Raw genomic sequence first — 144,179 nt, forward strand, 5'->3', positions numbered from 1 at the left:
ATAACTGGCCACTACTCCGGCCACCCTGTTCTCTCGTTGGGGAGCTCCTCAAATTCCTGACACAGAGATGATACTCAGGACCCTGTTCTAGCACCAGGGCTGATGTCTGTCCTGATTCCTTGGGGTCCATATAAATGTAAGTGGACATTTATATGAAAGGCAAACATGGAAACAAGCAGCAGCTATGGTAGGTAATTAAATAGCCAATCAAATAGAATTAAGGGGAAAAATCATAAGGAATGAAGAGGAAGTTATATACAGATACATGTGATACTCCATCAAAAAAACAATTGATCAGAAACATTTGGACCAGAAAAATATAGTCATGATATAAAAGGCAACACCTGACAGAATCCCAGGGGAAAATAAATGGATCAAAAGGGATTCTGAGATTTTAACTTATGCTTTCCAGGACCTGCAGATCAAGCAGTCTAAAAATATTTTGGAGGATATCTATATACTGTTATACACTAATAGGTATGTATTATTGAGTAAAAACTCTTGGGGAAGATAAGTGTGTCGTATGTGACTTTCATGTAAGAATGTGGGAGAAATAATATGCGTGTGTAATTTTTTATTTGCTTCTATTTGAAGAGAAACACTGGACAGGTAAAGACATAAATAAAAATATTAGAGGATGGGGAAGTAAAGTATACACAAAAAATATGCAAAAAAATTCTGATTATATATTTTAAAGTTTTGATTTTGTAGATATGTATTTAAAAAAAAAACAGAAGTCCAGGGCTTTCCAAGTCAGCCACCTCAGATCCAAGGGGGAATGGATTCTGTGATTTGATATTCTCTACTGTAATAGGATTAGCAGACGCTGAGACCCAGGGTCAGGAGTGCCTATTTGTGGGCACTAATGCAGTATGTAGGGGCTGGTCGAAGATTATATGATGAAAAGAAGTCTGACACTTGAATCAGAGTTGAGGGCAAGGATTGAGGGAAGATCCACAGATAGACCAGCTCCAGGGCAGGAACCAAAGATTTGCCAAAAGTTTAGAGCCCATTTAATGTGGAGGCTTTAAAGAACAGAGCAGAGGGAGATGAGACAGGTGCATCAACATTCTGAGAAATTGGTGCATCAAGCAAAGTCTAACAGACCTATATGCAAATCAGGAGCAGGTGAGGATGTTCCAAATCTGGCTTTACTAGAGCTTTAATATGGGTCCATTAAGGGCCAAACCAATCCAGCTTGGCTGGTGGGCTCAAGATAAATGAAAGGATCACGAAGGGAGGAAGTCGTATGTATAAATCATGTAAGCAGGTCTTGAGGAAAATGGTACATCATTTTTCAAGTTCTAATAGTAATAGGTTAAGTTAAAAAGTGCTTTCACATTCATTCTGTCATGTGAAGCTCAGAGTAACTCAAAGAGCCAGAACTCCTATTTCTGTTACCACTTCTTAGATGAGAAAACTGATTTTCGAAAAAGTGAAATGGCATGCTCATGTTCATAGCTAGTAAGAGGCTGTGAAAAGAATGAATACAATTCTTATTCCTGCTCGTTGCCTCTGTGATTAATTTATTCATCACTCATTTCGAGTCCCTAATAAGTCAGGCTTAACAAGAAGCAACGTTTCCCTCTGAGCAGCCCACCATACCATGAGGTCCTCTTTCTGCTAATGCTGTATCCAAAAGGAATTTTCTTCTTCGTGTCTTTAACTGTACTACTGGCAAGAAGAAATGTGCAATCAACCCATTAAATTCAACTCCAGGGGGTTTTAAGATCTCCATGGGAGGCCAGAAAGCCCATTTATTCAGGGTCTAATTATCTAGTCTTGTGGTTTGATAACACTCCCTCACCTACACTACCTCTGTGCTCTGAGGACCATTTCACAGGATATTAGTATCGTGAAGGAGAGCATATGGAAATGAAAAAGATGGAATTCAAATCCATCCATTTTTCTATTTGTTAGTTGCCCATAAATAAGAATGGTGAGGAGGCAATTGGGACTAATGACAAGATGAGAAGCTTGGATTATCTGATGATATAAACTATTCAGCCTAACTTCCCCTCTCCCCTCACTGCCATGAATAATAAAGTTGGAGCTTTCTCACAGCCACGTGCTGATTGGCCTTGGATCTTATGTTTTTCTATTCTTTTATATTAAAGATTGCAAAAGCCCTCTCCAATATACAGAACTGTTTTCATGTTAAAATCATTATTTGTTTGTTTGCTTTGCTTTGAGTTAATGGGACAGTGAGTGGGTACAGGCAAATCAGAAATTCTGGAAATGCAGTCAATCAGAGGACTAAGGTCTACTAAGCCACATTTTTGCTTAAGATGGGAAAAGAACAGAGAAACTATCATCGGGATTGAATGAGTAGATTTTTTTAAACTGTAAATGCAGGAAGGAATGAAATTAAAACAATTTCAAGTACACACTGCTTGTAACTGGATTCTAATGGAAGAGTCTGCAAGTTCATCTCAGATCATAACTTTCAAAATGAGTTTGTTGTTAAAATAATGAATTCCCAAGGAGACCTTGTCAGTGTTGAACAAGTTTTTTTTCACAGTACAATTTGGAACCTGGGTCACAAATAATAGACAATTGAATTTAGAGACATCCGCAAAAGCTTTACAAAAAATAGTGAAGCTAATGCTTTGTTTGGTCTCTGCAAACTGTCTGGAACCTTCCACCAGTGTTCCACTAACAGTGATTCCAATGACAGCCATAAGCGATTACAGTTTCCAGAACCAGTCGTTAACTACTGTTGTCTTTAAAGAAGAAGGCAACTGTTTGAAAATTTTGGAAAGAAACTGCTTCCCTAACTGTGCTTCTAAACAGAAGTTCATGTTTTCCAGGCAGAAAATTTCAGCAAGATGTTTTCGAAGTAATTCCCTCCCCTCGTATAATTCAGACTGCCTGTCAAGCTTCTCTTCTTTTATCCAGCTGGCTCTGTCTTTCCTGTTCTCAACCCAATCTACTGAAAGACTGAAGAAAGAGACGAACCATGGAAAGAAAATAGGCACATCACTCCTCTCTCACTTTTTTCCCTCTCTTAAGTCCGATCTCAGTTGAGCAAAATGTCATTACACTTCGGTGTAGCGGGCAAACACGACTAGACGCATTACAGGGGTGTGGACTAAGATACGCTATTCATCACAGAAAGTTAAAGAAGTGCACAGTCTGGAAAAATCAAGATTATGCAGTGTGTCTCCTTGATGTATTAGGTAAATACTGAGAAGGGGGCTGCAGGTTAGAATGAGATAAAAAGTACAGCCAATTTAACAAAACTAATCTATAAGTAACCATCTGTACTGATAGATGGAAATAGATTTCCTCCATTAATGTGACACAATAAACTCCTCACCAAGACAATTAAAGTAAAAGCTACTGAAATACAAGAGAACTTTGGGATCTACCACACCACCCCAAATTGTTTGCATCTCTTCAAATCGGTGTTCCACTTGACATATTTTTTATTCCTGATGGGCCAATACATGTTTGTTATATGAAGTATTTTAAATAGACTTAAGGTATAGAAGTGGATCTATTAGGGTAAAGTATCTTTGTTATTTTTCTCTTTTCCCTCTCTTTTCCATACCCTATTATTTCCATCATCATCACTCTACTCTTGCCAGTAAGTTCTAAAAAGTAGCTAGCTTAGAATAAATGTCATTAGTCCTTACATGATGGTCAGAGATACAAGTTGTTAGGATGTTTCTCAAAAAAATGTTTATTTCAGGGTCAGATAAATTGACCTTTTCTCTTTACCTCTACATAATGACAGCTGACTTTCTTTTTCTTTTTATTCTAATAAAAGTAGACCAATGTTGACAAAAGCTTAACTAATTAGTCTCTTCAAGTACAGGACAATTTGGAATAAAATTTTATAAAATCAATCTTATATCTATTGGCTAGGTGTCACCTACCCTGATATTTCTTATAGGGATTTGCTAACTACTTTCTTAGCTCTGTATATCATAAGTTAACACACTTTGAATTTTGATTTTTCATTTTTGATGAGTAGTGACATGTTTATTTTACTCAGCTGGTTGGAGACTTATTTTCTAATTATTTAATGCTTCCATCCTTTTTTTATGATTTTTCTTCACCTCTCTACCCCCCCACCCCCTCTCTTCTTTCTTCCCTCCTTTCCTCAGTTCTCTACCTCTACTTTCTCTCTTTCCCACCCTTCCATAATCCTTTTTTTTTTTTGGTTTTTTCTTTCTATAATTATGTGATGACGTTCTACTATGTGGCCGCCACTATGCTTGACTCAAGCACAGTTCCATCCTTGAGGAGCTCAAATTAAAACAGTGTTGCAACACGGGATTATGGAAGAGACTATGTCCCGGGTACTGTGGGAAACCCCAGAGAAAGGAAGGGGCAGTTCCTTGAAGGGGCAAAGGATAGACTGGAATGATTGAAGATGTTTTCAATTTCTAATTTTTAAGAGTCTATCAAAAAAAATGAGGACATTTTAAGCAGAAGGAAAAATAAACAAGTGTACAAAGATATAAAAATGCAAGGGATGTTTATGGAATTGTGAGTAGCCATGGCAAGCTCATGCCAGAGAGGAAGTGGTAGTGTTTGCAGTAGGGGGAGCATTAGTTGTAAGGCAAGATTTTGTTTTTTAAATTTTTTTATTGAAATAGTTAATTTATAATGTGTTAGTTTCAGGTGTACAGCAAAGTGATTCAGCTATATATATATTTTTTCAGATTCTTTTCTGCTATAGGTTATTATAAGATACTGAGTATAGTTCCCTGTGCTATACAGTAGGTCCCTGTTGGTTATCTATCTTATATATAGTAGTGTGTATATTTTAATCCCAAACTCCTAATTTATCCCCCCCTCCCCTTCCTCTTTGGTAATCGTGTTTCTTTTCTATGTCTGTGAGTCTATTTATGTTTGTAAATAAGTTCATTTGTATTATTTTTTTAGACTCCACCTATAATCAATATCATATGATATTTGTCTTTGTCTGACTTGCTTCACTTAGTTTGATAATCTCTGGTCCATCCACGTTACTGAAAATGGCATTATTTCATTCTTTTTTAAATTCCATTTTTTATATATACCACATCTTGTTTAAATTTGTGGTAGGCACTGTGAATTTGATCTTGTAGGCAATTCACTCCTTTAAGGGTTTTCAAGATAGTAAATAGAGTGACTTATTCTACTTTAAAAAATCATTTTTTCATATAGTGCATTACAGACTCTGCAAATAAATTTATAAACAAACAAAACATCTCTTATCTGTGATCCCTTCCCAAGTAATTTTATAAGCAAATAGCCTGGAACTGTGAACCCAGGAGCATCTCCTGCTGGGGGAGTGCTGATGGTTTCACTGGGCCCTCCCAAGTCAGGCTGCAGTAACCAGCGCTGCTCGAGGAGGAGATGCACGGTCTGTGCAGATTCACTCACAGCTGTTCTGGAACCTCTAGCTAGGAGTTTCTCAAAGCTCAAGTCCACTCCCTTCAGCATATAATTTGAGAGCATCCTATTGATCAAAATCTAAAATGGCAGGAGGAGACGGGATCCATCATAGTATCAGAATAAAGGTATTCATTCAATGCATTCTTCCATTCACCCAAAATGCCGTTGCTTCTTGAGAAAGATTTTGGTTATTTTGTTGTGATTGTGATCCATTTTCAAGTGCACAAGGGGGCAGCTCGAAACATTTGCTATTGAGTGCTGATCAATGCCATAAGAAAACTGTGGAACATCTCTTACAAAACTGCAGTCATCTTCTTTGACAGCTTTAGCAGAAAGAGTGGGAAATTGCAGAAAATTGTAAAAAAATAAAAATAAAAATAAAATGCAGTTAAAATGGTTCACACTTACTGACAACTTCTATCTCAAACCCTGCTATTTATCATTTATTTAATTTAATCTATGATTTTAGCTACTAGTTTAAATTTCACTTTCTGGGCTTCCCTGGTGGCGCAGTGGTTGAGAGCCTGCCTGCCAATGCAGGGGACACGGGTTCGTGCCCCGGACAGGGAGGATCCCACATGCCGCGGAGCGGCTCGGCCCGCGAGCCATGGCCTCTGAGCCTGCGTGTCCGGAGCCTGTGCTCCGCAACGGGAGAGGCCACAACTGTGAGAGGCCCACGTACCACAAAAAAAAAAAAAAAAAAAAATTCACTTTCGATTTTCTCCCTTAAGACTCCCTTGCCTCCTGCATCTGGCATCCCAGCAGTGAGCATATACTCATTCCTGATTACCAGGCACCTGGGCAGTTACATATTCAGGTATCCAGCTCTAAATGGGGATGAGTGCTTATTAAAGACTGCTGTTTTATGCACGTATTTTATGATTATTCTCCTTTGATTAAACTCCAAACATTCCAAATTTTTTATTGCTGACAATCTGACCTCCTTTTTAAATTAACTACAGAGATTTGGTTTATACTAATCAATAAGAACTATTAGCTTCAATATTTGTATAAAAAAAAACCTTTTTAACCTATAGGAAAGTTTGAACTATTATTTGAGAGTTTTTAAAAATAATAATGCAATAGAATCAAGGCTGTGATTTTTGTAATAAAACTCCTTTCTCCTCTCTGGACTTAGAATTGTAATGGTTTTGTCCACTTATTTGCCTCAATCAAATATGACCTTTCATTACCTCTTATTTTCTTGTCTACCTGTCCAAATATTGTGTCATAAGTATTCTTACCACAAGTAAACTGTAAGCTCCCAGAAAGTATGAAATGTACACCATTTTTTTCTAGCTCCCCAAACTCCCAGAAAACCTCATATGTTACTTGGCATATTCTACGTTAAAAAGGTTGCATCAGGATTAAATATTTTAAGGAGAAATTTGCCTCTACTCTTTTAGTACATTTAATACACAAGAAAGTAGATTTGCTTATTACCTTTCTTTTTCTTGTAGTTCATATTCTCATTTGCTTTGAGACTTTTCAACTTTGTGTGAGAGAGGAGGAGCCCAATTACTCCCGCAAATAATGGAAAGTAGATTGAGGGAAAAATTAAATTTTCCAATATATAAATGGGGATCAACTGCCTTAAAGAGTTACCTATAATGAATTTTAAATAATTGATATAATGCAGTGTAGAAAAATAGACAGAATTTGCAGCAACATGGATGGACCTAGAGATTGTCATACTGAGTGAAGTAAGTCAGAGAAAGACAAATATCATATACTATCGCTTATATGTGGAATCTAAAAAAAAGGGTACAAATGAACTTATTTACAAAATAGAAATAGAGTCACAGATGTAGAAAACAAATATGGTTACCAGGGGTAAGGGAGGGAGGAATAAATTGGGAGATTAGGATTGACATATACACATTACTATATATAAAAAAAATAACTCATAAGAACCTGCTGTATAGCACAGGGAACTCTACTCAATACTCTGTAATGACCTATATGGGAAAAGAATCTAAAAAACAGTGGATACGTGTATATGTATGACTGAGTCACATTGCTGTGCACCTGAAACCAACACAACATTGTAAATTAGCTATATGCCAATAAAAAATTTAAAAAAATAAATTAAAAATAAATAAAAGATTAAAAAATAGGCAGAAACATAGGTAAGTGAGAGATGATGTGAAGGTTATTATTAAAAATGGAATAGAAGAGCCTAGAAAGAGAAGAAAAGAGAGAACGGAAAATAATTCATTCTGGTAAGAAATGACTTCAAGGCTGACTTTTATAGGAAAGGAGTAAGTTTAGAAACAAACTGGAAGAAATTGAAAGTGATCTTTGATCATTTAGAGACTAGATGCCGACAAAATGTTGGAAGTGGTCATAGTAAGGAAAAAATCATCACCTTAACCCTAGAGCTAGAAAACTAGAATTAATAAATAATGAATAATGCTTTATAAATCAGTCAGGGATATTAGAGAACTAAGAGAACTATACAGGTGAAACAAAATATATATTGAAAAGGAGCTGCTGTTACTCCTGAGAGAAAAGTCAAAACAACAACAAAAAACAGGGACTTCACTGGTGGCGCGGTGGTTAAGAATCTGCCTGCCAGTGGAGGGGGCACGCGTTCGAGCCCTGGTCCAAGAAGATCCCACATGCCGGGAAGCAAATAAGCCCGTGCGCCATAACTACTGAGCCCGCGCTCTAGAGCTCACGAGCCACAACTACTGAGCCTGTGTGCCACAACTACTGAAGACCCATGCACCTAGAGCCTGTGCTCTACAACAAGAGAAGCCACCGCAATGAGAAGCCTTCAATGAGAAGATGATTTGAGTTTGAATGAATAAGTCAGTAATTCTTTTCTGCATCTATATTAAATTTATATGGAAAATAGGTGGATAGGAAATTATGTATCTTTTTCTGATCTCTGGGAAGGTTTTATAGCTATTCTTTTCAGCTGTTTCCTCATAATTTTGAATGATTCTGTATTCTCAAGATGTACTTCCCATAAACATTTATGTCAATAACTCAGGATTTTCCTTGTCAAAGGTGAAATATCTGATTTTGTGAAGGCTGTTGTAACAAGGCTGTTGTAACAATTGGCTAAAGATATCAACAAATGCCAAAATGTCTTGAAGCCAATGGTTGCAAATAATATGTTGAATGTTATCCCAACAAGAGCAAGGGTGGAAGTGAACAAATTAATTGATGTAAGCTTAGTGCAAAAGATATAATTTTGAAATTATATGTATGCTTAGGGATATCTTAACATGTGGGAAGAGTATTTTGAAGGTGCTTTTCTTTTTTAATAATTGGATATATTTATATTTAGTTCTGTACTGGTATGAAATAAGAAGCCCTATGATTGTACAGTACCTAAAGTTCACAAAACATTCAAAAATATCAAATAGAGACTATTTTTATCTTACAAAAATGTTTATAGTAGAAAGGTCCTCTGAAAGAAACAAAAAAAAAGTACCTGTGAAAATATTTTAGCTAAAATATTTATACATTTTAATGCAAAAAATAGAATTGAAGATACTTTCTGTCCAGCAGAATTTGCCCCTATAGAGAGACAATTTCTCAATTAAAAATATGATATGTAGAGAAGAGTCAATTAAATCTATCAACAGCCAAGTTTGCAAGTGGAAATACAACAAACTAAAAAGTTTCTGAACACCAAAGGAAACCATCAACAAAATGAAAAGGCAACCTACTGAATGGGAGAAAATATTTGCAAATCATATATCTGATAAGGGGTTAATATCTAAAATATATAACAAACTCACACAACTCAAGACCAAAAAAAAATTCAATTAAAAATTGGGCAGAGGATCTGAATGGCCATCTTTCCAAAGAAGACATTCAGATGGCCAACGGACACATAAAAAGATGCTCAACATCACTAATCATCAAGGAAATGCAAATCAAAACCACAATGAGATATCACCTCACGCCTGTCAGAATAGCTATTATCAAAAAGACAAGAGTTAACAAGTGTTGGAGAAAAGGGAACTGTCGTGCACTGCTGGTGGGAAAGTAAATTGGTACAGCCACTATGGAAAACAGTGTGGAAGTTCCAAAAACAATTAAAAATACTACCATACAATCCAGAAATTCCACTTCTGGGTACATATTCACAGAAAACAAAAACACTAAGTTGAAAAGATAGCTATCTGCAGCCCAATGTCCACTGCAGCATTATTTACAATAGCCAAGACATGTAAGCAACCCATGTGTCCATCAATGGATGAATAAAGGAGATGTGGTATAAATATATACAATGGAATATTATTCAGTCATAAAAAAGGAGGAACTCTTGCCATTTATGGTTGGACATTTAGGGTATTATGCTAAGTAAAATATGTCAGACAGAGAAAGAGAAATACTATATGATCTCACTCATATGTGGAATCTAAAGAAAAAAAAAGCAATTCACAGAATCAGAGAATGGATTGGTGGTTGCCAGGGGTGTGGGGTGTGGGTGGGCAAAATGGGTGAAGGGAGTCAAAAGGTACAACTGCCAGTTATAGAATAAGTAAGTCATAGGAATGTAATGTATAGCATGGCGATTCTATTCTAGTTAATAATACTCTAGTGTATATTTGAAAGTTGCTAAGACAATAGATCTGAAAAGTTCCCATCAAAAGAAAAAAATTTTAACTATGTGTGGTGATGGAGGTAAATGACTTGTGGTGATGATTTAGATACACAGGCAAATATCAAATCATTTTGTTGTATATATGAAATCAATATAATGTTATAGGTTGATTAGCTCTCAATAAAAATTTGTAATTAAATAAAAAAGTATCAACCATTTCAAAGTTTTTAACCATAAATTGCCTCCTGGAAGAAAATAGCTAACAACGTTATGGAAAAAAAAATTATTCCCATCTCCTGAGGATGATGTTCTCCTGAGAAAGCACTTGGCACATAGCAGCCCTAGGAAGTTACCATGTTTGGCTACTCTCCTGTTCTTTTGTACTTTCAGCTAAACAGGAATGGTTTTTTCTTTCCCTATGGGTCCTGCTTTGCCCCCTGGAACAGAGATGTTGTAGCCATTTGACTAGTATTCTCACTTCCATTCTACCAAGCAGAGTCAGCAGAGTTTACAGTCCACACATAATCACTCCTGCAGCAGCCACTCAATATAGCTTTCTTTTTTCCTCCCTGAGGTCTGTATGCTCCTTGCAGGCAGTTTAAGGGGGCACCACACGCCTAAGAAGGAGTCTGCAGAGAAGGGCGCTTTTTCACCATGCTTCGCACCTCCACATTTTTGATAGCATGTAGCCTAGGCTTTGACTTATTTTTTTAAAATCTAATTCTGAAACTCAAAAGAAAATCATCATCCTTTTTTGGGTGACATTTATCCTGTTTAGTTTTTTCATCTTCTATTAAATTGTCTGTCAACAAAAGATAATTTTGTCCTGACATATTCCTAAGAATGATCCTAAACCCAAGGCAGAGGACTTCTACAAAAAATATCATTCTTTCCCCTATCTTCTCACCAAATTGTACCTGGAGAACAAGAAGGTAATGGAAAGGAAAGAGGCCACAAGGGCTTTTTGATTGCTCTTGGGTGACAAAAGATGTGCCCCATATGGATTACAGTTGGGTCCAAGCACTTTCCTGACTTGTAGGCAGATGAAAGATAGTATGAGGTCTCCTCAGGAAATATTGAGGTGGCAGTGGTCTGAGAGACTGATTTATCCTGGGTGGCCTGATTAAAGTTCTCCCCATTCATTTGAAGGCAGCTGTGACAAGAGAAATGAATGCTAGAAGCCTGGCCTATCAGTCCCAGCTATCAGATCATCCTCGCTTCCAAATCTCTTGGAAGAATATTCCTACCCATCGTCTCAGGATTCTGAGCCCTACACTGTGACAAATGACTCTACCATAGTATTAAATATAATTTTTTCTCATCACTATTTCAGCCCTTACCCTATCTGTAACTATTTAAACTCATTCCTTTCTTTACTATCAACTTAGACTTCTTACAGAGGTGAACTTACGGCTATATACATGTATATGTGTTTAACTTTTTAGTTTATCATTTCCATTTGCAGAGATATATACTGAAAAGTTTAACAGAGCTTCTAAAGTTCTGTAGAGTGTGAAGCTATTTTCTACTTTGGACACATGGAATAGGAAAGACGTCCTTGGAAGGGGACAGATGGAAAAACAGAATGCACCCAAACCCACTAATGACGACACGGAAGGACTGTGATTCTGCTCAGAGAGGAAGATGGGATGGGAACGGGGACTTCTAGAAAGAGTCGTCACATGTACAGATTGGACAGTAAGTAAATGGGTCCCTCTTTTCTACATATTATTCTCAATCTTATCAATAAAAGACTATACCTCACAGTTATTTTTAATGCATTTTTAATCAGATTGTTTCTATAGACACAGATCCCAGAGAAAACACCCCAGAGATGTCCCTGACTCATTAGGTCAACTGTCCTCTTGCTTCATATGATCTACAATCATATTACTTTATTCATACAAGTCTTCATTTTATTTTATTCATACAAACTTTGATGCTTATAAGGATTTTAATAAACCGTTCCTCTAAGTTTTAGGCTCCCATCCTAAATCTAATTGGTGGGGGGGAGAGATGCTATAGGGTACAGTAATTTATCATCTTTCACTCCTGATCCACCAACAACATCCTGGATCTTACCTCCTCCCCAGAGATAATATGTATCTGTTCATGGGCATAGTGTAAATGTCAATGAGTATATCAACTAGATTGTGGTGTGGAGGAAAAAGTGTAATTCCCCCACCCCCCGCCAGGCTAGATATGCCTAATATGGAATTAAAGATCTAACTAGATGATATGACCAAAGGAGGTCATCTAAAAGTATCCTTTACCTCAAAATCCCATCGTTTTGTCCCAAATTTTATTGGTGTCTTTTCTGCGTGGTTAATTTAAAGCTCATGTTAAATCATGTGCTGTATGGGTGTATTAGTTAAGGAAATGCTAAGTACTCTAACAGATAAACCCCCCAAATATTAGTGGCTCAACACTAACAACTTATAAACGATAACTGTTCATTCCTCGCTTGTATAAGAGTCCCTGATATGTTACTGGCTGGTAAGTTTCCCACAATCGAGTAGGACCCAGGTTGGCAGATGTTCTTATCTTTATAATATGGTTTTGAAGGTTATCTTTGGAGGGTGTCCCAGACTGCAAATGGAGGGAGGGAGGGAGGGAGAGAGAGAAGAGAGAGAAGGGAGGAGGAGATATTATGGCCAAGGCCTGTGAGCCGTAGATATAGTTTCTTCCTATATTCCTTTAGTCAGAACTCAGTAGCATGGCCATAACTTCTGCAACTGCATTCCCAGGAGGAAGGCAAATAGGTTGGATACATGTTATTTTTCTCTGCCACAATGGAAAAGGTAAGAGAGATTCGTTCACACAAATGCTACCAGAGGTAGGGTTTGCAAGAAAGTAGGTCTGAAGATAGAAGTTTTGTAGGATACTTGAGAAAGTGATCTTCTACCAAGAAAAACGTTTCCCCATCCTCCTATGACACATCTAGTGGGGAACAACATAAAGATAATGAACAGCTAAGACAGAGGAAGAAGATGGCAAAATCAAAGAGGAAGAATGGAGACAGGCACAGGAAGTTTTCCTGAGGACAACTGTTTCCACTTAGCTACGTGCTCTGTGCTCTCCCTTCTACAGAGAAGGTGTAAGAATCCCAAATGATGGTGAACGCCTGTGTGATAAAAGTCAATGCTTCCTAAAATTGAGAAAAAGGATCAGATTTAAGACTTGCCACTGACAAGAGCTACCAGAAGCACTTAGAATGAGCCAGACACTGTTAAGTGCTTTGCTTGTATTAGTGCTTTTTAACTTTCACAACAACCTTATGAAATACTGTAGTTCTATTTAGATCACTTCTACAAAAATTAAAATTGAAATTCAGAACTAAAGTGGCTTGTATAACATCACACAGCAGAAAGTACTGAAGCTAGGACTAAGTCCCATGTTAGTTTTACTGCAAAACCTTGTACTTCTTCTGGTGATATTGGGAAAACTGAAGCTATCGTACTTTAATATAATCAATAATATGATACACACCTCATTGGGAAAAGAAGAGACTGTTATTTATCAGAAGAAAGCTATTTGCCTTAAGAAAGAAACATTAAAAATTTTAATAGGTTGTATTCAGTAAAAATCAAAGTACGGATTACAAGTATAGTTTATTTTGAGGAAATAGAAATATTCAAGTACAATAACAAAACAAGGAAAGTTTTAGAAAAATCCAATGTATTAAAATACGTTCTACCCTTAGAAACTTGAAGTCCTTTCCCTTTGCCTTGTCACTTCTTTACAAATTTATTGTTCTTTCATTATGGTGCTATGAGTCCAGATTCTAACCACTCCTTGGAGGTACACATCACATTGAGTATTCTTCACATTTGAGTATGATGTTCTGGTCTAACCTTCATTTGTGATCATTTGTTTCTGACTTCACTTGGTTTACAAATTTTCTGGACATTATTGCCACAGGATTAACATCTTTGTAAGCATTTCGTTAAATACTTGAGCTTGGCTGCTTCAAGAAGTGAGCACATAGTTTCACAATGTGTTAGGCACAGATAATGCGTTTTTAATTGTGAATATACTTATTGGAGGCAAAGGAAGTATTAACTGTGTTCTCATGGGTCAGTAATTGCAAATTGAGGAAGGCTTTCCCTAATCCCCTCTTCTCATGCTATTTTATTTCTCCTGTTTTTCTCGTCTCTTCCCGATTCCTGGATCTGTCTGTCTCCAGCTCTCCCCTGACAGCTGCGCCAACAACTGGAAACTCAGGTAACTTTACTCCAGTGCCCCCATCCTGTTGACCTTTTCTGGCTCTTTCTCATTTCAAAAGTGGCCTACACTCAAAGCAATTAAGTTCTCGAAAAATGCATGACTATAAACACTTGCTGTGCGTTTGCTGCTTCTCAGTAGAGGAACTAATGACAGTGTCTGTTGGTTTAAAGTGTGACAAGGGTATATGCAAAGAAAAGAACACATGGTAAATCTCTTCATGGTAGGTTTGCTTTTGAACTGTGCCCAGACCACCTTACAACAGTTCAACTGGAGTAAATATCTCTTTCATAAAAGTTGTCCATACTCCCTGTCTCCACCTCCACAAATTCCAACCTCTTCTCAACCTCCATTGCTACCACCCCTCTCCCCTGCCCCCAAGTCAACAAGAATTTGCTAGGTTCTTAAATCCAAAAGACACTTTCTGCTTTTCATTTTAAAATGCTCTACAGCATGATACTGGCATCCCCTCTTTCTGAAAACAATCACCATCAAATATTGTGCCCTACAATACTTTTTCCTTTAAAATTGTGAAATAATGAAAATTGCAAAAAAAGTTTAAATGACGAACACCTATGAGGCCACCACCTTAACTCAAGAAAGTTAAAACATAACAAATACAGTTCAAACTTCCCAGGCGTTTCCTGACTGCAAGCCTGCCTGCCTCTCTCTCCCCCTCTCCCTCTCCATTTCCCAACCCCTCAATATGGTCAATATCATCTATCTTCATTTTCTCAACTTGAATCACATTTGTATGTATCCTTAAATAATTTATACTGTTGATTTGCATTTATTTAAATTTTATATAAATGGAGCTAAACTATATCTATAGCAGTTTTTGTCTTATTGTTACTGTTTCTTAAATTATATGTTGTCAGATTTATTCATATTGCTTTGTATAGCTATAGACCACTTCTTTTTATAGTACACTCATTGTTTAAATCTACTACTGCTGAATGCCCAAAAGACCACCAGGAAAACTTGCTAATCAAGTAAAGTTTATTAGACTTACTGTAGTAAGGCAGAAACAACATTGACAATTTTAAAAGTATTTCAGAAGGGACAAACCAGGGAGAATATTTATGCAGTTTGAAGTACTGGGCTAGGTGATTTTAAGGTGGGCCTTACAAGGAAGGAAACAGTTTGAGACTGAACAGGATTTATGGCATTAGTCTTTGGAATAAGGGTTTTGAAGAGCATCTTGCTCAGTCTGATAGTCTTGAGATGATAGGAGAATTATTAGTTTGTAAAGTAGGCTATTTTAGATGGTGTATAGGCTTATTTCCAGGAGCAAGTATTTCTTGGAACAAGCTAACTTATTTTGCTTTTTCTCAATATTGCTTAACATAGGACCATTGTTAACATGGCTCAGTTTTATTTAACTATGGGGCAGAAAAGGATTGTTTAACACAACATGATGGAATTGTGTTTAAATTCCCCCCACAATTTTTAAAAATCCATTTTCTCTATCAACTGTTTTCAATGCTACCATGAACGATGCTATAATACCCCTTTTTAATATTAAAAAACCTAAAGTGTAATAGATGGTTATAAGGAATGTGCATTTCAGAATTTACTAGACAATGAAACTTTGCTCCACAAATACACTCTTGTAAGTTAAATTCCCACCAGAACCTTATGAGAATTCTTTGTCCACACTCTTGCCAGTACTTACAACTGTTAGATTTTTAAAAATTTCCCCAAATTTAAATGATACCATGGTTCAGTTTGCTTTTTGAAGTCACTACTTGGTTTGCTTTCTGTCAGTTGTTTTCCTATCTTTTATCCACTTTTCTGTTGAGTCTTTATTTTTCTATATTGACTTTAGATGCTCTGGAGTTTCATGTAAACCATTTTTTTAAATGATTATATGCATTGCAAATATTTTACCTCAGTTTTTGGCTTGTCTTTTCTTTCTCCATTTTATATATTTAGTTTCCTATAAAGATTTTTTTTAATGTAGTGAGATTCATCAATCTTTTCATTATAGTTTATAATTTTTGTCCCATTCAAAATATATTTCCCTGCTAGGAAGTCATCAAGATGTCTTCCTGTGTTTTTTTCTCCTCGTTTTACAGGTTGGCTTTAAACATTTACATCTTTAATTAACCATGAATTAACTTTTGTACTTGGTGTTAGTCAGAAACGAATTTCATTTTTTACTATACATGGATGACTCGTTTTCACAGCATAATAGAGAACATCTTTTTCAACTTTCTATCACATATCAAACTTCCAAATATGGGTTGGTCTACTCCAGGCTCTAAATTCTATTCCACTGTGCTATTTGTCTATTCCAGAACCAATACCATCCTTTCTTGGTGTAGTGTGAAGATATTTGAGACTTGGAGAAGCAAATTTTCCTATCCAGTTCTCTTTTCTTCAAGGGTGTCTTTCCCCCCACTTTTCCTCTTCCACAGAATTGTGGAGTCACCTATCAAGCTCTACTGAAAAAACAAACCAACAAAAACAAACAAGAAACAAAATTTAAAATCCCTTTGCCATTTTAATTGGAACTGTGTTGACTCTAGCTCATTTGGGGAAGAATGGGGATTTAAAAAATGATATCCAAACTTTCTATTCATGAAGATAGAATCTCTTGCTCCTTGTTTGTAGCTTTCTTAATGTTGTAGTGACTATGGAAATGTACTTCTCTGATCTCTTAGTGTAGAAAGCATAGTGGATGGATGAAGGCCCTGGTTGACATCTCTCTGGATCTATCATCAAGTTCAGGCAGGTGACATTGCACTTGTTCAAAGTTGCTCCCAGCCAGTGATGGAGCACACAGGGTACTAAATTCAGGCCCAGTCCTGCTTAATTCAAGTCTCCTCTGACAGGTAACTTTGACTCAGGGACTCCCCATTGGCATGGCAGAAACTTTCTTATAACTGCTTTGTGGTCCTCTCCTACCCAAGCCTCCTTCCTTCCCTCATTTCTTCCCCAAGTATCAAACCTACATCACAGTCTAAGGCTTACTCTTTCCCCTTTATCCTCCAGATGTTCCCTCTAATCAATCTATTTCATTGCTAATTACATCTAGGTGCCTACCTCTTGCAAATCACCCAAAACACAGTGATTTTCAAAGTTATTTCCAGACTTTTATGAGATTTTTAAATAAACATTTAAGATTTAAAAATCGTACTTCTTGATTGCTATTGGGGGTAGAGAGATTGAACATAGAGACTAGCATATATCTTTGAGGACTTGCCTAATTCATGCTATTCCCTAGCTAAAAGATGTAGAAAAGCAGCAGAAAGAGTACACCATGTTCACCAACCTGTAGATATGTGGAACCACATTGGCCATCTTGTACCTCATAACTAAGACTGAGGTTGCAGGGATAATAAAGGGAAAAGAGCAGAATTCTTGACCCCTGCCTGCAAAAAGAGACTAAGGAACAAGGAATCGCAGAGCAGCAGAGCTCAGGGACGGCACATGAACCCGGTTCTGTAAACCTGAAACTGAAAAACAGAGTTCTAGACCCAGTCTTGGCTTCTCAACCTCTCAGCCTCTGTTTGGGGATGTTGTTACAGTGAGACAGGTCCTATGGCTTCCACCTCTGAGATTTGGGAGGTGGTACTTCAACAATACCCAGCTGCCTAGACAAGAAACCATTGCCGGGTAACATAGCCCAGGAGGCACCTCCAATCAATGGACCACTAAGTAATGAAGACCACTTGCTAAGGGCTTGATAAATAGTGGAAGAGTTTATCCATAAATCCAGGAGAGAAGTGAAGAATGAGTCATCTCCTCTTCCGACAAAACAGCCTTTAGTTTGAAAACCAATCTAACCTTGAGGCAGGATGTTCTGAAACAGCCTACAGGCAGAAGAATAGAAAATTCTTTTAGAATTCAGCTGCTCCTCTGTTAGGTGAGGCTGGGACACGGCAGCAATGCCACATCCTTGGCTGCTTTGTGCACTTTGCCTACAGTGCTTCTTGCTGCAGAGTTCAGCAGCTCATCATGTCCCAAAGCTGAATGCTAGGACCCCAAATTGCATGCCCTCCTTGGGGTGATTAAGCTCATCCCACTTGGATGCTGCCCCAGCTTTGCAGGCTCCTAGGTGGAGAGTCATCTGTTTTCATTCCATTGTTAACATCAGTTTGAGTTTCAATAGACCCTATCCTTTTGTTTCCCTTTTGGTCCGGAAGCCTCAATCCTATCATTTACCAGCAAATACGGCACTCACTGGTCTGCTTTTCCAAGGACTGAGCCAGACCAGTGATAACATTAAGTGAAGCTTCCAGTGAGCTAGAAGATGACCATGGTTCTTTATAATTCTTATTACATGACTATAAGAGATAAGACAGAGAGTCTAAGGAAGGTTGAGTACTTTGCCTAAGGTTACACATAAACTTGTAAAATGCAGAGTTAGGATTTGAACCCAGGATTCCTGGACTTCGGATTCTGTGCACTTTCCATGGTGCATTTTCACCTACCGTGCTATGCACTTCAGTTCCCCATCTCTGTGTTCAATCTCCAGGCTGGGTCATCTTATTGCATCTCTTTAGATGCCTCAGTGCAAAGTGTGTAATTCAACCTGACAACTCTCTCAGTTCGGTCACCCCTAGGTCTCACTGTGTCCAGGGAAAACGGGGGTGTTATCCCTCACCATCTCCTACTACTCTACTTTATTGATAAATCCTCAGAAATTATAAATGTTGAGAAATCATGTTTTTTCTATTACAAAATTTTGTTATTTCTAATCCTTTCTATCTATTTCCATTGATAAAAACTACTGATTCTCAGATGCCAGATTTATTATCTGAGAGAGTACTCAGCTAAAGAAAATGTTTTAAACTAATTTATTATATTTTCTAAGTTGTAAATTGCTTTCCATTAGCTTTAATTTATGAAAATATGCCATGAGAAGTCAGAAACTGTTGAATATGCACTGGCACCAACACTCAGGGAAGGTTATGCCTCAGTTAAGGAGATGTTTAAGTCATTTAAAGGCTTATTTCAAAGTTCAAAAATAAAATTATTACTGCAGAGCCATCAACACAGTGCTTAGATAAAGGATATGATGGGAAAGCAATGAGTGACACTTTACATGAACAAATACCTTTTTATGGTCTATTAACAGTTCTGTGCTTGAACTAGTAGTTACTCCCATTAGCTTCTAAATGGAACATTGTTGAGAAGCACTGGACTGTGATCTTATGATCAGTCAGTCAGTCGAATAAAGTGATTAAAGTGTTGAACTATTTTCAAATGATAGCTGAAGAGATACTACGGGATCAATGAGTTTGGTGTATAGGAAACACAGGGAGTTGGGTGGGGAGCTCCATCCCTTTCGAATGCTGACTAGAATATGTAGAGGGTTGATATTTTGGTTGGGTCCAAATAATAAGTCACAGAACAAGAAATCAGGATGGATGCTATTGTGATTTTCATGGACTCTCTTAACATACACAGGGGTACATTAGGGTTTATAGGACAAGAAAACCCAGCTGACTGAAAGGGAGAGTGTGCTGACATGGACTAAATGGGACCATAAGACCCCAGCAAGCAGAGCAGAGACCCTGTAGTCCTCCAGGCCAGTGGGGGACCCCTGTGATAATCAGGCACTGAGAAAGACATCCAGTCATTTGGCCAGCTTATGTAGTAGAAGTAATAAAAAAGCCTCTTGGGCCTCCCTGGTGGCGCAGTGGTTGAGAGTCCGCCTGCGGATGCAGGGGATACGGGTTCGTGCCCCGGTCTGGGAGGATCCCATATGCCGCGGAGCGGCTGGGCCCGTGAGCCATGGCCGCTGGGCCTGCGCGTCCGGAGCCTGTGCTCCGCAACGGGAGAGGCCACAACAGTGAGAGGCCCGCATACCGCAAAAAGAAAAAAAAAAAAAAAAAGCCTCTTGTTGGAGGTACAAGGACACTCGGCATTCTCAGGAAACAGGATGGATACCAGGATTATGACTACGCGTGTCATCGGAGATCACACCTGCTGGTGGGAACTGGGTTTCCAATGTGTTCAGTCTTATTGCAAGAACCGGCCAGACTGAGTCATTAAGCATTGAATAACAGAGCCTGTTTATTTGCTACAGCCTTCTACAGATTATGAATAATAAACTCAGTAATTCTTCCTGTCCACCTCTTATTTACCAATTATATTTCATTCATTTTTTGGCCCCATAGTAACTAGATAAATTCTTGCCTAGTTTGAGTTCTTAGAAAATGCATGGTTGTGCTTTCTCTTTGAAACTAACCTATAAGGTAAGGAAGAGAATTGTTTCAGTAGCTTGTAACAGGTCCTCTTAGAGAGAAGGAAAACTATTAGGTCAATGTTTGTCGGTAGATTTAGGGGGGGAAGTAAGACTCCTTAGTCAAGGACATATATAATGAGAAAAAGTAAGATGAAGATCTGTGATGCACAAGCAATTAATAGGCATTGGATGCTGGGTTAGAGTCTAAGAAGAATGAGAAAGAATTGAGGAAACAGGTAGGTATCTAAGAAGCAAAGGGGAAGTAAGATTGTTCGATGAGACATTCCCAATGGTAGGGGCTTCAACAACAGGGATGCTTAATATTTGGTCCTGTATTGTTAACATTATTGGGAATTTTATCTGATTCTTTGAATCCTCAGGCTTTTTGTATGTTTTATTTTGGACACAGAGGAATTCGAATGGTGTCCATATAAGGCAATGCAGAAAAAGAAACGTACTCTTGAAACACTAAGCTGAACCCGGAATTTAACTTAAAAGAAGCAGGCATGGGAATCCCAGGTTGACCAGATGAAGCATCAGTTCTAATTGGTTCCCTCCAGTAAATCTGAGAGGGACCTAAGTCTCCCTTTGCTGGTTGGGAGGGAAATCAATTTGTTTAATGTTTGGATTTAATTTTACAGGAGTTTTCAGTTCCAGACAACAAAAGCAAAAAGAAATTCTCTACTCATCTTTCCAGTTTGTAATTCAGTATGCATTTGGCATTTAAAAATACATACATTCGAAAAAAATACATATATTCGGATCTAAAAGAACTTCGATCACTATAAAAACACATTTACAATCCTTCAAGAGAATGCATTTCTAAAATTAGCATCCTCCTGTGTACTTTCATATCCTAAAAGTCTATCTGAGACTCTAGGGGTGGGGAGCTACAACTGCAACACCCAGGAATTACAGTGGATCTATAGAACCCTGTCCCTTGCCCTCATTACTTTTAATTAAGTCCTCTTCAGCACTGTCTTTTGACGTTGAGAAATCCTTCTTTCTAAATGACTTCTTAAATAATACCAATCTTTAAAAATTACCCTCAGTTTCTCCTCACATTATTTTACTGATTTTAACAACAAGTCTGTAAGTACTTTTATTTTCACCATATACACATATGAGAAAACTGACAGCCATGGATTGACGTTTGTGTCGTTTAAACTTGTATATGGGAACCAGCACCAAACTCACATCTGACCACCAGAGAACAGGAGGAGCCGGTACGTGAGGTAGGAGCCCAGCCACCATGGTCTGTCCCCAAAACTTTCCACATAGCACTGTGCCTTATATGGGCCCAAGGTGGGCCTTGCTTAAACCATTTAAGAAAAATATGGAAATGAAAACAGAATCGCTGTTACTAACGATGCTGGCACCTGGCAATGTCATAACATGAATTATACAATAAAGCAAGGCAATTATGCCAAAATGATTAATCAGAACTACTAAGAAACTTATATTATCATATATTAAAAATTCATCCTACACACACGTATAATTCTATACTTGGAATTATCCCAAGCCAGACTCACTCCTTGGGAGTAAAACAGAAGCACATTTTCTCTGCCTCTCTCACCTCCTCCTCCTAGACAGCAATAATAATAAAGCTAATTTAAATATTAATTAAAACATTTACACAACATACCCATACTTTCGTATGAGTCTAATATTATTGCGGCAGTGGCACTGTAAAGTAGCAGTAGCAGGTGTACATATCTTATTTTAAAGATGAATAAATGTGAAGCATAACAAGTGCATCACCCTGTTTAATTTCACACTGCTCGTTAGGGGGTTTGTGCAGCTCAATCCAGATTTTGGGAGCTGCTCTCAGGGACTGTGGAGTAGCAGAGAGCAGGATCACTTTCAGTTTGAACGAGCCCATTATTGAGCTAAACAGATGCCTGGTATTTTGCATCACCAGCCCATCAAGCCTGCAGATAACCAGCTTCTCTCCAGCCACAATCATCATTAGATACGACTTTGCTTTCCACAGCTTTACAATGGGTCCCAGATGCTTCTTAAATCCAATTAGAAACACCTGAGCTGGAGTTGTTTTCCTTCTAGGAATTTCCTTCAGCTGTTAGCGTTCTTCTCAGGTTGTTAAGGTTTTACCCCTTCGTGGCCCTGCTTGTAAGAACCTCTTGTGTACCAAACCACATTTTTCTTCTTTAGACCATAAACACTTCCCAAGAAGGGCCCAAGTTCCTTCCTTCTTTCTTTCTTGTTTTCCTAAGTCTCTGTAACTTTCCCCAATCTGACTCGGATGGTTGTGTGCTGTATCAGATGCTGGCTGACTCAATTTAGTAAGTGGTTTGGATGGAGACCTTGGCAGACCTCTTCTAGGACAGGCCAGTGTTTGTCTATTGGCTTTTCAATAAAACCCCAGGCCTTTTCAAGGGTGAGAGAGGAAAGGAAAGGAACAGCAGAGATAAGAGAGAAATAATATCGAGAGAAAACTACTCAGTAAAGGGATTGACCTTATGGAAGGCAGAGGGAAGGAGATTCACCTGGGGAGTGTTTTGGCTTCTTCATCAGAGATTTCTGCTGTGGCTCAGGATCAGTCTGCAAATTTCTTTGTCTCTCTCCTGTCTTCTCTCTGGACTCTTGTGCAGGCCTGAAGCTGCTTCTATAGAGGACAAGGTGCGTACCCCCAGGCAGCCTTGGAAACGTCCCCCTTATTATGTTTTTCAGTTTACCAGGTAATTCCTTTACCAGGTTAAACTAAACTTATTCCCACAACATTTCTCCTCCCAAAAGATCTGAGTCAATTCAAAGTTCCAGATACACAGTAAACTTTCTATTCGAATTTACAGAACTCTGTCACATTTTGAACCCCAATGATACTGTGTGTGTGTGGGTCTCAGGGTCATGTCCCAATGAAAAGAGCACAGTCTAGAAAAGAAACTTCAAAATCATTCCATTTCCTTACTGGTATTCACACCATCAAACGCGCGAGGGCTAGTAATTCTTAGGGGCACTTGAATCACTTGTCAGTAATTCATGTTCACGCCTACTCCTCACAAGCACGCCCTGAGTTTTAGGTAAATCGCATGAAATTACTCCCATTTATGTACTAAGGTTTGAGAATTTAGAGGTTAAGTGACTTCCCTAAGGAACGTACAGCCAGCAGGAGGCAAGAGCCAGGAGAGAAAGACCGGTTTTTCCCTTCTAGCCCAGTACACTGACCATATCACAGGGCTTCCTAATAAACGCTAGCCTCTTCGTGAAACGACGAAAATGAAATGCCTTGTTGGTGGAGAAAACACTTGATAGATTACAACAAATTGCTTAAGTTTTTCACCCCTATGAGAAGCGCGTAATCCACAGAGAACATTAGGCGTTTGTGCTTCATCTTAATGTCATATGTTTCCTCAGTGTTAAGGATTCAAAGACAACATATTGTAATTCTTTTTAAAAATAAAACATACAACAAATGGTGTTCTAGCACAGGAAATGTTCGTTTTGTTGTCACACTGTGAACCTAAGTTTACGGGTGGAGATTTCTCCCAATTGTAATTGGAGTCCACGGCCACTGGTGGGAAGTTTTTATATGCTAAATTTGCTCCCCTGAATTTCTTGGTTCCCTTACTACCTGCAATGTGGAGTGAAGCTCTGTCTTTAGGTGGGAAGTCAACTTTAGAATCTGAATATTAAGATAAAAATCATTGTCTAATATTACCATAGTCCCAAGAGCCTTTTTCCTCCAATTAAATTGTTACCTCATTTCTTCAGCATAAGAAGTTTAAAAAGATCACAAACCGACTTACCTTCTAATTCAGAAGCTTTGGTGTATAATGAAGGGGTGATTAGCAGACTTGCTATTCCTTGGATCTCTTTTCTTCTTTCCTCCCTTCTTTTTCTTCCTTCCTTCTTCCCTCCCTCCCTCCGTTCACTCCACCCACCCTTCACTCTGCCCGCCCCCTCCTCCCGCCTTTCCTTCCTTTTATACTGAACTCTCAGGTTATTCCTTTTACCTCATAATCACTCTGGCAGCTGACTTGAATATAAGATATTAGTTCTCTATGTCAGCAAGCCTTGCCTTCTTGAAGAGGCCCTTATTCAGAATAACAGCTGTTTTCACTTTATTCTGCCATTCAATCTTTACAGTAGGACAATGTTATGCCATTTCATAAAAGAAAATAAATGAGCAATTTATGTCATTAATTTTATCAGTCTTTTTAGGGAAATGATGTAAGCATGAAACATCAAAGGCATTTTTTGAAACAATTCAAACGTCTTCCAGTAGGTTTGATTGAACTGACTTAGCCCTAGGGAGGTTCTTAATGGATGATTAGCAAATGTATTTCAATCTTTTTTTCTTCTTTTCTCCCTAACCTAAAATTAGTCGAGGCACGTAATTCTAAAGTTTTTCATTCAGGGAACCCCAAAGAGCTTTACGGTTACAGTCAATCCTAGAGTTATTAAAAATAATATAGTAATTTCCCTTTTAAATATTTTTTGGGTGCTTGACATTTTTGTAGAAAAACCTACAGCACAATAGTTTCATACGTTATGTAACACTTTTAAAACCTGGGCCCATGTGTTTCAGTTTCAACATAGTGTTGCTTTCAGAAAGCTTGTTCAACAGCCAAAGTAGTTCAAAATAATTCCATGTTTTACTTGTATGCTTTATAAACCGGAAGAGAACCTAAATTTCTTTTTTGATGTGACCATTTTTTAAAAGTCTATATTGAATTTGTTACAATATTGCTTCTGTTTTATGTTTTGGTTTTTTGGCCATGAGGCATGTGGGGTCTTAACTCCCTGACCAGGGATCGAACTCACACCCCATGCATTGGAAGGTGAAGTCTTAACCACTGGACTGCCGGTGAAGTCCCATTGCAATGATTAAATGTCCTTTATTATTTGGTCCCCTTTTCTGCCTAAGCCCAGTCTCAAAATCCAGAACAACTGTTCCTTTGTTCCTTCAAGAGATTCAATCTTATGCAGTTGTGGATTGTGGCTGATGATTAAGTTTTCAAGGCAAGTGTGTTGTGTTTGTGCCTGGTCCTGGGTCTGAAGTCAGGTGGTGGCTGTTTAGAAGGGAGGATGGGTGTGAACTGGGAGAGTGAGGACAAAATGGAACCCCTATCGATGAGCTGGAACCTGCATTAGTTTCTCACTCCTCCAACTTTGATGACCCAGGTGGCATGCAGGAGAAGGTAGTAAATTCATCACAGAGCTCAATGTGCACCTGGCTCAGGTGGGAGAGAAACTGCAGGAGGCTCCACGGGGAAGTTCAGGAGCTACAGGCTCTGCTGTCCTGCAAACCCAGTCAGCCATCAGCACAGCACCATCTGTGTATGCTGTGTCCATGCCTTGCTGCCCCTCAGCGACTTTCTGAGCATAAAAAGGACCACGGCTGCTGCTAAACTCTCAGTTTCTCAATCCCATGCAAAAATGTCCTAAGTGGGCCATGATAAACCAGAACAACATAGGAGAGAAAGAATCCTGGAAAGTGCAGTTCTTCCATAGCTACATCGACGCAATATAAATCCAGCAGCATAGTGGAGAAGGCAGGGAGGATTTGGCCTAGTTAGTATAGGGTTTTTTGTCTGTTTGTTTTTTAGTAGGTTGGAGGAGGAGAAAGTTGGGTAATACTACCACACCAATTATTGTTGTCATATATCTTTGATTTGACACTGTTTTGTATTTTGTTTTAAAGTCTTTTTTTCTTTTTACTATAGCATTCTTGTGAAAGAGATAGAGATTATTTTCTTCTCCTTTTATACAACCATTGTAATTTCTGATCTGTAGAGTTGCACTTAAACAAAATCTATGTAGAAGGTGATTTGCCCAGTATCTCCCCTACAAATCTATGGGAGAGTCAGAAAATTCCTGCTTAGTTGAAAAAACAATGACTTGATAATAGGGAAACCTGGCGTGACTTCTCTGTAAAAGCTGGGTAATCTCTGGCAATTAATCTGTCTTACTGAGCTGCAATTGTTCTATCTGAAAAAAGGGAAAATAATACACAAGATAATTTCTAAAATTATTAGTTTTCAATTTTAAAAAGTCTGGATATATAAATAATACTTGTTTAGTATAAGAAATTCAAAGTTCCTAGCACAATTATCAGTGATTATTAGAGCATCTCCTGGTTAGGAAAAAAAAAAAAAAGAGCCACTTTCCTACTCCTGCTGCTTTATTTCTTATGCTTTGAGTTAATTTCTAGTGTTCTTTCATTTCAACCTGAAGGACACCTCTTTAGTTTTTCTTATAGGGCAGGTCCAGAAGTAAGAAACTACCTTAGTTTTTGTTTATGTGGGAATGTCTTAATTTCACCTTCATTTCTGAAGACAGTTTTGCCAGATATAGAATTCTTGGTTAACAGGTTTTTCCTTTCAGCACTTTAAACCTTGTCTCCTGGCCTCATGGTTTCTAATGAGAAAATGGCTGTTAATCTTATTGAGGATCCCTTGTACATGACAAGTTGCTACTCTTGCTGCTTTCAAGATTCTCTCTTTATCTTTCAACAGTCTATTATGATATATCTTGCTGTGGGTACTTTGAATCTATCCTACTTGGATATTGTTGAATTTCTTGGATATGTATATTTGGATCTTCCATCAAATTTGAGAAGTTTTGCACGTTAGTTCTTCAGATATTCTCCTTCCTCCCTCTCTCCCACCTTTCTTTTCTTCCTTCCTTCCTCCCTCCCTCCCTTCCTTTTCTCCTCCTCCTCCTTCTCCTTCTTCTCCTTTCTCTCTCTCTCATTCTCTGCTATTTCTGGGACTCCTATAATGCATTTTTTGGGCAACCTACAGGTACCTTACTTTACTTTTCTTCATGTTTTCTTCATCCTCAGACTCAATAATTTCAATTGTCCAATCTTCAAATTAGCTAATTCTTCTTTTTGTTTAAATGTACTGTTAAATCCCTCATGTGAAGTTTTCATTTTTGTAATTGTAATTTTCAGATCCAGAACTTCCGTTTGGCTTTGTAAAAAAATTTATCTTTAATGATATTCTGATTTTGTTAGTACACTGTTCTCAGTTTCCTTTGTCTTTTTTTTTTTAAGCATACTTTAGCAGTTGTTTTAAAGACTTTGTCAAGTAAGCCCAACACCTAAACTTCCTCAGTGACTTTTTCTGTCAAGTTATATTGTTCCTTTCAATGGGTCATACTTCCCTGTTTCTTTATATGCCTTGTCATTTTTTTTTTAACTGCTGTTGTTGGACACTGGACATAAGAATATTATAATGCAGTAACTCTGAAAAGCAGATTCTCCCCCTTCCCAAAGATTTGCTGGGGATTTTTCTGTTTATTTGTTTGCTGAAGGCTGTAGAGTCTATTTGTAAAGTTACTTCCCTGAACAATTTTGCAAAGACTATGTTCCTTGTTGTGGGTAGTCACTGAAGTCTCTGTTCTTTAGCTGTGTTCAGCTAGTGTTTTTGAATGTTAGGAGCTAAAACAACAAACAAACAGAACCCTACAAAAAAACCAAACATACCCAAACAAAAATAACAACAAAACCCACCTCTCCCAGCATTTGCAGATTGGTTCTGTGCTGAGGCACTCCTTCAACACTTAATCGCAAAAATACACCACTGGAGAAAATCACCTACGTTCATCAAGTAGAAGAATGTACCACAATAAATGCATTTTCAGCAGACCATTTCCAATAGTCCCAGTTCCAAGGTAACAATTTTGCCTTTGCAAGTGAGAGGGCAGGGAGTCTATTATCTGGTTACTATCTGTGAGCTGAGACTTCAGGCTATGAAAAAATGCTTAAGCCCATGCTTTTGCTTATCACCATTAAAGAAAGAACAGTAGAGCCATTCTGTACTAGTACTATTTTCTAATCACAAGTTTCTCTGAGTTGGGCTTAGGAAACTTGAAAATCATGTTTTTCAGGGCTGAGATTAGATTTAGTTGAATTTCAATAGCAATCACTGGTCTTTCTGCCTGTACACCTAGAGAGCAGGGCACAATCACCAGGTTCCAGGGTGAACTTGGCACTATTTTGGCATGCTCAGGGTCATCAACCCTTTAGGATTGAAGATGCCTCTCTCTCTCTCTGGTTGTAAATATTGACTCACTTCATGAAAGACTACAGAGGAGGGTTGTTGAAACTTCCTTCTGCACTCAAGACATTGCATGCTATTAGTTAAAATGGAGTAAGTAGATATATTTACTTTTTAAATGCAGTGTCCTAAATTGTAACAAAGTAATTACTCATATTAATTTAAAATGCATAGCAAGCTGAGCTCCATGCTGGAAATGACATTTTTGATCCACTAATTAGCTGGACACATATAGCGATGGTGTGCCTGTGCCTTTTCTCATATGTCCTGCTTTCAACTAACTTTATAGTGCAGTTAAAAAAAAAAAGTCAATACATGACCATGTCAAATAAACATGTTATTGTTAATGACCATGCTATTAGCCACGTTATTAATGACCATCTCAATATATGAGCATGTAAAACATGATGAGTTTTTCATCATGGCCAAAACATATCATGAACATTGCTATCTAACAGCTAAGTTATTGCACAGAGATCTTGAGAGCTGGATAAGATTCTTTCTTTAGAAATGTGTATGGATTGGAGATTTTGCCAACTTGGCACAAAAGAAAACTTTCCAACTCTCTCATTATTCAGAAAGTAATTACATTAAAATGAACTAAATAGATTACAAAGAAGAAAAAAATTGTAATCTTGTGAAGATATAAATTGTAGCCAGTGATTGGGACGTGTTTCCATTATCACTAGCATTTGTAATCTAGAAGTTTTAAACTTCAATATATTCGATACGTAAGTCATTATATTAGAAAATTCCATTTGAAAACTTAGAGAAGTTAGAATGGTTCAGATATAGACATATAGTAATTATGAAGGTATTTTATATGTTTATCCACTGATTTTTAAATATTCCTTTTCTGTGGACAAAATTCTTAATCTCTTAAATATTCATTAAGCTGATTTTAATGAAGCAAAGTAATAAAAATCATTTTTCAGCAATTTCATAAATGTGAATGAAAATATGGTGCATTATGTATTGCAAGTGACCCCGGCATCTTCAGCATGTGAACAGACTCTCACACCCCATTGTCTAATTTTACACTCTTCAATAGATGATTCTCTCCCAAAACAAAATACTTCATTCAGCCATATTGGACCAGTACCTGCAAAAATCAGATACAACTGTATTAATAAGTATAGTTTAGTGTTTATGTTTGAGTGGGACAGAGCCATTAATTTATTCACCAATTTAACAGAAAAAATGTGTTGATCATTATCCATATACCAGTTCTGTGCTCTGTATTAAGAATCAAAAATTAACCCTCTGCCCCAGAAAATTTTATTTTCTGTCACTGTGTAAACGACTAAAATACTAAGTAGTAAGAGGTGTAACAAAGGTGCATACAGAGTTCTATGAAATCATAGATTAAAGAACTATTGGTTTCCTCTAATGATTTAATAGTTTTATTTTTAAAAATAAGGAAGGAAATAAACTTTAATAATAATGGATATATGCAATGATTTAATGATCTATATGTATCTGTACAAGGCATATCTAGAACATAAGCAATCCTTGAGTTCTTTTCTTAGGTTCCAGTGTATTTCAGTTTGCATGTGTCTGGTTTACCAGACATGTTATCTATTTTTAATTAAACCAAGAGTAATATGATCAGTAAAGGGCTTATAAAATATTCTGCAAGAACACCATAGATTATTAAGTGCAAACACAAGCAAACAACAAGAAAATGGCACAGCTAACACTTATTCTTTTTGTCCGAATTCTTCCTCAGACACATTAGAAGGAAAAACGGCCTGTCAGCATAGGCTACCTAGAAGACAATTAACTAAATGAATGTAATCGCCACTTTCAAGATAAGGACATTATTTTATCAATCAATAAGAAAACAACTGTTTTTTTGAAAGGAATTCATGGCAGGAAAAGATAACTTTAAAACGAAAGTTTGGAAATGTTTTTCTGATATTCTCTAAAGATTTTTTTAAGTGTATCACTATAAAAGTTTGTTCTTTTATACTTAAGACATTTGGGAGCAGAACCTTTGAAAAACTTCTAAATGAATGATTTCATTGGGTTTTGTTAAACATATAATATTGCAAACCTCCTAATGAATTTTCAAGAACATTTCATGTTGTCAAGAAACTGATGATTTAGCAGCAAAATTTCAATAAACACCTTTGCAAAACTGGTGGATGGTAAATAAATATCTTAATACTGTAAGCATAATCAACAATGCATTTTTTCCATTTGAATCAATATGATGTTAAAAGGTTCTCTTTCAGTCACAAGAGCTATATAAAGCATATTTAGAAATGTCTTCAAGACTTAGAAACATACCTTTATGTAGTTCTAAAAGTTAAATGAAGACCTGTTTTTCACAGAGGCATAAATAATGGCACATATAATTTCATTACTCTTAACTGATTTTTCAAATATTATGTCAGTTCAAGAAATAAAAATTAACATGTGCATGGTTAATAATGTGCATAATTGTATAGCAGTATGTGCCTATAATATATGAATAAATTTCCAAGATATTGGAAATTTTGTAATCACAATGTGGATAACGTTTGACTGAACCTTAAAAAATGGAGGCTTTCCGTGTATGGAAAAGAAGTCATTCCATATAGTGGGGGCAGCATGAAAATGCTTGATGTATTAGAACTGTTAATGGTCTCCTGGCATCTAAAACACAAAGTATATTAATGAGGGGAGGAGGATTCTTTGGGAAGGTTGAATAGAAAGCTGGGACCATGCTATAAACATTTTTGAATTTTATGTTGTGAGTCACCAAATGAAATATCATCAGAACTATACTTTAGAATTGTATGTTTGGCAGAAATGTGGAAGCTGGATTGAAGAAGAAAAAATCTATAAGCTAAAAGAACAGTTAATAGGATGTTTATATAGATATTTTCTGTGAAGACATGTTTTTATTTACCCTTAGAACTAGGAAATTTTGATTTCCACATAGAAAATAAATAGGTTCATTCACTTAGTTTTTGAATAATTTGTACCTTCACCAGAAGTATCCAAATACAAGACAAGTTATATTTAGGTTTACATTATCAAGGTAACTGGAAATACTGTATTTTTCATTTCATATAATAGTAATTAAATCAATAGAATCCAAACAATGTTTCTATTAGACAAGCAAAGGTTTTCTTGGGCTGACCAATTATAAGAGTAGTAACCTGGACAGCTCAAGTGTTTTCTGAAATGTTTATAAGAGTATTAAGACTTTTCAACTTGAAATTTTAAGGCAGATAAAAAGGAAAAGATTAGGAGAATATGATCTCAAAGTCAGAAACCTTGCCAGGAATACTTTTTGGTTTCCAAATTGCTCTTGCTAGGCATATCATGGTCCCTTTTCTGTTTGTGTCTGTATGTATGAGCATGTTTGTGTATGTGTGTTTATTTTAAATATATAAAGTCTATCTGAACTTTTTGGAAGTTGCTCCAAAGGGCTATTCAAAAACATAGGCAAGGACTTCCCTGGTGGCTCAGTGGTTAAGAATCCGCCTGCCAATGCAGGGGACATGGGCTCGAGCCCTGGTCTGGGAAAATCCCACATGCTGAAGAGCAACTAAGCCTGTGTGTCACACCTACTGACTCTGCACTCTAGAGCCCACGAATCAAAACTACTGACTCCATGCACCACAACTACTGAAGCCTGCGTGCCTAGAGCCTGTGCTCCACAACAAGAGAAGCCACCACAGTGAGAAGCCTGTGTAGCACAGTGAAGAGCAGTCCCCACTCACCACAACTAGAGAAAGCCTGAGCACAGCAATGAAGACCCAACACAGCTAAATAAATAAATAAATAAATAAATAAATAAATAAATAAATAAATAAAACCTTCATTAAAAAAACATAGGCAAATAATAACAATTGCACAAATAATAAAACTACTTCCATTTTAACATGTAAAGGAACAAAAACAGTGGGACATTTATGTATTATATTTACTGCATTTATGAACATTTATAAATTGTATAAAACTTCTGGTGAAAGCCATGAAAGCCATGGCTCTGTTGTGTTTGGGAGCATGAGAACAGTATGGTTCCATGGCTTCTGTACCCAGGGGACAGTGATGCTTTCACTCTACATTTTATAGATCTAGTCACCAGATTTATGTCTCAGCAGCACAGAATTTTTACAATCCAGGAAAAGGTAATTAAAGGTTACAATCCTCTCAATGTCTGAAGTACCCAGAGGGCATCCCCACAGGGGAAGCACAAGATAGATATTATTCAGTCAATGTGCTTACATGTGAGCACAAGTTTTTAGAAACCATAATAGAGAAAGTCATGAATATTAGAATACCAAAGCTGTAGTAATAACAATGAACATTTAAGCCCACTTTTTAAAGAATTTACTATGGGGCAGAAAATATTCAAAGTACTTTTGAGTTGTTATCTCACTGAATTCTCAAACAACCTTAAAAAGTTAATAAATGCTATAATAGTTTTACTGTTGAGGAAAGTGAAAATCAGGGAGAAAAAGTAACTCCACCCAAGGTCACATAGCTAATGCCTAATGGAGCCAGTATTCCCACCCTGGGTCTGCCTAGTGTCAGTGCCTTTAATCAAAGATTTACTGCAATCCCCTGCATTATTAGATTTGGTCATTTAACAAATCTCTTTTGAGTGCCTATGTGCGTGAACAAAAATCAGAATCCATTCTCTCTTGGACTGACCTTCTAGTGAAGGCTTCTGTTTTAGGTAAATGCAGCAACTGAGGTCACATATGTAATTAGTGGCAAAGCTGATTCTTGTACTTAGAACCCCTAACTCATATTTCAGTGCTTTTCTCACTAAGAACATAAGGATATGATAAATATATTGTATTATTCAGTAACTCTGGTCTTATGCTATGTGAAAAAGATTCAGACACAGTGAACACGTTAGGTCTTTTCACATATAATTTTAAAAATTTACTTCTAATAACTTTGTAAAATATTGGTATTTATTTCCATTTCACAGGTAAATAAACTGAGACTCAGAAAGGATGCATGACTTTCTCAAAACAACAGAGAGAATAGGGCCAAGCAACAGAACATGATGACATTTAAAACTTAGAGCTATTCATTGACTACAAAGAAGCCCAGATAGTTATAAAAATAATTTTCAAGGATTTGCTGTTTTATTTTTATATTAATATATTTGGGACTATCAAGCCTAAGGAAAAAAATTATTTAATACTCATGTCCCATCTCCTTCCAAATTGTTTTCTGCATTAAAAATTAATGCCAAGGTAGCATAAAATGCCTAAAATTTTATCTTCATGTGCACCTCAAAGATTAAAAAAGAGATGTTTTTATTTCTTTAGGTAATAACTGTTACTCAAGGATATTTATTTTTGCTGCTGTCATTGTTATTTTTTGCCTCTGAGTTATCCTTTCTACTAGTGGAAACCTATGCAAAATCGAAGTATATATTTTAGAAATGTTTTTATTCTCTAGTCCTGTTTATCATCTATTTATCTATCTACCTAACCATCTATATATCTACAATTCCCTTTACAATTTGAAGGCTGCATAAGGAGGACAGATTGACCAATTTTGTGTTTCCAAAAGCAGACAACAATAACCATGTTGGCCATGCCTTCTGGAATTTTATGAGCTTGGTTTGTGATGCTTAAGAGTATGCTTGACAGATGATACCATTTCCTCTTAATCTCTCTTTTAAAAAGACAAATATTGATATTTCTTTGAGGGATTTGAGTTTCCTTAATCTTCAGTAACACTGCTTTTATTAAAAAAAGTAATCATATTTCAAACATTAGCCAGATATACAGTGACACGATGAGATTTGAGATTAGTTCCTGAATAGATAAGTGGAGAAGCAAAAATCACTAATGGTTAAAGTCTCCGAATGAATTTTTTTTTTTTTTTGCAGTATGCGGACCTCTCACTGTTGTGGCCACTGTTGTGGCCTCTCCTGTTGCAGAGCACAGGCTCCGGACGCGCAGGCTCAGCGGCCATGGCTCACGGGCCCAGCCGCTCCGTGGCATGTGGGATCTTCCCGGACCGGGGCACGAACCCGTGTCCCCTGCATCGGCAGGCAGACTCTCAATCACTGTGCCACCAGGGAAGCCCTCTGAATGAATTTTAATTACATCCAGTCAAGGTTGGGTGACATGAATTTATATCACTTTAAGACATCTAGTTGGGAAGTGCTTTGTCAACAGTTTCTTCTTTGAGAAAAGCATTCTGGGTTTTTGTTTTTGGATCAATGTTAAAAATGAAATGGGAATCAGAATAGAGAATGGGTAAACTTAGACTATAGTTCTGGATTCTAGTTTTGTGGTTCTGGAGAAGCCACTTATATTCCCTGTTTTATTATATATGCAGAATAGAGAGGTGGAGGGTCGAAAGAGCTCTAAGATTTCATTTCCCTTTAAAATCCTGCGATCCTAAGATTCTGAAGAAGCAAGCTCTTTAGAAATGAAATTCTTAAGCTTAAAGAACTTAGGACAGTCTGCCCAGTGGAGAGACAGGGTGAGGGATGGATGTGGAGTGCTCTCCCCACGACTGCCACAATAGCTATGTAAATGGGGCATGTTTTGTGACACTTCTGTCAGCTTTACTTAATTTTATATGAAAAGTGGGGCTGTAATATCTATTTCTCACAGGCACTGTAAGCACTGAATGAGATCATGTAGTAAACACCTGATAAACAGTATTATTCCATACTTAGTATTTACTGCCTTTATTACCATAAGTAACAGAGCAGACATGTTAAGAACCCTATTATAACGGCTCTATATCAGGTTCCATAATACTCAACATCTAAACATTTATGTTTCAAAACTTTCAGTGTGCAGGGAGCAGTACCTAAGAATTAGAGTTCTGACCTATTGATATATTTTATTCATCTTTGAGATTGTTTTTACTTCCAATCACTAATGGATAGTTCAGAGATGCAGAGTTATATTTTTGATCTCCTTCAGTTTATTCTTGTAATTTTTTAAAAACCCCACTCAGAAAATAGATTATGGAATGTGAAAGGGGTAATGAATAAAAGATAGCATTTATGTTTAGAATTTTCTTTTGTTTCTGCTTTTAAGTTTAGAGCTTCAGCACCAACTCCTTTAAATTTAGGAGAAGACGGGATAGCTGCTCCAGATCCAGCTCTTACTTCCAGCATCAGCCGACAGGCTCAGATATGCCTGGAACAAATTCCCGGACTACCACTGTCCTCTGACAAAGCTCATCCAAGTTTGCTACAGGGAGATCACCAGGATGAGAGATTGGGAAGCTTGCATAGGGAGAGAAGAGGCTCCCTCCCCTTTCCCTGCCCCGTGCAATAGCAAGCACCAGAAGCTTCTCAGTGCTTCCTTAATTTAACCTTTTTGTCTACACAGGAAAAAGAAAGAACATTCCACTTTATGCATATGGTGCAACCAGATGAAAGAACCCATTTAAAGGAGTGTGCTTTAAGCTTTGTTCCTATAAATCATTTTCTTTGTAACTGTAAAACTCACTGTTCTTAAAGCTAATAAGGATTATCTCTGGTAAGCCAGGTTTGCTATTTTAAAATGAGAAGAAAGAAAAAAAAAAGGAGAGGGGGAAACTGTGTCCAGAAAATTGTATTCTTTCCTTAATGGGAGGAGAGATACAAAGGAGATAAATTTAAACTTTTTTCTTCTTGTTTCAATTCTGATAATAATGCAAAATATAGTATTAATCTGGTTCTTCTTACTTTCCTATGAGAATGACACATAAACTCTAGTGCATTCCTCCTCCTCTCTCTACCCCTCCACTCATATTTCTAAGTTTCCTTTCCAGTCTCTGTTCTGCGTTCAAAATTACTTTTTCTTTTCCTCCTGAGTAAAACTGCAAATTTAAGGTGGAGGAGTGGAAAAAGGAGGCGTTGAAACAGCTTTACATGAAAAGGTGGTTTACCATGACTAATCCAACATCAGTTTATGATGCAAGCCTGTTTCTTAAAATACAGTGTACAATGAAGCAGATCATGAAATTTATTTTTTAGATTCTTTTTCTCCAGAACAAATCACCTCAGTTCTATTCTTTCTCCCAGCTCATCTTGCTTTATTATTTTAAAATTCTCATCATCATTCTTCAATTTTGGGGGACTGAACTCTATGCAGAGAGCTAAAACAGAGCTGGATGTGTGTGGAGCGGAGTGGGAAGATTAGAAGAGAAGGTTACACAGAACGCTTCTTAAATCACACCTCCGTACTGCGGGAAAAACCACATTCAACTTTACCACCCTTGGAACATCGTGAATATCGCTCTACAGTATAACACGGATCTGACTTTTCTACCACTTAACAAGGATGGCAAATAAACTTGTAATTATACAGTTGGCAGTGCTGCTACCAGTGACCTCTGTCACTCTTGAGCAATACTATGAGTCCAGCTTCTTAATGGGCACTTTCTATACGCAGCTCATTTCAGATTAAAATAAATCTGCTGGGTTATTATTATTCTCATTTTATTGGAAAGGAAACTGAAAGTCTGAGATGTATCAGAGCTAAGGTTTCAACTCCTATCTCCTTAGTTTACATTATAAAACGTTTAGTCTTTCCAGTTCACTTTGGTAGGTATTTGAAAATGTGAGAGGAAAAACAAAATTCTGATATACCTCATTGTTTTATTATAATAAAACTCTAGTCTAATGTATAGGACCACCAGCTACCATAAATACACAGCCTCACTGAAAATGGATGCTCATCTTAGAGAAGTAGTCAGTTACCTGAAGAAAACTTGAGAGAATCGTCTCCATATAGCCAAATGACTCATTTCACATGAGACTAAACTCTATTGTTTCTTATATAAATAATGAGCTTTCTTTTTTTTTGGCCAGTATTTCAGAATATGTATTTTATTCCTTTCTTACTAGTGCTTTAGACTAGAAATCCCTAGAGGTATAAGCAAGAATGAATAAAAGCTGTGGGGAAAAGAATATTTTACTTGTGAGACTAGGCCTGCAAGTTAATGGAATCTTAAGATAATAGTCTCCAATTGTGTGTTTACCATCTAGGTTTAGAACCTCAATGGAAGAACAGCTTTGAAATCTATGACAAGGCTTCATATTCGTAAAAAGAACAGAGCTGGCATATAATGTCCTATTCACTTTCCCACCACAGATAGTATTTGAAATGTTTTATACAATTATGTATTTTAAATAAATGGCCTTTCATGCTATGGATCTTAGTTACCATAGAAATGGATTATTTCCTCATAGAACATTGTAGAAACTCAGATTGGCAGTTTAGTCTTCCTAAGCAATTCACTGATTCATTTGATTTTCTAGTGACTAAGAGTTAGGGATTTTTTTCTTTTCCCCTTCTGTGGGGGGAAAAAAATCCAGCTTATTGCTGTTTAAAACAATTCATTTAGGAGGTAAATTTTACAGGTGCAAGGATGATTTTGGTCCGACACTTTTCAAGATGGGGAAGAAGTTCTGAAAGTGTAGTAGAAATGGAAAATTTGGAAATTCCAAAGATCTATTGGATGATGGCAAATTATGGATATTTTCTATTCCCTTTGTTTCTTCTATTCAAAACTCTAAGGCACAAATTAAAAACTGACAGCCGGGGGCTTGAACGTGGGTGCAGAAACTTTCAACATCATCACTCTCTTCTGTCTTGTGCTTAGCCTCTTTATGAATTAAATCAAGTTTCTGGTCTCTAAAGACTTTAAAACCTGGATCCCTGCTAAAATTCATCTCTTAAATTTGATAAAATGAATTCTTTTTGTAAAGGAATAAAGGATATAATTGTGATCTATTATTAATACTATTTACGTGTTTAGCACAATGCCTGACACATAGTTATTACCCAATAAACTGTAGCATAATAGTACTTAACAATCTATTTTATGAATTTAAGAAGTCTGTCTTATCTTGTTTAGTCTTTTGACATGATAATTTGACATACTCCACTATTTTATCATCATACACAAGATTATCTGGTAATACTGCTATTTTATCTCTATTATTTTGCATACAATTTCCTATTGCCCATATCTATCTAGAAGAATAACACAAAATCAAGATGGTCAAATCTTTTTTTTTTTGGTCAACATGAACTTCAGAGATACCAATTATCTATCACATATGGACAGTAGAATAAAGAGGAAATACTGACTTTAAAGTTCTAGTTTACCTATATATGGCTATTTCTTTCTAATCTGTCCTTCAGAATTGAAGCACTTATATATGTTTAATTATACATAAAACCTATTATTAGGTGCCAATTTAGAAAAAAAAATGAGGTAATAAAAATATCATGGGTAAACATTCAAACATTTTGTCCCCAGCAAATTTTCTTCCTAGCTCTTTCAATACATTCATAGAACAAGTTACTGAGTCATCCAGATGAAAATACACAGATATACATGCAGCAAAAAAATTATTCAATTCGACCTCAAATGGAGGGGAAAGTAACCTTATTTCTCATCGAGTTTCTTAAAGTAGAAGTCACAATTAGGAGGCATAGAGAACCCGTAAAATCGCCTCTTTCTCTTTCATGGTTTTTCACTGTCCTTTCAGAATATAGGTGCTCCATCATGCACTAAGGTTTGGGAAGTAAATGCAGAAGCTGGTACCCACCACGCACCCTTCAGTTCCACAGAAGAGAGAATGAGGGAGCACGTGGAATTGCCCAGCTGCCCACAAGACCCAGATATGTAAATGAGTTTCCCAGGAAGTCATGCCTTGTCTATACAATTCACTGGTTCCTGTTGTTCAGCTTTACCAGTAATTTTCCATATTTTCTCTATTGTCCAACTAACCGATTGAGTCTAAATGAAATTTAGACATTAGATGTTGTCTGAGAGCATCTTTTTTAAAATCTCTATCTTTTCATTTCTACTTTCTAGGAAAGGCCTTAAAAAAAGAATCCTACTTCCTATTCTATATGTTCCTGTCTCTACTTGACTGTACATACTGGAGAATGCCTACATTTCATTAAAGAAAAAAGAAATTACCTTGTCCAAAATAAGCTCCCTTATGCACATTTCGAGCACCTTGGTATCCCAAACTCCTACAGATGACCTGTCCTCCACGCAATTCCCAGCGGTCGTCACAAACTGTACCCCACTGGCCATCATGGAAAATTTCCACTCTGCCTTCGTGAGGGCCGCTACCACCAACCAGTCGAACTTTCTTAGACGGTGCTGTCACAGAAACAAGCAGGGCTTAATTTTACATATATGTACATATTGCTGTATGCTTTTTTTTAAAAAAAAGCATTTGAGCACATTTTTCCAGTAAGTTCAATTACTGGAATAAATATTAAACTTTCTAGCACCACCTATTGGTAAAGAGTTTAATTGCAAACATTGTACATATTGGTCAGATCTGAAGAGTAAATCTACTCTTTCTTTTTTATAAGTTACATCTATGAAAACACTGCAATGATTTTGTTCCAGTGACTTTAAAATTTTACAGCTACAAGTCTGTGAATGTTATAGAGATTTTTCATACTATTTTTAAAAATTTTAACAAAGTGATTGCTTTCTTGACACACTAACACACAAACTGGAACATACATCCAGTGACTTTCAGTGATACAGGAGGTTGAGGAGAAGATATTTTATAATATCATAAACATAAAAATAGACCAAACATCCTGTTCTTTACCAAGAAAAACAAGGTAACTATAATGACAAAATCAATTTAGAAATAGCAAAGATATTCCTTGATATAAGTCCCCTGGATTTTGTCCCAAAGTGTTTTTCTTGTTTTGAAAAAGGATTAATGAGATAGAAATCAGACAATTTTCATTTATTTTGAGAAATCGCTAAAGCAGTAAACTTTGGGAAGAAATATGCCATGTTTACAACAAAGTGATTTTGTTCTGCAATGCCCAAGTAATCAAAATTGCCATATATACAGTAAACTTTTATAAAACTTTGATCATGTGCAATGATTTACATAAATATGAAATGTTTCTTTCCCAGTTTTAAAACCAACATACACATTTTGAACCTAAGAACAGATAAAGTGTGTAAATAGTATCACAAAAAATTTCACTTAGAGTTAGAAAATTTCTTTAAACAGCCTGAACGATTCTAGTTATTTGTTAAAAAATCATTTGGCTGAAGAACAGAAAAAGGCAAAGACAGAAAATAATTTTTAAAATTCACTTAGTGCTAAATAAAATAAAAATATTCTCTAATAATTAGAAAAGCCAATGAATAAACACAGTTCTATTTAAATATATCTTTTCAAATACGAGTTTGAAGAACACCATAATATAAAAAAGCAAGATGTAATTCTTACAACAGAAATATCTCTGTAATGTGAAAATGGAGTTTTAGTGTATGGGTTTTCAGAACTCAGTTAACTAAAGAAATAGTAACTTTTGTTTTCTAATTTGAGTAAATTTTGTTGGAACAGTAATCCAACAACATGTAAAAAAAATAAACAATTTCCTACAAGCCTGACTGAGCAACTAAGAAACATGAAAAGCAAACATGTATTAACATGTAGTATTACAATTATAATTATTTTCTTGATTCGTCCAAAATATAATTCAGTGCTCAATACTGAATTAATGTAATAATGTCCAGGTGCATAAGCCCTTCCTCACTTAATAAACATGAGTTACAAACATTAAAAACATTTTTAAAAAGGAAAATAATTTGCTATTGCAGTATTCAAACTTCCAGTTACTAAGTAAAATACAGGGTGACCCAATCATTCACTGTAAATGCCTAAGAAAATAGGAAATAATAATCCAGGAATAGATTGTGTAGTTTTAAAACATTAGAGTCATGTAATAGTAACTAGTGCCACTCCCAAATGTTTATTTTTACAGAAGTCAAAAATAAATCTCCCTGTGCTATGCTGCTACTTCCCATCAGCCAACTATTTTACATTCAGTAGTGTATATATGTGGATGCTACCCTCACTTTGCCCCAGCTTCGCCCTCCCACCCCATGTCCTCAAGTCCATTTTCTATGCCTACCTCTTTATTCCTGTCCTGCCCCTAGGTTCTTCAGAACCATTTATTTCTTTTTTAGATTCCATATATATGCGTTAGCATACAGTATTTATTTTTCTCTTTCTGACTTACTTTACTCTGTATGACAGACTCTAGGTCCATCCACCTCATTACAAATAACTCAATTTCGTTTCTTTTAATGGCTGAGTAATATTCCATTGTATATATGTGCCACATCTTCTTTATGCATTCATCTGTTGATGGACATTTAGGTTGGTTCCATGTCCTGGCTATCGTAAACAGAGGACACGACCTTTAAAAGAATGACATAGCCATAGGACATGACATAAACTGGTTAGAACCAACTAGGTCTGAGATGGCGGACGAGACTTCCACTGGACCTTGAGCCTCTGTATACGCTCACTGTAACACATCAGCCTGCTAAATGACACACCCACAGGCTCCATGACAGTTCCAAGGCTGACCATAAAAGGTCAACAAGTGGGTGGTGGCCCAGTTCCTGGAAATCCCCACCCCTTCCCCAAAATAGCTGGAATACTCCTCCCACTCATTAGCCTAAGAAATTACACCCCCCCATAAAAACTGACAACCCCCGTACCCTGGTGCTGCTCTCACGTTCTGAGATGGCCCACACTCTGTCTGTGGAGTGCGTTTCTCTCTAAATAAATCCACTTCTTACCTATCACTTTGTCTCTCACGGAATTCTTTCTGTGATGAGACATCAAGAACCTGAGCTTCATTAAGTTCTGAGACCGGGTGTGTGGTATCAGTTAAAAGACTGTGGGTTCAAGTCCCAATCTGAGATACAGGGTTTAAGTTAGGCACCTGGAACAGCTGAATCAACACTTGAATCTGCTCAGGATTCTCTCTCCAAATTTTATCCAAGAGCCTCTCTGTTAAGTTGCTTCATTCTTTCCTTTGATTGCAAGCTGGACATCTTTGTTCCCCAGTGAACATGTCTGTTAACAACTCCTAAATTTATATTTTACAGTCTCTTTCTCAGAGACAGTTCTAAAATATCCAAGGAAGTCCTCCTATGACCTAGTTTGGGCGAGATGCCCATCTATGGACTAAACAGCTTGGGCCAAAGACAGGGTCAGTTACATTCACATGCCATTCCTGGAATGGGGGGAGGGGAGAGGCATTTCCTTGTCAAAGGTGAGTTTTGAGCAAAGACAGTAAGCCCGGTTCATCAGACATTTTAATAATCTTCGTGTATTTATGAATATTCATTATACTATGTTTAGCCTGGTGTTCTTTTAATATCCCTGACTGTAGAATATAACTGAAATTAAAAATCCACGAGTTAGATAATCTGGATTTTACTTATTCCTCTGACACTGTTTATGTGAGCTTATTAAACTATTCAACCTTTCTAGGACCAAATTTTCCAACTGTTAAAAAGAGAAAATGATATTTGCTCTTAGTTAAAGCATCTAAACACAACTTCTCTGTCCTAGGCATTTTCCTTGGTTTCAGAAATTATTGAATAAAGCATGTATCCTGCCCTCAAGATTCAAGTATTTCTGAGGTTATTTTGAAGGTTAAATAGTTCATTCTTTAAAATGAAGTACAAATGTAAAGGTTTTACTTTTACAAGTTTTGAAAATTTTGAGGTTTCCATTTTGTGGAGAAAGCATTAGAATGAATATATTATCTTGATATTAATCACCTTATTAATTTTTTTAACTACTTTCCCATTTAATACTTATCCTTCTCAAACAGGAGATCTTAATCAAGTAGGATGACATGTTACAGATAGACAAAACCTACCCTATTGTTTTTAGATGTGAGTGTATTTGACCTTTGTTATTTCCAAACATGATAAATCTTGAAGAGACTCTTGGAGACCAGTAATGAGTAAACTATGGCCTTAAGCCAACCTCAGCTTGCTGTCTATTTTGTAAATAAAGTTTTGGTGGAATGCAGCCATGCCCATTAGTTTACATACTGTGTAGGGCTGCTTTCAGGCTACACAGCAGAGTTGAATAGTGTGACAGAGACCTTCTGGCATGCAAACCAAAAATATTTACTGGCTGGTCCTTTTCTGAAAAAGCTTGCCAACCCCTGATATAACTGAAAACACAAGACTAGTATAATAGAGGATTTCAGTAGGGAAAATCCTGCCGTGTGACCCCTGGAACAAATAAGGTCATGATTAATCTCTACTTACCTCTCCAGTTTAACCCTTTGAAAATCTCTCCGCCCCCTCTCCTTGCTCCCTTTAGTTCAATTATATAATTACTCACATTCCCAAATAAGCCTTGCTCTCCTTTATTTCTGAGGCTTTCATTCCTCAATCCCCCCTACCCTTTCCTCCCCTCCCCACCACCGGCACCTCCCATTTCTTCACCCTCAGCCCCCAGTTTGGATTGGTATCCCTTCTCAGGCTCACACAGCACTACTGCCCTACAAAGCATCGTAAACTAGGTAATTTTCTCTCCCAGACTGAGGTCCTTTCAGTTATCTTTTCAATACCTGACCAAATATCACTTGACGAAGTCACTTGATGAAGAGTTATGGTATGAGTGAATGAATTTTGACCTCTTCTTGATATGCCATCTCTATTACCTGAGTGGATTAAATTGGCGAATGCTTAAAATATCAAACACTGAAAAGAAGTAGAATTTAGTATGTCACCAGTCTCTAGAGAGAATATAGTTTCTATGTGTAGAAGCAGTAAAGGAAATTGCGAAGGAAAGGTGGATTTAAACATGAGTCCTATTATAGGAAAAAACTATGTGGCTGTCCACGAAGAGCCCCCCAAGGTGGACGGGTCTGCTCAGAAACCTCACATATTCCAAAACCTGATTATTTGTAGGTTTAGAGGATTTCTCTCTTAGTGGCAGACTAATGTTAAACAGACTCTCGGGACTAAATGTCAATTCAATTTACAACCAGAAAGGTAATTGCCTCAAAAACGGGAATATTTTTAACTACTCGGCAAGGCCATTTTCTCTCTGTGGGCAATCTGCACAAGAAGTCAAATCACAATCAGTGAATTATTCGTTTAATTAATTTATTAATTTACAATGAGACATAGCTATGAGATTTTGCCTCTGGGTTTGGCCAGTGCTCTTTGCTTAACACAATTTTCTTTATATATGTTAATATATTCCATCAGGTTAGGTGGTTTGACATATCTCTGCTTTGATTCACTGCAGTTTAACTTTCTAAAGGCAACCTTACTATTCTTATTCCCTAGATTTGGAGGAAAGAGTAGAGTACTGATAATTTCTATATATTTTTAAAAGTCTGTGTGTAATATTAAAATATATAAAATATTTATTACACAAATAGCTCATTCATATTTTTATGAGATACCAGACAAAAAATAAATAATAGATAATTTACAAAGGTTTTCTAATCTAATCTGAGAAAATAACTTCAAATATAGTGAAAGTTAACAAGTTCACTAGTTATTATTGTTTTGTTTATTGAAGGCTTATTTTTAAAGGAGGAAGCAAAACATATATTAAATATCTTGGAATAGAGGAATAGCTAAATTAATTATAGTATACATTAGATGGATAGTTTTAGACTCATTAAACATTCCTGTCAAAAGAATCATACAGAAAATAGAGAAAAATGATAACATAAAATTTAAGTGACTAAATTAACATTAATGTTTCATTTTAATGTGCCAAAAATATTGATATATAAAAAGATTAGAAGGAAGTATCCAAGCATATTGACAGTAATTTTGTAGAGGGGACAGAAATCGAATATAAAATGTTTTTCTTATTTTCTGAAATTATATTATTTTTAAAACTAAGATTAATTTAATTAAAATAAGTGGTGGCCAGATAGTCACTAATGTCCTTACTGTTTTAAAGGGTCTCTGATTCAAGTTAAGCTGAAATTCATAAAATTGAGGGAAAGAACAAGCTCAGAATGAGAGATATAGTATAATGTCATTTATATAAAACACAAAAAATAATACCATCTATCATCTATGCAAACATACATATGTAGTAAATATATAAAAACATGAATAGAAAGAAACATGTAAATTCCATGATAGAAGTTTAACCTGGAAAAGCAAGGGAGACAGGCATAAATGGGGCTTCATCTGTGCTAGTTAACATGATATTTCTTAAAAGAGAAATATGTGTAGTCCGTATGGTAAAAGGACAACACCTCTAAAATGCGGGTGGTGTGTACATGACTATGTATTAGCTATTTGTTGTAAATGTTCTTCCTTCTTTTCTTTATATTTGAAATCTATTTTATTTAAAGGAGAAATCTATTTTATTTAAAGTCCCATATTCACGGGGACACTGATGGAGCCATCTATGAGCCCAAAATAAATTATAAAAGTGCTTCATATACAAGTCTTTTCTTGAAAGTTAGGAAAAAATATGATGAATCTAAGATGCTTGAGACAGGAAGGGGTCGGGGCACAACCCTTAAAAGAATGACATAGCCATTGAAGACACAACAAACTGGTTAGAACTAGGTCCAAGATGGCAGACAAGTTGACTTCCACTAGACCTTGAGCCTCATTATACGCTCATTGTAATACATCAGCATACTAAATGACATACCCACAGGCACCATGACGGTTCTGAGGCCAACCATAAAAGGCCAACCATAAAAGGCCAAAAAGTAGGCAATGACCCAATTCCTGGAAATCTCCACTCCGTCCCCAAAACAGTTGGAATAATCCTCCCACTCATTAGCCTATGAAATTGCCCAGCCTATAAAAACTAACCACCCATATTTTGGGGACTCTTGACTTCTGAGATGCCCCATACCCTGTCTATGCAGTGTGTATCTCCCTGAATAAAACTTCTTTTACTTTACTATGGCTTGCTCTTGCATTCTTTCCTGCACAAAGCCAAGAACCCACACTTGGTGGTAGTCCCAGGGACTCACGCGAAACCTGGGACGTGACCATCCTCTCGTGCCCCACTTTCTTTCTTGCAACAAGCTCTAGTAGACAAAATTTTAATTTGAAAAGCGAAGTCAGGAAGAATGTGGACTATGGGGTGTCTTTGCATTGTGTCCATCACTGCTACTTGAGTGGAAGTAAAGAACTGTGGTTAAAATGTAAAATGACTTTTGAGGAGTGTAGCCATTTCATTTCAATTACTATCACATTGTTTACCTCATGGTCATGCTTTCTTTTTTTTGTATCATTTATTGGAATTAGGATTTAGGGTTAAATTTACTACTCAATAGTAATTATTATATTTGAGTTTCAAATGTAACAAACATTTTTTTTTTAAAGTCTGGTTGTAAGTTGACCCAGAAGTCCTTGCAATATGGCAAAATTCCTCTAGAAAGGGAACTGATTTTTTAATTTAAGATAATTAGCTTAATGAGGTATTTAGCTATGAAAGGCACATCCTGGTGTGAAATAAAACTCATTTTATGGCAAGACAAGAAAAATTTAAACACAAAAAAATTTCCTCTGCCCTTTGGATTCCACTCTCCCTTCTACTGTGCATTGTGTATCTGCCTTATGCATCAACCAGACCTCCCCCATCAGCAGAAATACCTGCTCAACCATAAAGAACAACATTCTCCTAGCATTAGCAAGACAACTCCTTCAAAGATAGCATTCCTTCTTGATCGTGTACGGGATCAAATGACTTACCACGATGACCCTTAGATCTGGATTATGTAAACTGTCAATAATACATCATTTGATGTACAGCCCTCCACCTCAGAAAACTTATATAACTATGCCTTGACTTTTAATGGGCGGAACAGTTCTCAGACCTGAGATGTTGTTGCTGAGTTATAATCCTCAAATTTGGCCCGAATAAAATTTTCCATTTCTTTTTTAGATTGACTGATTATTATCTTTTTACACTGGATATCAGATGTTTGGAGAAATAGGTTGAATTTCTTGGAAAAATAATTTAACAGATTTTGAATCTTACTCCAGAAGTCAAAGAAAACAAGTATTCTGGAAGTCCCCAAACGGGGTAAAGAGGAGAAACCAGAGGGAGATTTCAGTGGAGCATGTGTGCAAAGTATTTTGATGGCAGGGGAGAGACTGAGGGTGGCCAGTGAGGAAAATATGGAGTCTAATCTAGCCAGGAATTTCGACACAGTAAAGTCTAAGGTTCAACTTGAAAGTTGTAGACTCTTCTGCTCACATTTTCCTGTTACGAATAAGCTGTCAGTAAAATTCTCTTAGATCCCCAGGTGGAGCTAGGGAACATCCTCAAATGAAGGGAGAGGTGTGGTGCTCAGTGTTGGAATGAGTGACATGGGGGTAAAGGAGCGATCACAGATGCATAGGCGTGTGAGTTTCCTAGGGCTACGATATTAAATGGTCACAATTTGTGCAGCTTAAAACAACAGAAATTTATTCTCACAGTTCTGGAGGTCAGAAGTCTGAAATCAAGATGTCCGCAGGGCTGTTTTCTCTTCAAAGGCTCTGGGGAGAAATCCTTCCTTGCCTTGTCTTAGGTTCTCATGACTCCAGCCGGTCTCAGTGTTCCTTGGCTTGTAACCGAATCCCTCTAATCCCTGCCTCTGTCTCCAGCTTTTCACCATGTCTCTGTGGCCTCCTCTTATAAAAACACCAGTTGTTAGCTTTAGGGCCCACCTGAATCCAACATGACCTCATCTTAGCCTAACTACACCTGCAAAGACCCTACTTCCAAATAAGGTCGCATCCTGAGGTTTCAAGAGCACCTGAATTTCTAGAAACCCTATTAAACCCACTATCACAGCTGTGGCAGGGATTTGAATGAGGAGACATGGGGAATATAATTTTTCTGTATTTTCGTCAATCTACTTCAGACAGGAGGCACTGGAATTGCCTTAGAATGTGAGGTTGGTGCTCAAACAATTTTATTTCAGTATTAAAGAACTAACCCCCAAGATTTGAGGACTGCAGAATAGCTGGGTAGTAGACATTTGGTTACACTGGAAATTAGTGACTTAGCAAAGCTAACAATGATGACACTGAACACCTGTAGTTCAGCGATTGAATAATTAAAAGACTGAGAATGTGCTGCATCAAAAAAAAAAACTGTACTAAACCTCAGATGATATTGAGTGAATCAATTATAACTTAAAAGTTCTTACTTCGCAGTGGATTAAGCAGGATATGAGTGACAATTCAGGTGAAGCAGGGGATGAGAATAACTGTAGTACCCCAGGAAAGGGTCAGGATCTGTAGGTTAAGCCACAGTGGGAGATATTTCTGGGACACTTCATGCGCAAGCAAGTAACTGTGTTGTTCTAGGGAATCTCGTCTTGAGACTCACATTGTAGGGCAATGCATGGCCAGAGAAGCCAGGTTAAGGGAGCAAATGATAGGTTGTGAACTGGGAATACTTTGGTGGTCCAGTGGTTAGGACTCCATGCACTCACTGCCGAGGGCCCGGGTTCAATCCCTGGTCAGGGAACTAAGCTCCCACAAGTCACCTGGTGCGGCCAAAAAAAAGGCTGGAACCTATAACCTATATTTGGAAAGTGCTTGAATTGGAACAAAAGAAACAATCTTGTATTAGTGTAAGACTACATGTACTGCAGAACAGGAAGCCAGGACCTGGTTCTCTGAAGAAAGCCATTTGGTCCTCTGAGGTCGTGGAGGTGTGGAAGTGGCCTGTTGGGTCTCTCTACTCTATCTGAACTCCAGCACATAACTGAAGGAATTTCAAATTTTGCTAATGCAAAGGACCTGGCTGGAACCGTATTGATGTTTTTTTTTTTTTTTCCATCTCATTAGTTCTGGTGAGAGTCAGGCTGTAAGTCAGCTGGGATAACTCCTAAACAGGACCAGTGCTAACCACTGGATTCATTGCTGATTTAAATCTCTATTTCAATTTACAAGACATATTAGTTACACATACTACAAGGGAACACATGCATTGTGTTAATGGAATACTATATGTTTTTAGTGCCCATTTATGGAATCATATAAAGCTTGAAACAGCACATAAGTGTCAAGAATGAGCATCTAAGTTAGCTGGAGACATCACTGCTCAGGTACACTCTGCTCTGCTGAAGCCTAGGTGGGCTACTGAGAAAAGGACAGTGTGGTTAAACAAGAGACACAATAAAAGAAGAGGACATCAAAGTAACCACATTATACTGAAAAAAAAATGTTCAAATTGAGCCAGTTACTGAAATAGAGATAGAATATTAGCAGGTAGCTTCTTCCCCTTGTGCATATGAGTAATTCTCAATACAATAATGGAGGCTAGGTAAGCATTCTAGAAAGACTATGTTTCTGAGTTAATATACTTGGGGGAAGAGACTGGAGGCAATGGCTGGAATGGGATAGGAAGGAAGAAACATAAACTAACAGAGATTAATTGAGAATATTTTTTGGGAATTTGACCTAATGGAGTTCATATTGTAAGAACTCTTATGTTAAGGTCTTTCAATGATGAGGCTCATTCTAGAAAACCAAATTGCTCTTTATAAATCTCTTTCTCTCCCTTCCTTCTTTCTCTCTCCACACCTTCCGTATGACATATTTGTGGTATTTATATATAAAAAAATATAAAGCTAGTTGTGGGAGTGTTGAATGGAGTCACAGCTACAAATAGGGACTTTGGAAATTAATACACCAGGCTCTGTGATTCTGTTCTACCACTCAGTGGTGAGCTTCAGTTTCTAATCCATAAAATGGAAATGATGATAGGACTTACCTCAAAGGCTCTTCTGAAGATCAGATGAGATAACACACTAAAGCCCCTGCATTAGAGAGTAAATATTTTCTAAAAGCTCATTATTATACTTATTTCATGTTTGGAAGAGAAGCCTCTACTTTGGTCAACTGAATGCTTGGAGAAAGACCAGAATTCATTTAAGGTTGGGCTGAGTCCTCAGCAGAAATCAAATGAAAGACATACAGATATTTCGTATCATTGTATGAGTTTCAAAATAAGACATTTCCTCTAAATTCACATCCTAATTACAATCTTATTGGGTAAAAAGCACAGTAGAAAACACTAACAAATGACACATTAGTAATTGGCATGTTGAGGACATAACCTAACACAGAGTGTTTCATTGTATGGCCGCAAGTCTGTCTGCTTGAAACACAAACACTTTTAAGTTAGGGTGAGAACACAGCAAACTATTAGGACAAGCTTTAGAACTTGGTGCAGACTGGTTTTCTCTTTATTATACGTTATTAAATTTGGGGTAATTTGTGCATCTGAACTGGGCATTTCAGCCTCTACTTTTGTCTAAAGAAAAAACCCTTTCTCCCCTAATTTGGAAAGTTTAGGTTCGTATTTGACACACTTAAGAATCCCTTTGCAGTCTGGGGTGCCAGAAAACTGGTGAACCGAATCCCCTGGCATTGTCTCCCAGGGTCCCTGGGATCAGGGCCATCAGTGGCAAGTGTGGACCAAGTACTGCTGGAGAAGAAGAGGGCTCCCAGGTACAGAATGGGAGCCTGTCCCCCCGTACAGAATGGGGTAGGAAGTCCTATCCAATTAAACCACAGGCAAAGAGATCCAACTCCTCTTCAGATGTTTGCTTTAACTGGCCAGTTTGCTACTGGCCAGTTTGCTACTACTGAGGATGATCTGATTCCTCTCTGCCCCTTTTTTTCCTGGAGACTTTGGTGTCAAGTCGGCACAGACCCAGAGTACCACTGACAACTCTAATTTGTTTCAACACTTCTCAGAGCTTTTTCATCAGCAGCGTCTTGGGCTCATACTTTGCTCCTCAGAGCCTGGAACTCCCGTTTTATTAGCCTGACATTTTGTCCTGACCTCTGTTGACAGCTTCTGGCCTCTGGCGTGCACTCTGTTTAGTCACTCCTTTTATTTATAACTTATGCTCTTTTGCTTGGCTCAGACTCATTGATTTGTGATCTGGTCACACTTGTGCTGCTCTATCTAATGTAAAATCTTATCTGATTCTCCAGCACCTCTTTTTGTCCATGGCATTTATTTAGCTTCTTGCATTTTCATTTGGCTTTCACTCCTGTCCAGATTACAGATTTTAAATGTCTGCATTATACCAGCGAGGAAGAGCAGCTCCAGTTCGGAGAGACCACGACCACTGAGAACTATGCCTTATGAGTGTAAAGCACTTTATAGTATTACAGAGCATCTGCGTACACACAATATCTTATGTGACCCTCACAACAATCCAGTGGGGTAGGCAATACGATGCCCATTTCACTGGGGAATGAATGGAAGTGGGGAGACACACCTAGGGACACTACTGAGAATTCTACTAGAACCTTAATGTTGTGAATCCTGGGACTATGTGTTAAACCTTGAAGGAAAGGAGAGTTGAGAGAATTCAATCTGTTGATTAACAGAGAGACATTCAAAACTAACATGGAATCCCACATTTTTCCTTTTCTTAGTTTGCCTTTTCTTACATTTTCTCCTTTCTCACTGTCAGCCCTTTCTTCACCTACACAAAATATCTCCAGTTCTACTGAAGTATTTATTTTTCTCCAGGATCTATACTGGATATTTAAAGCATAAAGTACAATGAGTTGTGTTAAAAAAATTTTTTTTTACAGTTTTTATTCAATAACATAACTAGCACACTTAGGAACTTTGTTTTTTACATGTGCTTTTACCAAGGATACTAAATGCAGCAGGCTGGTGAAAAGAGCTTTTTAGACTAAAACCATTTCATCATTTTTTTTCAGCATTTTTTTTTTATGATCAAAATATTCTTGCTTGAAACAGCTAGGTATTTTAAGGAAACAAGTTTTGTTTTTTGGTTCAAAAATGTTGAATGAACTGCCCCAGCTCCACTTGAGCTCACTATAAAACGTGAAAAAAAAAATGCCATAAACTGGAGAATAAGAAGACATGAATGAAACTAAGCAAATCAAAGTCAATTTACCTTTGTAAAATTCTAAGGGATTTAAAAATCTTGACCTACTCTGAACACCTGTGGAGCCCTGTTCCTCCCCCCATACACCTCTGCTCTATTATATAACTGCCTGTTTCCATGTCTATGTCTTTCTGGGACAATCAGTTCAGGAATTCCAGGGACAATAGCTATCTTATAAGCTACTTAGTCCCGCTCCAGGAGGTACACAATAAACATATGCTGAATGAGCAAACGGATTCTTTTAGGGCATCCCTGTCTCTGGCTGAGACTGGTATTTTTGAGGGTAAAGAATGCACAGATAATCGGTATCCATGAGATTTCTCCTGGAACCCGATGGGTTCAGGAGACACTAGATGGGTGGGTGGCAGAGGGCTCCTGGCCTGGCTCTGAGGAAGGTAGGAAGAGCCCGCCAGTCAGTACATGGGAGGTGTCCCAGCTCAGGACGGTGGTGATGGTGGGGTGCTGGAGTGGGTAGAGGTATGAGCAAGGGAGCAGAGACCCAAACAGTACCGAGGACCAGGAGAGGAAGGCATGCGGAAGCCAGGCACCATTCGGGAACCAAGGTTGTTTGGAGGAGCCACAAAGGGATCTTGGAATCAGCTGTGCTGTGACTTGTCCAGAGGTGATGGTCCTTTTAGTGAGATGGTAGCACAGGGTGTCCCGCCCAACCCACCTGATCTTCAAAGGGGCCTGCCCTAATATGATCAGGGAGTTATGCTGGTCCTGACACATACATAAAGAGGAAATAAGAATGAAATTAGAACACTCTCTAACACCATACACAAAAATCAACTCAAAACGGATTACAGACCTAAATGTAAGACTAGATACTATCAAACCCTTAGAGGAAGTCATAGGGAGAACACTCTCTGACATAAATCACAGCAAGATGTGATAGATCTTTTCTGATCTATGTCCCAGAGTAATGAAAATAAAAACAAAAATAAACAAATGGGGCCTAATTAAACTTAAAAGCTTTTGCACAGCAAAGGCACCCATAAACAAAATGAAAAGAAAACCCACAGAATGGGAGAAAATATTTGCAAATGAAGTGACCGACAAGGGATTAATCTCCAAAATATACAAACAGCTCATGCAGCTCAATATCAGAAAAACAAACAACCCAATCCAAAAATGGGTGGAAGATCTAAATAAACATTTCTCCAAAGAGGACATACAGATGGCCAAGAGGCACATGAAAAGATGCTCAACACTGCTAATTATTAGAGAAATGCAAATCAAAACTATAATGAGATATCACCTCATACCAGTCAGAATGGCCATCATTAAAAAATCTACAAACAATAAATGCTGGAGAGGGTGTGGAGAAAAGGGAACCCTCCTACACTGTTGGTAGGAGTGTAAATTTGTACAGCCACCATGGAGAACAGTATGGAGGTTCCTTTAAAAACTAAGAATAGAGCTGCCATATGATCCAGCAATCCCACTCCTGGGCATATATCCAGAGAAAACCATAATTCGAAAAGATACATGTACCCCGATGTTCACTGCAGCACTATTTACAATAGCCAGGACATGGAAGCAACCTAAATGTCCAGCGACAGAGGAATGGATAAAGAAGATGTGGTATATATATACAATAAAATATTAGTCAGCCATAAAAAAGAACGAAATAATGCCATTTGCAGTGACATGGATTGACCTAGAGATTGTCATACTGAGTGAAGTAAGTCAGACAGAGAAAGACAAAGATCATATGGTATCGCTTATATGTGGAATCTTAAAAAATGGTACAAATGAACCTATTTACAAAACAGAAATAGAGTCAGAGATGTAGAAAACAAAGTTGTGGTTACCAAGGGGGAAGGTGGGGTATAAATTTCAAGATTGGGATTGACATATACACACTATTATATATAAAATAGATAACTAATAATAACTTACTGTATAGCACAGGGAACTCTACTCAGTACTCTGTAATGACCTATATGGGAATAGAATCTAAAAAAGAGTGGATATATGTATATGTATAACTAGTTCACTTTGCTATACAGCAGAAACCAATACAACATTGTAAATCAACTACACTCTAATAAAAATTAATTTTAAAAAGCTGAACCAAAAAAAAAATAAAAGAGGAAATCAATGATTATTTTTGTTATATTTAAATCATGCTTGAAAAATATTTTTTAGAAGTATAGCAAAATAATTCAATATAAATTTTCATATACCAGAATTAATTGAATATGTGGGGAATCAGTCACTTTCACAGGGAACAAATTGGTACAACCTTTTGGGAGCCATTTGCAAGAATCCATCAAATTGTAAAATGCATGTCACCTTTGAACTATTGATTCTACTGCTAGCAAATTCTCTATTAAAAAATATTCCCACAAGATCATGTAAAAGAGTGCTGAATGTAGCATTGTTTCTTAAAGCCAAGCTAAAGCAAAGAAAAATCATCAAGTGTTCATGACTAGGGAACTGAATGATACATTATGCTAATTATGGTAGTGATATATAATGGAATAGTGTGTAGCCACTGAGAGAAAAGAGCCACATATACTGCCATAGCAGATGATTGGCATTTTAACTTAAATAAGGAGAAAACAGAACACACTGTATAGATGTTTCTGTATTTGATTATTTCTGTCTTTTTGAAACATTATGGAATTATATACTCTCCATGAGGGGCTGGGTACATGGAGAGGAATCTGGAGGCTATGTACACACACACACATTTATACACAGAAATCTCTCTTAATACTTCCTCAAAGAAAGCAAGCACGTAAACTTCAAAACAGCCATGAAAATATCTGTAACTGAAAACATATCTGAATGTATCTGAAAAAAAAATTCAAAGCATTTGATAACCTCAGGTAACAAAAGGCAGTGTGGGTGTTAGATTAACAGGCTACAAAATAAAGGTGTCCCTTATTTGCCAAGCTTAACCAGAGTCAAGGTTAAGAAGCTCAGAGAAAGTCTCAGGAAAAGGAGAAAAGGAGATAAAGAAGAACCAAAGATAAAGATAAAGGTAGAGATAAAGATAGAAATAAACATGCAGATAGAGAAGAGTTACACAGGAGCTCAGTGAAAATAAATGGAGTGACAAGGAGAAAGGAGAAGAAATGGAATAAAAAGTAAAACAGCAGATCAAAGTGATCACATCAAAGAATCAATGGACACAAAGGAGAATTTTTCCTATTGTTTCTATTATCTTAATATAATAATAACAACAATAATAATCATTGACTAACACTAAGGCATTTTGAGGAGACACACAATACTCAGTGTTGTTCAATTTAGGGGAAAACACACTTCAACAATGCAACAATTATGAAAACAACTGTAGAAAGCATCATGTGGTTACACCATACTTAAATGGCTGGCATTCACAATAGTGACCCTAAGTTGCCTAAATGTGGCATCAACACAGTGTATGAGGTAAAAATAATTATTTTTACTAAGACAGAGAAACTGGGACTGCAGTTTTTAAACAATAATTACAACTGAAAACTGCTAGATTTGGGGATCCATTAAAGGATTTGCGAAAATCTGTCTAAAACAGACCCTTGATGGGTAAAGATTATGATAGCTGTGTGTGTATCACTTATTCTCTCTCTCTCTCTCTCTCACACACACACACACACACACACACACACACACACACACACACACACACTACGTGCAGCTCCATCTGGGAACACAGAGGAGGAACACTTGGTTTCTGAGAAATCAAGTGTGGATTCCTCATTCCCTTTCAAAATCCTTTCATTTTATCTGGTAGATTTGGCCTAGACACACAACCATTGACTTACGGCACTTCGACTACTGAAGATATCTAATATTTAGTTTTCAAGATCCAATTTACAGATTCTCTACATTGGAACATGAGGTCAGCATTCCACCCACAGAGATCCCTGTTGTGAAATCTATTCTGTTGCAGTTTTGAAGGTCTGGGATATCGAATACCATTTTCAAGTTTTTATCAAAACAAAACAAAACACACAAAAATACCCCAGCTGTCAGAGAATTAGCTTATTCTTATATTGTTCAAATTCCTATATGTAACATTTCAGTTATTTCAGTTAGTAGGTAGGGAGGCTGTATTGTTTCTATTCATAAGCTTGATTTTCTTTCAGCAGATTGAAATTGGCTTGAAAATTGAACAATTTTCTATGTGAAATTTTTAGAAAATTACACTCATCACAAAAACTAAATACAAATGGGTAATGAGATTTAGAGTAGTATAATTTAACCTATTTGTTTTACACCAGTTAGCACAGTTTATTTGTAGAAAGCTGTGGCTGACTTCCAGAGAATCCCCATGGATCAACACTGAAGTTCTCAACCTTTGCCTCAAGCCCAGACCACCACTATCACAAGCTTGTCTATTACAAAGGCACACACAAAAAAACCAAGAAACCATAAACTTACTTAGCATGCTTCCACTCCCTTTTTCCCCCTTCTGGCCTTTTTGTCCAGAATATCCTTTAAAAAAATAAAAATAAATAAAAGGAAAAAAACTTTTTTTAATTTAGGCAATTCACAGTGCTTGAAATGCAGACAGAGCAACACAAGGTCCTCTAGAATAACAATGTATAACAACCTGCAGATTTCCAGACGTAATAATGTTGATGATGATGATGATAATAATAATAACAGCTATCATTTTAGAAACACTCTTATGAACTTAGCATTTTATGGGTAGGTTCTTTACATACATTATCTCAGATTACTTACCAGGACATTAAATGTTCCATTTTCCTAAAGTAGGCAAAACTGAGGTATAAGCAGTTTGCTTGCAATTATTCACGCTCCTTTTTCTCCTCCTTCTTTGGGTCTTCCTCCCTCTCCCAGAAAGCCTGGTATCCTCCATCTCATCCCAAACCTTGTTTTTCCGTTCCCATTACAATTTGTCTGTCTTGTTTTCTATTTCTTTTGTGTGAAGCCTAGCAAAGATGGAGCTGTGAATGAATTTCTGGGAGTGGTGAGATCCCAATTACCTCAGTCTTGGGGGAAGCTGGGAAGGTCTGAGGGGTGTCTAAACCTCTAGATAGTTACTTTTGGCTTTGAGAAACCTCATTCACATACTTGAGAGGTGTGCTACAGACCCTGTGCTAATAAGGGTCAGGACCTTATATGGAAACATTGTTAAGACCCTGCTCTTTGCTAATGGGTTGCTATTTCACCTAAGGTTCCTAAAGCTATATCCAGAGGTTAAGCCCTTAGTACCAACAAGAGAATTCAACGATGACAACTGCATCTCACTAGAGGGGTGCTGTTCTCAAATATCGATTCTTCTTCCAAGAGTCGACAGATGTCTTGTAAGTAATCACCTTCCTGGCATAAATGCAGGATTGACCATAGAGCCATCTATCTCTAAGTCAAAATCTTCATTAATGTTCTTGATTTCCTCCAGCAAAATCAAGGACTGTTCTCCTTTCATCCAAGAGGTCAAAGGGCATAGTTCAAAGATCATGAGCTCTGGAATAATAACAATCATTTTAAATTCTCTTGTGTTGAATTATTTTGCTCTGCCGCTTATTAGGTATGTGGCTCAAAACAAGTCTTCTGAGCTGAGTTTATTCTTTCAAATGAAAAAATAGTACCCTCCATTGCAAACTTACCTTGAAAATTAGCAACAATGTTTATAAAGGGCCTTGCTCTTAAGAGATGCATGTAAGAGATGGTAGCTCTTATTTGTTTTACAACATCACTTAGCTAGAACTGTCTGTGATTTTATTTTCAGTGAATGAGAGGATTTTTTCATTTCATTTCACTTTTTTATGGCACAATTATTTTATATTTTATTTTGCAGTTTTAATCATTATTTTGTTGTTGTTTTTGGTCTGTTTCTCTAGCTTACTTTGCCTCATCCATGCTTTGTTTTCGAACACTTGTCCTTATTCACACTTAGAGAAGATTTTTTTGATGTCCAATTTACCAGATTAAAAAAAATACAAAATAACGTGAGATGAGTAACATGAAAATTGAGATTTAGCACTTAAAAATAGAAACTATTTCCAATTAAAATTTAATTTTGAAATGCCAACCATTCCTTATCACAGTATAATAGTCTTTAATTGCTCTGCATATATGATTACACTGTACATCATTAAATTCATTTTTTAATTGTGATTCAGTCATTTCAGGTAATATTAAATTGACAAGAATCATTAATTTAGCACAAAGTACCTAAAACCTTTTCTTTTTTTTTTTATGTGATGGATGGCTTTTATGAGATATAATACCAAAGTTTAAGATTTCCTCAAGAGGAAAAATCTAAGATATTAAACAAAAATTGGGGTAGGGGGGTTAAAATGGTGTAACTGATCGGTTCAAATTCTTTTCAGAGAAGATAATATAATAAACAAGCTTAATTTGATCATTCTAGCATTATTTTCAGAATTAGAAAATAATTGTAAAATTACTCTGGGAAGTCTTTTCATGTTGTAGTTTGTCTTGGGTATTTTATTTTTTAAATAAATTTATTTATTTATTTTTTGGCTGAGTTGGGTCTTTGTTGCTGTGTGCGGGCTTCCTCTAGTTGCAGCGAGCGGGGTCTACTCTTTGTTGCGGTGCGCGGACTTCTCATTGTGGTGGCTTCTCTTGTTGTGGTGCACGGGCTCTAGGCGTGCGGGCTTCAGTAGTTGTGGCACGTGGGCTCGGTAGTTGTGGCTCTCGGGCTCTAGAGCACAGGCTCAGTAGTTGTGGTGCACGGGCTTAGTTGCTCTGCAGCATGTGGGATCTTCCCAGACCAGGGCTCGAACCCGTGTCCCCTGCATTGGCAGGCGGATTCTTAACCACTGCGCCACCAGGGAAGTCCCTGTCTTAGGTATTTTAACGATACCTTGATCTCTGTTCAAGCCAGAGATCTGAACAAATGACCCATTCTTCTTATAAATAAAAAAAAAAATGTTTTATGTCATTTTAGCATAATTCAGAGATTTCCTCACAGACGACACTTGGAAATCTTTTCTCACACTTGAACACACTAAAAACATCCTTTCTGGAGAACAGGGATTCTTCCCTCCTTTATAATGACACCTTAGGCTAAAAACGAGCCCAAGGGCTTTGTCAAAACCTGGAGTTAACCACCTCCTGTCAGATATGTCACTCTTCTGTCAAAAATAAAGAACTAATATTTCTGAAAGGCACTGAAAAGTAAGAGGTAGACGGTATGTAATATACCGCCACTCTAACTTTAGATATCAATATAAGAGGAGGTATTTTCAATAGCATCATTGTGACTTCAAACATTTTCAGAGCCCCTGCCATGAGCCAGGCACTGGGTTCCTCATTTTCACACACAGGAACACTTAGCCCAGCCCAACTCTTTTCACCTACTTCAATTCAGATGTGACACCTTCCCTCCTCTGCCTAATGCTTCTTTCTATTTCCTGAATGCTTCACCTTCAACCTTCTTAACCTTCCACAATCTTTTTAACCATTCCTTCCTCTGTATCTTCAACAACGTCTCTATTTTACCTTGCTGTCAGCATTTAAATATTATTCAAATTCACTTTCAAAGAAAAAACAAAAACAAATGAAAAAACCGATCTCTTCCTCCCCCTCTGAAGAGCCAGACTGCTCTACCCCGATGTCTACCAGCCTCATCGCCAGGCACCCCTGGGCATTCCCCAATCTGGCTTCCACCCCACTCCACCCAGCCCCACCACAACTGCCCTCGATAAAGGCAACATCCTCACAGCAACAAATGGAGAGCTTTCTGTAGACTGCATCTTACTTGACCAACTTTTGAAACTCCTTTGGTTTTTTTCACACCGCCTTCTCTGGGTTTTCTTCCTCACTCTGGCTGCTTTGCTCTTTCTGCTCAGTCTGTACTTCTGGAACCACTCAAGGCTTTATCTTAGGCCCTTTCTCTTCTCACTGTTGCCTACCCATAAAATATTACTAAAATCAATAATTATTAAAATTCATGGACTTCAGTGAACATTTATATGAGCATAGCTACAACTTTGTCTTTCTACCTCTGGCTTCCCCTCTGAGTTCCAAACCCATATATTCGACTATAAATATCTCCATGAATGGCCCAGAGTGTTCAATAGCTGTTTGTCAAATAAATAAAGGAATTCGTTGTGGCCTATAATTTTAGACATTCCTAAGAAAGACCATAACTCACCCTTAGAATCAGACTTTGAATGGACTCCAAGAGTCTAACTGGAGAGAAGCACATTATTTACACTGCTGGAAAACCTAGTTCATTTAATGAGGTTCTATTCGGAGTACTCTAGGGATTTTGAAGATATGTAAGGTTACACTTCAATTAAGTCCTCCAAGCTCTCTGCAGTAAATCTGTCTGATGGTAAATGCTCTATAAATCTGCCATGGATCAAGAAGAAAGTCTTCTCTTTCTCTTCTTATATTTGTATACTTTATCAGTTAAGGACTGTGTCTTATTTACTTCTCATTTCCCTGCACCAAGCACTGTCCCTTGTATATATATATATATATATTGAGTACTTAATACATGTGAAAGGAAGAGGGCAGGGTGGGGAAGAAAAGGGGAGCAGGAGAGAAAGTAGAAAATAAATAGGGCTGCTCCTTCTTAATCTTTTTGCTTTGAAATCACTTTGCTTTGATATCACTCAGATAGTCCAGGCTGTGTCATTAACTAGAAAATGACAATTAGTAGATTTTATTTCTAATTTTATTACCCTCTTTGGACTCTTGTAGAGGAAGAATGCATTCACTGTTTTAATCTGCAGTATAACTAAACTAGTACCAGGCACTGCTGCTCATGTTTCTACCACATTTGAGTCTTTTAATAAGGAAGTAATCTCCTGAGAATATCTTTTGTCAAGGGATTTATTACCTCTACCCCTGCTTTCATTTTTACAGTCTCTCTTTCTCCAGTTTTCTTCACCTGAAGATGTGGTTCTCAAAGTGTGGTCCCTGATCAGCATCTTCACTGTCACCTGGAAACTTGGGAGGAGTAAACATTCCCCAGGGAGCCCAATCCCTAACCTACTGTATCAGAAAGTCCTCCGGGGGTGGAGCCCAGTAAGCTGTTTTAACAGGCCCTACAGGTAATGTCTGCTCAAGTTTGAGAACCACAGATGTAAAGAAATCCTGTGCATCTTTAGGCCAGCTCTAACACGACTTTCTTTGTGACATCTTGTCTTGCTGTACAGAGTTAATCACTCTACTTTCTACTTCCACAGCTTCCAGCTTCCATTACTTTTGCCCCACTTTACAAATGTTTTATTACTTACCACTTGGTAATACAGCTAAATGGTTCTGCATCTTTCTGTCCCCTGCTCTCTTCTAAAATTTCTGTGTACAGTTCACAATTCAAGCTTAGGCTAGCGGCATAAGGAGTAGAAATAATATCATCATGTATGTCAATTGTAAAGGGCCCGAACACGGTGATTATTAAGTACTAATATACAGTAGCAGGCAGGTTATCTTGCAAAGGATAGGATTTCAGGTCTGCCTGTATTTTGCTAACTGTAACTTAACAGGGTTTGGTGGTTTTGGTTAAAGGGGTGTTTATACTTTGCTTGTTTGTTTTTCTCTACCAGTCTTTCCACTCTCTTTATTCTAAGATAGATACCATTCTTCATGATGATTTATAGTGGTGTGTTAGTTGACAGATCCTCTGTTGTGATTTTATATGGAACTATTTTCCTTCTGGACATAGAAACTTTCCTCAGGTAGACAGAAATCAGTTTCAAAATGTTTCAGATCACAAAATAAATTGCATGTGAGTGCTGCTATTCATACTATGATGACCATTGTTTTTGTTATCTAAGAAGTTGAAAGGAATATCTATGATCTGGTGTTTATTTTACATATTCTGTGAAGAAAATATGCATTGTCATAATACCTGGCCTCCCGGTCTTCCCCACTGATCCTGGGAATCCTCGACTTCCAGGAAAACCAATGGCTCCCCGATCACCTTTAAGACCTGGAGGACCTACATGGTAAATGAAGAAACCCCCCCCAAAAAAAACAGTGGTAATAATTCATTTTGCATAAAGATTTGAGAGAATAATGAAACAATCTAATTTCACTAATAGATATGAAAGAGGTGAATCTCCAAATGGAGGAACAATGTCTTTCCTAAAATTTCACGTGTAAAAATTGATAGATAACAGTAACAGTAAGTAGAAACATTAGTGCATTTAGTACACTGTAGATATTCAATATGTAACAGATTGTCACTACAAATAAAAACACACAAGAAAAAAAAATCTTAGAGTTTTAACTGGAAGCCTTAAATAGTCTAATCAGGAATCTTCAAATGGCAAAATTTTGCTATAGCTGAAATGATAACTTTGAAATTTAAGCTAAAAATTGGATTTTTAAGATTTGTCCCAGGAAAATCACAAGTCAAGCAATGAGAAGTATCAAAGAATATTTATTAAAAAAATACTGAGGCCCTAGTGCAGGAATATATTACTCTATCTCTCATGCTCTTGTTTTTACATACTCCATTGTAATCCCAAACAATAATGTAGCCATATGTGTGTGTGTGTGTGTGTGTGTGTGTCCCAGGCACAGGGAAAGTATTCAGTAAACATTTTTTAAAGTAAAAGGTCATAGGTAATTCTCCTTGGCATGCTTCCAAGGAAATGGCACGCTGAAAGGAACTTCTATTATATTATCTTGAGATAAAGCACAGTTTAACATAATATCCGCCCCAGGACATGAGTAACAATTGTAATATATTTAATGTACTGACTATTTAATACTACTAAGCACTTATATCTTCTCAGATTTTCATATCATGGTTTCGAGTCAAGCTGAGTTTAGTGGGCTCAATTGCATGTATAGGTATTTTTTGTTTGTTTTTGTTTTGTTTTGTTGGTACAGGGTTTCTTTTGTCTTTTCTTTAAACACTCCCATTGTAATATTTATTTATTTATTTGTTTGGCTGCACCAGGTCTTAGTTGTGGCACATGGGACCTTTTAGTTGTGGCATGTGGGATCTTTAGTTAAGGCATGTGAACTCTTAGTTGCAGCATGTGGGATCTAGTTCCATGACCAGTGATCAAACCTGGGCCCCCTGCATTGGGAGCACGGAGTCTTAGCCACTGGACCACCAGGGAAGTCCCTATAGGTGGGATTTTAGTAAACCTGCTTAAATCAGGAAGTAGAATTATCAAGACAGTCCATCATATACTTTTAACTTCCCGATTCCCTACCAAACATGGGGCAAATAGGCAATCTGGCAAAGAACAAAACAGAATGCAGCAATTAGGTAGGAGAGATGCCTAGTAAATTGAATATTTTTGCTGCAGTGCACCAAATCAAATAACAACCTAATAATCTAAAAGAGTCAATTTATCACCCCAACAATGAAATCTACCTCTCTTTTTTGAGGGGCCAGATAATGCCTATTTGTGTATATGAGCAATACCAACAGCAGCAGACTAAACCCTCACTTAAAGAATCAAAGCAGCTTTGCAACGGTATCTTTCTATGGTAGTAACAAAAGCTGAAACTTTTAAATCCCTCTTTCTATTTGATTCCGAAACAGCTACAAAAGATGTTCCCAAGATGAAGCTTTGGAAGGCAAGTTGTAGCCCAGACTGAACTTTTATGGTTGACTTATAAAGCTTTGACAATTGCAATTTGTAATGGAGGAGTTGACAGACCTTTGACAATAGCCGCTCTGGCAGATAATATAACACTGGTTACTTCCCCTGCTTATGACATTAATGCACCATTGCTAAGATCTGCTGGGTGCCAGTCAAGTAGAAAGACTTTTCTGGACAAAGAATCTTACCTGGTATTACTTCAAAGGCAAACCAACAATTTATATATATATATATATATATATATATATATATATATATATATATATATATATATATATATATATATAAAGAATTCTAAAAGATTTTCTTTTTAAGGTAAACTTTATATATTGGCTTTTTAAGCACTATGATGTAAAGGGCTGGCATGTGTCAAATTCACGCTTTTCATTTTTAAAAATTGTTTTTCTGATGTAACCTGGGCTGGTTGATGCATTGATCAGAAAGAAGAACAGTTTATATAATCAAAACACAGAAAAATAAGAGGTCCCTGGTATTTAGACATTTTTTTGGCAGCACAAACTATTCTAGTTATCATTAGACGGAGCAGTATACTCCCCACTTTCAACAAGCACGCAGGTATTTGATTTCTAGCCATGAATAACATGATGATCATGTTACTGTTAGTATCTTTATTTTTTTGAGAGCAAAGAAAGTTCATGCTCTTTCTCTTTTTCTGTCTTCTATTATTGTCTTTCAAAATATTGCTTTCAAGATTACAGAAGAAAATAATTTGAAACAATTTTGCTCTAAGTAAGATACAGAGAGTGGCTGACAGCAAAGGGAAAAGTCATCTGTATTCTAGTCAATATTTACATTGAGATTGCATAGGTTTAAGCAGATAAATTCCAGTTAAGGACTATATAAGGAGTATAATCCAATTTGTCTTTGATTTACATTAGTTGTTTTTTTGTATCTTAAAAACCAGGTAACCTCCAAATATATTCAATGTGAAGATGGTTTTCATATTTTCCTTCACATGTGACCTAAAACTAGGTCGGCCAAATACTGTTTGCAGTCAGTGATATGGACAGCACTCTCTAGACTTATGAACAACCCCATGTTGTTAAAACACTTAACTTTCTTTAAAATTCAAGAGTCACTGCTTACCATTCAGAACATGATAGTGATTAGGCTACCAAAACATTTGATATCCCCTCAACACACACACACATACACACGCAGACACACACACACACGCCACACAGAGAATCAGTCAAATAACTCATTCCCCCTACACACATACACAGCTGTACATTACCTAGCCCTGCAGTATATGATGGAGTAGTTACCATACCTACTGGACCTGGAATGCCTGGTGGGCCAACTTCTCCAGTGGAACCTCTATCTCCTTTTTCACCTGGAGGTCCAGGAGGACCTTTAAAAAATAAATGACAATTACTGATCATAGGCTTAAAGCATAGGTAAAATAGATTTGTCATTTGTCAAGACAGTGACATAGGCCAATCCAAAGCCTTTTATTTGTTGCACAATTACACAGAATGAATGAGACTAACCTTCCTGAATGGAAGCCTACCCTGCTACTGAGTAGTGCAATGAGATAGCTCTAAATTAGACAACCTAATAATGGACTAAATACTTCGGTGTGCCAAGCAGTTTTCTAGGTTCTCAGATCCTGGGGGCAGAGCAAGACAGTGAGTCAATGATGGCACAAATCCACATTAGTATTGTGTACCTACTGGGTATGAAACCCAGTGCCCCTAAAACGGAGCTCCCTTGCCAAGTTTACGATTAACCTCTCTATCCAGAATTTTATTCCCCTTCTTGTCCTACCCCTGTTCCCCTCAGGATTGAGGAATATCAAAGACAAGGGGGATTGAAACCAAGCAGGACCCTGCAGGGCCTTCCTGGGTACAAAACCCCTCCAGGTCCCCTGTTTCTTGTTTGCAGAGAAAAAGGCTTTAGTTTCCTAGGCCTTCCCTGAGCCCCAGAGAGCAGGCACAAGGAGTTAACAATGAGAGAAGTGAGGGGACGCAGGACCAAAGGAGAAGCAGTCAAGCAAGGTAGCTGGAATGATAGTTCGGAGTCCTAGCTCCTCCTCAATGGGTATACATAACAATCTGACACATACCCTTGAGTTGATCTGTAGAAACTAAGCCCTTCACCCATGTGGAGGATGGTGACTACGTGCCGACCACTAGTATGTAGACCCCACACTGGTTGGAACCAGAAGGTTGATGATTACGTTTCTGGGAACATCACCCTGTTACCTCACCACCAGGCAGGTTTCACTATATTCATTTAGATGCTCTGTGGAAAATGTATAAGTCAAGTCATGTGTGATACCTTCAAGGGAAACAAAAATCCACACAAAGTAGACAACCAAAAACCCTATCATTGAAAATGATACCCTCGGATATTAGAAAAATGCAGATCAGCAAGAGGAGCAGTGGTTGAAGACTTAATGGAGGAGGTAGGATGTGAAGGGGGTTTTGAAGAATGGGTAGAATGAGAAGAAAGAGAACGCTGGGTAAGTGGGAGAGACGCGGGGAAAGGCAGGAAAGTGAAAATGAATAAAGGACTGACTTTTCAAGTAAAATATTAGGTAGAATCCCTAGATAGATACAGACTTTATAAAATAAGTTGGAGAGGTTGCAGGGAAAATTTTGACCACCTGGCATGGCAGTTACCAAGGTGCCCCCCTAGTACTGAGTTTGATCAACACTGATTTAGTCATTTGAATTTTCTGTGCCCAGCAAAACAGATATCTAGTGGTCACCTCTTTAGAATGATGGCACTGAGTATGTCCCTCTTCTACATGGAGTGCCACAGGACAAGGGTTATTCCTTTCGTTTAAAGCAGAACACTTAGCAATTTCTTCTCAATTCCAAAAGGAAGAAATGAACCGGGACATACCATAGAATAATCAAATAGTGATGTTTTAAAAGAGTCATTGTCAATTTCCGTGGTTCAAGGACAGCAAGGATAACACACAGCTATGTTTAGCATCACTGGTTAGAGAGCACTTGTTTACAAATTTTAATCAGGTGGGGAGATATGATACTTGAAAAATTCTAAGAAGGGGCTCCATAAATAATGCTAATCTTATGAGTAAGTATATTCTGTCCATTTTCTTTGCTTCTTTTGAAATCCTTGTCCCTTGCCTCTCTCCATTTTTCTGAGCTGTTTCTGATTTTTCAAGGTCCAACTTGGGTTTTAGCACCTTCCTTCGCTGGTGACTTAATTTTCCAGATATCATTGCTCTTCTCAATGGCACATCATCCATTTCCCTTCATACACACCATTGGGCTGTAAGATTTTATTGCATTTTCATTACAATAGTAACTCTATATATTATAGGAAATATAAAAGCCTAGAAAAAATGAGGAAAAGACAATACATAATTCTATCATCTTAAGAGAATAATCACTAATATTTACTTTCTGTTTGTGTTGTGTGTGTATTTTTTGTTTTTTTTTTTACATAATCATCATGCAAACTGCATACTACTGAGCATTAAGTAGTTTTAGTAACAACTAGCAAATTCTCCTAAGCTATAGCTTAATGTTGGAAACATATATTAAGGTGTCCACAAGAGATGTCATGGTTCTACATCAATGGGAATCCACGCATCTTCTATCCCTGCAGAATGTAGTTTTTCCCAACAAAGGGGTTTTAATTCCCACAACCATGAACACAGCTGCAGTTCATTCATCTCTGCACAGTGACAATGGAGGGGGCAAGCAGGACAGAAAGACTCAGTTTGCAGCTTGAATTTTGCTGAGCAAACTGAAGGGAAGCAAATCCACAGTACTCCAGGATCGCATTTTGAAAAAAAAATTGCACACGAGAAGACTTTGATTCAGTGATTAGGGCTCTAAAGCAAGACAGACATTCCAGGAAAAACTAGATGGTGTGAGACAAGAAACAAGGGACACAGATTAGCTCTGGGCTCTTAGCCTCTGAGATCAAGAGTTTTCACCATTTCTTTAATAAATAAGAAATGGAACTCACTATCTTTTCAATTATTTTGCATGTAACTATGTATAGTAACTGTACACAGCTCAAATGTTGGAGCATTAACTCAATCATAACAAATACATCTATGCTATTTTATAAAATTCAGAGTTAAAGATCCCTCTTTGTCTATTTCTATATAAAGATGCTGATACCAGGTGCCTGAATCCCAGAGTAAGAAAATGAGGTAAAGTCTTTCCTTCAAGAGTTCTGAGTGTGTTGGATATTACATTTTTATTGTTATCTTAGTCTTCATGTAACATTAGTCTCACCCATTACATTCTGTTTAAATTCTATAATTTGTTATGTGTCTTCTACTGCCTAGAACAAAATGTAGAAAGTATCTCAATGGTTTAAGTGTCTTTTCGATATTTTGGAGGGATGGAAGTACACAGATCATATACTACTTTCTCTTAGCTTCTTATGTAGAACTTTCGAGAACATTATCAACATAATGCTCTCATCTACCTTCCAAAACTGGTCTCTCCAATCCTGCTGTTGCTCACTTCCTTATCACACTGCAGTTGGACTAATCTAGAGGGTTTTTATTAAAATCTGGTCTGAATATATTTTGTCTATTCCACCCTCATTCATTCATTTATTTCAGTTTAAAAACAAATGTCTGCATCAACTGTAAAGAAATGTAGCCATTTATTCTGCCACATTATGGAAAAAAAGAATGAAGAACTTTAAGTCTGAGACTTCGAGTCTATTGTAGTCACCTTCTTGGTTCTGAGTTACTATTTAACCTTTCAAAATTCTATCCCATAATCACATCAACAACCACCTCTGTGCATCAATAATGGACATAATGCTTCCCGGCAGCTCTCTTGCTAACATATGTCAAAGGACACTAGATTAATATTGTTCAAAACATCTGATTTGCCCTAGTTCAAGAAGCCATAAGAATTCCACTATTTTTCATCATCTTCAGTACCATCTAACTGCAAAGTTACAGGGATAATTTAAAAACGCTATTGTAGTAATTTGCCATGAACAATTCCCTCTATAAAACACACCATCAAATCCGTTATTAGCTGTCTCCCTATGATTTTTTTTTAAGGTAAACTAAGATATCTACTTAGCCACAGAGATGTACTGATTTAAAATACTCAGTAGGGCTTCCCTGGTGGAGCAGTGGTTGGGAGTCCGCCTGCCGATGCAGCGGACACAGGTTCGTGCCCCGGTCTGGGAGGATCCCACATGCCGCAGAGTGGCTGGGCCCGTGAGCCATGGCCACTGAGCCTGCGCGTCCGGAGCCTGTGCTCCGCAACGGGAGAGGCCACAGCGGTGAGAGGCCCGCGTAACGCAAAAAAAATTAAAAAATAAATAAAAAATAAAATACTCAGTAATTAAAAAATATCATAGATCAAAATTACCCAATTTACTGGGAAAGAAAACCCAGGAACATCACATCATTTAAAATCCTCAAATGATAACATAGCACTAATAATATCTGCCAAAATTTCCAGAGCTATGCTTCTCCTTGTCATGTTCATTATGATCATAAATTTCCTACTTTGTTCTCAATCTTGCCTCACATTTAGATCACCATAAAAATCTGGCAAGTCTTCTAGGCTGTTGCTATTTAAACCTCTTTTTTTTTTTTTTTCCTTCCAGTTTTCATGCTCACTGACTTAGAGATGTTTGATCTGGAAGAGGCCTTAAAGCTTGCTTAGTCAAACATAATTAGAGAGGTGTGAGAGAGTGAATTCCCAAGGTCTTAAAGCCAGTTGGGTAAAATCAGAACTAGAATACTTCTTTCCTGATGTTCTAGGCTATACTTTTCCAAAATTAATTGATTTCATTTTTGGCATCTGTTCTTTCATTATTCCTGAGATGAATTTTTCTTTTACATAGTGGTTAAAGACACAATTCATTTCTTAAATCCCAATGATTAATTGCACAAATCTCCAAATTCAAATTCTATCAATCACTTCTTCTTCTTTATCATGACAATTGATCAATTGATACCTTTTTTCTTTTTTGGTGCTTTTAGTTTCTGGAAAAAATATGCTTAAAATTTTTCCACATAACCATTATTTTCAGCAATGAGTCATATTTTATTTCTCTCAACTTCTCTTAACTTCCTTCCTCAAATGTTTAACAACTTTGTCTTTTTAAATCATGTCATCCCCCACTCCCCACCAAATTCTGCTTCACCACTTCAACAATGAAATTTCATTTAGTCCTTTAGACTTTTAATTGCTATAATTACTTGAGAAATATATTCAAATATCTTTACCTCTTTAATCTTCATAAATATTTAGTAATTGCTAACATAAAAGAGGAGGGACACAAAGTAATGACACTGATCCTACAATCAACATTAGATAAAGCACTCATTAATTAATACAATGTCTCTCTTGGGTTATAGTTTAATAAATATTTATTAAAAATTATGACTAGCTGCTGTAGAGAATATAAAAAATAGCTGTAATTTTAATGAACTTACTGTTTCCAGTAAGAGACAACATTTTGATAGAAGACAGTATGAGATATTTTTAGATATGACAATCATATTAGGAATTCTCTTGTGAAAGAATACTTAATGTTCAAAAGGAAGCAAGATATAAATGTCAGCAAGAGTATTACTACGGTGGGACCAGAGAAAGCTTCATGGAAGAGGTTGTATGTATGTCACCTATGGACATTAATGATAGATAAGATATTTTCAGATACAAATAGAAGAGGAAAGATATTCTTTCAAGTGAAGGAAAAGCCATGAGGCAGGATGTAAAAAGTATTGGGTACGTCAGAATCACAGTAAAATCAACTGAAATATTTGGTGTCAAAAAGGGAAAAGACAGGGAATGAGGCATTCATTCCCTGTAGTTAAGAGAAGCACTATAGAAGCACTTGAGCACTGCAGAGAAAAGTGTATGTGTAATAAGGAGGTGATAGAGAGTCTCTGCAATCTAGGGTGTCCCTCTAGGAAGGCTGCATTCTAACAAGAGCGTAGAAAGGATTGTAGTCTGAAAGACTGAGGCAGGAAATGATTGCGAGACTATTTCAATAGTCTGGCAGAGTAGTGATAAGAATAGTTTACACAGAATATAAAGAAGTGACAAGGGGTTAGAGAATGTGGAACATAAGAACTAATGGTATTCTTGGGAGAAAATAACAACAACAATTAAAATTTCTACCTTGGAATCTGGAAGAATGACATTGCCATTACAAAGTGTAACTTCATAAAAAGGAAGTGTTGCTTTCACTTATTCCTTTAAGGCATACACATTTGCTCACCCACCATATACCAGGCACTCTAACAGGTGCTGTGTATGGAGAAATAGACAAGAGAGACAAGACCCAACCTCATGGAACTCGCATTTTATTCGAGAAGATCTGTGATAAACAAATAAGCAAATGTATATATGAAACAGTATCATGTAGTTTTAAATACTATAAGGAAGTTAAAGTACACCATGATACAGAGAGATAATAAGAATGGGGAGGGAGAAATTATCACTAAAAAGGTAACTTTGAGTGGATCTAAGGAGAATGGAAAGCTAAGAGAACATTTAAAGGGAGAGAGAGCTGTCTAGTGCACATTATGACAGCAAGAAGTGAAACCAGCACTTCCTCCTTGTTAACTTATACTGTTCAATGGCACTTTCATTCTTCCAGCTCTCCAAGCTAGACAGAGGGAAAATTAGAAAAGAGGGCAGATAAGTAGATGGGTGCCAGATCAAGTAGGAGTTCAGTTTTTATTCAAGTCCAATGGGAAGATATTGGAGGGTCTTAAGAAATAAAAGACCTAATTATATGTTATTATTATTATTATTTCAATAACACTCTTTTGCTCTCTGTAGAATGGATTAAGAGTAGAATCAGGGAGAACAATTGGGAAGCTGATGTAGTACACCAGGCTGTAATACAGTTGCTTGAATTAGAGTCATAGCAGAGGAGACAGTGAGAAAGAGTTTTATCATATGGAAGAAGAGTTAACGGGACTCATATATGGATTGGATACAGGGAGTGAGAGAAAGAAATCAAAGCTTGCTTCCAAGATCTTGGAGTGAGTTACTAGTTGGACAATGACTCAATTGACAGATAAGACTAGGAAAGCAACAGATTTGAGGGGTGGATGAGGGTAGGTGCTCTAAAGAACTAAGGGTTTGGCGCAGGTTCGATCCCTGGTCAGGGAACTAAGATCCCATGTGCCATGTGGCATGGCCAAAAAAAGAGAGAGAGAGAGAGAGAGAGAGAGAGAGAGAGAGAAACAGAACTAAGGGTTTGGGTGTGGATTTGTAAAGTTGGGGATATTTAATTGAAATCCCAAGTGGAATTTGAAATCCCAAGTGGAATGTCTAATTGTTAGAGTGAAAGCTGATTAATTCAATTTTTCTTTATCATTGGTTTCAATGTAATACTTAAAGAAAACATGCAGTAGGGGCTTCCCTGGTGGTGCAGTGGTTAAGAATCCGACTGCCAATGCAGGGGACACGGGTTCAAGCCCTGGTCCAGGAAGATCCCACATGCTGCACAGCAACTAAGCCCATGAGCCACAACTACTGAGCCTGCACTCTAGAGCCTGCGAGCCACAACTACTGAGCCCGTGTGCCACAACTACTGAAGCCCGCATGCATAGAGCCCGTGCTCCACAACAAGAGAAGCCACTGCAATGAGAAGCCCATGCACCACAAAGAAGAGTAGCCCCACTCGCCGCAACTAGAGAAAGCCTGCACACAGCAACAAAGACCCAACTGAAAGAAAGAAAGAAAGAGAGAAAGAAAGAAAGAAAGAAAGAAATATATAAAAAAGAAGAATACATGCCATATATTCTATACAAGTTAGCTATAAACATAATAATAAATATACCTGCAACATTATAACCCAACAAACAGCTATCTATTTAGCCACTTTCCCATCTCACTCATCTTCCTTTTCAAAAACAATCATTAACCTGAACTTTGTGTTTCTCATTTTCTTGCATTTTAAAAACAACCATTCTCATTTAATGTGTATGTGTCTGTAAATATACATTATTTACTTTTGCTAAATCATGAGTATTAGAAACAAAAATCGTACTGTAAATAGTCTGGGACTTATTTTTTTAATTTTTCTTTTCTTGTAAAAATTTGGATATTAAGACTTCTTAATTATCCTAAACTAGTGTTATGTAAGATGAAATCACATGGATTTCTGTTTCTCTTGTTCTAATAAGAATTAACAATTGAAAGTCTAAAGTAGAGCTTAACAGACATGGTAGCTAGAATAAGAAGATCCAACATGAATTTAACTAGTGTTACAGAGGAAAGGATAGAGAGAATTGTGAAGAGGCAATATTCAAAGAGACTGAAGCTGATAATGTTCCCAAATTTATGATAGACTTAATCCACAAATATAAGTGGATTTAGGAAGAAAATGAAGTAAAACAAATGCCACATGGAAAAACTGTCAATATAAAAAACACAGACTAGTGAAATTATAGGTATTAAAGACAAAGATAATGGCAAGCAATCTGGTCATAATCATTTTAAAAGCAATAAGAAAGGCCATAAACCAGAAGAAAATATGAATAAAAATAATAACTGTTTCCCTAAGAAATATGTATGTGGTAAAACAATTTTAAAGATCAAGGACAAAATAGAAAAAATGAAATCAAAACATCTCACCACCAATGGACTTTCACTAAACAAATCTCCAAAAAATACTTCAGGAAGAAAAAAATGATCCCAGAAGAGATGTCACAGATACATTTAGGAGGAGAAAAAACTGGCAAACTCATGGGCTAATCTATATAAGTATTGTCTGTATCATGTAAGAAAAACAATCTTGACTAAATTCTTGGTTTAAAAAATACATAAAATAGAAATGAGCTATACTCAAAGACAGCAGGAAACCAGGGAAGAGGGTCATCAGAGCGTTTTCAGTTCCTTGTATATTTGAGGATGAAGGTGAAGATAGTGATCAACTTGTGAGTTTAAGATAAATTTTAAGGATGACTATCAGCAAAGTAAAAATAAATATAAGGTTTCCAAAACCTTTTTGGTGCCTTTGATAGAGAGAAAAGTTTAATGAGAAAAATTTCAAATAATCCTAAAGTTGACATGGAAGGAAAGCGAAAGGAACATGGGACTGGATAGAAATGGAGCACAAAATGACAGTAGAAATAAATATGGTGAAAAGAGATGGCCAGATTGCATAGTAAATTTTAAGAACTACTCTTTACAAGAGACAAGCCTAATACAAAGGATAACAAAGGTTGAAAGTAAAATATGAAAAAAAAGTTAAAATGTAAATAATGACTAAAACCTAGTATAGAAATATATATGATATATATACTAATTTAGAAGTCAGTAAGATTCAATTCACCTTGTTTTACTCACAGGAGCTAAAGAAGAAATTGACAAACTCATTGTTTTTTTGGAGAATTCAAAAGACCTTTCTAATTAATAATACAATTGATCAGGTAAGAAGAAACAATCTGTAAGTTTAGAAAAATAGAATTAACAAGCTTGATTTACAGACAGGTAGAGAACTTTGTGCTTCACAGAAAACTTGTATTTGTACATATGAGAAATTCTGAACAATAATTCATTAAACCGTAAGAGCAATTTCATTTTTTTTTTAAATCACCATTTAAAGGATACCAAGATACTGTCATCTTAACATGTCTTGATATGATCTCAAGGCTCCTTCTTCTGGATCTTTGTAGTAAAATTTGTAGTAAACTATTTTAAAACCAGAGAATTTCCAATATCAAATTTTTACATATATCAGTGCATTTTAGTATATCATTTTCTGGAGAATGAGAGGATATTTTACCTTGAATTAAAGTGATATTTTTCAGTGTCTGAGAATGTTCCCAATCCTTCAGCCTGAGATCATTAGTGATGTTATTCAACAGTTTCACTTCTCCTCTTATTTCCTGTTCCAAATGCACTTGTTTTTCTTCCAGAGACTTAATTTCTGCTGATGTATTGTACACACGCTCCTCTAATTTACTCATCTCCTGTGAAACATAAGCAAACATCCGCAATTTTTGTTACACACATAATTATCAAATATATAAGTTTAAGAAGCCCTACAAGTCAGGTTTTTAAAAAATATAAAATATTACAGTAATATTATGGAATAAGAATATAGAAATTAGAGAACAATTTTAAAATAGTAATTCTTTGGTTTTGAAGCATTCCTCTTTTAACTGAATGGCTGAATTTTCACACCCTCTGCCAGAAAAAAGTTGGTTAAATATATATCTAAGGTATGCTTCTATTCCCAAATATATACATGTCAAAATGCTAAAAATAAAATAAAATAAAAAAACTTGTCATATGGTTTTTAATTTATCCGAAGCGAAATTCTTTACACTGTACTTAGAGTAATTACAGTTCCTTAAATTCAACAGATTTGTATATTAAATTGTTTTATAGCAATAACAAAGTTTAATGTCATAATTCTCAGTGGTAATGAACATTAAGGATAGCTTTTCAGATTCAATAAAATCTCAACTAGCATTAACAATACCTATGTTCAGTTTTTTTTTATTGCCTTTGCATTTGAGATTTCATTATTATTTTACTGTTTCAAATGCATATATATTTTGTGTGTATTTACATATATGCATGCATATCTGGAGACTGAGCAAGACAGATTGTACTGCCTTCTGGGTTATGCTTGTATTTTTCACTCAATAATATAAGAATATTTACCTATTAAAATACTTAGAGACTACCTTATTTTCTATAATTTAGTGGAATTGTATTATGTATATTTTTCATAATTTGATACCTATTGATAGAGTTTTGAGCTGCACATAAATAATGCTGAAGTGAACACCATTTTATATATATCTACATATTTATACAAGCACTTCTATAGGACAGCTTCCTGGAACTGGATTTGATCAAAGGGACTAAATATTAAAATTTTTGTTCACTACTGCCATGCCACCCTCCAAATATATGGGACCATTTTTTAAATCTTTCTCAGTGTACATGAATGCTTACTTTTGCACTCAAACCCTAGGTATCATCAACATATTTAACTTTGTAGAGTAAGAGTAAACATAATAAAACCTTGTTTAATTTGCTTTTCAAATTAAGTATCTAGTCATAAAGTTTTTGACCATGTTTTTCTTTATTGCTTTTCCTTTCAAGTCTTTTGCTTGGTTTTCCTCTGGGCGCTGGGCTTTCTCTTTCCAGTGTACCTAACCTCATCTATCCTGGTAATGTTTTCTGTCTCTCTGTTCTTTTATTGCATCCTCTGTTTCCATGGTATGCTCTATACTTTTCTAAGGACTTCTAGGTTTAACTGTTGATAGATTCTCATTTCCCATTTGCACAAAGAAATAAACCAGGGGGTTACTGTTAATTAATCCAGGTATGAAGAGAAAATTTCACCTCCCTTCACTGGACTGGACAAGTTGAAGTGAGAGGATCAAGAGAGTCAAGTAAAACCTTTGGAAAGAAATGAACATGTACCAGATCTGCCTCTACAATAGCAGTGTACTCAAGCAGAAAGACATCCATTTTTACTGCTCCAAATGGCCTTCCCCCATCCAAAACCTTGTTCTAGGTTAGAATGTCTCTACCCTCTACCACCTCCCTCCCTATTTGGCATTTTCCGTACACTATGGTATAAAGGTGGGATAGTGAACGTGGATGATTGCTGAGTGCAGCAACATGGTAAATATGCTTGATGTCATTTAGGTGGCTGCAAATTGCTCCAGCTGTCAGGTAGTTCCTGATATCCACAGAGCAAAAGTCAGGGGACTAGCTGGTGATTTTGCTACCTAAACCCTGGGAGCCGTTGATGTTTTTCATACCTAAAGCTGCGGCTGCCTTTTTTTTTTCCTTTGAAAACTGCATGTGGTGCTCACATTAACCATATTTCACTTGAAATAAGTTTTACTAGGAAGAGAGAAAATGCATTTGATATATTTTTTAAAGTGCTATACAGCACCTACACACACCGTCCACAGTCTATCACCAGTGGCACTGCTAGAAACAGGCATTAATTTTTGCATTCTTACAGTCCTTTGTACGTACAATGGAGAGGATAAATCCGTCTCTCTCTGATTTCGGGTCAGTGTTCTCTTTTCTTTCAAATTAATGTTTGGTCTGTCCTTGCTAAACATTACGCCGCTACTACTTATAAACCTTTTCCTCAAACAGCATTTACTGATTGAGGCATTCATTTAATTTACTTATTCCTGCATTGGGCTAAAGATTCAAAGATGAATACAATTGTTTTAAGTGATGAGAATGAGATTCCAAATATTGTTTTCAGTGAGCAAGCACACGTGCACACACACACACACACTAGCACTGACCTAGATTCCAAATCTCCACAGATGACTACTGTCTTTTAAAAAAAAAAGCTTTGAAAAAATCATTAACTTTGGAAGTTCCTCCTTTCCCTTGTACCTCCACATCTAATACTGGGACCCCTTCCAAAATGTAAGTGCAATCTGTCCGAACAGCTCACTGGTCACCAGATTTTGGTTATTTCTATTAAGTATTACTTCATACAGGTTCAGGACTTCTACTGCCTTCCAAATGGTTTCCACTTTGGTTTCAATTCCTCATTTACATGGGTTCATAGATATTCTATAATCTCTAATGAGTTGGGGACATTACTAATATCAAATATATTATTTTTTCATCATGTCCATCTTCATTTTCTCCACACCCTGTCTCACTGTTCCTCTGATCCTGTTTCCACACAAAGTAATATTTCTTCCCCCTTCCTCTTTCCCTCCAATGTAATCAGTTTCTACTCCCATAGCTGACATTTTACTTTTCTCTGTTCCTCAGCCCTGGGGACAGTTGCTTCTTTGAGAATTTTCTCTAACTCCTCCATAGCTTGAGTCCTTGCTATTCCAACAGCATATGCTTGGGTACTTATTAACCGTGTGGGAAACACTAACAGTCAGATTTTGGAAGATGTGACAAGGATCAGAGACAGAATATCAAGGTTGGTGTTAGGATGAGGTTCACCAACAGGCTCCATATTTAAATAGCAATGTCACTGTCTTCTCAGTGATTGAATCTTACAAAAACTAAACATGGGGCTTCCCTGGTGGCGCAGTGGTTGAGAGTCTGCCTGCCGATGCAGGGGACATGGGTTCGTGCCCCGGTCCGGGAGGATCCCACATGCCGCGGAGCAGCTGGGCCCGTGAGCCATGGCCGCTGAGCCTGCGCATCCGGAGCCTGTGCTCCGCAACGGGAGAGACCACAACAGTGAGAGGCCCGCATACCGCAAAAAAAAAAAAAAAAAAAACTAAACATGTAGGGTGTCCTTTCTTAACCTGTTCAGTCTATTCTCTGGTCAATAATTTAGTTGGTTGCCACTGATGTTACAACTTCAGAGGCTTCTCTTTGCTCTCTATAAGGGACATCCATTTTTAACAACCACTACTGCATAACACTGTATCTATACAGAAAACAACCTCATTAATTCAGAAATGGTCTATTCAAGTAAAATCTACTACAAAGAGGCCAGCCTTGCTGAGCTAATGGTGGAAAATTTATAGATTTTAGTACAAAGATTGTAGTAGTACGAAGATTTGTAGTACGAAGATTATTTTTTTACATGAGTAATGAAGTTGTATCCATATGCTTATTTTTCATGGAATGGAACAATTATAATTACCCAACAACAAAAAATAATTCAATTTTGAACTAAACAACTTGCTTCTTAATTTCTTTCTCATCAAAACAAAGTGACCCAGAGGGTTGGCCACAGAATAGTTTAGAGCAAAGGTGAGAAAATTATGATTCATAGTCTTTTTCTGAAAAGAAATACTTATTGGATCACATTTTCACTCATTTGTCCATGTGTTGTCTACGACTGCTTTTGTGCTACAGTGGCAGAGTTAAGAAGTTGCAGAAGAGACCAAGTGGTCCCCAAAGCCTAAGGGTTGTATCTGGGCCTTTGCAAAGAAACTTTTGCTAGCAACTGGTCTGGAATATGCCTTGCTCTCTTGTCTTGTGTATTTGATCCTGTGATGGTAATAAGATGTTGTATAAATTATTCAAACTTTAATTCTTTAATTATAGTTACCTTTACACATAAAAACTTATGGCTGCTTCTTGGGAGTGACAAACTATTTTAAAATTTAGATTTTGTACTTCGCCCATGTAAATAAGGGTTTCATTCTTTTGATGATGAAGAAAGTTTGGGTTTCGTATAAAATTTGCAAATGCAGAGTATCTATCTGTCCAAATCTGCTAAGATAATCTAACAACTATAATTGGTTTCGAGAGTCTCAAGAGGCATTCTAACAGTATTTATAAAATTAAAATACCCTTAAGAGCGTCTATATTCAATGAAAAACAAACAAACAAATTTCCCCTTTTGCTGGGAATCTGGAGAATGCAGTGGGTAAATCCATTTGAAACTTTCTGGTAAGATTGCAAGAGGAATCAGGGTTAAGTAGAATGATGTTGAAACAGGGTTTGCAACTTCTTCTCTTCCCTGGACTACCTGAGGAGATAGGATCTAGATGGATTCAATCCCACGTATGACCTTCCAATACAAACCTCTTACCTCTTGCTGTTTAAATGCATTCTCTTGGACTCTGGCATTCAGTGTTGCAACACTGAGCTGCAAATCAAGCAGTGTGGTGTTCAGACTTATTAATGACTTGGAGACTTCACCTATTACATTTCCATGTCCCTGGATGAAGGAAAGTAAGGAACTTAGCTGGAGAAGAACGTCATTAAACCTTTCATCGGTTGTTACACTGAAATTTTGGAAATTCTTGGCATCTATGAGATTGGCTTCATTATCTGAAAGATATTGGATTCTCTTCTCCACGTCGCTCATGTGTTCCGTAACGACTTCTCGAAATCTCATTGCATCTTCACTGTCATTTCCTTTTCCTGCGAGACTTGCAGATATATCATTTGCATTAACTGAACCAACTGTGCAATTCTTCATTTCCCATTTCAGGAGTTGAGCTGCGTATTTAAGTAAAAATAAACAGAGTCATGCCCTGTAACCTTAAATGCATCCGCCATTCCATTCCACAACACTTCATCCCATTCTAACGTTCTGAATGCTATCCTAAATCAGGCATGTATTTTAAATATACAAAGTATGAACCAAGGTAGGCATACTGCTGAGAGGGAAACTGTCTCCTTTTCCCACTTTACATTAGAGTTTATCCCACAGTTAAGTCACTCTTTCTGAACTGCTGCTTAGATGAATCTTCTGGGTCTGAGAGTAAGAGTAAATTCTAGAGATCATGAAGTACACTGTATGCTGGTCCTCAGGTGTGCTGTTAGAGTAAAACGAGATAATGCTTAACACAGCGTCTGCCGTAAACATGTTGAGTAGGTTAGTTATTATGAAGACAAATGATAATGTGACAGAAACAATACGTAGTATCAATAAAGGTAGAAACATGAGTGTTATCCACTGTACGAATAAAGTCTTGGCCCATCTCCCTTATCCTATCACTAAGCTAGCAGAGAGTTATCATTTTCAGTTTCCACAGAACTAATTTACTGTTGGTAGAGCAGGAAACTGGATAAAAGAAGTTTTTTTAACTTCAAAAAATATTGTTTATGTAAGACTCCTCTTTACTTATCATAAAACATATATTTATAGCAGAACATTTAGAAAAGACAAGTAATAAGGAAAAATAATTTACCATTAATCTCACCATCCTGAATTAAGTGCTAACATTTTGGTATATGCCTATCAAATTTCTGTTCCCACTATCATATTATCATCACAAAAGCAAGATTTTATATACAATCTGGAAACTAGCTTTTAATTAGTACTCTATCATAGACTTTTGCATATTTTTAATATTGTTTCACAAAAATAATTAGAATAACTACATTGCATTCTATGTGTGATTCTACCAGATTTATTTAACAAAACTCCTACATTTACTTTGCCTCTGTTTCTACTAATATACTGAACACTTTGATGGACAATCTTATAAGTAATTATTTCCTGAATAAAAAAATTCTACTAAATGGTATTTGGGGGCATACGGCAGTGCTGATATATATTTCCAAATGGGCATATGTTCTCTAAACAAGCTAATTATCCTTCTGAAAGGATCTAGAGAAATATGTTTATAGTTTCAAAAAATGAAAGGCATAAACATGACTTTTGCAGATAAAAATAATATATAATTACACACAATGAAGAAAATGTTAAACACCATTTTATATAATCAGTGGCGGTTAAGATTTTATTGTTTTTTTCATCTCTTTATATATCTATATTGTTTATACCTTTTAGCTATGTATATATCAGTCTGATCCATATTAATTTGAGGGCATAAGATTTTCCATATTTGACCATTACTGAGCAATAAAGAGTAACTTAATATTGTTTAAAAGTATATCTACATAGACAGTGATATCTGATCTGTCAGTTTCCTTAATAAAATGATATGGCAATAGTATCAGCTTTATAGGTTTCTGAGACTTAAATGAGATTACACATGAAAAACATTATATTCCAACCTGAGCTCAGGGCACCTGTTACACAAATGGGAGCTTGATATTTGCACAGGAACAAGCTGCCTGGTTCTGGAATCTAGTTCTATTCCTCCATTACTAGCTGGATTACTCTGAGAAAATTATTTATCTTTTCCTTGATTAGGTTTCCCCAGTGATCTAAAAGTAATAACTATCTTACAGTGGTGCTGAGGATGAATGCGATAGGGCATGTAAATCAAGTAGCACACAGATGGCACGTGTGAAAACTCTACTCAAATTAAAGTGCCTTATCCTTGAAAGATATTATCTTAGTTACAGAGTCTTCACCACCTTTACTTAAAGAAGCTGTTTGATGATGGTTGTAATTGTGGCTATGATTATATTAAGTATTAAACTACATATGCAATTAAATCCCAATTAAAAAAACATATTATATCATATTTTCCTAGTTACATTCTCTTTAAAATTAGTTTATTTGAATTAATAAAATATGTAACTACATTTTGATATAATCCACAAACGAGACCATATTGCATGTACATTATTTTACATTTCTAAATTTATCAATAAACTATACAAAACAGTATACTTCTTACTTGGATCTCATCACATTTATTAAATTAAATGTAGGGAGCAAGTTTTGGATTGACAGCCTCATTCATGGAGTCATCAATTCTATGATTTATTTATTAAGCACCTACTATATATAAAGCACTGCTTGAGTGACTCTGGGAATAGAAAATGACTGGGAATGGATTTTGACTTTAACAATAAGGAATCTAAACTAATAATATTTGCAAAATTATCTCAAGCTTGTCCCTTAAAATATTTTCTTTTATGATAATGACTGCTTTTTTAGGTAGCAGTTAATAATCCAGGTTCTGGAGCAGAACTGCCTGGATTAGCGATTCTTGCTTTTTCCTTTATAAGCTGTGCCTTTGAGCAAATTAATTGGTCCATGCTTCCATTTCAATATCTGTATAAATGGGATACTACTAGTCAGTGTTTAAATAATTAAATGAGCTGATATATGCAAAGTGCTTAGATCTTTTCCTGGCACATAATACACATTTGATACTTTTCAATATTTTAATTATTATTAAAATTTCAGATTCAATATCTGTAGGCCCAATACTGATAACAAGGGGAATTAATGTTGTGTAATATAAAAAAAATTGGGAGGAGGTTGAGTGTTCCATGAGAAAGGTAGTATCTGTGCTTTATTTATTTATTTATTTTTTATTGGAGTATAGTTGCTTTACACTGCTGTGTCAGTTTCTGCTGTACAGCAAAGTGAATCAGCCATACGTATACATATATCCCCTCTTTTTTGGATTTCCTTCCCATTTAGGTCACCATAGAGCACTAAGTGGAGTTCCCTATGCTATACAGTAGGTTCTCATTAGTTATGTATTTTATACATAGTAGTATATATATGTCAATCCCAAAAGAGAAAAACAAATATCATATATTAATGCATGTATGTGCTTTAACAGACATATTGATCTAATTACTCAACCATATAATTTTTACTTTCAGTGGAAATACTTTTTATTTCATATGGGTAAAGCAAAACTTCTTCACAGTATAGAAAGGGAAGATTTGATTTAACAAAATGTCATGTAACCAAGGATTTTTCTTTAATACCAAGTTCAACATGAACTGACAATAAAGGTTATTTTTTGCTTATAGATTTAAAAACACAATATTGCTTATTTTCCCAGATCTTGAATGAAAACTAATTTAATCCTTATTTTCTTTTAAAAATTTAATACTGTATCAGAAATCTAAATAAAGAATGCCAGAGTTCATATTTTCAAATGTTCATTTCTTTCATTATCATCAGAGAGATGCCATTTTGTGACTTTTCTATCTTACATTTGAAAGGAGACAAATTTTATGGCTTGTGCAAAGACCTAGGGAGAGAGTTATGTTTGATTTTACAGATCACATTTGCTCTTTCATGTTGGCAAAACCTTCTTTTACCAAAAATTTATAGTATTTTGAGCTAAAGGATCTTCAGTGTATCAGTAACAATTTATATACATTAATCTTAGATTATATCTTATTCTTCAGAGACATTATTCTATGTCGCTGTACTGTGATAGTGATCTAGTAACTCCTTGAAGAAAAGGTAGCACGTGGAGAAGATATTATAATTAAGAAATATCTTTCAATGTATGAGACACTTTAAATAGAGTTTTCATGTATAACACTTTATTTTATCTACTGATTTATATTTGCCAAAACAGAGTAATTTCTATCATTTCAGGGATACATTTTGTCTATATTTGAAATTTTTGGATATCAAGTAGAGATATGTATTGCATTTTAGTTTTCTTTTGGAAAATATTCTGACCTACAACTTACAGCTGTAAATGGATTGTCAGTGTTTATCATTCAAGTATGATAGACACAGGGAGATCTGTTTCAAATTCTGGTGAATTTGGGTGCTAATGTGAACTTATAAGATTTGAACATTTTTAGCTTTTTGTCAGTTGTAATAGGTACATGCTACAGTTTTAGGAAACAAAGCTACTTCAAATCAATCATTGTCAACCCTAGAAAAAATGTGTTGACTTGGTAGTATTTTCTAATAGCCCAGAGATTTTTGAACTTGGTTAGAACCCTGAAGTCTTTCCAGACTTCAGTTCGTATTCTGCCTGGGCCTAGTAGAAAGAAGTTGCACTCCCTGAGGTTGGCTCTGTAGGCCACGGTTTGTATAAAAGTGATGAAATGTACCAGGTTCTAACTGGCTGATAGCTAATGATCCCTAACAATGACACATGTTTCAGTTATGCATTTCAAACTATAGATAAGCATATACATAAACAGCACACAGATAATCTCAGTTCATCAGGAAGTTAGTTGTTTAATGACAAACATATCAGGTTCTCTTACTTAGATGGCTGTGGTTGGTTTGACAGGTTGATTGGTTCCACTTGTTGTGGTTGGCTAATGTTTTTGTTTCAAAATAGGAGTTGATGTTTACATATGGAAAATATTTTCCTGCCTAAAATTATGACAACTCCGTTTTGTTTTGTTTTTTTATTGGCCAACCATATTGTGTTCTAAAACCCCGATTGCACTGGGAGATAACACAGCACAGAAGTTAGGAGTCAGGAGCCATGGTTGGGAACTCCAACTCCATTGCTGAACAGTTTCCTTTTGCGGATGATGAGGGTAAGCAGACATCTACTCAAGGGTCACTGTAAGGTGTATTAAGATAACCTGTGGAAAATGTATAGCCTAGTGCCTGAACATAGTACATGCTCAGAAACATTACAAAAATGTTACAGTTATTGTTGTTTTCGTTATCATTTCTTTCTTAGTAGAATTTTGGCTTTGTCTTGGAATATTCTTTAGGTTGTCTCTTGGCGGAGGAGGTTTGGCCTTTATTAGGAGCATTTTCTTATTAATCTGATTAGTATATAAATTCAAATGCCAATCAAATCCCTCAAAAATGCTCCTGAGGAAAATAATATTTACAGATTTGCTTGAGTTATATGCAAGCCATCCACCTCCGTAGAAATCCTCAAATTTATCCCCAATTCAGGTCAAACTCTCCAAAAAAAAAAAAAAAATGTACCTGAAAAACATCACGTAGAACCCAAGCAAAGTGTTCTATTTTTCTTTTTCTTTGAAAGGATGCTAGCAGGTTATTTTTAGAGATGTTTTAAATAATACCCTTATGAAATATGTGGCCATATAAACTATACGAATATTACTGAGGGATAGGCCATTATTGTATGAGGTTTCCTCTGTTTGAAGACGCACAGGAATACTTTCTGCTCTCAATACTAGAAGTAGAAGTGTATTTCTTGAACAACTGGCTTATTTTTAGATTTTAGGCATCATTAATGTAAATGGTCATGTTTATATCCTCACATTGGCAACTAGAATACTTACCACGAAATTTATGATGCACCATTAGAAATATATAGGACTTCAGGGGATAACATTTTTGAAATGGTCTAATTCTTTCCATCTTACCTTTACGTATCTATATTTTGATCTCAAACTTCCATTTTCTATGCTATTTAAAAACATTTTTTTAACTTAATAACTTTGCAGAATCTATTTTTTCATGAAATAACTCTGAGGAACACTTTGTGATGTGAAGTCACCCGTATGAATCTCCCATATACAAAAGACTGAATGCTTCTTTTTGCTCCTGCAATAATTAATTCACAAGATGAGTTGCTGAGTTTCAGAACTCTAGAATACTGTACCTGCCACTATTCCGATGATAGGTACAAGAACTACAAACACAAGGAGATAAAGGGCAATCAGTGCAGCTTTGAAAGACTTCATTTTCTCTTGAAGAGTTGGGCCATTTTTAGGATCTGAAAAACAAAAGCCCAACCTACTGTTAGGAAACTTACTCTTCTTACTTAACATTTTTGAAATCTCCAATTATATTGTTAGTATCAAACCTACTGGAATAAAAAGGGAACAAAAAAATAGGTTCTTATTTATTCAGTAGAAAGCAAAAGGGACAGTCACAGAAGAAGCCAATACAGGCATCAGTATGGACATTTGATTTTCTTATCCATTAACTAAACATCCAGGACAAAGGTACTATTCTCTGCAAGTTGTACTTGTCTAATCTGGGGGCACTAGCTGGAAAATTTTAGTATTGATACCATACCAACATACATGCAAACCTAAATTTCATTCTTCTATTTCACATGGGAATATATTCTGGGAGAAAAAATTCTTCATGCAACTATATAATAATACCTTTTTTTCAGATTTTAAGTGAGATAAGAGAAACATTATTGCCAATGATAATTATGCAAATTGTCTCTCCTAATTCCATCTCAATAGTTTTGTATTTGGATGCTTCTTATGATTTGAATATAATGTGAAAAAAATGAAATAAAATGACTCACATTTTGACTAAACTTTGGAATGGATCAATGAAGCCCATTCTCTGGATATTTCAGAACATAGTAATATTTTAGTATTATTTGTTTATATGGAACACCAATTCACATAATGGGATGCTAATTGTAGAAAAGATAACTCACTGTAGAGGGGAATCTTACTAGCAAAGAAAGACATTTCTCTGATTAAGTGAATACAAATTTCTTCCCTATGGCTATTGTTTTTATTGTTTAATAAAAAAGAAGGATAAAAGTTATGTGAATGTAAAAAATAAAAAAAATTAAAAATAAATTAAAAAAATAAAAAAGAAGGAAATTTTGTTCTCAGGTTGTAAACTCCTAAACTAAAACAAAAGTTTAGACATTGTTCAATAATGTTCTATGAGGGACTGAACAAAAAAGGAGAAAAAAATTAAGTAAAGAGAAGAAAACAATAAAGAAAAGGGGGAAAACCGAAGGAAAAGAGAGAAGGAGCGGGACTTCCCTGGTGGCACAGTGGTTGAGAGTCTGCCTGCCAATGCAGGGGACATGGGTTCAAGCCCTGGTCCAGGAGGATCCCACATGCTGCAGAGCTACTAAGCCTGTGGGCCACAACTACTGACCCTGTGAGCCACAACTACTAAAGCCTGCATGCCTAGAGCCTATGCCCCACAACAAGAGAAGCCACCACAATGAGAAGCCTGCACACCACATCAAAGAGTGGCCCCTGCTCACCACAACTGGAGAAAGCCCACGCACAACAAGGAAGACCCAACGCAGCCAAAAATGGATGAATAAATAAATAGATAAATAAATAAATAAATACTTTTTTAAAAAAGAGAAGGAGCAACCACACTATAAGCAAGATGGGATGTTCCATCTGTCAGGTGACTGAATTTGAAATCCACCCTGGCAGATGGAATATACACATTTAGGGTAAGTCTCAAGACCATAATTTTACATAGTGTCACTAACTCTAAGGCCAATCTCCACGAGCACCCCACTCTTATTCTACTTACTTGGAGGAAGCAAAGCGGTCATTGAGCGAGCATCAAACTTCACAGATTCTGTACAGCTATTAGTGTCCTCCTGTTGATTGGGAAAGCTCTCCCATGGTTCCATACTTCTATCAAACACGTGGAAAAATATGATAATTACACATGGAATTGCTAGGGCCCTTTGGCAAAAAGTTTCAAATTGAAATTTATAATTAAAATCCAATTTTAGCAAGGGAACAAGTATAATTAGTTAGTTAAATTTACATATCTGCCCTATATAGCAACATATTATACTTACCCATAAGTTTTAATTTTAACATTAAAAGACAGATTTACACGAACCCACTCATGTATCTTTCTATGTACAAATGTGTACCTGTGATTGTAGATGTGTGTTTTTTTTAGAGTGAGAGGTAACTTTGCTCTCTTAGCTAAAAAAACCAACCAAACAAACAAACAAAAAAACCAACTGGCAGAAAACAACCATTTAGCTGAAAAGAAAAAAAGAATTTCCCTGAGAACAAACAGTAGCTGAAGAGTTGAAGGAAAGATTTCCTGTGATCTTTTATCAGAGGTTCCAGATAGAGCAAACAGTTATGCAAAATTCGGAACAAATGTTTCCTGTGATCTTTTATCAGAGCTTCATGAGCCAAGTTTTCTTTTGCCAAGGCATCAGCTTTATTCCTTTAGAAAAATTTAACAAAGTCTAGACACAAGATTAGGAGCCAGCTTGTTTCTTTTCCTTTGTCTTCCTTTCCTTCCCTTCGCTTCCCTCCCCCCTTCCCTTTCCTTTCTCTTCCCTTCCTTTCCTTTCTTTTCCTTTTTTTTTTTTTTTTCCTTTTCTTTCTCACACATTTTTCTTTCAGGGCTTCCTTCACTATATACGTTGGCAGCACCTCAAATATGTGCTTGTATCTCTTTAAGCACAATCTATTATATTTTATGACCCAGTCTATGTCTATGTCTCTTTAAGGTGCATCAGAATCATTTGAAGGGCTTCCTTTAAAACACATTGAGGGGCCCCACCCCCAGAGTTTCTGATATTTGGGGTAGGGGTAAAGAATTTGCAATCCCAACAAGTTTTCTAGTGATGCTGTTGCTGTCCATCTGAGGACTGCATTTTAAGAACATTTGCCATGAAAAGAAATTGTATGACTTCTTCTTGGAAAGAGTTCAGTTCATTTGGTTGATAAATTTAGCCTAAAGCCAACATCTTCTGATATTACTTATTTTCTCTAATGCTGAGTTATGGATTTAGCACAGCTGAAGTTGTAACTGAGTGCACTGGCAGCTCCAGGACATCAAACTCATGTCTCCTCCAGAAACTCAAGGACAATCATTCATATGCAAACGTTCATCCTACTTTGGGAAGAGGTATTGACAAGTAAGGATGTGACTCAACTCCTGTCAATACATTTTTTAAAATATTACCAAGGAGATTCTTTATTTTGCAGTTTGTACCTGTATCATTCCGTAACCTGGTCTTAGTTTTTTTGTAAATCCTATTGATCTGACCAAGGAGTGTGTGCTTTAAATGCTTCAGCCACTCTGGAGGAAGCAGGCAGAGGGGGAATTTATAGAACTTACATTATCTTTTCTTAGGCAGAGGTGAAGCTAAATAAATGATTATCTGGGAACATTCACTATTATAGGAAACCAAATTGATTAATTCAGGTCCAGACTCTCCTGCCATTTCCCCCCTTTTAATTCACTCTATTATTTGATTTGGATGACAGTTTTTTACTTGCCATGGAAAACAAATGAACAAACAAATAATTTTTTAAAATGAGACAATAAAACTTAGCCAAATGCATTTTAAAACTACAGTTCAAAGCAATTGGGGGACCTCCCTGGTGGTGCAGTGGTTAAGAATCCACCTGCTAATGCAGGGGCACAGGTTCGAGCCCTGGTTCAGGAAGATCCCACATGCCGTGGAGCAGCTAAGCCCATGCACCACAACTACTGAGCCTGCGTTCTAGAGCCCGCAAGCCACAACTACTGAGCTGGCGCTCTAGAGCCCATGCGCCACAACTACTGAAGCCCACGCTCCTAGAGCCTGCGCTCCGCAACAAGAGAAGCCACAGCAATGTGAAGCCCACACACCACAACGAAGAGTAGCCCCCGCTCGCCACAAGTAGAGAAAGCCCGAGTGCAGCAATGAAGACCCAACGCAGCCAAAAAAAAAACAAAAACAAAAACAAATAAGGACTGTGGCAAAGCTTTTAAACTTTGAACTCAGTTTATAAAGGATGGGCTCACAAAGTATATACATTTAGACACCCCTGCTATGTACCTAGAAATCTTTTCCTGTCAGTCTGTCTACCAGCCCCTTCTCCACGTGTTTGACTATGGCTTTGCCTCTAATAGTTGAGATATTATGACTCCATTTTCACCTATATACAAAGGAAACATTCTTGGGACTTCCCTGGCGGTCCAGTGGTTAAGAATCTGCCTTCCAATGCAGGGGATGTGGGTTCGATCACTGGTCGGGGAACTAAGATTCCACATGCCGCAGGGCAACTAAGCAGGCTTCTCACTGCAGTGGCTTCTCTTATTGTGGAGCGCAGGCTCCAGTAGTTGCAGCACCTGGGCTCAGTAGTTGCGGCAGCCGGGCTCTAGCTTGCACGGGCCTCAGTAGTTGTGGCTTGCAGGCTCTCGAGTGCAGGCTCAGTAGTTGTGGCGCATGGGCTTAGTTGCTCCGTGGCATGATGGATCTTCCTGGACCAGGGATTGAACCCATGTCCCCTGCATTGGCAGGCGGATTCATACCACTGCACCACCAGGGAAGTCCTCAATTTTGTTTTTCTTTAGGCCTCTACCCTTTGATCTATCTTTTATGGGCTTTAGATGATAATATACATCTTTTACATTACTGTATTTCAAACTGTGATTTCTTTGGGTAGATTTATTAAAACTGAAAAAGAAAACCCTCTAATAAATGTCTACAAGTGGATTAGACTAAATGACCATATCTGGGAATTCCCTGGCTGTCCAGTGGTTAGGACTCCACACTTCCACTCCAGAGGGCATGGGTTCGATCCCTGGTTGTGGAACTAAGATCCCACATGCTGGATGGTGCAGCCAACAAATAAATAAATAAATATCTGGGCTATAGAGGTATAGAGGGCTGAAAGGGAGATGAACACTAAAATCTGTTGAGTGGCATGATGAATGAAAACTATTTCCCTTTGGCTACTCTGAGCGCACCATGAGTTTTGTTTTCTGGAGCAGTGTATAACAAGGGTTAATCATGATCTGTATGAAATATCAGTATACTTTTTTCCATTAAAAAATAGATTAAGTTAATCATAGATGACGTTGTCATAAGATTGCTGGCATTTTCTGTTATTACTTTCTTTTGTTCTTTGCCTCCATACTCGCTGAGAATCTCATCTATTTCCATGGCAGAACCACTATCTGCATCCTGACCAGGCCAATATATCCAGCTCAGATCTCATGTCTCAGAATCAGATTTTTTTTTAATAATACAGCTAGCTACAATGGTGTACTTTCCACATCAACCTCACTTTTCTTTTTCCAGGATTTTTGATGTTCGCATGCCACCCATTTATATCATCTGTTTATTATTATAATCATTCTTTTTTTTTTACTTTTTTTTTTTACTATTTTTTGTGTAGCAAGGCATACATGACATAATCAGGCGTATGGCAATACAGAATTAATATGGCAGTGCTAGAAAAGCATGGTCATTCAAACCAGAGGCCAGGACTTTTTTCTAGACCACTCTCACCCAAAGACCCGTATCTGGTAGCACAGCAACTCCTGACTCCTCAAAGCCATTCCTTCTACTCAATCCCAATTTTTAGATTTCAGTTCATTTTTATCTACCCAGCCAGGCATCTTAGATAGTAGCAGTGGGGTAGGCAATTGTGAGGCGAATCCGAGAGGCATTAAGAAGGAGGAGGAAATTCAAAAGAATTGATGAACAAGTATCAAAATGTAGCACTTTAACAAAGACTAGGAGAAAAAAAATCAAACAGTAGGAATTATTTTTCAGGAAAAAAATATGGCCGATATAAACAAACCTATTTAGTAGGCTAGTAAAGAAAGAATGGCAGTACTAAAAATACAGAAGAAACTCTGACACTATGGTAGAACAGGAAGTCAGGGTCAGGGAAAAAAGAAAAGAATGTCAAGACATGCAGGTCACCCATAACCTGCCACACGGAATTTGAGCTGTATTACTCGTATGGTAGAGGCAGAAGCAGATGCTGAGAGATCAAGAAGCAGTAAATATATAAAAATGAAATGCCTTGAGTGTATACTGGAAATCTAGCCATGCTCATGCTTTTCTGTTGAGAAGAGATGCTGAAGATAGTACTGAGGTAGTACACTGAGGACAGGGCTATTTCTCCCTGCTTGCTCTTCTCACCTCCCAATCTACTGACACTGGAGTGTCCCTGGTCTCAGTTCTTGTCCTATTTTTATCTTTATTCACTCCCTTGGTGAGTTCACTAGTCTCATTGCTTTAGATACAATCTATATGGCTGATGACTCTCCATCTTCATCTCCCACCCAGGCCACTCCTTTTAACTCCAGACCTGGATATGCATCTCCCTAACAACACCACCATCTGGATTTCTAATATGGCCCGAACCTAGGGGTCTCCTTGTCACCCACTTTCTGTCATCCTCCACCTCCAATCTACCAGCAGATCTTGCTGGTCTGATTTCAAACCCTAAGCAGAAACTGACTGCTTCTCGTCACCTCCCCTCCTGCCATCCTGGCTTAAGCCCCATCACCTTTCTCACCTGGACGATTTTAATAGCTCCCTATGTGGTCTCTCAGCTTCATTCAGTTCCTTCCATTTTACTTTCCACACAGCCTCTAGAATGTTCCTCTGAAAAAAGTAAGTCAGATCATATCACTCCTCTGCTCAAAACATGTGAACACTCTCCCATCTCGTGTAGGTCCTGACTAAAAGCTCACTAGCTCAGAGAGACCATTCTCCAGCATCAGATTTAAAATGGCAACCTACCTCTTTCACTTCCTCTTCTCCTTCCTGCCTTGATTTCCAGCCCCAAACTTACCACCGTCTAACATGAAATACATTTCCCTTGTTTATCTTGTCTATTGTCTGTCTCTTTTTGCACAAGTTAGATCCATGATTCAGGAGTTTTTATCTCTTTGGTTCAATGACTAGAGAGTTCCTGCCACTTAGCATGTGTTCATCACTAGGAGAAATTCCATAAATAAATGAAAGACAAAATATTTTGCAAGATGACTGGATTTTATACCTGGGGTTATGCCTCAAGAAAAGTCTGTATTTCACTAATGCAGAAATATAAAATATTCTTCTGCTACACTTTGGGAAATAAAAGGTTTTTCTCTGAATTGTGTGTAAATAGGAAACTGAAACAAAAAATCTCACCCCCAAAGTTCCCACTTTTGCCTCAAAGACATTCGTGAGACTTACCAGATTCCTTCAGTTCCTTACTCCATCAGTATAAATTTTTTAGTAATGTTAGAGAATATACACATGTGAGGTTTTGTTATCAGCCTGTGAACAATTCACATAATCCAAGTGTGCCTTTAAATGCCTTTTCCAAAGTTAAGAAGAAAAGTAACTTCACATAAAGTTATTCCTAACAAATGTCAATGCACTGACAAAGAATTATGAAATCGTTTGAGTCCGTATAATCTACTGAAAGCATGTTCTCATAAGAAGTGAAACACGTCTCTGCAATATCAGCTTTTCATGAAGTGGGTGAAAAGTTTAGAGAAGCTACAACAGGAAAAACAAGGAAAGAATTTCAGTGTTTTTCTGTTTGAAAACACACTCTTCTTTTTTCCTGTTTTTATTACAAAAACATTATAACACTATTAAAGATAAGTTGGGACAAAACTTCTATCATCCCATCATCCTAATAGAAGAAAAACATTGAGTGTATACACGTTACAAATTGATACCACAGTGTACATTATCATTTGGTCTTATGCATTTCCCTTAAAATCATATCAATATCTTTATACTTTGAACTATTTTTTCAAATTTAAAATGATGGGCTATATAATAATTCATCAAGTATATGTATCTTATTTATGCAGCCATCTTCCTATAATTCTTTTAAAAAAATGTTCCCTGTTCTTTGGAGGGCAATTTTTTTTTTTTTTTTTTTTTTTTTTGCGTTACATGGGCCTCTCACTGTTGTGGCCTCTCCCGTTGCGGAGCACAGGCTCCAGACGCGCAGGCTCAGCGGCCATGGCTCACGGGCCCAGCCGCTCCGCGGCATGTGGGATCCTCCCAGACCGGGGCACGAACCCGCGTACCCTGCATCGGCAGGCGGACTCTCAACCACTGCACCACCAGGGAGGCCCGGCAATGTTTAACTAGTATAGATGATGATGCTATAAATATTTTCATAACTTAGCTTTCTTCTTTTGAAATGTTTCTTTAGGATAACTCACTATATGTTGAACTACCAGGTGACAGGAAGACTATCTCAAACTTCTTAGTATCTACTGTCTGACTGCTCTTTAAAAAGATCGGACACATTTACAAAGATTCCAGTCACTTATGTTTTAAACCAAATTCACCACTATTCAGTAACAATGTTTATTTTAGAGTTATTTAGGTTTTAGTAAGAGTTAAATGATACCTTAAGGTGGCTTTCCTTTGCATTTTTTTACTTTTAGTGTGGAAAGGCTATTTCCATGTAATTTTTTACTATTTATTTTTCTTCTTGAGTTTTTGTTTATTCATATCAATTGCTCATACATTCCCCAGGGTATCTTTCTTTACATAGATATGAAAAAATACTTTTTTTACATAATATAATTTAATGCACATTCTTTTTTTTTTGTAAGACTATGTCTTATTTGAATTTATCTTCAAACTCTCAATGTTAATTTCACCATTAAGATTTGGGGTAAATAATAACTTTGTAATCTTATTATTAAAAAAAAAACTCTGATTTTATGAACAGTTAAAAACCCACATGAAGTGAACATAAAATTAACATGTTTGTGAAACCAGTAGCTCTACACTTACAGAACACATCCGTAAGAGGGATTAAGGTAAGGCCTGGAAACATCCATATTGTCCCTGATGCTACTCATATTCATCCTCTGTAGTGAAGGAGAAAGAGCATCAGTTCTTTAATGTGAGGTCTAGATTTGAACGTTAGCTGTGTCCTTTCCTTGCTATGTGATTTTGCAAATATTTTAATTTATTTGATTGCAGATTCTTTATATATATACATATATACATATACATACACATGACTATATATATAACCATATATATGGTTATAATACCAATTTAAAGAATTATTATGAGGATTAAAAATAACTTTTGTAAATTGTCTAGTACACAGACAACCACCAATAAATGAATCACCATTATTTTAAAACACCATTTTTTTTTTTAACATGAACTTTTCTTATTTTATCCTCACAGCAGCACCATGAGGTATTTTCTCTATTTTACAGGTTGGGGAACCAAGAGCTAAAACACTGAAGTAGCTAGTTAACGTAACACAGCTAGGGAAAGGGGGAGCTGGGGCCTGAAGGTAGGCAGTGTACTACCAGAACAACAGCCCCTAAACCCTGTGTAAAACATTATAATCTCACTTTTATGACTTTTCTATCACTATTCTCACATTGCCAATGAGACGCCTAACCCCCATTTTTTATGTCGTGTAAATCTTAATCATTCTTCAAGGTGAACTTAAATTCTAACACCTCCATGAAGATTTTTCTTTCTCCTCTTGAAGTAGGTTTGGCCTCTCCTGTACCCCCACAGTAGTTATATTGAGCACTTTCACACCACTTACAGTGCTCAAATTATATTATGCCAATTTGCCTTAGATCATGATCTTCTTGAAGACAGAGACTATATTTTTCATATCCATTCCCTATATCTAGTTCAGGGAAGTGCACATAATAGATGCCCAACCAAGATTTGCTATGTGAGCAGTAAACACAATATGAAGTATCAAAGTCAAAAGTATTATGTAAAAACTAAGAAGATGAGACTAATTAAAATATATTTAGTCACATTTTGAATAAAGCCAATAATTTGTAATAAAATATGCACAATTATATGCCAAAAACCTCCTGCCACTTCAGCACACATATACATTTTTCACCCACAGAAAATCTAGCAGAAATCTCCATCATTAAAACAATCAAATCAAATAATTAGGGATAGGATAAAAAAATTCTACCACAAATTATTGACCCCATATGTATATATCTCTCACATATCACACACACACATACGTTTAGACACACACAAACACACAGAGTAGACACATACACTCAATAGAAGCAATTTGGGAAAAGCATAAGTAAACTTCTTTTACCGTGTGTCCTGAAGACGGCAGCACTGATTTATCCACTTCCCTCTCTTAACAATTGAAACCCAAAACGTTTATCACATAATATTTCAGCATGGCACATGAAGAAAGGAAATGACACATCTGTATGTTGGAAATCTTTCTTAACAATGTATTTCCATAGTACTCTCCTCAGTGCACAAGTTTGCAAAATCTAAATTGGTCAGATAACTCATTCCTCTTCCCATCTAGGACTTTACAAAAGAAAAAGAGAAGTAAAAAGAAACAGAGTTAATGTAACAGGGTACATAATGTAGGGCAGGCTGATCTTTTCCTTTTAATAAGATATGTCTGCCTTCTATAACATTCCTATTATTATTTATCTTCTATTAATCTCATTATCTGCCACTAATTCTCATGACCTCTTTCATACTATATGACCTTGAGGGAAGACTCCATGTTTAAGTGATTTGTTTTTCTTAATCCTTTTCCCTATACCCCTTATCTCTAGCTTCAAACACAAAACACAGGAGGAAAGGATTCCTACTAAGTAAAAGTAGTAATCCCATACTGCTCACATCAGCTCTGTCTATAGTGATGTTAGCATTAGCTATCAATCTCTTTTGAGCACCTAAAAAGTTACTTATTTCCCCAAGAGTATAATAGAGGAAAGGGGTCTCAGGCATGGAATCAGAGCAAAGGAGTGACCTTCATCTTCTACCCCGTCAGAGTTTTACACTTTTAATCTCATTTATTTAATCACATTCAAGTTCCAGTAGGACACGTATAATAAAAAACAACATTACATGAATGAGCTAATTTTTAGATCGATTCTTTTGGGGGAATGTGTTTAATTTATATTCCATGGATACTTCTTGGTGCTCCAAACAGGGAGGGATCCTACTTTCTACCAAAAGATGGTCAAAATGACCTTGCCTTGCCCATGGGCACCACAGAACACTACCCCCCCCCTAGGAGATAACATGCCTGGCAGAGAGAATGCAGGAACAGTGCAAACCGCTGGAGAGAAAGAAAGTAGCAGTGTCCCATGGCCATTCTCATTACTGCAGAGGCTAACAACAGTAGTAACAGAGGTGTTGAAGCTGGCAGCACAAATGCTGGCCAGGCAGCTTTAGACAAGTGTAGGATCACAGACGTGGACCCAGGCTGGACCTGCATGAAGGCTATTCCTTAACCACACTAGTTCACCAAATTCTTCATGAAGAGGAACTGGAGACTAACATCAGAACTCGCTCTCTTTCCTTTATAACTGTTTCTATACACATCTTATTAGACTATGGTCCTTTGGGGGTCTTTAAAAAAAATCTGAAGTTTAAGAATCCCTAGGTATATTGCTAAATTTGGATAGCCCTGTCAATATTACATGATTAGAAAAGTCAGACTCTGGAAATAACAAGCGAAGCCACCAGCTTTCTACCCTAATGAGGTTCATTTCTGCCAGAGTGGGCTATATTTCAAGGATGTCTCTGTAATATTGTTATGTATATATCTTTATTTCCACAATGCTAATGACTTCTCTATTTGATTACTTCCACATTCTTCAACCTAATCGTTCATTTAAAACAAACAAATCTCTGTGAGTGTGTACAGAATATCATATAATAGATATTATCTATTAGGTCTTACTCTCTGCAAGATACCTTACCAGGGAAACAGGTAGAAAATGTTCAGGTCAAGCTAATGATTCATGGAAAGAACAGAGGGAGGGAATGGATTTTTACATTCATTGATTCATTTGAATTCACAGCAACTTTGTCAGGTCATTTTCCTGATTAAGAAATTGAGGCTTAGATATTAAGTAAACTTGTGAAGATCACAGAGCTATGAGTCATCAGGGCTGGTATTCAAACCCAATTAAGTCTGATTTCAAAACTTGGCCAAACACTTTTTTCTCAGTCTGAGATCAGTGTGTATATTATCAGGGGCCGTTAGCACAAATGTTATATTGGAAACAAACTACAAACATGGGCATATTCCAGATCTTCAGAATAGTTGCTTTATCATCAGTTACTGCTATGGGATTCCATGACTTCGTTTTTGTTGCTTACAGACATATTTGTCTAGATTAAAGACTATATAACATTATGTCCAATGTTCAAATAAAGTTTCACGGTTAAATAAAGATATGGGCTGGAAGAACTGACTTGAGTCTCACAGCGCTCATTGTGGTAGAAGAATGCAAGCTGAACTCAAAGGAAGATACATTTTATACTCATAAAGTGATACTTTTGAATGTCTAAAATTGCAACAGGTCATTAGTTACAAGGTACATGATACCATATATTTACATGATAAATCTGCACAAAGATAATATTTCTTCCTATTCTGGACTCAAAATAATAGTTAGATAGTAATTCTTACTATCTACTTACTGTTTTAATAATTAAAAGTTTTAATAAAGTTGCATTGGACACATCTCTCCATGTGAATATAAAGCCTTTACACAACTATCAAAAGATACCTCATCAAAATTGGTATTGAAAAATTGCATCCTAGCAGAGCTTTTGATTGATGATCATAAGAAAAACCTTGATGTTATCAGTATCATTTTATATAACTTTATATGAACAGAAGTTTCCTGCCAAAGTATTGCTGAAGTTAAAATACATAAACAGACTAAGTACAGAATCAGAACTAAGTGTATCTTCCTTCTGTTAAGCCTATGAAAAATGTTTTGGTTCACCCACATGATCCTAAAGTGATACAACTGATTAAAGTTTTAATATTTTTGGAGGGTTTTTTAACTTAATTTACAAATGCATTATATATGTAAAATATATTTATAACCAAAAGTTGGTTAAGAACTGGAGACCTATGGAATTTAGGTCTAAATTTGTTTCTATGTTTTCACATATAATTATAAAATAATATAATCTACACTCAGTGAGGTAGAGGGACTATAATACTTACTTTCCTTGGAGAAATGCACTTTACCATACTGTTTCAAAAACCATATGGTTTTTAAAAGAAAGTGCAGACATCTAAAGAGCCTGTAAGTCCCTACAATAAGAAAAAAAACCGGAACACACTGAAAATCAGTGACTCTTCCTGGAGCTGCCAGAGAATTGAGGTCTCAGGGCAAACTTTAGAGAGGTAAACACAAAAACTCACAGCTGAGTTCCGCTTACACGGAGCAGAACTGCTAGAATCCTAAACCAGCGAGAACACTTCAATTGTAATTTGGACGAATTGCTGGAGGCTGAGTGAGGGCCAGTGTGAGAGTGAGGGTCTCCTGGGGCTGCAGTGTCAGGGGGGACCCCAAACTTCCTGGGCTTTATCCCCAGGAACCCCACCAGGTTCTTACAGCGAAGAGCCAAGAAAACTCAAAAACTCAACTGGCGCCTCTGGCAGAGGGGGAGGAAAGTAAGCATTTTAAATGTCCCGTGAAAGACTGGGATTTAATCAGTTATGGAACACTTCCCCTCCCCCATACCTTACCGCCTCTTGGGCTCCAGTAGGATAAGAGTGGATTACAGCTGAAAGATCTGCAAAGTTCTTTTTTAAGGGAAGTTTGTAGGGAAACCCCCAAACTACAGAGGAGACAGAAACAGACACTGGAGGAAATTTTAGCCTCTGACAGCTCCAGCTCCAGCAAATATTAAACACAGCCCAACTCCTAGTGAGGTTACCATAAAACTTCACACAAACATGCTGTTTACCTCAGTTCCTATACCTGACCTGACATACATATCAACTCCAGTTTTCAACAAAAGACATGCTGCAAGTCAAGAAAGTGTGTGCCAGCCCTAAAAGTCACAGGTTCCTTGGATAGTTAGGGAAGTGGTGAGGGGTAAGCGGGGGGGTAGAGTATGTACAAAATACTAGTGACTAATTTCCCTCAAGCAACATTAACAAATCACCCATTCCTCGTGATTCATGTCTTATTAAAGAGACACAAAAATGCCAGTTAAGAAAAAAGTGATTGTGATATTTTTAAGTGTTATTTTTAAAACATGAATGCCCTGAATTTAGGGAAGTTTGGCTTTAGAGTGACAGACCCATGTAGTTTAAATAAGCTTAAATGTGGTAAAAGTGTCAATTTAAGCTTGAGCAAAATTCATTAAGCAAATTCTTCCTCTTTTTCTTTTTTTTTTGCCACACCACACGGCTGGTGGAATTTTAGTAACCAGGGATAAAACCTGGACCCTCAGCAGTGAGAGCCTAGACTCCTAACCACTGGACCACCAGGGAATTCCCTCCTTAAGCAAATTCGTATCCAGAAGTCTCCTGGAATCATTATGAGATGTCAGGCTAGGGGCTCAAAAGAGAACAGAACTTTCTACCACAGCTAAGAGAACTGCAGCAAACTGAGTATCACTCACTTTCTAGCAACTTCACATGTGCCATATTCTTTCCTACTCATAGCAAAAACTTCTTCATTTTAAAATGAGAGAACTTAAAGACTCTTCAAAAAATTTATCTAGGGACACCTGGCCAGTGACAGAGCATGAACTAGAATCTATATTCTATGATGTTCTTTCCACTATGCCGCTTGGATCCTTAGTTTTCATGAACACACATAATTACTCGTCTCTACATCTCCATTTTCTCCCATATCTTCAGAAGCTATGGCTGATGATTTCCAGGAGTGCTTCCAAAGCTCAGATGTGTCTTTTGCTGTTTGATCTGCCTCCATTAGCTTTCAGAGAATAAAGGGCTCTCTCTTTGACTTCCAAATCTCTTGAAAACACTACTCCTTAGCCGACTCTAACCAGGAATCGTATGGGGAAGGTGATTCTGAGCAATGTAGTTCCTGGCATCTCCTGTGGGGCTCAGGAAAGATAGTAAAAGTGTAGTGAGGCAAAAAGCAATAGTGGGTGTCTATGTAGTCTGGCAACTCGGAAAAGGACACTTACCATGCAAAGAGGGAGTGGAAACTGAATTGCTGAAAAGGGGGAAAGACTGCCTTGGGTGCAGAAAACAGTGCATCCAAATGCCTGAAAAAGACAGGAACATAAAGAGTGTCAAAGACCAGAGCAAGGCCAACGTGGCCGGGGTAAAAATGGAAGAAGTGGCAAGCAAGGTTCCAGCTAAGGCTGAGCGTTGGGCAGGTGGCCATGAACTAAGGAGTTTTTCTTTATCTTAAGAGCAGTGGAGGGACTTCCCTGGTGGTGTAGTGGTTAAAAATCTGCCTGCCAATGCAGGGGACATGGGTTCGAGCCCTGGTCTGGGAAGATCCCACATGCCGCGGAGCAACTAAGCCCGTGCACCACAACTACGGAGCCTACACTCTAGAGCCCATGAGCCACAACTACTGAGCCACGTGCCACAACTACTGAGCCTGTACTCTAGTGCCCGCGAGCCACAACTACTGAGCCCACGTGCCACAACTACTGAGGCCCGCATGCCCTAGAGCCCATGCTCTGCAATAAGAGAAGCCAGCGCAATGAGAAGCCTGCACACCACATCGAGGTGTAGCCCCCGCTCGCCGCAACTAGAGAAAGCCCGCACGCAGCAACGAAGACCCAAAGCAGTCAAAAAAAAATAAATTAAAAAAAAAACAGCGGTGGAAAGACATTAATGATTTTGAAGTGGGATGAATGAGACATACTTGGGTTTTAAAAGTTGACTGAGTGCAACGTGGAGAACACATTGGATGTGGGCGTGTGGTTGAGCGCAAGTCGACTAGTTAGGAAATTACTGCAATGGTGTCTGGGAAAGTGGATGGCAGCTTGGACTTGGGTGGTGGTGTCAGTGGTAAAGGGGAGAAGTGGAGAGAGATATTAAAAGGCAAATTTAATGGGACTTGATAATGGATTTGATGGTGAGAGATGGTGGGCTTAAAGTTTTCTCATTTACTACTCCAGATCCACTCTCCACCTTTCTCTACCCTTCTATTTTGCCCAAGAGGTTGACTTTTTGGACTGAAACACATAGCTCTCTTGATCTCTGGCTTCTGATGAGGTCTGGCAAATGGGCAGCCCAGCAGGAGATTTGTGAAAGGAAGGAGAGTTGGTTCTTCATGTTAATTGTCTAGAAATGAAATAAATACTTATTATCTGGGAATGTTGGTGGCCTCTTAAGGGCTACTTGACCTATATAAGCAGAAAATGTCTGGGTCTGTTAGGCAGAAAACTAACTCTCATTACTGTGGAGATTTCAATATCATACCCATTTCCAGAACTGTGATAGCTAAAATATCCACTACTTTTTAAGAATAACCAGTGGCTGGTGATAGGACTTAGGGTTGGCAGAATAATATCCTCCCCCAGAAAGCTACCCACATCCTAATTCCTAGAAGAATGTTATGTTACAAGGCAAAGGGGAATTAAGTTTGTACATGGATTTTAAGGTTGCTAATCAGCTGACTTAGGGAAATTATTCTGGAATTATCTGAGTGGGTCCAAGGTAATAAGCAGGATCCATAAAAGTAGAAGAGGGAGGCAGAAGAGGGTCAGAGGAAAAAGTTTCCAGTTTTGATGACGGAGGAAAAAGGCCACAGGCTAAAGCCTGTGAGTGCCCTCTAGAGGCTGTAAAAGGCAAGAACATAGATGTTCCCTTAAAGTGTTGAGAAAGTAATGCAGCCCTGATGACAACTTAATTTTGGCCCAGTGAGATCTATTTTGGACATCGAACCTAGAGGACTGTAAGAAAATAAACTTGTATTCTTTTTAGCCACTAAATTTGTTAATATGTTATTGCAGCAGTAGAAAACTAACCCAGGACTGTTTGAGCTGCCATAATAAAACACCGCGTTAGATAGACAGGGTGGCTCAAACAATAGAAATTTATTTTTCACAGCTCTGGAGGCTGAGGTCCAAGATCAGGGTGTCAGTAGGTTTGGTTTCCCCTGAGGCTTCTCTCCTTGGCTTGCACATGGCTGCCCTTTTGCTTCTCCTTTACATGGTTGTCCCTTGATGCTTACATTCCCCTGGTGTCTATCATTCAAGTTTCTTCTTATAAGGACACTAGTCATATTGGATTAAAGCCTCATTTTACCTTAATCACCATTTTCAAGGCCCTATTTCCAAATACAGCCACATTCTCAGGTACTAGGGGTTAGGACTTCAATATATGAATTTGGGGAGAACACGATTCTGTTTATTAACAAAGACTATATTGTAAACCTCCCTTGATGCCCTCTCCAGAGGTTCCTAAGGCAATAAACCAAGGTGATTTACTGGTGTCTGTTAAATAGAGACTCAGAGCTCATGCCATTCTTGGCCCAAGTCAATTTCACAGTGGAGCCTAAGGGACTACAGACCCATTCTATGGTTATTTCTCCAGTCACAAATGTGTATTGAGAATAGATATATTTAACAACTGGACGAATGCACACTGGTTCCTTGATCTATGGAGCAAAAACTCTTATGGTGGAAAGGGTCAAATAGCAGCTAATGAAACTTCCCCCTCCCTATCAGGATAGTAATCCAAAAGCTTTCCTGCATCACTAGGAAAACTCTTGAGATCAGGGCACAATCAAATATTAATGTCACAAAGTGTGATTCTGGGGAAATGATATATGAATGAAACTTTCAGAAGGGGCAAGAGTGTGAACACACTCATTTCCGGTGTAAATGTCCACTAGAGGGCACCCACTGTGGAGACCGAATAATCTGACTGACAATTTTGACTTTCTCTGGTGAAAGTCAGCCAGTTTCCACCCCACCCCGCTCCCCGGTTAGTACATGGTCAAGTCATATTGCAAAAGAGATGAAAGTGACTCCTGAGCTGAACAACATGGGCTTCCTCTCAACAAGGATGATCTGGATATTGCGAATGAGTTTCCATTATTTCAACAGCAGAGGCAAATGCTAAAACCTAATCTGGCCTCTTCCAGGGAAGAATGTTTAATCCTCACTGGAATAAACACTTGCTTAGGATGTGGATTTGCCTTTCTTGCTTTCAGTGCTTTCCCCAGCACCAGTTAACAGATACACTGAATCCCTTATTCAACACTGATGTATTCTACACAAGATTTTTTCTGACCAAGGCACATATTTTATAAATGGTTCCAACTTCAAAGGCTTCAGGAATGGGTTCTGATTGGTTACATTTGACCATTCATTTCCCCCTAGAGGTGGGGTTTTATAAGAATGCCAGCTCTCTCACAAAAAAAGTGGTTGGATTAGGATAAGAAATATGTCTCAGAAGAGGCATTGGTGGTGGAGGAATATCCTAGCATTAATTTTCTGTTCTCTTAAATTTCTTATTTATCATAGTGTTGTTTGACTTTTCACCTATTTGTCTTATTTTTCAAACAGAATAAGAACATGCATATTCTCAATATATTTTTAATTAAAATGTTAATTAAGATACCTTACAATAATACTTTCTTTTTCTAATGTTGATTAACTTTTTATTTTATTTTGTTTTATTTTATTACTTTTTTTTTTTTTTTTTTGGCTGTGCTGCATGATATGTGGGATGTTAGTTTCCTGACCAGGGATCGAACCCATGCCCCTGCAGTGGAAGTATGGAGTCCTAAGTTCTGGCCTGCCAGGGAATTCCCACAATAATACATTCTTTAGGACACATATTGTTCCTTTTTTTTTTTTTCGGTGTCACACCTAGTAGGCCCTTAATACTTTTTTTAATGGACAAACATGGAAAGAAATATTACACAGGTTATCTCATATCATTCCTTACATTCTAGACAGAATAATATTATCCCAGTTTAAAACTGAGAAAACAAAGGCTCAGAGAAGATAACTTCCTTAGCCAAAACCATCAGGATGGTAAATGACTGAGTTTGAATTAGAACCCAAATTGTTTGTTAACTGATCATTCTTTGCAACACTGTACTACCTGTGAATATGATAATGATGACTGAAATGGGTCCAAAAAGGTTGACTAAAGAGCATTAGAAACACTTTTGGTTGCTAGTAAATCCTCCACTGTGAGTATATATCTTCTGGGGAGCCAGAGTCCACAAGGCTGCAAGTTCAAGAAGGTTTCTCTTCCTGCCCCTTGAAAACTGGAGGCCAGGCCAGTGACTCAATCCTGCCTGAATTCTGAGGGTTGAGAAAATAAGACAAAGATTTTAGGATAGGTAGGAAACAATTCATAGCAATGGTGGGAATGAGAGTCCAGAGAAAAGGTTCTTATCAAGGATCCCGTGTGGGTGATGCTCTGAGTAACATCCTTAACTGAAGGCGGCTTTGGGCCTGCATGCTTAGCCTACTTTACTTCTCAAGCTGGGCTCTCCCATCTTCCCACTAATTGGACCAGAGGGACCAGAGAGTCTTTAAGTCCTTTTTTTTGCTGCTTACATTAGCCAGAGTTCTTACTACTACAATGATGATGATAACCAAATAGAAGCCGATGTAGAGAAACCAGATGGTCTCAAGAATATGTATTCTTCTTCTCTGGCTAATCACCATCGTCCAGGAATTTTTTTCTTTTCCCCAATTCAGTTGTTAAGAGTTCGAAGTTTAATAGTTTACATGATTCCAATGGTAACTTTATAAATGGAATGCTGTCTCTACTGAGTAATGGGCAGTATGATTAAATGAATTCTTACATAAAAATTGGTCATATTCTATTTCTCTTCTTTAGATATGTAATATGGAGATAGGCTTTGTGATTTTTAGTAAAGACTCACTTAAAAATATGCAGTCAATGCTTAGTTACTTAGAGATAAACACCTTAATTTACCCATATCTAAGATGAAAAGAATAGTTAGAACGTTGTTAATTGGGCTCTGATGCCTGAACAGATCTGAGGGAGTCCCGCAGCTCTCTGCAGGACAAAAACATCATCCAAAAAGCACCCAACTAAGGAGAACACTGAACATGATAATGAGGATGAAAGGAAATGGCAACGTTTTATCATCAACCAACGTGAAGAAACCCCATAAAAGACAAAAAGCAACACCATCTTCCAAATAATAGTTCAAAGAAGAGGATGATTCAGAAAAATGAAGAAATGGAATTCATATAACCTGCTCAAGATTGCATTTTTCTCTGTAATATAAATGGCAATTGCAATGCTTAATCTTCAGGCTCCTACTATTTAGATATGAATACAAATTATCTTAAGAAAATTCCTTTGCAAGGCAAAAGGTTTTTAAAATTTAAATGAGTTCTTTCCCATCTGTCATAATGCTTACAACAAGTTTACACAGACTTCACATTGCACTGATTTCACCAAAGGGAATAGTCTTCCCCGGTTGTTTTTAAATCAGATGGAAGATTTTGTTTATTTGTCCGTTTCATTTTGTTTTTACTGTGTGAGACACTGGCATATCAAATATTCCAGCCTATCTTTAAAACCTATACTCAAAACACTGTATTTCTTACATTTCAAAATACTACTTAGCTGAGGCAGATTAAGGAGAATGGTTAGAAAATTGGTTACTGAGATTATTATGTCTCAAAATAAACTCTTTGCATCCAAATCACTTGCTATATTCATACAACATAGGAAAAAACAAGCAAGATGAGGTCTTCAAAGATAGAGTATAAATCAGCTAGTAAAAAGCTATTCAATAAAGAAACACTGTGTTATTTATTTAAGAAACCCATGATAGAATCCTCATTGTCCCTGGGAACATGAACTAAACATTTTTAATTTCTTATGATAATTTACTTATTATTATACACGAGATTCTTATTTTAAGAGCATAGAAAGTAAAGTATGGACACTAAGAATGGCTGCCAAGATTCTGAATCCTGCCTCTGGAACTTGCTAACTGTGACATCAGCCATGTTATTTTATCTCAGTTTTTCATCAGTAAGCTGATTGTCAAAAAGATCTATTAGAATTGAATAAGTTCATAGTTGTAAAGCACGTATAACAGTGCTTGGCATCTGGTGTGTCCTCTGTGAGTATATTGTTAAATTGTATACAGTAAATTTAAAGGTTAAAATTGGAAAATGTAAAACCAACATTGAATCTTCTTCATTAATACTACAATACTTTTTCTTAAAACAGCAATCTCTTAGGAAACATTAACTGACTAGCAAAATTCTTTCATCTCTGATAACTCATTTTTAATATTGGCATGCTATTTTACCTAGTAAATTCACCTGAGGAGTACACTTCGATGTCAACAAGATGGATTGTTATATTTTCTATATTCTTATTTACTTCTCTCCTGAATTATTTTTGTCCTTGATAATTAAGCAATTTAAATGAATCATTTAAACCTTAAAATGGTTGGAAAGATTCTTGTTATGTATACCATCATGGTTGTTTTGCTCATGAATTCTAGCATTTTGACATCATGGGAAAAAAGTCACACATTGCACAGCCAAACTACCTGGCTTCCAATTCCAGATCTACTCTATTTAGCTACATGATTTGGGGCAAGTTATTTAACCTCACTGTGCCACAGTCTTCCTCATCTCTAAAACAGGATGAAGGAGAACGTTATCTCATACATTTATGGTGAAAATTGAATAAGTTTATATAGCTGTGCTTTCACAGAGCAGATAATCATAAGTATTCATTGGTATGATTATAATACCAGTTATAATCGGTATTGTTAAAATAGTTCTTGTGACATCGATATATTTTAATTTTTGTGTCCATTTTGGGACCCGTGAAATATATACTTTCTGTAATTTTTTGTGGATGTCAGTTTCTTTGACATTGTCAATATTTCAAAAAAATGTTTATTGAGGATCTGTTATGAGTTAGCTGCTTTGACAGACATGTAGGTGGAATAAATATAACAATAAAACACTCACTGTGCTTGGGTTTAGAATCTAGAAGGAGCATGTGGAAGGCGTTGCTAGGACTCATCAACAGTGAGTTCTCCTTTCCTTCCTGGGTGTTTGAGAGATCAAACTTTCCAGCCCACTTGTGGGGTCATGTGACTATTATGGCTGAAAAAATAGAACAGAGTAATATGAGTCACTTTGGGGCTAAGGCAATGAAAAGTGCAAGTTCAAGCAGAAAGGCATAATAGAATCTTAAAATCACAAAGATTATTCAATATCAAATTACACATTATAGAGAAAATGACATGACACCAAAAATAACATGCCATAACATGCATAAAACATAACATACTTAAATTAGTATTGAAAATAGTATTTCTTAGTATGATAATTTGTTTGTTAGGTTATAACTTTGTCTCTTTTCAAAGAAAATAAAACACCTTAATTTTAGAGAATTTCATAAAATGTAATTAAGAATAGTTTATAAAATTCCAAACAAAATGAATTTAATAGAACTCTCAGAAATGTTTTGACATCTTTAGGATGGAATCAGTTTCATGATATTCACAGATTCTGCGAAAAAGAATGCCATTTTATTCACGAATCACAAGAACTCAAATCATATTTTCTGTTATTTACTAAAACAAAAGGAAAATTGTTGAAATGTATGTGCATCTATTTTGAGTCATGGAATTTAATAAAATAATGTCATTTAAAAAACAGACTTGTTTTTCAAGACATTTGAATCAAATATTTATTAAAACCTGAGTTATCTTATTCTTATGGTAAACTATGGTCTGTTTTTATAAATAAAATTTTATTGGAATGCAGTCATGTCCATTTGTTTACATATTGTCTATGGCTGCTTTTGCTATAACTTCAGAATTAGGCATTTATGACAGCGAGTGCATATCCCACAAAGCCTAAATTATTTACTATTTGACCCTTTATGAGAAAGTTTGCTAACCCCTGCTTATAAAGAATTTCTATTAATTTATTCATTTTTAAATATTTTGAATTTCACTCAGGAGTTCAGTGCACCAAAAGAGAGACCTAATGATCTTTAAAGTATTTAGGAGTTTTAAGCAGAAAGGTATTTAATTCAGGGAAAAAGGTATCTACAAAATTGTTGAAAGGTTTGAAGGGGCCAAATCTGGGCTGGGGCTCTTGGAATGTCTCGCAGACAATTTAGGGAGTGAACTCTCAGGGTACCTACTACCTCTGAGGTATCCAAAGGAGGGATCTGGGCCCAAAGAAGAGGACCCAGGACTGCCTCTTCAACTGCTTCTCATCCAAAGAGCTGAATAATGAATATCATTCTCCAGAACTTTGCCGCAGGAAAGTTGTACCGCCCCATGTATTTGCTTCTCAGAAGCAAAGGGCAAGGACACCAGGAAGATGGGCTCTATCTCACTGTACTTTCTAATTTGCAAAAGAGTTATTCTAATTGGATAATTTTTACTCAGGCTCAATCTGCAAGGGAATCTGGAAAATGTGAAATGTAGTTTTTTGGGTTTTTTTTTTTACTTTCAATATCTTCATCTAGAAGAAGGGCGGGATGGACAGACTTTCAGTGAGCCAATATTAAGAATCCACCTGATCACGTAATAAAAGCAACAATTATGCTTATAAAAATTATTTGATTAGAGGATAAATATTACAGGCTAAGTGAAATGAGCCAGACAGAGAAAGACAGATACTGTTTGTTATCACATATGTGGAGTCTATGAAATACAGCAAACAAGTGAAGGTAACAAAAACGAAGCAGACTCACAGATAGAGAGAACAAACTAGTGGTTACCAGTGGGGAGAGGAAAGTGGGGAGGGGCAATGTAGGGGTAGGGTATTAAGAGATACAAACTATTAGGTATAAAATAAGCTATAAGGATATATTGTACAACATAGAGAATATAGCCAATATTTTATAATAACTATAAATGGGGTATAACCTTTAAAAATTGTGAATCACTATAGTATTTACCTGTAACATATAATATTGTACATCAACTATATTCAGCTTTTTTTAAAAAAAGGTATAGGGCTTTTCAGGTTATCTATCTTCTCCACTGTGAAGCTTGTTAGTTTGTGTCATTTATGATATTTATTTATTCTTTCTAAGTTTTCAAATATATTGTCTTAATGATATTCATATTATTTCCCACTTATTTTTTAAAGTCTTTAGACCTTGACTGCTAGATACCATGATAGATATTGATAATTTGTGTTTTCCCTTTTTGGTTTTTTTTTTTTTTGCTAAGGAAGATTGACGAAGTTACTAGAATTAAGTACTTTCCTTTAGGTATCCAGTGACTTTTTTAAAAAATTGAGGTATAATTGACATATAACAGTATATTAGTTTCAGGTATACAACATAGTGATTCAGTACTTCTATATATTTCAAAACTATCATCACAATAAGTCTAATTAACATGCATCCCCATACAGTGACAAATTTCTTTTTCTTGTAATGAGTACTTTTGAGATCTACTTTCTTAGCAACTTTCAAATATGCAATACAGTGTTGTTAATCATACTGTACATTACATCCCCATGACATTTATTTTATAAGTGGAAGTTTGTATCTTTAACCCTCTGCACCCATTTTTTTCATGTGTTTGCCATTTTTATACTGATTAGTCTGGTGAGAGGACTATTCTTTTATTCATCTTCTCAAAGAAAAAACTTTCAGTTTGACTGATTTTTCTCTACTGTTTTTCTGTTTTCAATTTCATTAATTTCTAGTCTTTTCTTTCCTATTTTTCAGGTTAAGTTTGCCCTTCTTTTTTAATACAATGTTGACTGCTACAAATTTATCTCTAATGATGTGGTCTAGCTGCATGCTACAAATTGTTGATGGTAGTATTTCCATTTTTATCCAGTTCCAAATATTTCCTAATTTTCCATTAATATTCTCTTTGACCCACGAGTTATGCAACAGCATGCTGTTTAATTTCCAAGTACTGGGAATATTAGTGACATTCTTTTTTGTTTGTTTTTTATTCTATTGCTCTCAGAGAACATATTTTTATGGTTTCAATACTTATAAATTTATTGAGACTTGTTTTACGGTCTCAAGTATCATCTATCTGGGTACATAATCTGTGTGCATTTTAAAAGAATATGTATTCTCCTGTTGTTTGGTCAATTATTCTATAAATGTCAACTAGGTCTGTTGTTCAAATGTTCTTACCAACTTTCTATTTTTTTGAATTATTGAGAAAGTGATGTTCAAATCTCTATGTTTATAGATTTATCTATTTCTTCTTCCAGATATAAGAGATTTTGCTTCATGTATTTTTTTTAAACATCTTTATTGGAGTATAATTGCTTTACAATGGTGTGTTAGTTTCTGCTTTATAACAAAGTGAATCAACAATACTTACACATATATCCCCATATCTCTTCCCTCTTGCGTCTCCCTCCCTCCCACTCTCCCTATCCCAACCCTCTAGGTGGTCACAAAGCACCGAGCTGATCTCCCTATGCTATGCTGACCAAATAGATTTTAACCTATTTTTCTCTCTCTCCAAGTATCTGTCTGCCTTCTTTCTTCTTTTCTGCCTTCTTTCTTTCTTTCTTTCTTTCTTTATTTTTTGCTTTATAACAAATTAAATCAGTTATACATATATATATGTTCCCATATCCCCTCCCTTTTGCGTCTCCCTCCCACCCTCCCTATCCCACACCCCCAGGCGGTCACAAAGCACCGAGCTGATCTCCCTGTGCTATGCGGCTGCTTCCCACTAGCTCTCTACCTTACGTTTGGTAGTGTATATATGTTCATGCCACTCTTTCACTTTGTCACAGCTTACCCTTCCCCCTCCCCATATCCTCAAGTCCATTCTCTAGTAGGTATGTGTCTTTATTCCTGTCTTACCCCTATGTTCTTCATGACATTTTTTTTCCTTAAATTCCATATATATGTGTCAGCATACAGTATTTGTCTTTCTCTTTCTGACTTACTTCACTCTGTATGAAAGACTCTAGGTCCATCCACCTCATTACAAATAGCTCAATTTCATTTCTTTTTATGGCTGAGTAATATTCCATTGTATATATGTGCCACATCTTCTTTACCCATTCATCCGATGATGGACACTTAGGTTGTTTCCATCTCCGGGCTATTGTAAATAGGGCTGCTATGAACATTTTGGTACATGTCTCTTTTTGAATTATGGTTTTCTCAGGGTATATGCCCAGTAGTGGGATTGCTGGGTCATATGGTAGTTCTATTTGTAGTTTTTTAAGGAACCTCCGTACCGTTCTCCATAGTGGCTGTACCAATTCGCATTCCCACCAGCAGTGCAAGAGTGTTCCCTTTTTTCCACACCCTCTCCAGCATTCATTGTTTCTAGATTTTTTGATGATGGCCATTCTGACTGGTGTGAGATGATATCTCATTGTAGTCTTGATTTGCATTTCTCTGATGAGTAAAGATGTTGAGCATCCTTTCATGTGTTTGTTGGCAGTCTGTATATCTTCTGTGGAGAAATGTCTATTTAGGTCTTCTGCCCATTTTTGGATTGGGTTGTTTGTTTTTTTGTTATTGAGCTGCATGAGCTGCTTATAAATTTTGGAGATTAATCCTTTGTCAGTTGCTTCATTTGCAAATATTTTCTCCCATTCTGAGGGTTGTCTTTTGGTCTTGTTTATGGTTTCCTTTGCTGTGCAAAAGCTTTTAAGTTTCACTAGGTCTCATGTGTTTATTTTTGTCTTTATTTCCATTTCTCTAGGAGGTGGGTCAAAAAGGATCTTGCTGTGATTTATGTCATAGAGTGTTCTGCCTATGTTTTCCTCTAAGAGTTTGATAGTGTCTGGCCTTACATTTAGGTCTTTAATCCATTTTGAGCTTATTTTTGTGTATGGTGTTAGGGAGTGATCTAATCTCATACTTTTACATGTCCCTGTCCAGTTTTCCCAGCACCACTTATTGAAGAGACTGTCCTTTCTCCACTGTACATTCCTGCCTCCTTTATCAAAGATAAGGTGACCATATGTGCGTGGGTTTATCTCTGGGCTTTCTATCCTGTTCCATTGATCTATCTTTCTGTTTTTGTGCCAGTACCATACTGTGTTGATTAATGTAGATTTGTAGTATAGTCTGAAGTCAGGGAGCCTGATTCCTCCAGCTCCATTTTTCGTTCTCAAGATTGCTTTGGCTATTCGGGGTCTTTTGTGTTTCCATACAAATTGTGAAATTTTTTGCTCTAGTTCTGTGAAAAATGCCAGTGGTAGTTTGATAGGGATTGCATTGAATCTGTAGATTGCTTTGGGTAGTAGAGTCATTTTCACAATATTGATTCTTCCAATCCAAGAGCATGGTACATCTCTCCATCTATTTGTATCATCTTTATTTTCTTTCATCAGTGTCTTATAATTTTCTGCATACAGGTCTTTTGTCTCCTTAGGTAGGTTTATTCCTAGATATTTTATTCTTTTTGTTGCAATGGTAAATGGGAGTGTTTCCTTGATTTCACTTTCAGATTTTTCATCATTAGTATATAGGAATGCCAGAGATTTCTGTGCATTAATTTTGTATCCTGCAACTTTACCAAATTCATTGATTAGCTCTAGTAGTTTTCTGGTAGCATCTTTAGGATTCTCTGTGTATAGTATCATGTCATCTGCAAACAGTGACAGCTTTACTTCTTCTTTTCCAATTTGGATTCCTTTTATTTCCTTTTCTTCTCTGATTGCTGTGGCTAAAACTTCCAAAACTATGTTGAATAAGAGTGGTGACAGTGGGCAACCTTGTCTTGTTCCTGATCTTAGTGGAAATCGTTTCAGTTTTTCACCATTGAAGACGATGCTGGCTGTGGGTTTGTCATATATGGCCTTTATTATGTTGAGGAAAGTTCCCTCTATGCCTACTTTCTGCAGGGTTTTTATCATAAATGGGTGTTGAATTTTGTCGAAAGCTTTCTCTGCATCTATTGAGATGATCATATGGTTTTTCTCCTTCAATTTGTTAATATGGTGTATCACGTTGATTGATTTGCGTATATTGAAGAATCCTTGCATTCCTGGAATAAACCCCACTTGATCATGGTGTATGATCCTTTTAATGTGCTGTTGGACTCTGTTTGCTAGTATTTTGTTGAGGATTTTTGCATCTATGTTCATCAGTGATATTGGCCTGTAGTTTTCTTTCTTTGTGACATCTTTGTCTGGTTTTGGTATCAAGGTGATGGTGGTCTCGTAGAATGAGTTTGGGAGTGTTCCCCCCTCTGCTATATTTTGGAAGAGTTTGAGAAGGATAGGTGTTAGCTCTTCTCTAAATGCTTGATAGAATTCACCTGTGAAGCCATCTGGTCCTGGGCTTTTGTTTGTTGGAAGATTTTTTATCACAGTTTCAATTTCAGTGCTTCTGATTGGTCTGTTCATATTTTCTATTTCTTCCTGATTCAGTCTTGGCAGGTTGTGCATTTCTAAGAATTTGTCCATTTCTTCCAGGTTGTCCATTTTATGGGCATAGAGTTGCTTGTAGTAATCTCTCATGATCTTTTGTATTTCTGCAGTGTCAGTTGTTACTTCTCCTTTTTCATTTCTAATTCTATTGATTTGAGTCTTCTCCCTTTTTTTCTTGATGAGTCTGGCTAATGGTTTATCAATTTTGTTTATCTTCTCAAAGAACCAGCTTTTAGTTTTATTGATCTTTGCTATCGTTTCATTTCTTTTTCATTTATTTCTGATCTGATTTTTATGATTCCTTTCCTTCTGCTAACTTTGGGATGTTTTTGTTCTTCTTTCCCTAATTGCTTTAGGTGCAAGGTTAGGTTGTTTATTCGAGATGTTTCCTGTTTCTTAAGGTGGGATTGTATTGCTATAAACTTCCCCCTTAGAACTGCTTTTGCTGCATCCCATAGGTTTTGGGTCATCGTGTCCCCATTGTCATTTGTTTCTAGGTATTTTTTAATTTCCTCTTTGATTTCTTCAGTTATCACTTCGTTATTAAGTAGTGTATTGTTTAGCCTCCATGTGTTTGTATTTTTTACAGCTCTTTTCCTGTAATTGATATCTAGTCTCATAGCATTGTGGTCAGAAAAGATACTTGATACAATTTCAATTTTCTTAAATTTACCAAGGCTTGATTTGTGACCCAAGATATGATCTATCCTGGAGAATGTTCCATGAGCACTTGAGAAAAATGTGTATTCTGTTGTTTTTGGATGGAATGTCCTATAAATATCAATTAAGTCCATCTTGTTTAATGTATCATTTAAAGCTTGTGTTTCCTTATTTATTTTCATTTTGGATGATCTGTCCATTGGTGAAAGTGGGGTGTTAAAGTCCCCTACTATGATTGTGTTACTGTCGATTTCTCCTTTTATGGCTGTTAGTATTTGCCTTATGTATTGAGGTGCTCCTATGTTTGGTGCATAAATATTTACAATTGTTATATCTTCTTCTTGGATCGATCCCTTGATCATTATGTAGTGTCCTTCTTTGTCTCTTCTAGTAGTCTTTATTTTAAAGTCTATTTTGTCTGATATGAGAATTGCTACTCCAGCTTTCTTTTGATTTCCATTTGCATGGAATATCTTTTTCCATCCCCTTACTTTCAGTCTGTATGTGTCTCTAGGTCTGAAGTGGGTCTCTTGTAGACAGCATATATATGGGTCTTGTTTTTGTATCCATTCAGCCAATCTGTGTCTTTTGGTGGGAGCATTTAGTCCATTTACATTTAAGGTAACTATCGATATGTATGTTCCTATTCCCATTTTCTTAATTGTTTTGGGTTCGTTATTGTAGGTCTTTTCCTTCTGTTGTGTTTCTTGCCTAGAGAAGTTCCTTTAGCATTGTAAAGCTGGTTTGGTGGTGCTGAACTCTCTCAGCTTTTGCTTCTCTGTAAACGTTTTAATTTCTCCATCAAATCTGAATGAGATCCTTGCTGGGTAGAGTAATCTTGGTTGCAGGTTTTTCTCTTTCATCACTTTAATTATGTCCTGCCACTCCCTTCTGGCTTGTAGAGTTTCTGCTGAGAGATCAGCTGTTATCCTGATGGGGATTCCCTTGTGTGTTATTTGTTGTTTTTGCCTTGCTGCTTTTAATATGATTTCTTTGTGTTTAATTTTTGACTGTTTGATTAATATGTGTCTTGGCGTATTTCTTCTTGGATTTATTCTGTATGGGACTCTCTGTGCCTCCTGGACTTGATTAACTATTTCCTTTCCCATATTAGGGAAGTTTTCAACTATAATCTCTTCAACTATTTTCTCAGTCCCTTTCTTTTTCTCTTCTTCTTCTGGAACCCCTATAATTTGAATGTTGGTGCGTTTAATGTTGTCCCAGAGGTCTCTGAGACTGTCCTCTGTTCTTTTCATTCTTTTTTCTTTATTTTGCTCTGCAGCAGTTATTTCCACTATTTTATCTTCCACCTCACTTATCTGTTCTTCTGCCTCAGTTATTCTGCTATTGATCCCATCTAGAGTATTTTGTATTTCATTTATTGTGTTTTTAATCGATGCTTGATTCATCTTTAGTTCTTCTAGGTCCTTGTTAACTGTTTCTTGCATTTTGTCTATTCTATTTCCAAGATTTTGGATCTGGGTAATAGAATCTTGGATCATCTTTACCATCATAATTCTGAATTCTTTTTCAGGTAGACTGCCTATTACCTCTTCATTTGTTAGGTCTGGTGGGTTTTTATCTTGCTCCTTCTCCTGCTGTGTGTTTTTCTGTCTTCTCATTTTGCTTATCTTACTGTGTTTGGGGTCTCCTTTTTGCAGGCTGCAGGTTCGTAGTTCCCGTTGTTTTTGGTGTCTGTCCCCAGTGGCTAAGGTTGGTTTAGTGGGTTGTGTAGGCTTCCTGGTGGAGGGGACTAGTGCCTGTGTTCTGGTGGATGAGGTTGGATCTTGTCCTTCTGGTGGGCAGGTCCACGTCTGGTGGCGTGTTTTGGGGAGTCTGCGGACTTTTTATGATTTTAGGCCACCTCTCTGCTAATGGGTGGCGTTGTGTTCCTGTCTTGCTAGTTGTTTGGCATAGGGTGTCCAGCACTGTAGCTTGCTGGTCATTGAGTGAAGCTGGGTGCTGGTGTTGAGATGGAGATCTCTGGAAGATTTTCGCCGTTTGATATTATGTGGAGCTGGGAGGTCTCTTGTGGACCAGTGTCCTGAAGTTGGCTCTCCCACCTCAGAGGCACAGCACTGACTCCTGGCTCCTCAATTTGGGATGATTTGTTGTCTATTCATGTATTCCAGAGATGCAGGGTACATCAAGTTGATTGTGGAGCTTTAATCCGCTGCTTCTGAGGCTGCTGGGAGAGGTTTCCCTTTCTCTTCTTTGTTCTCACAGCTCCTGGGTCTCAGCTTTGGATTTGGCCCCGCCTCTGCGTGTAGGTCGCCGGAGGGCGTCTGTTCTTCGCTCAGACAGGACAGGGTTAAAGGAGCAGCCTCTTCGGCGGCTCTGGCTCACTCAGGCCGGGCGGGAGGGAGGGGCACGGAGTGCGGGGTGAGCCTGCAGCAGCAGAGTTCGACGTGACGTTGTACCAGCCCGAGGCGCACCGTGCGTTCTCCCAGGGAAGCCGCCCCTGGATCCCGGGACCCCGGCAGTGACGGGCTGCACAGGCTCCCAGAAGGGCGGCGTGGACAGTGACCTGCGCTCGCACACAGGCTTCTTGGCGGCGGCAGCAGCAGCCCCAGCGTCCCACGCCCGTCACTGGGCTCTGCGCTTTCAGTCGTGACTCGCGCCCGTCTGTGGAGCCCCTTTAAGCAGCGCTCTTAATCCCCTCTCCTCGCGCACCAGGAAACCAAGAGGGAAGAAAAAGTCTCTTGCCTCTTTGGCAGCTCCAGAGTTTTCCCGGACTCCCTGCCGGCTAGCTGTGGCACATTAGCCCCCTTCAGGCTGAGTTCTCGCCGCCAGCTCCAGTCCTCTCCCTGCGCTCTGACCGAAGCCCGAGCCTCAGCTTCCAGCGCCGCCCGCCCTGGCGGGCGAGCAGACAAGCCTCTCGGGCGGGTGAGTGCCGCTCGGCACCGATCCTCTGTGCGGGAATCTCTCCGCTTTGCCCTACCCAGGTATGTGGGGAGTTTCTTGCCTTTTGGGAGGTCTGGGGTCTTCTGCCAGCATTTAGTAGGTGTTCTGTAGGAGTTGTTCCACGTGTAGCTGTATTTCTGGTGTATCCGTGGGGAGGAAGGTGATCTCCGCGTCTTACTCTTCCGCCATCTTACCCGGAAGTCGCTTCATGTATTTTTTATCTTTTTTTAGGTTTTACATATTTATGTTTTTTATGTCCTGAATTGACATTATTATGAACAATCTCTCTTAAGCCTGTTACTATTTCTTAAAATTTACTTTTTTGATATTATATCCAGGGTCCATGTGCATGCGTGCATGTGTGTGTGTCTGTGTGTATTGACATGGAATACTGTTGTCTATCCCTTAACTTTTAACCTACTAGTGTCTTTGTATGGGTCATCTTCACTTTGAATGATTCTGATATGACTTCTAGTTAGCACTGTTAAAGTAACCAGATTGGGACAAGATGAAGTCACTCATGCTAAGACCCACATTAGCAAACCAAAATTTAACCAAGTTTCTATGCTCAGCTCTCACAGAAAAGGAGGTCCTATGTCAACCAATTAGCAATTGCCTGCTCAGCACAAGTTACCTAACCCAGCTCCAAGACTTCTCTTTGCTCCATGTAAGGAAAGTTATCCAGCTTTAACCAATTGGTAAATGTCCAGTAAACAAGGCAAAGATGCCCACTCTCACCACTTTTTTTTTGTTGTTTGTTTTTTTAAATGTATATATGTTTTTATTTTTGGCTGCATTGGATCTTCGTTGCTGCGTGTGGGCTTTTCTCTAGTTGCGGTGAGCAGGGACTACTCTTCATTTCGGTGCACAGGCTTCTCACCATGGTGGCTTCTCCTGTTGCAGAGCACAGGCTCTAGGCTCATGGGCTTCAGTAGTTGTGGCACACGGGCTCTAGAGTGCAGGCTCAGTAGTTGTGGCATACAGGCTTAGTTGCTCTGCGGCATGTGGGATCTTCCCAGACCAGGGCTCCAACCCATGTCCCCTGCACTGGCAGGTGGATTCTCAACCACTGTGCCACCAGGGAAGCCCACCAATTTTGTTTAACATATTATTAGAAGTCCTAGGGCTTCCCTGGTGGCGCAGTGGTTGAGAGTCCGCCTGCCAATGCAGGGGACACGGGTTCGTGCCCCGGTCTGGGAAGATCCCACATGCCACGGAGCGGCTAGGCCCGTGAGCCATGGCCGCTGAGCCTGTGTGTCCGGAGCCTGTGCTCCCCAACGGGAGAGGCCACAACAGTGAGAGGCCCGCGTATTGCCAAAAAAAAAAAAAAAAAAAGAAGTCCTAGCTAGAGCAATTAGGCAAGAAAATAAAAAGGCATCTGAATTGAAAAGGAAGAAGTAAAACTACTACTGTTTGGGGGAGAATGGATACATGTATATGTATGCCTGAGTTGCTTTGCTGACACCTGAAACCATCATAACATTGTTAATCGGCTATACTCCAATATAAAATAAAGAATTAAAAAAAAAACTACTACTGTTTGCAGATGACATGATATTATAAAGACTCCATCAAAAAATGATTAGAAATAATAAACAAATTCAGTAAAATTACAGGATACAGAATCAATACACAAAACACTGTTGTATTTCTATACACTAATAGCAAACTATTAGAAAGGGAAATTAAGAAAGCAATCCCATTTCAATTGTATCAAAAAGAATAAAATACCTTGGGATAAATTTAATCAGGGAGGTAAAAGACCTATACATTGAAAACTATAAGATGGTAATGAAAAAAATTAAAGATGAAATAAATAAATGGAAAGATATTGTATGCTCATGGGTTGGAATAATCAATATTGTTAAAATGTCCATACTACCCAAAGCAATCTACAGATTCAATCCAATCCTTATAAAAATTGCAATGGCATTTTTCACAGAAATAGAACAAGAATACTAAAGTTTGTGTGGAACCACAAAAGGGTCCACATAGCCAAAGCAGTCTTGAGAAAGGAGAACAAAGCTGGAGGCAACATGCACCCTGATTTCAAACTATACTTCAAAATTATAGTAATCAAAACAGTATGGTATTGGCATTAAAAAGACACATAGATCAATGCCACAGAATAGAGAGCCCAGAAATAAACTCACACATATGTGGTCAATTAATTTACCACAAAGGAGCTAAGAATATACAATGGGGAAAGGACAGTCTTTTTAATAAATGGTGTTGGAAAAACTGTACTACAGTTACAGCTACATACAAAAGAATGAAACCGGACTACTCTCTTAAACCATACACAAAAATTAACTCAAAATGGATTAAAGATTTAAACATGAGGCCTGAAACCATAAAACTTCTAGAAGAAAACATAGGCAGTAATCTCCTAGACATAGGTCTTTGAGATGATTTTTAAAATCTGACCCCAAAAGCAAAAGTAATAAGAGCAAAAATAAATGAGTTGGGATTACAACAAAGTAAAAAAGCTTCTGCACAGCAAAGGAAACCATCAGCAAAATTAAAAGGCAACCTACTGAATGGTGAAAATATTTTCAAATCATATATCTGATAAGGGGCTAATAACCAAAAATATATGAAGAACTCATACGACTCAACAGCAAAAAACAATCTGATGAAAAAATGGGCAGGTGATTTGGATAGACATTTTTCCAAAGAAGATGTACAGATAGCCAACAGGTACATGAAAAGATGCTAGTTGTTTATAAACAGGGAAATGCAAAACAAAACCACAGTATGATATCACCTCACACCTGTTAGAATGGCTATTATCAAAAAGACAAGAAATAACAAGTGTTGGTGAGGATATGGAGAAAAGGGAACCCTTGTGCACTGTTAGTGGAAATGTAAATTGGTGGAGCCACTATGGAAAACAAAATGGAAGTTCTCAAAAAAATTAAAAATAGAACTTCCATATCATCCAGCAATTCCACTTGTAGGTTTTTATCCAAAGAAAACAAAAATACTAAGTTTAAAAGACATATGCACCCCTGCTTTAACTGCAGCATTATTTACAATTTTCAAGACATGGAAGCAACTTAAGTGTCCATTAATGTATGAACAGATAAAGAATATGTGGTATATATACAGAATAGAATATTATATAGCCATAAAAAGAATGAAATCTTACCATTTATGAAAACATGGCTGGACTTCAAAGTCATTATGCTGAGTGAAGTAAATCAGACAAAGAAAGAAAAATACTGTGGTCTCTTACATACAGAATCTATTAAAAACAAAAAACAAAAGAAACAAGCATGTAGATACATTGAACAGATTGGTGGTTGACAGAGGTGGGTGGTGGGTGGTGGTAGAAATGGGTGAAGGGGAGGGTAATAATAATAAAAAAAATTCATAAAGAAATAGTTCCAAAAATGTTAACAAGTATTATAGCTGACATTCAGAATTTTTAAAAAATAAATAAAGCATAAAGTTAATGGAACTCTTGTGTGTTTTCCCATTAACTAAATTTGCTCATAACATTTTCAACTGTCACAGTCCTTTCACTGTCCCACACTACCATTCAGAGTGAGCACTGTCTATATTCCTAAGTGGGTGTTTTTATAAGATGGTGAAATGGTGTTTTATCCAATTGACAGTTTGCACATATTGTGAAAACATAACAGAATTAAGATATGATAATGATAGTCTACATGAAGAAAAATGTTATTTGTAGACAATTTCCTTCTAAAGTATCAGACATAATGACAGAAAAAAACCCTCTAAACACATTGCTCTGATTCACTGAACACTGCCAGCAAGATGGTACCATTATATAAATTGTGATCTGAAACAGTGTGATCAAGAAACTAAATACAAACATATTTTTAAAATCAAACAATTTATAATTAAATTAAACTGATATAGATTTAATGACACATTTAATCAAAGGCATGGTGAATATTCAAATGGAGTTCTCAAAAATGATTTAATTGGAATTCTTTGACATAGTTAAGTTGATTTGCTGAGGCTGTTTTCACATTGTGAGTTCCCTTTATCTATAAGCAGTATCAATATTGACAATTTCCCATGGTACCACTATAGCATTTGCTCTGCATTTTGCAAATGTGTGCACATAGGTTAAAAGACAAGTGAGTTTTAATTCCCTAGCTTATGAGATTGCTTTGTCCCTAGCCTGCTTTTATGTCATAGAATTGTAAAGCTCTTTTTAGCATTTCTGTAATCTGAGTCTCTGGTTCACTGCACATTCCTTATACTCCTATTAAAATTTGAAAATGAATTTGAATAGACTAGATCTGAGGCTTCTTTATTATAACTGGTTTAGCATTTCTGTTTTGAAATTTATTACAATTTCTAAATGTGTATGGCACATTATGTTGTCTAAATTTAAAGAAAAACAAAGACATGTGGCACCATCTGATTTATTCAATTCTAAACCCCAGTTTGGACATTTAAATTAGTCTAGAAATCATTCTGGAAAATAATAAGGCACATTTTTGGAAAACTATGAGGTGGAAATAGGGCTTGTTCCCTTCCCATTTCTTCCTTCACCCTACTGCGCACATTGACAAAATCATACTAAGTTCATATTAAGTTCAAATAATATTCTATTAGGCTTCTCTTTACTAGAGAGGTATGCTCTTAAAAGTAATGCTTTATGTACAATATTTGAAATTTTCATTAGATACCTCTTGTGCACCAGTGCACAGTCTGGGCCGCAATTTTTGCTCTGGCTGCTATTGAAGCAACCAGCTCACAGTGGGCTTTACCCACAAACTGGACACCCCTCCAGATTTGCCGAAAGCCCTTACCAGGTACCTCTTGCTTTCCATCCCAGAGTTTTGCTGCTGATGTCACTCTGATACAAGGGCTACCTGGAACCTTGGAGGGTTCTTTAAGGAAGTAAGGTTAGCTTTGACCAACAGGGACAGAAACTGGTGGTTAAATGGTCTTCTTCCTTTCTTCAGGTAGACTACTCTGAGACACATTATTTAAGTCTCTTCAGGTCTGGGCTTGAGTCTCATAGACATAGCTATAATACTGGCCAACTTGATAAAATATCCTTGTACTGTTTTAACTCCTTCCTTTTTTCTCTTTCCAGGCCTCTTCCTAGGATCAGCCAAAAACTAAAACTAAAACACAAACAAAAAACTGCTTGCACATGAGCATTTGTATCAGGTTTACCTTGGGCATGGGGAGTGGGGGAGGGCAGCTAAAATAAAGTAAATGGCATTAAGTTGCTTCCTGTATGTGCACATTTTATTCCTCTGCCTGAGGTGAAGGTGAAACTAAAGAATGAATGAGAATGATCACAAGCTATTTATCAAGTTGAAATCTTTCCTCACCAGACAACTCCTGCTGTACCCTCCTCTCCCACTGTTTCAAATCCTCCCTGCACTTTTATCTGGCCTGTGTCAACTGGCTCTTCACTTGCTGAGCTAGGGAAGTCCTTTGTCTCAAGGTGAACAGTAGACTATCAGCTATACTGCCCATATCTTTTTAATCTTTCACCTTTCTTTATGAACAATCCAGAGTAAATGTTAATGACAAATGTTTGAATGAATGGATCAAAAAATAATTGTACTCGATCTTAGGTAGTCACACAGGCAGCAAGGAGCTAAATTAAGTTTTCTTCCTCCACTGAATGATAGTCCAGGTGGAAGGAAAATTTCTGAGAAGAACATGGAGTGTCTTCTTCCCTCATTATCCCCCTTCTTTATTGAAGATTGCAAGATGAGCTTCAATAGGTTTTACTGTAATTGGCTATAACTGTTTGGGGTTAAGTGTCACTCTAGAAACATGACAGCAATACATTGTAACCAATTAGGAAACTGTATCTTAAAATATTAGTACAGACAAAATTGTCATATTAAATTTATGAACTCTTATATGGCAACTGCAAGGTATAAATAAGAAAGTTTCCACCTTGATGAAGAATGAGCATTACCACATCATGAATAAGAATCACTACATGAAAATTTTTAAAGTTTTTAACTTTATGCAGAATTAGTCACCATATTAGAGTGTTTATGCATATTCACATAGAGCTTTATGTAAATATATATGTATACATAGTGGGATGGATCTTTAATCTCAAAATAACTTAAACAGGGACTTCCCTGGTGGTGCAGTGGTTAAGACTCACGCTCCCAATGCAGGAGGCCTGGGTTTGATCCCTCGTCAGGGAACTAGATCCCACATGCATGCCACAACTAAGGGTTCACATGCCACAACTAAGGAGCTTGTGAAACACAACTAAGTAGCCTGCAAGCCACAACTAAGGAGCCCACCTGTCACAACTAAGGAGCTCATGTGCCACAACTAAAGGAGCCAGCAAGCTGCAACTAAGGATCCCACAAGCTGCAACTAAGCAGTACACGTGCTGCAACTAAGGAGTACATGTGCTGCAACTAAAGAAGCCGACTGGCTGCAACTAAGGAGCCCGTGAGCTGCAACTAAGGAGCACGAGAGCCACAAGTAACCCAGCACAACCAAAATGAATAAAGAAATAAAATAATAAATATTAAAAAAAATAACTTGAACAATGAGGCCAAGTCTACATAAACATTTAGGATGGAAGTAAAACACTTGACCTTTTGGCTTATTTGTAGCTTATTATGGTTCAATATTCCTAAAACACCATAACTGCACTTTAATGTGACAATTTAAAAATTAAAATCAATAAAAAATTTATTTTGCACCCAGAGATTATCATACTAAGTGAAGTAAGTCAGAAAGACAAATACCATGTGATATCACTTATATGTGGAATGACACAAACGAACTTATCTATGAAATAGAAATACAGACATAGAGAACAGACTTGTGGTTGCCAAGGTGGGGGCGGGGGAGGGTTGGATTGGGAGTTTGGGGCTAGTAGATGCAAATTATTACATATAGAATGGATAAACAACAAGGTCCTACTATAGAGCACAGGGAACCATATTCAGTATTCTGTAATAAACCATAATGGAAAAGAATATGAAAAAATAAAAATTTTATGCTAAATCATACAAAATGTATAAGATACCTATATCTACACTAAGATTTTATTCCCAAGACAATTGTCTTGACTCGCCTTACCGTGAAGAAAGTATATATTAATACTCACTCCAAGTCTTTATGGTTTCATATACAATGAATGGATGAGAAAAGAAAATAACATTTGTAACCTTTCTTGTTTTCTTCATTTATGAAAATTTAGAAAATAGAGAAGTTATAAACAAGTGAATTTAAATTATCCACAAAACTACTAAGAATACACTATTGCAATGAACTTTGTCTGTATTTCAGGTATTTTTATACACATATAAATAGATGTATTTTAAGTGGATCAAATGCCTCTGGGTCATTTTTCTCCAAATTAATCTTTAGAACTCCTCCTTTTAGCTTCACTCCTGATTTGTATCTCCTGATTCTCATTTTTATACAACTTCCCCACTCAAATCTTCCTCATCCCATGTACAGAAGATGGAAAAAAAAGAGGCAAGGTTGAGGGGGACCCTGGTCTCAGACCATTTCTCTATTAGCAAGAATCACAGCAAATATATTAGATGGAAAGACTAGCACTGGAGTCTAATAAATTAGTTTGTTCCACAGTTCCATGTAAATTGTCCCATCTCCAGGCTGTTTTATTTTCTGACTCAAAACACAACTAACAGCAGGCAGTTTGCTCAAGAAACCAGAACACTTGAAGTACCAAACTTCTCATTTCCATCTAGCTCTTCTCTAGAAATTTGGACATATTGCTGTTGCCTGGTCCCTTTTCTATTCACTCCACATTTACATATGATCAGATTCAATGTAGGATATAATCCACAGGTGTTAGGGGTCAGATTTTTATTTTTGAAATCCATGTCAGAGAAAATGTACCATTAATTTTGCCTTTTCATTTTCTCATCTCTTCATGCAAACAACTATTTCTAACTAACTACAATATAAGTTAAAAACAAAGTTTTATTTCTTACATATTTCTAATTTAATACATTTATAATATTTAAAAATATTATATGTTTCTCTTAAAACATTTTGTTTCAAGCCCACATTGTCATATAAAATTTTTCAACTTCAGCTCAGATGCCCCTGCTTGATAGTTATTTCTCTTGGTTGTACCCATGAAGGATCTCTAACACTTCACCTACGGAAAGATTCCCTCTACTATTTTGAACACCAAATTCAATAACATTAATAGCCTTCCACTTCCAATCTATGCATTTCTTCCTAAGAATATATACCTATGTCCATTTTACAGACTGAACCACAATTGAATACATTAAAAAAAAAGCAGACTCTCAATAAGCATGTGAAATGCTGTCCTAATGCATATTATTTCCATAACTCAATAGAAAATCAAAAAAAGTACACATATACTTGAATAGTTGGTATAAATATGCACTCTATCCATATTCTACGTGCGTATAGATTCATCCTGAGGCCTTCAGAAATTACATTGACCTTGGGTTTGGATTTTTCTCTGCCTTGTCTAGATGGTCCAATTAAGTTGGGTAAGAGACAATTCTCTACTACTTTACTTACTTTTGAAATAGCTATGGTGTCAACAGTTACTGTTTTGTTTTTATTAGAGATGTTTTTTATAAATGTTTATTCAGCACTTGGCTTGAAGAAAGCAAATAAAATAAAATAAAATAATTAAATTAAATTAAAAAAATAAAATGAATCAAAGACTTGCAAAAGAATGCTAGAATTCAAAGTAAATAGCTTGATTTTATGCATTTTTTACTATAGATATTTGTATTGGCTTTCTTACTGAGGCTTACAGATTATAAATTTGTGACATAATTTAACTTGTCCTTAATCTCTCCATTAAATGAATGAAATCATTTGAATTGTTGTACAATTTTCTTTAAATTGACTTTTAGGTTTTTGTTTTTCATTTGGGGTTAATATAAATAATGTTGCTATAAAGATTATTGTATATGTGCTTTGGTATGTTCCACCATCATGACTGAAAGCAGAAGTTCTATTTATTTTCCATCTTAGGAAAAAGAGAAACAAGAGAAAATTAAAATTTACATCTATATTCTATATTCATATTGAAATTGGCAGTGTCATTTGGTCCTTCTGTCACATGCTATATCAGGGGTTATCTCGAGATAAAAAGTATCTATAAACACTAACATTTTTTGTGTGTGTGAATACAAAAGAGTGAAATTTATAGATAACAGAGTATGCAAATATTCAGATTTAGTAGGTAATGATGAGCAATTTTCCAAACTATTAGTACCAATTTGCACCCATGCTATCAGGAAATTAGTTTTCAGATGCTTTTCATTCTTATTAATTTGGTATTTTCTGCCTTTTTCATTTTAGCCACTCTGTTATATGTCTGACTTTAATTTGCCCTTCTCTGATGACTAACCAATTTGAGCACCATTTTATATGTTTATTGGCTTTCGGATATCCTCATCTGTGAAATGCTACCTGAGTTTTGTGTCTGTTTTTCTACTGGGTTGATACTTTGCCTTTTTGATTTATTGGAGATTTTCTATGTTTTATGTAAGTCCTTTGTCAAACATATATAGAAAATAATCTTCTTTCAGGAGAGTAATTGACTCTTCTTTTAACTCTTCTTTAACTTTGTAGCTTTTGGAAGAAATCTTTGCCTGCATCAAGGTCTTGAGGGTATTCTCTTATGCTTTATCCAAAAAGTTTTATTATTTTATTTCAATATTAGCTGTATAATACAGCTGGAACTGATTGTTGTATTTTGTGTAATAGAGATTTGATTTGGTCTTTTCCATGTAGAAACCTAATTAACCTAGTACCACTTATTTAAAAGATATTCTTTACCCAACAGCACCGCATTGTAACCTGTGTCACAGATCAAATGACCCTCTGTGTATGGGTTTGCTTCTGGGCTCTTGTTCTGTTTTATTGGTCTTTTTGTTGTACTCTTTAAATATCTTGCTAATCGTGAAGTTTTCATTGTATTATTAGCAAATATCTCAAACACAGAATCCATTCACAATCCAATTTATTTTCCACAATAATAAGTGCAATTTTGTATTTCAGAACACTCGATAATTTATTTTTTTGTAACTTCTCATATTCAATTAGGTCATCAAGGTTTTTGCCTCATAATGAGGCTGATGAAGAGTTCATACTTAGAGCAGACATGACAACAAAAGACTTTTTAAAATTATTCCCTTGTCCTTAATGATCTTCAATATATGGTTTGTCTTGGTGAATATTTTTGAATACTCAGCCATTTACGGTAGGTAAAACTAGAGAACAGAAACTCCTGATATTCTTAATCAGAAATGTTATATTAATTTCAATACTCTGAAAAGGAAATAAGGCCACCACCAAGCCCCTGCATTAAGAAACATTTTGATCTCAAGATAACCCCTGATACAGCATGTGACAGAAGGACTAAATGAAACTGCCAGTTTCAATATGAATATAAAACACAGATGTAAATTTTAATTTTCTCTTGTTTCTTTTTTTCCTAAGATGGAAAACAAATAGAATTTCTGCTTCCAGTCATGATGGAGTAATAGAGACTAGATTTCTCCTCCTGCCTGAAACAACTGTAAAACTAGATAAAATACATGAAAACAGTTTTCAGATAATAGACACAAGGCAGCACAAGACAATGATCCCTGAGAGAGGGGAATCTGGTTGCCTGGTTTCCCAGTTGCCCTGGCCTATTGTGTGGCAGAAGTGCAGGGAGGAGCACAAGTGATTTAACCCAAAGCAGAAGAACCTGTAGATTGTGGAACCTGTAAAGGACTCAGCAGATGATGGAGGGAATTGAGGTGGGGTGAGGAGACCAGGCAGTTGTTACTGTTGCTTAGTCTTCCCTCTGTATTTAAATATAGTTGAGACATGCTTTTTTTTTTTTTTTTTTGTGGTACACGGGCCTCTCACTGTTGTGGCCTCTCCCGTTGCAGAGCACAGGCTCCGGATGCGCAGGCCCAGTGGCCATGGCTCACGGGCCCAGCTGCTCCGCGGCATGTGGGATCTTCCCAGACCGGGGCATGAACCCGTGTCTCCTGCATCGGCAGGTGGACTCTCAACCACTGCGCCACCAGGAAAGCCCGAGACCTGCTCTTTAATGTCACATCCTTGACCCGTTAATCATTCCCTCTTAAAAATTTCTTTGGCCTAGAATCACACAAACCTGCCTCCAACTTTTGCTGAATGGCACTCTTCCCTTTTTTGGGTGTCTGCTTTTGTGAAAGTTATTTGTGAAAGTTTCTGTAAAGATCAATCTAGAAGCAACTTTCAAAACTTTTATAAAAATCTGTTATTTAGACCAAAGTATGTCTTCACATAGTTGCTAGAGTGCCTATTAGCTCTTTGATTGATTTTGTGTGAAAACCATTAGTGGGATAGTCTAAATGTGAAGAATCAGATAAAAGTGAATCATAATGTAATTTTATTTCATGTTCATAGAGAATGACAATCTTTTATGGGATTATGTACTTTATATGTTCCCTTCCCATTATCATCAAGAATAAGCAACTGGTGATTAAGAGGACTGATTTGGAAAAGTGAACTGATCCCAGGAAGTAAAGAAATCTGGATTTGCTCCTTCATACTTTTATTAAAGTGAAAATTTGCAGCATAATTTTACTCTCTATTATTTTATCAACTGATTCAAAATTGGGTATTTATCCAAATTTTTAGCTTTAAGAAAATACAGTTTATGTTAAGAATAAATCTAAGCAAATGGATACATTTCTCACATTAAATGATGCCAGGGAGTTGGTCCACATTTTCTGTCTATAGAATTCTGAATTTCAACTGAATTAAATCAAGATGAGGAAATAGTTTAGATTGTGTGAATGAAGAAGAAATGGGAAAATAAATCTCACTAAATTTAAGAGAAGATATGGCAGCATTTGAAATAAGGACTACTTTTCAAGGGTAATAAAAAACCTAACTAGTTATCTTAGTAAGTTAGACTGAAAATTTTGGCCTCAGTGGCACTTCAGGGTAGGAGGAAAGCCCAGGTCTTTCCCAGTATATGGGAGTCCATGTTGTGATGTAAGCCAGCCTATGAAACAGACAAACAAAACTGAACAAAGGAACAAGGAGATGGCTGGGTTTCCAAGTCACTGGACTTCTCACTGTGGAACACTTCAGCAAGTAGAATAGAATCATAATCTTTTTACTTCACTCAATGGCATTTTCTGCTGGGCCCATGCAGCCACATCTAACAGAGGTGATGACACTCATGGGCTGAATCTCCCTAAGATTTGGCAAATGGTTCTCCTAACTGATGGGCATGGACAGGGAGCAGGAAATATGGTAGCTTTCAGGATTAACAGTGATTAAATTCCAGAGTCATGAGCAGGTAATAAATCTGGACCTCTTGTCTTCCTCTTTGCCTAAATTTTTATCATTACTGAAGCAAAGAATTGCTCCCATACCTTCCTAGGAAAGTTTACTAATCAAGTAAAATTTTACAAAATCCTTTTTAAGTCTGTTCTTTGGAAGCCAGTTATATTTGCTAGGACAGGAGCTAAAAAAGGGTAAGCACAAACTGAAACTTACTTTATGATTCTGAATGCTATTATAATGACATATATATATATACACACACACACACACATATATATATATACGTACACAAGCACATATATTATTTTTCTCATCTAATGTAGTACTTTGAAGTGCCCTAATGGGAAAAAATTTTTATTATAAAGTCTACTTCTAACTTCTTGATGATGATAATTTTGAACTCTAAATAAGAATTGGAAAAAATGGAGACACGATCTCTATAAGCATCATTTTCCTCATCTTTAAAACAGAAGTGTTAACAATGTCAGTCCATAGGGTATTGGCGGAGTCCTTTAGAACCTTGCCTGTAGAGGGCTTAGCACAGTTCCTGGATGCAGAAAATCTTTACAAAAGCCTGCTGTTGTGGGAAAGAAAAGACAAAGCAAGCATGAATAAACTTACATGCATTCCTATCACAGGGGAACTGAGTTTATTTCATTCCAATCTCTAGATTGGAGAGCAAGTTTTCCAGGACTCTCTTTTTGGAATTGTGACAAAGACTTCAGGGAATGAGATTTCATCAGGGTGAATCTTCCTTGCTCCTACCGTGACCCCCTGACATCCTAGATGTACTTCATGTACTTCACAAAGGACCCCATAGATCACAGTGGACCCTACAGATCACAGCCTGGCTTGTGGAACAGGGAATTGGTGGCTCCAGAACCTTATTACAAGTTATTACAAGTGATTAACTTCTGAATTGCTGTGGGAATTTTAGTGACGCTTCCTTTGTATTCACATCTTGCATTCGAAATGCAATGAAAGATGAAGGCTCCCCTCCTGTGTATGAGGCCAAAGGCTGGTAAAGTCACAGAGAAATATATTTGAACAATTCAATTCAATTCTCAGCTGGTCTGAAGCTGTGCTCTTTCCTAGGTAATGGCATTTTCCCTAGACTCACACTTTTAGATATCCTGTGAGGGGCACTTAAGAGTGATAACCAGACCAGAGAAAAAGGCCGCTAGACCTTCTTACCATTCCTCCATCTAGAAATGAATGAGTCCAAGGAGCATCCCAAGCCACTCCAGGAAAATATGTTCCTGCCATGTGAGGCCAGAGGAGCACAGAAAGGGGGAATAATAATGGGAACTGGCTTACAGTTTGCTGCCCCTGAGGATCTTGATATGAGCATGACCACATTGTTTTGATAATGGTACCAGGGGACAGCCTGGCTGGATGAGTTGCAGAGACCAAGAGTCAAAGACCCAAACCTCTGGCAGAGAGAGGAACTGCTCTTGAGAGAGTGGTTCACTGACAAATGGGCGGAAGTGAGAGTAAAGGTGAAACCGGCAAAGTTCCAAACTTTAGAAATATTTCAGGAGAAGGGATTTAAGGACAAAAGCACTTGGATCATAGGAGAAAAGAAGCCCAACTTTAAAATGGAAGTTTTGCAGGTGATAGTTAAGCTGTGTCATGAGATCCTGTATTTACTGAGGGAAGTAGCTCCAATGCTACTAGATCCCATGAACAGGGCTATTTAAAGACGTGGCTGTCTCCCTCCCATAAGAGACAGCAGGCATCCTGACACAGCTTAGAGAAATCCCCATGTGTATGTCCAGAGAAGCCTCACTGATTTCAGGACAGACACCGAGTCTTAGGAAAGGAAAGTGAAAGAGATTTTAAAAAGTGAGAAATATTTTTAAAATGAAGTTACCAATTGCTAAGGATGGTCCCTACAATAGTTAAATACTTAATAAGAAAAAAAATCAAGATTCAAAAATAAATAAGTAGAAATAAAAAGCAAAGGGGTCTCCTATGAATACAAAGAATAAGAGATGGCACTATTCTCTCACCTGAAGTAGGGAAGGAAACTCTTCTAATTTAAGTATTTATTCATATTGACCCAAATGAGAATGGTGACAAGTGTGATGCTAATGGCTCCCCTTGGATATGACTTGGCTGTGCTCTCTTGGCCAATCTGTGGCTTCCATCATAAGTGGGGTAGGATTGGGTCGTATCCAAACAGAATGAATGTTGTAAGCTAAGAATTGCAATCTACTGCAAGGATGTTACATAAGATGCAGGTCTGAAATCTCACTGATTTATTGACTCTTAAACAAGATCAGAATTGCTTTAGCTTCCTGATTGATTAAAACCAGTCCAAAGTTGTCTCCAACTCATTAATTCAAGACCTAGCATTCTAACTCAAGCATACCTAATAAATGAACCTAATTATATTCACTGAGATTCTCATTTCACCTTTCTTAAAGAAGAAATAATTGACAATATTCTTTAGGAAATTCATGGTACATATTCTTGGAATGAGCTAAAAGAGATTTATTTGAGAGTTTAGAACAGAACAGGAAACTCAGCATTCCCCCCAAAGTAGGACCTGTAGTATCTGTTTTTTTCCTCTTAGAAAATTATAACTTTAACATATATAAATATCAATTTATGTTCTGCTACAAATATCAATTTATGTTTTGCTATATTTTGCTTAGTGTCTTAGGGTAATCATTTTTATATATTATTGCACACTCCATTTGTTTCAACCAAAAAAAGTAAAGTGAGTGTTGATGGTTCAGTGGTTGGAATCCCCATAAAGAAAAACCTAAGTAAACCAGTGGTATTTGATTGAATAGAAAGCAGGGGAAAGTAAATGACCAAATAATAAAGGCAAATGGCAAAAACTTGTCAAACGGACAGAATTGTTTTAAACAAAAGTATAAACCTTGGCACGCTTAGCTAACATGTATTTCGTTAACAACTACTATGTCTCAGAAATTGTGTTGAGCCTTGCAGATGCAAAAATTAAGGCATAATTCTGATCTCAGAAGCTTCCATTTCGAGGTTAAAATACACATTAGGAAAATATATGCACATCAGGAAAAAAAGGTTAAAATCTAGCATTAAGAGTCCTTATAGCACCTGAGTTCAGAGTTTGTCACAGGGACATTTCATAGGGGCACTGAGCTTGGACTGCTGTGGCGGGGAGAGTCATAGCTAACAAGCAGAATTAAATAAAAGGGGGCTTTGGCACAGAAAAAGGTCTGTGTAAAGAGGAAAATGAACAAAATAAGAAACTATTAAATGTTTAAGAAACTGCAAATAATTGAGTATGAAAGAAATGAGGACAGGAGAAAAAATATATGCAAATATTTTTATAATTTGGGGTTGAGAAAAAGCTTTTTAAGCCTGATGCCATGATACCATATTAGGCAACAAAGAATGGAAGGGAATTACACAGACCTTCAGACCCAGCTGCTTTGGTTCATATCTTAAGAGAGATAAGAGAGACCTGGAAGAATCTACTCCTAGGATTTCAGCCCTCAGTTTCCTCTTTTTTTTTTTTTTTTAACCTGCATGCAATGTTGTCTTGAGGAGCAATGAATTAATATTTTTAAAAGTATCTAGAACAGTGTCTGACACATAATAAGCATTCAATAAATATTAGCTATTACTAATATTAGCAAAATCTGAAACCATAAAACTGTTGATAGATGTAATTGTACATAGTATAAAAACAAATTTCATAGAGATAAAATTGTACTGAAATGTGTCACTTACACCGGTTGGGGATAATCACAGACTTCTTAGTGCCCATTGAGCCACATCAGGCTCTTAATAAAGACAAAAGGATAGAGAAGAGGAGAAAGAGAGCACAGGCAGCACTGGAATCAGAGAGATTTTCAGGCTCAGCCCCACAGGGGCCTTTCTTGGGAGCACAGGATGTGTTTCATCTTCAGGTTGCAAAACACCAAGATATGCCTTGGAAATCTTAGCTCCAGGGGAGGCTCAGCAAAAGTTTCCAGTGGGATCTTTCATGCCCCATTGGTCACATAGCCAAGCCAGGCTGTAAAACTTGTATGACCAGGTCTAAGTCATCATTCCATATATCCTAAAATAAGACAAAAAGGCTAGCCCCTGGTGTCTGAAGGACAGTTTTGAACTTTAAACAGCACATTATCAATCACTAGTTAGCGCATCTCATCCTAATTTTGGCCTAGGGACAGTACCAGAATTCCAGGCATCTCCAAAGATGAGCATAGAGCCGCCCCAATCCAGCTGCAGGATTTCTTTACCTTATACATTCCCCACTTCTGACTCATGTTCACATTTTTAAAATTATAAACTGTTCATTATCACATTTCTGTAACTTTTGCACCACTCACAAAACAGAAAAAGCAAAGAATAACAAAAATGATAATTACTTGTATCATTCAATGAAATATACACTGCTTCAGAGAAACATGTCCATTTCCAAATATTCCAACCCTACTTGTTTGTAATCATGCAAAACTTGACAACTCTTTTACTTCCTTTCACTACCAAAATTTGAACTTTGGGAATGGTATAAATAGATCAACTAATTAATAATTATTCAACTATTAACTAAAGCTAGTTACTCTCTCCAATCAGCTTCCAACAGAAGAACATTTTGTGAAGGTTTTAATTCAATCTCCCATTCCATTTGATATCAATATCAGTATCATCAATCCAAGTTAACTGCACCAACTACACCAATATTAGGATTAAAAGCAGTCCCATTATGAGTTAGAAAAAGATCATTTACAACATTAGTCAGTTTTAAATATAATAGCATTATCCCAGCCTTTTCAAAGGAGCGCTTAGCCATATAAGAAATGTTGTCATGAATTAGGGTCTAAATCAAAAGTAAATTTCAGCTAATTTTGGATTCCAGATCGTTTATGGGTGTAGACATATGCCTTGTTTCATGCCATAAATAATATGTACTAATATGGTTTCCCACTGGGCCTAATCTTTCATTAATGCCCATTTCTCCTCACTGGTAAAAATCCTAGTCAAGTTTAATAACTTGATTGCACTGCTGAGTGCATATGGTTTTTGTTTATGAGTGGACCTTGGCAGTTAGAAAGCACCTATGCAAATTACACTGTCCAATTATGAATTCTCATAGGCTAGAGGGACAATAAATCTCTTATAAAATCATTCCCTGTGCTTCTACTGTCATGATCCCAGGACATTATCCTTGAACAGATGAAGTAGCATTAAACTTATTCCCAGTGTTTCTTCACAAGGTGTTGTTAGTGTCACTGACACATAGCATATGGACGACTCCAGGTTGCATGCGACTTAAATCAGCTGGGCTCCACACTAGACTTTTGGCTCAAAACAAATGAGGCAGTTTCTGTAAGCAAATAGCCCAAGTCTTTCGGGCATTAGCAAATATAGCTAAGAGATAATAATCTTGTTTTCAGCCTCTCAAAAGGCACCAAGTTAATATAGGCATTACTTTTTTGAATTTATGGGTTTCCTTTCTCAGAGCAGTCACTGCCACTTCCTGCCATTTAGCGTTAATTTTCACCAGAGCCTGGGGGGAGGACCATCAGGTGCCATCAAAGGACTGACGCACAGAGTTGGCAGCAATATGAATCTGGTTAATCTGGATTAAGTACAAATTTGTAGGACTAGCTCATCTCCTACATGGGAGAGAGGCAGAAATCATTGATCTTAGCTTAGGCAGGTGAGGGAAACAACCCATGCCATCACCTGCTTAAGAATTGGGCTAGTAAAATTTTGAGGAAGTGCCATGGGTAATATTTAGAAACCAATCCTTCATCCAGAACTTATAAATACAATCCAGATCCTGGTGCTACAGGATTAGGAAGAGAAAAAAAAAATAGGAGTAGGAAAGAAATTTATGTATTGGTAAGTTCTTGTGTCATCTCTTATCGCTTCTTCCCTATCTTCCTACGATATTTCAACAATCTAACCAATGATGATCCCTCTTTATTTCCATGCATATTAAATTTTAACACACTTTCATTAAATTGTGAAAGCCATCCCTTCAGTCTTTTCTTATCCTGATGGTTTAGTAAGTAGGTATTTCAACAACCTATTCTAATTTTTAATCAATCCTCTGCTTTTCACATATATAGGTATATGATAAGCCCATTGTATATGATGCTTCTTAGACCACTGTAATATTGCACCTACAGTAAAATTGTTTCTGTGATCGGATAATATATAAGCAGAGGGCTCATACTGAATTACAGTTTCTGTGATATGTCTCTTAGAAAGTTAGAACTTTCCTTCAGTTACTAAGCATGCAAATCTAAAATAAGAATGAGAATGGATTCCAGTCAAGACCCATAAATATTCACACAGAGCTGCAGGCAACAGGTCAGTGCATTCCACCTGCTAGCTATGGTCCAGACTGGCTCCACTGAGCATCTGTAGCTGCTTTTAGTTTCTCATGGTCTTGTTGACAAACAAAAGTGCTGTTAGTCATCATTTTGCACTTCTGAGGATGATAGCGTGATGCAGCTTTACTGCGCCTTTCTAAAATTTTGCATTGCTTGCATACTGCCATGGCCGTTTATCTTGTATAGAAAAAGATCCAACAAACAAGGGCATCTACTTTTAAAACAATTTGTGATTACTTATTTTTAAAATGTTAATGAGGCGTAATTGACATACAACAAACTATCAATATATAAAGTATAAAATGTGATATGTTTGACCTGCATCCAGCCATGAAAACATCACCACAATTAGGATAAAAAACCTATCTATTATCTATTATCCTTTAGAATGTCCTCATGCCACTTTGTAATCCTTCCCTCCTGCCATTTTCCACATTTTTCTTGTTAACCAGGCAATAGAGATCTGCTTTCTGTCAATAAATTTGACTACATTTTCTAGAATTTTATATAAATGGAATCATATAGTACTGTTCTCTTTTTTCTTTTAAGGCTTCTTCTACTCAGCATAATTATTTTGAGTTTCATCCATGTTTAGGAATATTATAGCTCTGCTTGGCTCTTTACACACTGATAGAAATTTTAGAGATAAATTCTACCAAAAACATCTATTAGTACTTTAACTAGAATCTCATTAAATCTATACATCCAGTTGTGCACAACTGACACCTTGAAAATTCTATGCCATCCTATCAATAAGTATTGTATGTTTCTCCATTTATTTACTTAGGGCTTAATGTTCTTAAGTCAAGTTTTCATTTTCTCCATAGATGATGCATACTCTCATTAGATTTACTCATAGGTAACATACTGGAGTTTTTGTTACTACAAATACAGCCTTTAGTATAGCATTTATAACTGTTTCCTGTGTGTAGAAACGAATTTAATTTTTATATTTTGGATTTGTATCCAATGATTTACTGAATTCTCTTGCTGATTCTCTCTCTGGGTTTTCTATATAAAAGCTTATTAGTTGTGAATAATGACAATTTTGTTACTTCTTTTAAAATATTTTAGAATATAGACATTTATCCTGTTTTGGAGGTTGCCAATGTCTACAAGTGCAAGGTTGAATATAAGTATTCATAGGGGGCATCCTTACTTGTTTCTGATATTAAAGAGAATGCTTCTAACATTTCTGAATTACATTTTCTCTGCATCTTGTAATATTCCATTGCATTAGCCTACCATGGTTGTTTGTCCATCCATGTATTGAAGGACATTTTGGTTGTTTCCAAGTTTTGGCAATTATAAATAATCTATTGTTTAAGTGTGTGGGGGGCAGAGAAATACTTTATTATTATTACTTACACTCTACGTATTATACACAATATTACATATTTATTAGATATTTCATGGTTGATATAATAAATTATCCAGTTGTTAATATTATGATATATGCCTCTGAATACACACATATGCTTACATATATGTATCTCTCTATATATCTAGTAATTATTAAAATAAAAATACATATCTCTCTATATATGTATCTATATGTATGTTTCTGTACATTTATTGACATGCAAACTTTTCATGGCTTACTGTTAGGGGAATAAAGCCTAGTTATAAAAGAATATTCTTAGTGATTCTGATTTTATAGATTTACAGCTAGAGAGAGAGGATAGATAAATAAGTAGATAATATCTGAAATTATGTTCATCCAAATGTTTATAGTATTTGCCTCTGGGTGGTAGATTTAGAATGCTTTTAACTATCTCCTTTTATTATAGTGTGAACTTTCATCATTAATATTATCCTTTATATAATTTATCCTATCCTTACATTAAGGATATTAATATCCTTAATATTATCTTGTAAATTTGTAAAAATTTATAAAAATAAAATTTCAGTCACCTGTATTAAACATATGGAAGCATAAAACTTAAAATTCAGAAAAGAACGCAGGGAGGGTTCTTAACTGGACAGACAATAGAGACCCAAAAAAAGAATGAAATTTTGCCATTTACAACAACATGGACAGACTTGGAGGGTATTATGCGAAGTGAAATAAATCAGACAAAGGCAAATACTGTATGATATCACTTATATGTGGAATCTAAAAAATAAAACAAACTAGTGAATATAACAAAAAAGAAACAGATTCACAGATATAGAGAACATACTAGTGGCTACCAGTGGGGAGTGGGAAGGGGGGAGGGGAATGATAGGTGTAGAGGATTAAGAGGTACAAACTGTTAAGTATAAAATAAGCTACAGGATACACTGTACAACACAGGGAATACAGCCAATATTTTACAGTAACTATAAATGGAGAATAACCTTTAAAAGTTGTGAATCACTATATTATACACCTATAACTCATATAATATTGTACATCAACCATACGTCAATTTAAAAAATAATCTTAAACTTAAAAAACCCTATAAATTGACTGTAAAATGTTGAAGGAGGATGAAACTTCCAGAAAAAAATAACATGTGATATATAATATATAAAATAATACCATACTAACATTAAATTAAATTTTTTTAAGTCCTTCTGTGAAAGAGTTAAAACCTGAAAAGAGATGTAAAGTGACTTTAAGTGAATCCTAATTGCCAGGTCTACATCTGTTGGCTCTACCTTCTAATAAATTGAACTTTTTTGATTTGTGATTAAAAAACAAAATCCTATGAATTGATTTTTAAAGGATTTTGATGCCAAATCTTCATACATGTACTATGTCACTGATAACAGAATTTTACAAGATTTACTTAGCAAATGAATTTTCATAATTCATGTAGATAAGAAAGACACTATATTAAAACAGACAAGATAACACAGGAACAGATAGAGGGCAATGGAGTGAGACAACCTGGGGAAGGAAGAGAACAGCTTCTCACTGACTGAACCCTTCATGTCAGATTGTTTCTTATTTCGACAAAGGTTCTTTCCGTAGAACGAATAGAGAAAGTCAGTGTGTTAGCAGGAATTTTGCTTCTGCTTTCACGTATAAAAATTTACCTGGAGGTTTTAAATGATATATTGCTTGTTTCTAGAAATTTTTTCATCAGTTCTCAGACACAGTTGTTAAAAATAAAGCTACCAAATATTTCAATGTTTTTGAATTGTATTATTTTACTTTTGGTGCATTTCTCTAAAATATGAAGGCTAGTGTTCAAAAAGAAATTCAGAAACATGATTAGGTAGGAAGATATGGATCATCTATAAGTAATTCTTTATAAATACTTAAGCAAATCATTTTAAGAAAAAAAACCACAGTATTCTATAAGTTAAAGATTATAAATATAAAGGAAAAAAAGTACATAACCAAGGGCAACTCAATTCGAAATGTAACATCCTCCGAAGAAAACCAGTAAAACTAGTTTTGCTTTTACAATCTTAGCATGTAATGTGCCTTTGAGTATTTCTGCCACCTTCCCTCAGGATACATATCCTTAATAAACCATAGCAGATGTATGCTAAACACTAAATGTATGTTAAAGATCTCCAGCAGGTTGCTTTGCATTTTGAAAAGTAATGCTATTTCAAACATACATTGAGTTGTACCTAAAATAATTTTTAAAGCACACATATATATATAGATCCTCAAGTAATAACTAAACAAGCATTTAACATCTCAAGACAAAGACAGCAAAACAAAAGAAACTACAAGGACAAAAAAAGAGCCCCATATTCAGAGTAACTTAGATGAGAAAAGCAGAGCTGAGATAATTTAAGTATATAAAATGTCATTTCCTGAAATGATGGCAGTGGAGTCCTAGCACAGTTTTGTAGAAGACATCCTTAACCTCATCTCCATGTGAAGACTGTAACCCACTATGTATTTATTAAGCAAGTGCAATGGCAGATTCCATAGCCCCATGGCCACAGAGTCCCTTGTCTGAAATTAGAAATAAGGTAGGTGTAGAAGAAACTACAAGGCATTCACATAAAATTATTCGTAAATAAGTAAGATACTGTCACTCATGCATAACTGCTGTGCAGAACATAGGACATGCCACCAAGTAATTAAGGGTACCAAGGTAGGGGCAGAGAGGAACTTTTGAAAAATGGATTCGGTATTAGTTCTCTGAGGAGATGACTTTATGGCTGAGATGAGGAACCTCACATGCAAAGGCCCTGCAGTACGGACAGGTGTGGTGTATTAGAGTAGAAAGCCCTGGGTGTCTGGAGAGTAGGGAACAAATGGTAACCCACGTAGCAAAGCCTTAAAAGAACCGGAGATCTGGAAGGACCTGGCAAATGTTGGCCAAGAGCTTAGACTACTGCATTCAGAAGCCACTGGAGGGTTTAACTATAGAAATGGCATTTTCTGATTTCTGTTTTTAAATCCCACCTTGGCTGCTCTGAGAAGAATGGATTGTAAGGGGAAAAAATGTAATGATGGAGATCAGCTTAAAAACCTATTCACTACTGTGCCCTCACTGGTTAGCACACAATAGGTGCTCAGAAGAAAGGAATGAATTTCCAGGTTACAAGGGAAAGGTGTGAGGAGTCCATGGAATTGTATGTCTAAAAACAAATAGTTTGTAAGGCACAGCCGTCCTATATATCTCTCTGGGTTGCATGAGGACTAAACATCTCTGAAGATGTGGAATCCTGATTTGAGCAATGTTGGTGAACACTCATTGGTAAAATATACAAAAGAAAAGAAATAGGAAAAAGAGGTGGAAAATGACCCAAATACACCGTTAATTTACAGAGCCTATGAATCAGAAACAGCAGCATGTGAAGTTTTAATTGACTATTACACTCCTCTGAAATTATACATCTGCTATGCTATGTGTCCCTGAGGATAATACAACTTCTTCATTAATGATGGTTCAAATAGAAATCATATTTTACCTCACTAAAATTCATTTAGCAAACAATCATGCAGCCCTTAATTTTTTCCAAGGACTGTAAAAAGACGAATAAAGCCCGGCCCTTGCAATCACTGTCTAGCTGAGGACAGTGCCACCCTCAGGCTTGTTCACATCTTCTACAAACATTAAAACACAAGGATCTTTTTTTTTTTTTTCCCTGATTTGGTCTTATGAGAAAGTTATTTGAAAGTTCAGCAACCTAATGAACCAAGAGAAAATGCAGAGGCAGACGTGTGCCCCCCAAGCAAGAGGATGCATCCCTGACTACCCGGAAAGCGTGACTGTGCTTTTTACAGCTGGCCTCTCCAAATCACCCAGCACAGCAGCTAAGCAGACCAGTTCTGCAGATTACCATGCTCCCTCCTTCCCCTCTGCCCAGGTGGAGGCATTTAGAATTGCCTAGAAAGCTTGTTGGAAAAGGGAAGTTTTAGGAAGAGAAAACTACCCATTCCCCAGACCTCCATGCTGGTTCAGGCAGATCTGGTAGTGGGCCAGGCCCGCCTTTGGCCAGCCCTGCCCCAGCAGGTAAGAGGTAGCACCAAGGCTCAGAGGCAGCAGGGGTGGAGGGAGGTGAGGGGTGGTGGAACTCGGCCCCTTCAACTTTAAGCTGTGGGTTACAAGGGCCTCGCTGGCTGGGCTGGCTGCTGGGCCCTGGGGTGAAACCTAAGCTGGACATTGGAGGTAATTTAGAACTTTAAATATTTCAGACATAAATGCATGAGCCTCTTTCTTTGCACTCACACATATGAAGTGAGCCTATCGAGGTGACTGGAAAAATAACCATAATAAAATATGATAGGGTCGAACTACATGATGGAAATTGCACAGGGTGTGCAACCAGTCAAAACTGGCAGTGAATCATGGCTCCCCCTCCTAATGGCTCTGTTTCCCTTTTGAATGGCCACTGTCCATCTCTCAGTGGCTTTAACTATAGGGTGGCAGAAGCAATATCTACTCCACACAGTATAGTCCTAAGGATTAATACTGTCACAAAGCTGAAGCCACCCACCCAGGCATAGTGCTCAAGACAGTTTAGTGCCACCTCCATGAAACAGGGTGCTATGGAAAATGGCGGGGAGAGAGATTCATTCTTCCCAGGGGTTCACGGTCATGGAAGGCTTCAAAGAGAGGAAGGCATTTAATATGGTCTTAAAAATAAAGCATCAGAAGAGAAATAAAATGAGCAAAAGTATGAAGTGTGCAAAATGCATGACTGAACTGAAAGTTAATTGTGGGGTGAGTGGTAGAAGTTAAAGATAGAATGATTGGTCTGTGAAATGACGTTTTCACAATATACAACTTATCGAGAGGTTTTACCTTGTGGATAACTGGATATTATTAAGTTTTTGTTTGTTTGCTTCTTTGTTTTGTTCTGTTTTAATGAGAGCAATGACCTCATTGGTCGCTCCAAATGCTGACTGGAAACGAATGTTTTAGAAAGATACTTCCCACTTCAGGTTGATGTCTCCAAGAAGGACTTGTTGACTGTCAGTCATTCTCCTAATGCTGAGATTATCACAGAACCTCCAGGAAAGTCCCAAATGGTGGTGCCCACAGATCAAAAGTGGGAATAAAACAATTATTTCTGAGAAAATCCAAGGGTTATTTGTTGAACATGCAAGCTGTGATATTTACATTTTTCCCTTTTGTTTATAATTATGTTCACAGTTTATTTCCACATAACTTGTGTTTTAGACCCTACATCATTAAGTTTGATACTTTAGATTCTTTACAATAGTAAAAATAAAATATTAAAAACTCAAGAAAAGTTATATCACATTTGACTGCAGTGGATATGAAAATAGCAAAACATTTAAAATTGCCAAGAGCAAGGGTGTGGCTTGGTTCCTAGAAAACTTCAATTGGATTGGATTTCTGAGATTTTTAAATACTTTAGATTTTAATGCTACAGTTTTATTGCCTTTCACTGCTCTGGTGGAAGTAAGCTGCTTCATGCTTTATTTGCTTTTCCTTCTCAGATTCCATTTTAAATAGTTAAAGCCTAGCTACATGGTAATGAAGGAAAGTGGGAAAGAACAGACCAGAAAGAATATTTAGTATTTCAGTGCTTTAACTTTACAACCCAAAGGTTTTGAATAATTTATTGTCCATAAAATAAGGCCCCCTTGTCTATTTCTAAGCACTGGATGCCAAACAGCAAATATGAATAACAAAATCCTAGTCACTTTTGTAACAAATTCATTGCCCCTGTGTGGCACTTTTCTGATCATTTTATTGCTTTTCCACTTTTGTCCAAGTTAATAAAAGAAGCTGATACCTCTTTCCTACCTGAACAATTCAGCAGCAACTGTGGGATAATACAAAGATGATTTACAATCCATTTGGGTAATTTCTTGAAGCAGGTTTAGAACTATCTCATAATTCTCAACCTAATGTGAAATAATATAATTCATAAAATCCTGGCACTGGAGTGGAAATGAGAAAGAGGTCTAGTATGAAGCCTGATGTGATATCTGGGTGGAGTGATGCCTCAATCACTCAATCACCAGAATCATTCTCTATCATTTGCAAAATAGAATGAAAGCAAAATATTTTGTGTTGCAATGTTATAACAAATTTTTTAGAAAATGTTGCCAATACGTGAACTGATAGCAGAAAGACCAGAACATTTACTATCCAACATGGGAAATATTAACAATTTTTCTGGGACATCATGGAGAAACCAGGACAATCCCTAAAAAACCAGGATTTATTGTCACTAACCAACACTCTTTTCCAAAACTGTGACTTTAGTACTCTTTTCCTCTTTTTTGGCCTGAGAGTTCCTGCTGCACATATTATTTCCCTACTTAAAATTCTTCAGTGGCGGGCTTCCCTGGTGGCGCAGTGGTTGAGAGTCCGCCTGCCGATGCAGGGGACACAGGTTCGTGCCCCAGTCCGGGAAGGTCCCACATGCCGCAGAGCGGCTGGGCCCGTGAGCTATGGCCGCTGAGCTCGCACGTCCCCAGAGCCTGTGCTCCGCAACGGGAGATGCCACAACAGTGAGGGGCCCGCCTACCGCAAAAACAAAACAAAACAAACAAACAAAAATCCTTCAGTGGCATCTCACTGTAGTTGAGACATGTTCCTAATCATAAACCAGGTTTATAACACCCACACAATCCATTCTGCTGGTGCCTCCCCTGTGCTGACTGTTGTCGCTAAGACTGCTCTAACCATTCGGCTTTTTACCATTCCTTGAGTTTGCCAAGCTAATTCTGGCCACATTTCTTTATATTCCTCTGTCTGAGTTGCGTTTCTCCTGCATCTTTGCATGGCTGCTTCCTCTTCCTCATTCAGGTTTCACCCCAAATGTGAGAGCTCTCTGACAACCCCACTGGAAGAGGCCTTCCCAGCCCTGACTTCTCAGGCTCTCTTCATCTCCTTTCCATGTTGACTTTTTTCCACCATGCTTAACACTGATTGAACTTTTCAGTCTCCATCTTATTTAGTGCAGCAGCATTTGGTAAGATTGATCTTCTTGCCCTTTTGACACACTTTATTCACAGGATAGCCTACCACCTGGGTTTCCTCTCACCATTTTTGGTGGTTCCTATTCAGACTCCTTTGCTACTTCCTTCTCATGTGTTAACCTGTAAATTCTGTAACCCTAGTCTCAGTTACCAACATCTTTTCCTTACTATCTATGCTGATGCCCTAGGCGATTTCATCCAGTCTCATTGCTTCCAGTATCACCTACAACCTGATAACTCCTATGTTGATACCTGAAGCTCATATGTCTCCCCTGAACTTCAGGTCTGCATGTCCAATGATAGTCTAACTGATGTCTCCATGTGGACATCTAAGGGGCATCCTTAATTTAACAAAATCTGAGCCCCTGATATTCCCTGTTCTCTTGCAGACCATC

General features: G+C 36.9%; 1 protein-coding gene across 2 annotated transcripts; it reads right to left on the bottom strand.

Annotated features, from left to right (window-relative positions):
• Nucleotides 1-29,304: 29,304 nt before the first annotated feature.
• Nucleotides 29,305-87,009, bottom strand: MSR1 (macrophage scavenger receptor 1; the record flags this gene model as incomplete). 2 transcript variants are annotated; one of them, XM_081220945.1, is made up of 9 exons in its annotated part: nucleotides 29,305-29,513; nucleotides 39,326-39,514; nucleotides 56,497-56,550; nucleotides 61,913-62,002; nucleotides 64,924-65,004; nucleotides 74,376-74,562; nucleotides 79,104-79,516; nucleotides 85,252-85,365; nucleotides 86,907-87,009. In XM_081220945.1, 9 exons carry the CDS (start codon nucleotides 87,007-87,009, stop codon nucleotides 29,380-29,382), a joined length of 1,365 nt encoding a protein of 454 aa, XP_081077071.1. In that variant the 3' UTR covers nucleotides 29,305-29,379. The 2 variants fall into 2 exon arrangements, with proteins under 2 accessions (XP_081077071.1, XP_081077072.1); XM_081220946.1 differs by lacking the exons at nucleotides 29,305-29,513; nucleotides 39,326-39,514 and adding an exon at nucleotides 51,781-52,821.
• Nucleotides 87,010-144,179: the final 57,170 nt, after the last annotated feature.

The sequence above is a fragment of the Mesoplodon bidens genome (genome assembly GCF_964165515.1).
Source record: "Mesoplodon bidens genome assembly, chromosome: 20".
NCBI lineage: Eukaryota > Metazoa > Chordata > Mammalia > Artiodactyla > Ziphiidae > Mesoplodon > Mesoplodon bidens.